Source organism: Bolinopsis microptera, chromosome 4 (assembly GCF_026151205.1).
Source record: "Bolinopsis microptera isolate Bmic1 chromosome 4, MBARI_Bmic_1.0, whole genome shotgun sequence".
Taxonomy (NCBI): Eukaryota; Metazoa; Ctenophora; class Tentaculata; order Lobata; family Bolinopsidae; genus Bolinopsis; species Bolinopsis microptera.
This window is the reverse complement of record NC_087075.1, coordinates 10,472,925-10,594,820: the sequence shown is the minus strand read 5'-3', so window position 1 is coordinate 10,594,820 and position 121,896 is coordinate 10,472,925. Positions and strand designations below refer to the sequence as shown.

General features: G+C 37.9%; 8 protein-coding genes across 13 annotated transcripts; 6 read left to right on the top strand and 2 right to left on the bottom strand.

Moving 5' to 3' along the window:
* Nucleotides 1–319: 319 nt before the first annotated feature.
* On the bottom strand, nucleotides 320–43,188 carry LOC134814062 (rap guanine nucleotide exchange factor 4-like). 4 transcript variants are annotated; one of them, XM_063822060.1, is made up of 30 exons: nucleotides 43,154–43,188; nucleotides 42,512–42,563; nucleotides 42,140–42,230; nucleotides 41,625–41,713; nucleotides 35,893–35,963; nucleotides 34,729–34,795; nucleotides 34,363–34,482; nucleotides 26,603–26,712; nucleotides 26,342–26,460; nucleotides 25,495–25,599; nucleotides 25,147–25,228; nucleotides 22,857–23,002; nucleotides 22,462–22,538; nucleotides 14,788–14,876; nucleotides 14,289–14,435; nucleotides 13,132–13,223; nucleotides 8,054–8,219; nucleotides 7,731–7,812; nucleotides 7,491–7,601; nucleotides 7,315–7,362; nucleotides 6,372–6,534; nucleotides 5,796–5,949; nucleotides 5,535–5,655; nucleotides 5,247–5,368; nucleotides 4,934–5,035; nucleotides 4,696–4,837; nucleotides 4,328–4,415; nucleotides 4,135–4,199; nucleotides 3,910–4,019; nucleotides 718–1,334 (listed from the first exon to the last, which is right to left on the bottom strand). In XM_063822060.1, the coding sequence occupies exons 1-30, from the start codon at nucleotides 43,186–43,188 to the stop codon at nucleotides 1,262–1,264; spliced, it is 3,039 nt and encodes a 1,012-aa protein (XP_063678130.1). In that variant the 3' UTR covers nucleotides 718–1,261. The 4 variants fall into 4 exon arrangements, with proteins under 4 accessions (XP_063678131.1, XP_063678133.1, XP_063678130.1 ...); XM_063822061.1 differs by lacking the exon at nucleotides 7,315–7,362 and having other exon boundaries at nucleotides 320–1,334; XM_063822062.1 differs by lacking the exons at nucleotides 34,363–34,482; nucleotides 34,729–34,795; nucleotides 35,893–35,963; ... (2 more) ...; nucleotides 42,512–42,563; nucleotides 43,154–43,188 and adding an exon at nucleotides 26,936–27,074 and having other exon boundaries at nucleotides 1,184–1,334.
* On the top strand, nucleotides 34,612–72,394 carry LOC134814063 (ATP-dependent RNA helicase DHX33-like). Its single transcript, XM_063822064.1, has 2 exons — nucleotides 34,612–34,616; nucleotides 69,818–72,394. Exon 2 carries the CDS (start codon nucleotides 69,819–69,821, stop codon nucleotides 71,853–71,855), a length of 2,037 nt encoding a protein of 678 aa, XP_063678134.1. The 5' UTR covers nucleotides 34,612–34,616; nucleotide 69,818; the 3' UTR covers nucleotides 71,856–72,394.
* On the top strand, nucleotides 61,174–66,325 carry LOC134813789 (uncharacterized). The gene is made up of 6 exons (XM_063821670.1): nucleotides 61,174–61,446; nucleotides 64,491–64,558; nucleotides 64,940–65,094; nucleotides 65,240–65,362; nucleotides 65,474–65,600; nucleotides 65,904–66,325. The coding sequence occupies exons 1-6, from the start codon at nucleotides 61,174–61,176 to the stop codon at nucleotides 66,139–66,141; spliced, it is 984 nt and encodes a 327-aa protein (XP_063677740.1). The 3' UTR covers nucleotides 66,142–66,325.
* LOC134813788 (sulfotransferase 1B1-like) lies at nucleotides 66,463–67,924 on the top strand. Its single transcript, XM_063821669.1, has 2 exons — nucleotides 66,463–66,474; nucleotides 67,259–67,924. Exons 1-2 carry the CDS (start codon nucleotides 66,463–66,465, stop codon nucleotides 67,922–67,924), a joined length of 678 nt encoding a protein of 225 aa, XP_063677739.1.
* Nucleotides 68,364–69,426, top strand: LOC134814064 (amine sulfotransferase-like). Its single transcript, XM_063822065.1, has 2 exons — nucleotides 68,364–68,573; nucleotides 68,754–69,426. The coding sequence occupies exons 1-2, from the start codon at nucleotides 68,373–68,375 to the stop codon at nucleotides 69,423–69,425; spliced, it is 873 nt and encodes a 290-aa protein (XP_063678135.1). The 5' UTR covers nucleotides 68,364–68,372; the 3' UTR covers nucleotide 69,426.
* Nucleotides 72,395–72,630: 236 nt separating the features above from the next.
* On the top strand, nucleotides 72,631–107,179 carry LOC134814066 (acetyl-coenzyme A transporter 1-like). Of its 3 annotated transcripts, none has more exons than XM_063822070.1 (9): nucleotides 74,641–74,733; nucleotides 79,054–79,138; nucleotides 79,620–79,724; nucleotides 80,008–80,095; nucleotides 80,270–80,370; nucleotides 102,765–102,876; nucleotides 105,419–105,519; nucleotides 105,718–105,812; nucleotides 105,974–107,179. In XM_063822070.1, exons 2-9 carry the CDS (start codon nucleotides 79,076–79,078, stop codon nucleotides 105,993–105,995), a joined length of 687 nt encoding a protein of 228 aa, XP_063678140.1. In that variant the 5' UTR covers nucleotides 74,641–74,733; nucleotides 79,054–79,075; the 3' UTR covers nucleotides 105,996–107,179. The 3 variants fall into 3 exon arrangements, with proteins under 3 accessions (XP_063678138.1, XP_063678140.1, XP_063678139.1); XM_063822069.1 differs by having other exon boundaries at nucleotides 74,645–74,733; nucleotides 105,718–105,798; nucleotides 105,959–106,146; XM_063822068.1 differs by lacking the exons at nucleotides 79,620–79,724; nucleotides 80,008–80,095; nucleotides 80,270–80,370; ... (2 more) ...; nucleotides 105,718–105,812; nucleotides 105,974–107,179 and adding exons at nucleotides 72,631–72,792; nucleotides 73,170–73,302; nucleotides 73,414–73,516; ... (1 more) ...; nucleotides 73,989–74,070; nucleotides 74,227–74,401 and having other exon boundaries at nucleotides 74,632–74,733.
* On the bottom strand, nucleotides 81,002–82,544 carry LOC134814065 (uncharacterized). The gene is made up of 4 exons (XM_063822066.1): nucleotides 82,476–82,544; nucleotides 81,956–82,321; nucleotides 81,364–81,741; nucleotides 81,002–81,171 (listed from the first exon to the last, which is right to left on the bottom strand). Exons 1-4 carry the CDS (start codon nucleotides 82,522–82,524, stop codon nucleotides 81,101–81,103), a joined length of 864 nt encoding a protein of 287 aa, XP_063678136.1. The 5' UTR covers nucleotides 82,525–82,544; the 3' UTR covers nucleotides 81,002–81,100.
* Nucleotides 107,180–116,741: 9,562 nt separating the features above from the next.
* Nucleotides 116,742–121,016, top strand: LOC134814097 (ETS-related transcription factor Elf-4-like). Its single transcript, XM_063822124.1, has 6 exons — nucleotides 116,742–116,817; nucleotides 116,960–117,430; nucleotides 117,556–117,718; nucleotides 117,891–118,011; nucleotides 118,218–118,372; nucleotides 118,514–121,016. The coding sequence occupies exons 1-6, from the start codon at nucleotides 116,745–116,747 to the stop codon at nucleotides 119,031–119,033; spliced, it is 1,503 nt and encodes a 500-aa protein (XP_063678194.1). The 5' UTR covers nucleotides 116,742–116,744; the 3' UTR covers nucleotides 119,034–121,016.
* The last annotated feature ends 880 nt before the right edge of the window (nucleotides 121,017–121,896 follow it).

The window sequence follows — 121,896 nt, the reverse complement described above, 5'->3', positions numbered from 1 at the left end:
AACCCATAAATTAGGCCGTTATTTAAAGGGTCGATTCCATACTTGGTTAGATTAATGAAGGAGTAAGGAATTTATGTGTAATAAAACTAGCATTTATGCACACGCGTTTTGCTCTAGAAACACACGGGGGCGCCATGAGCAGACAACGTCACTCACGCCACTCATATTTGTGCCCATCATATTTAACTCAACAGCTGTTTGGGGTGGTCCCTGGGACTATGGTAAACCTATTCCTGCACAGAAATACTTGTAGCAAATTAGATCCAAAGTAGTATGCTTATTATTGTCCTTAGCTATTATTTTGCATTTGAAACACGACTTTAGTTACTTAATCAGATACATAAATAAATGGCAATATCAATGAATTTATACCATAATTGAATGAAATAGGTGGCACAAGTCTGTTTTCGCGCGTGAACGTGACTTACTAAGTCACTTAGGAATGCGATTGGTCGACGCTTCAAGCTATTCTATTAATCGCAGTCGGTACAAACTTGTACCATCATTTCATGACAAGACTCAAGAGATCGTTTACGAATTAGTCAAATTTTGCACCCCTCTCCCTTCAGAAGCCACTTTTCTCATTGCTTTTGTGTAGAAATTACACTTCTCGAAACCACTTTCCCTATGCTGCCAAGTTCTTAATATAGTAATTTGTGAACGATCCCCAACTGTCATCAAATCATATTTCATTTTCAAATAGTTAAACGAAAAAATGTGTGATAAAAGTTAAGATCATGTTAATAAACTCTTAAATAATGATTCAGCCTAAAACTAAGATAACTTGTAAGGATAATCTGAATGTATTGCACAATTTAATTGACACCACCGAGAAAACCTTCAAATACATTTCACTCAGTCACTCAATTGATTTAGCCAATGATTAAATAGTTTATAATTATAATAAATTGAATCGTACATGGACAGTGGAGACTACCATGATATCTGTAATATTATAGTAAACATAATATTTAATTATTATTACAGCATCACTCTCATAAAGATTTACTATAATTATAAGTTATAATTTAACAAGTTTCCTCTGATACCAGTCCGTCTACTGTATATTGTATATTACAGTATAAGTATTTAATTAATTACATACTCAAGAAACTCGCGTTAATAGTATTTAAATGATCTTAATATATGACGTAGTGATAATGATGTAAAAAATTTGGACAACCATTCTTCATAATAATGCATAATAATCAACAAACTTATCTGAATTATACTGTACTCTGAAAAGTTCCGTTTATTAGCTTCATTCAGCTCTTTTCTCTAATCTGTGCGATAATTGACTTAGCGTCCGCTGATTGTCGATGACATGTAAATTCCTGAGTTATGAAATTGTTAACGGTCGTCAAGATTGCGAGTTATGAATAATTATCATTTCGTGATCAAACGATCAAATCACGATGGTATGAGATTATATTTATTGAGATATAGTAAAAGCTAGTTTATATTTATAATTAAGAAATATGCACTATTATAATATGAATGTGATCAATGACAACTTCATTTCAACTACCAACAGATGGGGAGCCATGACTTCAAGAGAGTATGCAAATAACACATTTTGAGAGTATGCAAATAACACAATAAATTGAAAGTCTTCAATTTGAACTTATATTCATAAATTAGCAGTTAATCAAAAATGTATCTCAAATATTTGACGTATACTATAGTGTATGGACACGTTCATTTGAGTTTGAGGATATTGGTAAACAAAAATAATAGCGTTTTTGACTATAGTGGCTTAATTTTGACATATATTAACTTAGCACGTTCAGAAGTTCTGAACATTAGCCACGTAGCTCATACTCCCATATGCACCGCTCAGAAAGAAAATCTATTGTTGTTAGGCACTATAATGTCACATTTTGTGTGACTTAGTTAACTGCAGTTGTCTAATTATCATTCCTTGGTCTGAAATATAGTAAATTAGGTCAATCTAACAATTATGATACAACATTGGTTAATGGGCACGGATCGAACGGTTACAAGGCAATATTTGGGTAACTTTGTCACACTCATGATACCATACCTCTATTCTACTGTGAGGTGTCCTAAAAACCCTTTCAACTCATTATTTGATGGTTGCTCTACCAATCATAGCCCTAAAATATGTTGTTTTGACTAGTTAGCTAATACAGGCACTTGGTTATTGGGAAATGAGGTTAATTCTGTCACAATATATGAAATTTTAAATTTTGGGCGAATTATTTATATCTGATTTTAGTTTGAAAAGTGGGAAAATTTTATATGATGACAATGTAGTTGATGCAAGTTAAGATCAGTTGATGTTTAAATTGTCACAAAAAATTATACGAAATCGTAAATAGATTAAAAACAATGATTATAGAATGAAATAGTCTCTTATAATAACTTTTATAATAACTGATGTGACAAAGTAAACATGTCTTGCCCCTATTTGGAAGATCTATATTCTATACCTTTATTAGAATATTGTCCAGAATATCAGAGCTTAAGTTTAACAATTTTAGGTTAAATTTGTCAAAGTCACTAAAAATGTGACAAAATTAACTTTTCATGCCCCAACAATTTCAAGATAGTGTGTAAAAATTAGCATAGGCTGCTTTATTACCTATATAAATCAATCCAAACTACAAAAAAATATATGTTAATGTGATGATGATTACCTAACTTTTATAATAACTGATGTGACAAAGTAAACATGTCTTACCCCTATTTTGAAGATCTATAACTCTATTAGAATTCAACATTCTTTCAGAAACGATTGGAAGAATATTGTCCAGAACATAAGAGCTCAATTTTAAAAATTTAGATTAATTTGTCAAAGACATTAAAAATGTGACAAAATTATTTTCCCTGCCCCAACAGTATCAAGATAGTGTGATAAAATTGGCATAGGATGCTTTATTACAGGTATATTAAAGTATTAATCGATCCAAACTACGAAAAATATCTTTTAATCTGATGACGATTACCTAACTCTTATAATAACTGATGTGACAAAGTAAACATGTCTTGCCCCTATTTTGAAGAACTATACCTCTATTAGAATACTATTTAACTTTATCATCAACAAAATTTCGATAAACTAGTTATTTTGCCAGCAAGGAGCTAACAGAGTTATAATAATTTTTTGTGACGAAATTACCCTATTTTTGACCATGTAGCGGTAGTTTAATTGTGACACTGTTAACATATTACCACCTGATAATGATTAATGTGACTGGTGCATGTTACTAAAAGTGTTGTTTGATCCATAGTACGTAATATAAGGGGTTTAAGCTGATATATCATTATTTGTTCAATTTCACACATGTTCAGATATCATCAAGATTATGTGACAAAGTAAACTTGGTTGTGCCTTCTGTGTTTTAATTCCTTACGACTATATGATATAATAACAATTCCCAGCACTTCCAGGCTATCAAATAAACTTACACTACTCAGCATTGCTTATCAGGGTGCCCTAAACATTCATCACATATTTTCTTTAATGTGTGACAGAGTAAACCTGAATGCACCATCTAACGAAAAAAGTCGTCAAATATGTAGGTAATGGTCATATGTACCCATCCAATCAACTGGACACTAAAAAATTTGGTCAAAAACGGCAGCAAGGGGTCCATATTTACTCCGTCACATGTTTATAGTGTGACAATGTAACCATCTCCGTGCCGGCCGTATTTAAGCAATATCTTATCACCTGATTAAGATATCGTTATGTGACAAAGTTAGCCTAGAGGATGAGACGATTATCCTAACCATCAAGGGTTTAAGTAATTTCATAGTGTGACAAAGTCAACTACACTGTGCCTTCTAATAGGGTCACTTATATTTACCAATATCCTCAAACTCAAATGAACGTGTCCGTATACTATACTTTTAGCAGAATTCAGAACCTTTTTCATGACTCACCGCACGTATTGTCTGATGTCGGCCCTGTTCTTAACAAGTGGGAGGTTATCTCCGAAAAACACTTCTTTTCTCGCACATCTGATATATCGTATCGTGTTTGCGATCATGTGCTGGTCGGAGGAGAGAGTGAAGGGGACAAATTGTAACTTTAGGACTTTAGGAGACGAGATTCATTGTAATGTATGGAAACGTAATTTTTAAATCTCAACTGTAAAACAGACGAACCATTTTCTCAAAGTTTATCAGTCCGTCGATAATCGTTTTGTTTCCTTCGAATATAAACGTCATATCTGAAATTTATAACATTATTCACTCAAATATCGTAAATGAACATAACTGTTAAATCTAGATATTTCCAAATTATAAGAATACAATTTTATCAGAAAGACAGTAACATAGTTACAGTAAAAATAGTTACCTTTCATAAGTAGGGGCATGAAGGGTATAAAGGGTGATTCTTGTTTTGACACAGCAAGTCTGTAAGTCCTGTGATTCCTCGTTGGATCCTGAACAAGGTTTATTTTACATCAAACTATTAATGTGGATTCTGGTTGGGAGGTGAGGCATATTTTTTTTGACACGTGACAGCAGTAAACCAATCAGCTTTCACTATTGGCTGATCAAACCCCAGAATCACTGTCGCATGTCAAAACCTCTGCCTCACCTCCCCGTGACCAGAATCTATTGATCTCAGAATTAATTATCGTGATTATGGCCTTGATCTGAAGATGAATCGTCAAGTCAGATATTCATTAGTTTCAACTCTATTAACAGCAGTTAACATACGAGCAACGTCTCGAACTCTTTGAACAGTTTCTTAAATTTGCTCGGTAGTTTCTCCCACGTTTGGCTTAGTCTGCTGATGGCTATGTTCGACAAACCCATGATTATTCCAAAGAACGCCATCATGTTCTGGAAATCTCTGCAGCTGAAAAATAGAAGTTAATTAGAAGTTAATTTTCATTAAATCAAACGATCAGCATAATTTTCAGTCAATATTTACTCACAACTTTTTTTTACTCACTGCTGAGCGATTTTGATAAACTTGCGAAGAATGTGAACTCGTTTACTCAGTAGTGGAGTGAGACATATCTCAGATATGACCCAATGCTGCACCTCATTGAACCTGAGGAATGAAAGTGAGTTAATGATAAGGTAAAAAGTAATAGCTGTTAGTTATTGAAATTGTTGAAAATTGAAATTTATTGATGAAGGTCAACTGTGTGCGTAATTTATCGAACAATAATCATCATGGAAGTTGTGACATTTTAATAGAACTCAGAGTTGTATTTCTTACGATGGAACTAAACTATTGTCAGCGGCAAACAAATTTATACCTTGCAAGAAAACAGTCAAGATTGCCGACTATCTTTCCAGGGAAATGATTCTTCTTGAAGACACTAAAGACAAACTCGCCCTCAAAAACGCAGTTGAACAACTCAAAATCGTACAGCGTCATCTGAAAAATAAAAAAATTTAACTTTAAATTTTCAATAAATATCACACTGGTCTATCAGATTCAGTGGTAGGATAACGCTTCCATTATATTACAAATCTATACCCAAAGTTAACTGTTAAGGACCAATTAGTAGTGATCACAAGAATAAAATTGTGATAAAATCCACCTGTAAAGCGAGCTCTCTGGAACTCATGATCTCCAAGTCGTTAAAACTACTTGAATTAGGCCCCTCCTGCTCTTGTAGAGGCTTCAACTTCTCAATCCCTCCTTTTGGGGCTGCGAACAGTCTGAGGGGAGTTAATCAATTAGTAGGTAATTGCATTGATTAAAATAGGTAATAAAACTTATTGTAAAATCTTCAAGATCATCTGAGTACTATGTTAGTACTAATATTGATCAAACTAGGAATTAAAGGCTTATAACATACCTGCCATTGTGACTAATAGTAGTGATAATACAAGTATCACTCTCCTTAAAGATAACCTTTTCTCCCGTACTCTTCATTTCAAATATCACACAATCCTCAGGATTAACTGACAGTTTCTCTGATGCTTCTTTTGCTATTTCAGAAACTGACGATCCTGAAGTGGGGTACTGTTTTAAATTTTCAGTGAAATTGTCAATAAGATTTGATAAAACGAGTTTGTTTTTTTGGAGTCTACGGAATTTTAAATTAATTTTAAATGGAATTTTAAAATTCTTAACATTAGCAATTAGCATTGCTTCTCATTGATAATGATATGAGTCGACTCCAGAAAAGAATTTAACAATAAACATAAGATGTGACTCCAGAACTATTAGTTGTTTAATACAACAAGAGTAGAGGAGTTGGGGAGGGGGGGGGGGCAACCACAGCTACGCTCGTGCCAATTTGACCAACACTTGGGGGAAAATGGGCATGATTTTAAATAATTTCTGGAATAGCAAGATACGACATAACTACAATTTTGCTCAACCAAATATACCATCAGGCCAACTTAACATTCTTGCAACTAAAACGCACCAAGTCCAAGTTTCAGAGTGCAGTAACTGCGGTCAGGATAGTATACTTTAAACTTGACATCAGTGTTGGGACACAGTGGTTCCCGCTTCAAAGTCCTGTTCTCTTCACTGTCATCAAGAGTGGGTCTTGAGATACGCTGTCTACTGGTGGAGCTGATCCTCGCCTGTAGGGTACTGTTAGTAACTGCAGGTATAACCACTGGTAACCACTAGTAACCACTGGTAACCACTGGTAACCACTCATGTTAACCTGGTTACTAATACTAACTCTAAAAGTTGTTTACTAGCAGCTGTAAGTTGTTGGAATGTATGCAGATAAATAATTTTAATGTCTCTCTTTGACTTAGCAATGACCGTTCATAGCTCGGTCTGAAAGAGACAATAAAATAAGAAGTGCTTATGTTGGAACGGATTATAATTTTAATAAATAATCATTAATCATAATTTCCAATACTGGAATTAGATTTAGAATTAGATACAGATAAAGCTGATCACAAGAACTGTATATCGAATATTAGTTTGATATTTGAATTAGTGCTGAGAGGATTTTCTGATATTAAACCTATAACCAATTATTACAATGCTACTAAAAACTAGCAAGATTCAGCTGGCTATAAAAAAGGGCATCTGCCTCATTGTGGAATTAGTATCAAATCATGAACATGCTTAGCTATCTAAGTAAAATGGAGGATTCCATATCGTCTAGAGATTGAAATAGAGATTAGCACATTCCGAATTCCTAAATCAAACAAAATTTAAATCCCTAGTTTTTGATGCTTCCAAAAATAATCGGCACTGAAATCAGGATTAGGAGCGAAGTTTTGAATGAGTAAATCAGGCATAGCAAAGTGACACATCAGTTTTAGTGACGTCATCACCCGATGTGACGTCACCACTCGATGTGATGTCATCACTAGTGGGAAAAGCAAAGCATTCGGACTCACGAGATGTGGAGAATGTTCTATCCACAGCATGGAACTGGGCCCTTCTTTCTACACGAGAAATCAATCATTTTCCTAAACTAAGATGCTTAAAATCACGTGATATATTCTAAAATTCTAAAATATAGACCAAAGTTTTAAAACATAATCAGTCTTTAGTAAAATAGTGGGAACTTTACCTTCCTGGTGGTGTTTTTGTGAAGGAGCAAGTTGTCAGAGTTCTCTAGGCCCCTCTCAAATTGGGCCAGAAGACTCAACATTCCATCCGAATGAAGGGCAGACCTCAACTTCTGAAAAGTTCTAAAATAAAGCTGAATAAATTTGAATGTACAGTTTTTGGATATAATCTATAAATCAATTGTCAAATATTACCCACAAATTGTTTCGTTAAAACGAAATGTTCTAAATGATTTCCAAACCCCAATAAGCGGGAGCAGCTCATTTTCTTCGCCCATTTTCTGCGGGATGAGTTCCACCCACCTCAATACCGTTCTCACTACCCTGTATAAACGGGAATAATAATTTTTTGAGAAGATTTTCTGGTAAAAATAAAGTCTGTTGGACGCAACTCTTCATATTTTTAAATCGGAAACAACCTTTCTAGATGCTAAAATGCACTGGTCCTTGACCTTCGAATCGTTTCTCTTGACGACCGAAATTTGTCAACTCTTTAGTTTTTGGTCCCAGTCGCTTTATTTAACGCCGGTAAAATAAAGGCAAGGATCCTCCAGTAAAAAGCAACCTGATTTTCTTCTGCTCGGTAGCTTTCAAATCCAAACATCCATCATCCCCGTTAAACCGGTCCTCTGTCTTGACAGTCTCGTTGAAATAGGACATGAGAAGTGAACAGAGCCTGTCGACTGTCATAAACACATTGAATGTCAGGAAGAAGTCCTCCATGAAATAGTCTGAAGAAAATGGGTTGTCACAAACAGGAAATATTATTTTGGAGATGGGAGAGATGGGGGGCCGGGGGGCCAGGGTGCCGGGGTGGGGAGGCGGGCCGGGCCCGCCTGGTTCCTTTATACTTTCATAGCGTGTATTATTTTATTCATCATTGCACATTGAGCTGCTGAGTGGAGTGTTAGCTGTTGCCGATCGGGAGAGATTCGAAGATCGAGGGACAATAGTCGTACATGTTCTGGAATTGGTAATTTAAGTTGGGTATCTTAGTTTGGGGCGAACATCGTGTCTTAGCATTAGTAGAATAATGTAGTTGTAGGAATCTTCATTTAGCATTTTTTAAAACCTCAGTTTGAATGAAATAGCAAAGTTTATTGGGGTGGTAATTTTGGGGTATTGCCTTTCTATTTAAACCATTTAAACTTAATTTAATTATTAGGTACCGATGATAACTTTTAATGCTATAAAATAGAGTTATTACTATGATTAAGTATTCAATCCTCAATCTAGCGTTTTAATGTATCTGAAAGTTAATGCAATGAAAAATATGAACGAAGAATCGTTTTTCCGAAAACTATTCTTTAAACCGTTATCGTTCACGATATAAAACTCGCAGGCGGCCCCCGTGCTCAAAACACGCCCGACTAATTTAACCAGACGTATCACGGACTCCGTGCTAAAAAGACACTTGACTAATTTAACCAGACGTAGCTGGCACCAGATAACATCGGCCCCATTATAGTTTATAACAAAGAGCTGTCATCCTCAAATAGTTTCACGCTAAATTTACCTCAGTTTTATATTTTTTAGGTTTTTAATTTTTGGTTAAAATCTTTTTAGAACATGAATATATGGAGAAGTGACAAAAAACGTTTCAAAAATTTCTTTGACTAAAAAGAGCATTTTCCCAGATACGGAATTATCAGAAACAGTTTCACAGGTGTGCAAGTCTAGACATGTCACAGGTAGATGGCATGTTGTACACATCAGGTTCAGGTCTCACAAAACATGATCCAGTCGAGCACGCCCTTCAGGCCCAGGTCTATTCTAATAGATAGCTTGGTCTTTAGTCTTTCAAATTTATAATTTGGTCAACAACAGCTGTTTATTTAGAGGTGACCATTATTTTCCATTATTTTCCGTGGTGTTAGCACGAATTTTGGGTTGAGCTATCTGAAAGTATCTGTTTAATCACTTATTCTAGGTCGGCACCTCTTCATATAATAGGGGTATTTCACATATATAGTCCGAGACGAAAGGGAAACTCGTTAGTTGTATGTGTTAAAAGCGATTTCTCGACGGTTATCACCTCTCTAGATGATGCTTTAAACATTTGGCCACTTTTGCATTTTTTTAATAAATGCAATAGGGGCGTTTTCAGCCACACCCTTTTTCAGGGTTTTGCGGTAACTCGAATTTTTGTAATTCAGCCCAAGGACGTCGTAGAATGTGCTTAATAGCCATATTTATCTACAACTTATGAAGCAATATATATTATATACATTAAAATGCTTATTTTCGGAAATATGGCCGAAAAATGGGTTTGTCTTTTTTTAAATCTCAACATTTATTTTACTTCGGTCACTTTCAATACACCATAAATTGATCGTGGAAGACACCCACTATCCAAGATGCTACGTCTAAGCATAAAGCCAGAGCTTTCTTTCCAAACCCGCCCTTCCCCTCGGCTGCTGACGTCATAACACACATAACTCCGGCATGCGCAGGGATTAATTGTTCAGTTTTCCAGCTCAAACTTTTGAAGCTATCACTATACATACTTAAATATAAGTGTAGACTGTTCCTCATCACGTCGAGACCAATGGAATGGATATAATTAGTTGGTGCACAATAATATCAATGGTGGTATGTCAACAAACTCCTCCCTAGTGAACCTATAATAGTACTAATTATAGTACCCTTAACCCTATACTAATAGTACTAATACTATATACTATGACTAGGAGGTATTAGGACATGATGTGATGAGGGAAAGTATCGACTTGTTCCGAAAAACAAAGACGTGAATGTTATTAAAAGTTTACGGGTACAAAACCAATATAGATACAAATTTGAAGGAGAGGCGAGAGCCAAGTTTGAGCTAGAATATGAAACAATTGCACTGCTACAATTAAAATTTGTATCTGATGAGGGCGGTAGTAAACTGACCACAGCTATACTTAATAAACCATATCATTTCCATTTTATTACTAAACTTTGAACTTATTTTCGATTTTTCACGTTTTGAGTACGCCTTGACTTTGAGAGTTGATCAGTACGATTAGTATAAGTAAGTTCTTCGTTTAGAAATGCTGACGGGTGTAGGTAATTTGCTATATACAAATGTAATTAGGTAATTTTAGACCCCCTGGTTCTCCCGCTCCCTGTACACATATATAGCTCAAGTGCGTAGAATTATTCTATTCAATAGTGCGAGGATGGGGGTCTGGCAAAGCGTACAACAGTGACTTATGATTTGATTACAGATACTTCATATTAACTATTACGTTTGCTGTGCTTGTATTCGTAGGCTGTATGCACCATTTCTCGAGAAAGAAGGATTTTATGGTGCTTGATACCTACCATCATACGCGATATATCTTGAATATTACTATGACGTCATATCTTAATCTTATAATTTATAAATTATTGATCATTCAAATTTTAAATTTTAAATGTCTAACCTTATATTATTTCCATAGTAATCTAAATCTGGGTTTAAAGTACAATTTGAGTGTAGGCTGACCTGCATTCCCAACTTCAAAATTAGCACGATGAGCGATGAAGAGAATCTGATTGAACCTACTGTTGACCCCACTACAGCTATTAAAAAAGCTTGTCTCTTCGTGGCAGTATGCCTATTTCTACCCTTGGCACTTATCACAATTTTTATGCCTTACTCCTTCCAGCCCTTTTACAACGAAGCTAGGGACATTTCACCAGCGTGGACTGGAGTGATTCTCAGTTCCGCTTCGTTCGGATCAATTGTGGGACAAACGGCCATGCCCCCCTTTCTCATGTCAAGATTCAGAACTAACCATGTATTGTCTGGCACGGCTTTCTGCTACGGAATTGTCATAGCCTCTTTTGCGATCACTGATTTGGTTGACGATAAAAATGTTTTCACGATCCTGTCAGTAGCCATTCGAATTGTATTGGGAATCCTTGGCGGCTCCATGAACACCACTGTCTTTGCAATACTTTTGTCCATTTACCCGAACAGTGTTGGAGTGTCCACTGCGATTGCGGAAACAGTTCTGAACGGATCTCTAGCCAGTGCTCCATTCGTTGGGGCTTTGATGTATTCACACATTGGGTATAAAGGTGCTGCCATAGTTCCAGCTACGGTAGTGTTTCTCAGTGGCATACCAGCCATGTTTATTCCTGTGAATCTTCAACATGAGAATACGACGGAAGATGGGATTACAGTAAGAAATGACGAAGAACCGTTAGAATGGAGTACAAAGAAAGAAAGGATTCCTTTAAAAATGAGTGAGGAAACGACAGATGATGATACAAAGACATACACATCCCTGTGGACTCCCATGCTGCTATTCCCAATATGGCACTTGGTCACAGCTCAGGTGCTGATGACGTATCACATGCCTATCATCCCTCTGTACGCAGAGACGAGGTTTGGAGCGGATGTTGTGTGGTCAGGAACTGCTCTGATGACTGACACTGCTGTGCTCTGTGCTGTGTCCCCAGTTCTCGGAGTTCTGGTGGACAAGTTTTGTCCGTATAAGATGTTGATAGCTTCAGCTGTTTGTCTACCTCTTGCTTACATCTTCATAGGTCCACTGCCTCTCCTTACCTTCATCTGTCCCTCTAAAGTACAGCTAGTTATTGCTCTGGGTTTCCTTGGTTTAGCAGTCCCCATGGCGGGCATCCCTGTTCTAGCTATTCTGTTTGATCAATACCGTAGAAAGAACCAGGGTGAACTGCCACAACATGTGTTCAACTCACTGATATCACTGTACACCGGGGCCTATGGTGCTGGAGCTGCTGTGGGATCAGTCGTGTCAGGGTTCATCGCCCCGTACGCTTCGTTTGGTTGGTCCACTGGAGCTCTGGGTCTACTTTACATCGTGGAGTCTGTAGCTTGTGTCATATATTGTCTGATAGCTAGACGGCCCGGTGTTCAGTCGCAATATGAAGTTTTAAATTGATTAAACCTGTCGAACAGCTTAGTTGTACGGAGTCTATTTTAATATTTATTTATATAATTTAAGTAGTTAGTATCATAATGAGAGCAATCAAAGCTCAGATTTGGTTGATAGTTTGAGTTGGGTGATGGTTTGAGTTGGGTATCTTAATTTGGGGCGAACATCGTGTCTAGCATTAGTAGAATAATGTAGCTGTAGGAATCTTCATTTAGTATTTATTTATTTTAACCTCAGGTTAAATAAAATAGAAATTTTGTTTAAGTTTATTGGGGTGATAATTTTGAGGTATTGCCTTTCTTTCTAACCATCTAAACTTCATTTAATTCTTAGGTACCGATGATTAACTTTTAATGTTATAAAACAGAGTTGTTAATATGATTTAGTATTCAATCCTGAATCTAGCGTTTTAATGTATCTGAAAGTTAATTCAATGAAAAACATGGATGAAGAATCGTTTTCCTGAAAATCATAAATTTACATACAAGAAGCCGGAAGCGAAGGTAAAAAATACGGAGGTTTGGAATTATATTCTTAGATACGAATCATTTACTTCGGTATGACATTTTGATGAAGACCTGAACCCAGTAAGTAACCATTGTGGTTTTACGGATGCGTAGTAACTGGGGCAGTGGGGCACGAGGTTCTGGGGCAGTGGGGCACGAGGTTCTGAGGCAGGACGACGAGAACCGTCGTAAGTTATCATGACTAATTTCATGAGTAATACTAAAGACTATTGAGACTAGTTACTCACCATGATCGTCGTCATCCCGACAATCCACACAGCTGTCCATGATGTACTCTACCATCTTCTCGGGCGTTCCCGCCATTATGGTGTACTTGTTGCTGAAATAAACTTTCATGTAATTTATGTTTGAGGTACTGTATGGAGTATGGAAACGTTCGTACTTCGTTGCACAATAATACGAGCCCTGAACACGTGACTTGAACACGTGACTTTTCTTAGACGGTCACAGTTGAAGTGTTACGAGAATGCACACTAAGCTACAACAACAGGCGAGTCATTTTAGGGTCTAGAAAATATTTTCCACCGGTATTTTGTCGAGCTGAACATCCTACACCCTTTGATCCTTTATTTGCTTGAATCTAAAAAATTGCGAGGTGGAGGCCAGTCTTACACTCGATTTTCAGAACACGCGATTGAAAATCGCTCGCACAATACAATTACGCATAATCGCTGACCTTAGACCGGCGATAATTTCGGCTAGGGACAATATTTTTCCATGGGACGAAAAGCAGCTGGTAGATATCACTCCCCTCTATCAGAAACAACTATTAAGTCAATTTCGAAAGAATTTTTATGAAGACCAAACCCCCCGGGCCGGCCCCCTTATCACATGACAGACGTCTGGCGCAGCAAAATGTACGCCTAGTTCCACAGAAAGGGTACGGTCTCTATTGCGAAGGAGCAGACTTCTGTCCTCACTGTTGCAATGTTTCGCCACCTCATTTATCCAAAACCGATTACTTATTCCCTACGATATTTTTACCTTCAGCAATGGTAGGGAAACAAATATTTACATGATGATTTGAAGAATATTAATTTAGAGACTTGACGAAATGTAACAGGTGGGGCAGAGCTAAGTCTGTCATTCCGCTGCAGTTTATGAACATTATAGCCTGGGGTCCCCAGGTAAGGGCAGTGTTTAAGGTGTCTTTAATTTAATTAACTTTTAATAACAGAGAAGGAACCACTTAGTCAATGAAGCGGAAACTTATCTGCTTAATAAATAGATAACTTTATCTGATTAAGCGCAGATATTCATGTCAAACAGCGATAATATCAAAATGTTCGTTAATACTCAAGTCTGATTTAGTAACTAAATTTTAGTTAATACAATTTCGAGGAAAGGAACTCACACGACGAGTTATTATATCTATTCAAATTACCTTTGAGATCCATCTGAACGACTCAGCTTTTCAAGCACCAGGACATCTTTCCCATTTTCTTTTAGTCTCTCAGTCTTTGCTTCAACGTCCCGCAAGATCCGGTTAAAATCCTCCTTGTCGACCCTCAAGAAGTGACACCGCTCGTCCCTGGTTAGAATTCAGCGATTAAATCTCAATTTATTACAGATTCGTTCGGAGTTTTGCGTGAGGATACTGAGTGCAGTTACAGCCAGTATGTCATATATAATCAGAAACAAAAACAGAAACAGAAACTGACAAAAGAACATCATATAGAGTTAACACTCTGTTAGTTTCCTGGATTATGGCACTGAGAAATTGGCACCCTGTTTCAACTTGTGTATAATCAAAATTATGTACCGGCACGATCAGCCACTTAAATTCCGAACAGTATCATTTTCATGTGCACGAACCTGAGAATAAAATGTACTTTCTGCGCGTCCAATAACCTTAAAATAACGCTGGCTGCACGTGCACTAACCTGAGAATAATGCTGGCTGCACGTGGAGCGTCGTTAACGAGAGCAAGTTTACCAAAGTCATCTCCTTCGTGCAGCTGTCCAACGACACCCTGAACAATGTAATCAATAGCAACTTTCTCAAATATTTCTTCTTTTCTAGCGTTTCATTTTGAAAACGTTCAGCAGAATCGGTATGTTTATTGTCGCCTTATAGTGAATGATTGCCAAGTAAATGATCAGAAAGAAGTAAGAAGCGTGTTAAAACTGTGTTAAAACTGGGACACGATGGAGATTATTCGGTTCTGTTCGGTGGATTTTTACTGTTTCAGTTCGGCTTGATTAGACAGTTAGACAGTAGACGAATATTGTCCCTAAAACTGATAGTGATATGTAAATGGAATGTGATAAAAATCATCCTCATTTAACTTACATGATAGAGTTTGTCATCAATTCCATAACATTATTTTGATAGTACATAACGTCTTAAACCGCTTTTACCAAATTGTCACCTCTGTCAAGGTTTTGAAGGTATTCAATAAGTTGATTTAAACTAATTTTTGTTCAGTTCAGTCCGGTTTCGTATTTTAAACAAGAATCATGTTTCTTATTTTTGGTAACCATCAAAATCGTGAGCTTTTGTGTAAAAATAAAACTCAGAATATCTTACTGACTTGTAATTGAACTCAGAATATCATCGATAAAAATAATTGTTATCATATACAAGGACGAGCTGATGGTTAAAACAAGAGCAGACTGGTAAAAACTTTATCTACATCAATTAACATATTATATGGTTTACAAATTATATGATATTAATATTATACAAATTTGTACAGTAAAAAGACAAAAATCTGCTGTTAAATCCCATAATGTATATACATGGATAAGGTGTATCTACATAACGAACGGAGTACTGTATAGCATGTGATCAGGTTTTTCAGTCACTTGTTTTGTCTGTTAATTAACTGGATTAAAATTGTAAAGTTTAAAATCGTATTAATAACATCATCAAAGCTTCTTTTCTAAGTTTAGCTTTTAAAATCAGTCATATTTCTGTCAATTTTCACTCTTAAAATCACATTCCACTGTCTAATCCTCCTAGTTCTGCTTACTCATAAAATCACATTCCAAAATCTAGTCCTCCCAGGACACAAAGACATGCAGGAAAGGTGGAGCGCAGGACATTTTCCCGGACAACAATTCCCCTCTGGAGTTTCCTTTCTGCATGGTGAAGATCACGTCTATTTCCTCGGGCCTCTCGAGTTTCCTGCACTGCTCAATGAAATCCCCATTAATTGCACCGGCGAAGGAGACGCTGAGTTTCCGGAGGTGCAACTGATTGCTGGAGATCATGGTATAGATGTGGCTGTCTTGTAGAGAATAGCGAGTAGGATCTTCCAGCAACAGGATTTCCAGAGATCTCAATTTCAGGATGATGTCCGAAACAAACAGATCGAAATCAAACAGATCAACATCAAACATCTCCCCCTCCCCCTCCCCCACAATCCTAATGCCGTGTAGGACGAGCTTAGACAGGTTTGTAAGTTTAGCCAGGGGTGTTAGGTTGGTGGCAGAGATCAGAACACATCCTGTTAAGTCTAGGGTCTTCAGCAGGGGACACATCTGGGGCAGGGATCTTAACATGGTCGGGTCTCTGTCCAGGTTGAAGCAATGTTGCAAAGACAGGTTAGTGAGGTTTGGTGTGAGTTCGAGAAGTGGGAATACAAATGAGAACTTCAGGCTGTTTCGAGCGTACCAGCTGCTAACTGCTAGATCTCGCATACCATCAAAACATTCGATATCTGACTTGTCAAAGTCAAGGACCTCTGCATCGGGGAATCCGGTGATAGAGACCGTTTCTAAAGTTTTTGAGGAGTTCTTCAGAATGGTGTGGAGGTTTTCTGGGGTGAAGTCACTGCAGCGATGCAATGAGAGCTTCTTTAGACCACCCCGAGGCAAAGACTGGGTGATGGAATCACCAGTTACAAAGAGGTTGTTCTCGAGGGTAACAGAGGATAATTTTGGTATCTGTCCTATAACAATTGCCAACAACTCCTCTGGCATGTTCCCCCCGACATGAAGAAGCCTCAGAGTTTTAGGCAAGGAAATCTGATAGTAAGATAATTTAGATCTCTGAGGATAGTTTAAGAGTAGCTCTTCTAAGTTATCACAACACCCCACAACTTGAAGCAATCTCTCTAAGTCATAGTAAACTTTATAGTTGGAGCACACTCTAAGATCCAACGATTTTAGTCCCTCCTTACAAAATCCTAGCAGTTTCTCAACACCCTTCTGCCCCAATTGCAACCTCTTGCTGTTCAGTTTTCTCTTGATCTCACTGCAGTATAAATGACTAACGGAGTTTAGTTTGTAGAGAGCCATCTCTCTCCAGGTCTTGCAGACATTCAGCAGAGGAAGCAGATCTACAATATCCAGGTAGGGGACGAGGATGCTGAGTGAGTCATTGGTCAGTGTCTGCGGCTTTCTTAATGGGGAGGGTCCAGTTTCTTTATCCTGCAAATGCAAACATTCTTCAGCTTCATTATTCTGCAAATGTAAAGATTCTTCAACTACATTATTCTGCAAATGCAAAGATTCTTCAGCTACATTATTCTGCAAATGCAAACATTCTCCAGCTACATTATTCTGCAAATGCAAACATTCTCCAGCTACATTATTCTGAAAATGCAAAGATTCTTCAGCTACATTGTTCTGCAAATGTAAAGATTCTTCAACTACATTATTCTGCAAATGCAAAGATTCTTCAGCTACATTATTCTGCAAATGCAAAGATTCTCCAGCTACATTATTCTGCAAATGCAAACATTCTCCAGCTACATTATTCTGAAAATGCAAAGATTCTTCAGCTACATTGTTCTGCAAATGCAAAGATTCCCAAACTAGATTCTTCTGCAACTGCAAAGATTCATCAGCTACATTATTCTGCAAATTATGCAAAGATTCCCCAACTAAATTTTCCGGCAAATGCAAAGGTTCCTCAATTAGTCCATTCTGTAAATGCAATGAGCGTTGATTTTGATTGTATCCATTAAGAATTGACTCGTAGATCTGATTGTTGTCTGGCACATGACGCAACCAGTCTTGGTCTGTCATGGTGGGACCACTAATTGAGATTATTGATTAGTACGGCTGAAGGTAAACTTTTAACAATTTAACTCTCACTCCTTACTGAAAGAAAAGGAATCACACAAAATAAACGAACTAACAACAACAACAACAACAATTCAAGAAAATTGAGCTAACAAGGAAATGTATACTTAATTGAGTAAATAAAAAATAATACAATTTTACCGCGATCAGCAAACAAGTGAGTGTAAATGCAATGAAATACGATACTAACAAGTTGCCTTATTGTCCTAATACTAACAAGGTTTTTTTTGTTGGTATTAGGACAATAGGGCAAGAGCTATTCTTAGAATTATTTGTAAGGTGAAAGTTGGGATAGAGTTAGGCTCATGGTTATTGGTTAATTGTAAATGTAAAGTCTTAGTATAAAGGGGCAGGGAACCATAATACTATGTCACACACCCGGGAGCAGGATTTATAAAAATACCAAACGCAAACTACAAATTGAACAATGTCATCTAGCAACCCGGAAATTCAGACATTTACTCGAACATTTTCAGTTTTGCTTTCGTATTTTCCACAGTTCTATCACTGCAGGAGCACACATATATACAAGAGCACATGGACAGCCTAATAATACTATACTTCTGTAATCTAATATTATGAATGCTCAGTTCGCATAAAACATAATATGTACCTGTAACCTACAACGAAATATGACATTAAAGAAGCCGGATGAAAACATTGACTATAGTACGGTGCTAAAATAGCTACTCCCTTAAAGGATCTAGGGTATACTCAATACTCAAAGTATACTTTCGTTGGATCCAGGTCAGTTTATTAAAACTTTTTCCCAGCAAATAACATAATATAATGATTTTGTACACAAGTCATACTAAATTTTAGTAAAGCCTAATAAATCTTCAAAGTTTATATACAGGGGGCCGGGGGGGGGGGGGGGGGGGGGGGGCAAAAGTCAGTTTACATACGCTGGGTCTTATACCACCACTGTGTTTCATATTTGAGACCTGTAACTTTGCAGTGGCCAGATCACAGATGGTATACTGTAACTACTCATTCGAGGATTCCGGCGCCATAAATAATATATTGGGGGATGACCATATTAAAGTATATTGAAATGTAGGTTTTTTTTTCTGAACTGTAAATGTAAGTATCTACAATTGAGCACTCAATATAATGATTTAAATCCTATATAGGACGAATCAAGATGCTGGCATTTCTTACTGGTTTAGTGGTAAATTACGAGATGAGGAAAAAATCATACCTTAGTACCTTATAAAGCAATGAAAGGCATTAGTTTGGTCAAATCAAACGAAACATATGATTATATATTATTATTATATCAGATAATAACATTATATAATATTATTATATTATCTTCGCTCTAGTAGCAGAGTGTAGTGTCTCTGAGGCCCAATATCATTTGTGATTTTCGGCTCATGATCGATAAGGCCCAAGTCTGTCCCTCAGGCGTGACGTCCTGCAGGGCACATCACCTGAACTTTTACTCCACGTTCAATACTGGTTTAAGATGTCTAACTAATCGTTGAAAAGATGCATGTGAGCCATGAGTCCAAGTAATTATCAAATATTTATCTCAGCCACTACCCAGTTCCTGACATTTCAGGGTATGTGACCCCTATTGCCTATGAAGGATTGTATCAAAACCATGCAATAGCATGTAAAGCCCTATCGATAGCCACAAACCGCATCTTGAAATTGTAACGTGAAAATGTGCAACAAAAAGACAAAATAGAGATTCCTGGTCACTTCATGTGTAGAGCTGCGATCAAGATTGTGAAGATAGCAAATAAGTGGGCTTCAAAGTGCAATGTACAAGTAAGTGCAGTTCATTGCATGGAACACTGTTTGACAATAGACACATCAATTTTGCGGAGTGTATTGTATATATCCCATTATACACATATCTCATCACATCATGCACAATGCACATTGCACATATCTTATCATATATATTATCATAAATTATCATTACATAAAACATATCATGTTGTGTTGAATGAATGTAACATTGTTAACAGGCGAAATTACACTACTCAGATACGTGCCCCAGTATAAGTTGGAGACGGAAGAAGATCAAACCATCTCACATTATAAATCATGTTATCTTCATTTCAAAAGGATATTACCAAGTACAGTGGGTACAAAGTTTTACTATTTTATTTTGGTGGCATGTTCAAGATCATTAATACTTTAATATACTAGACGTGAGAATTTGTGTAACTTAATATTGGTGAAGTTCTAGTAGATCATGACTCATGAACGATAACTGTGCATCAGCACAACATTGAGCTCCTGTTGGCATCCAGCCAGCTAGTAAGTAGTAGTAGTTCTTATCAATTTAACAATGTAGCATGCACGTGATATGCACGTGATATGATGTGCGAAATGAAACAGAACATATCAGCTACAAAGCGCGGAGAGAACACAGAGAACTAACACTGGTAAGAAAATAAAACTGTTAAAAAACTGAAATAATAAAGATCTGGACGAAACGTTCACAAACGCAGCTGAGAACGATACACAAGCAAAAGCGAAAGTTAAGCAACTGTACTCCTTTATTTATAACCGGGGAAGGACACACTCTACACTGTTTATCAGTGTCTGAGTGTAGAGAGTAGCAGACTAGCTGGCATCGTGTGCATTCAATGAGGTAACTAATGTTACTGATAAGCTAATTAGTGAAATTTTGCACGACAAACCTTTATTTTATATGGTAATTAGGACTCAAGTTGCATCATGTTATGTTCCGTTGAGGATCTGGCTCTTTTCACAAGTAAAGTGTCAACTGTCAATGATATCACAATGGAAGCTGCAGAGTGCAGAACAACAAGCAACAAACAGGGTACATTGGAGAGGTCTAATACACCGGGAAAAGGAGTTACTGTATGGTGCAGGCCACTCCAACGACTAGGAGACCTTTTCAAGTAGGTACAAGTAAGTACAATGATATCACAATGGAAGCTGCAGAGCAACAAGCAACAACAGGCTACATTGGATCGAGGTGTACAAGTAATTAAGTAATAATTGCAATCTGTGGTGGTGAGCCAGTTCATTTTTTCATTGTTTTGAGTCTCGGGTCAGTAAGTCTTGATAGGTCCGGGTAAGTCTTGGTAAGTCCTGGTAAGTCTTGGTAAGTCCTGGTAAGCTTTGGTAACGACTTAACAAGACGAGTAAGTACAACGATAAACATGGAGAAAGCAGGTTAACATGGTCGGAATCTATACTGTGTTAAATACTTATTAGAAACCTTACACATAAAGTTGGCAACAAGCCAGAGCGGAGAAGCATTATATTACAATTACGTAACATGTTATAAACAATATTTGTAATATGAACTATTAGAATGACCATTCTTACATCATCAAAAATTCTAGAAACACCGAAACGGAGTCTTACTATTACACGACAGAGATTATTCGGCGGAAAGAGATTGGTAAAGAGACTTACTACTGAATTATTACAGCTTTACAGCATAGTAATGGAAACAGATGTTTCAGTTCGCCAGCATATATATACATACTCCGATAAATTTTCTAGCTTGACGAAATTTTAAGAAAGTTTGAGATACATTGTATATCTACGGTATATTGGCACGAAGCCAAGCCGGTTTAACTGTAAAATTAAAAGGACCCTTGGCTCCTTGATCTGATCTTTAAGGTGCTACATAAGTGAAGCCGTGTTTGTCTTGACAGAGGAAGAAAATTAACAACTATTCACACTCAAATAACACGAATAATAGCGACTATTTTACATGATTATCATTGACAGTGAACTCCAGACATGTGGTATGAAGGATTAATTACTCAATTAGTAAGCAGTAACACGAGTATTTTTGTTTACGTTGCATTCGTTAATTTCTTTGAATGGAACAACAAGAAATAATGATTAGTGAACAATTAAGAGGGAAAATAATTGATGTGATGTTATAACAGAATTTTCTTGACTGGTCACGGTTGATTTTATGATGTTTTTCCCTACAACTGTGTAATAATGGAATACTTCTAGAAAACTGGATTCTAACAATTTCGGGTACAACATTTGTAAGAAGACTTATTTGTTATCTGTACAGTGAGACCAGTATTATACTGCAACAAGAGTGGGAATACGCTGATGATGATGAAATTGAAGACGGATTAAGAAATTCGTTTAGTTGCCTATTTGTTGCCTATTTGTACCGAAGTGTTGAAAGAGCCATATTATATTAGCAGGAAACGATGTAGCAGAGTCAATCTATTTTAATGTTGCCATGGGGTGGCAAGTCCCCATACATCGTAGTCCGATAGTTTTACTGCCTCATAATGTAAAGCTTATACATTTATGTCAAAGTTTTATCCTAGCTTTATACTTTTACATATTTTTAAGATTTTAGATAGTTGTCCTTCATGCAGGACAAATGATATCAGACTTTCCTTTCTTATTTCTTACCTGCTCACCATTTTACAAATCCATACAAGACAGTATACAGTAGTCAGTCAATTTTCCGCAATAAATCAAGCCAATTATGATGGCAAAACCTGGTGCAACTGAATTAATAATTACCAAAGTAATTACATCGTGTCTTACCTTGCCAAATATGGTGACATTGACGGATCCTTTGAGTATGATATACCAGCTCTTTCCCTCGTCACCTTGTTTTATCACTGTAACCATGGTAACGTGTTAATTTTATCACTGTTACCATGGCCTGGTAACGTATCAATTACTGTATGCATCAGTACTGACAGCTGCAAAACCATGCACATGAGTATGCATACAAATATAAATTAAAAGCACTTCAATCCCCTAACCATTTTAAACAAACATTATGCTTGGGATAAAGTTCTGATATTCACAATAATAATCGTAATAAAAGGCCACGTGACGTAATCACAACATCATGTGACGTCATCACAACACCACGTGGCGCCATCACAACATCACGAGACGTCATCACAACATCACGTGACATCATCACTTACAAACGGTCCCAGCTCCCTCACGACTCTCGAACTGGATGCAGGAGGCAAGTTCGCGTTTAACAGAATTGGAGAGATGTGACAGAGCCTTTATGTGGAGCAGTTCCTCGTAGATGTAGTCCAAGTCTTCTGCTGTCCGCTCTTTTGGCCTGGAAATTGAGAGATTGTTGAAAAGTTCTAACTTTCTAAGGGTAGTCTTTAGATGTCTGTCTCCAAATTCTATTGTTAGATTTAATCAGATACACAAGGGGCTCTAATTGGGAGCTCAGAAGTAGATGAAGGATCTTAAGTCAATACTTATAAAACATCAGTGATATTGCTGTTCCTGGACAGCAGCTGATTAAAACCGATGACTCATAAAAAAACCCGAACAAAAACCCGTTTGATTTGACACGTGACTTATTTAAAGTTGCAACCAATCAAATACGCGGAGTAGTTGTCACGTGTCAAACAACAACAGTTATTCCCAGCAGTACTCTATAAACCCAATAAGTCGTGTGAGGATTGCCAGCCGGTGGTACACATAGTTCTGATCCGCTAAGCTTAGAGTGGAGGTGGTTTCCATCGAGTTACGTGATCATAGCTTAGTGGAATTCAGGTTAGCAACATAGATCTGGTAGTTTGGTTCTTGGTTAGGGGTGTAACCACAAACGCAAACACCAAAATCTATTTGAATTCGATACTTAAGTAAAAAACGAACCAATAAGTCAGCAAATCCTTTATCTTCAAATGATCTTATAGCATTGGTTCACCACGTGACGTTATCACAATATCGCGATGACAAAATCCATCTAAAGATTTAAAAGAGTATTTATTCCTTTGGGAAAATGCAATTTAATCTGGCTCCTACAATTTATTAAGTCAGAAGCCACAAACCCAGATCATACAATCTTAGTTCCGAACCGAGCAGTTATAATCTGAAAACCATCGTTAAAAAGTCGGACTATTAAAGTACTAAAGATGTTGTTAAGCAGATATTTCAGACGTTCTCTCAATAACAATTGCCACCTGCACTTTAACTCTAAAAACAAAGTGTGTTTTAAAGCTTGAAATTAATATTGGAGTGCAAGAGATTAATACCACGTCACGTGGTAACCACGTGGTAACCACGTGTCATCTCACATCAAACATCACGTCTTGGCATCACGTATCAAACGACACGTGTACGTGGTATCACGTATCAAATACCACGTGGTAATTGGTAGATCACCGATCACGTATCGAACAACACGTCATTATGTCAACAAACACGTGGTTATTCTCTGTAGTACCTCATATTGCTTTGGACAACAGGTAACAAAACTACAGTAGGATCATGTCAGAGAACAAAACCGAAAGGCTAACCCGACCCTTAAATAGATAGGGAGCGATAGAGTTACCAAGCTAGTGCAGTCACTGGGGAGTTAAAACCAGGTGTAGGGATCGCTCATTGGCTATCAGTCACATGACACATACCAACCAATCAGGAGACAGCAAATGACAGAGATCAGCCAATCAGAGCACGCGAAATGAAGGACGTCAGATCCACAGAATTGTCTGCATGGTTACCGATTCTATTGATGTAGCCAGGGAGCAGATTCTGTAGCTATGGTTACATTACAGTTGCTATGGTATCATTGCAGCCTGTGGTCAGTACCAGTGTCAGTGTATTGTCACCTCAAGTCGCGCTCACAAATCTAATGTTATGCTATACTACACCTGCACGCACAAAAATGTACTTTGGGGCCCTTTTTATTTTTTAACCAGGCTGACTTTTCAGCGGATACATAAATTACTGAGCGTTCATCCTGAATCAAGCATCGATATGAGGACATCTTTTTCGGTTGAGATGTGTAGAAATAAGAATAAAAAACAAACTTTTTCCATAAAAACTACTGAACTGTCTGCAACAAGACTGACTTCATACAAAATATTCAAATGCGTCAAAAGGCGCACAAGAAATTACATGCGTTGTAAGCATAATTGGTGACAAGACTTATAAGTTAATTACCTAACAGATACTTAATTAAAACATTATTGCAACCAAGTATTATTAGATCAGATATACGTTGATTATAATTATTCGATTTATTTAATCATATTATGTGATATATCTCATCAGGATTTGTTGCAATTGGAAGATTTCTATTTTTGGAGTTAAGGTATACATTTTCAGAATCATGCTGGTCCGGTCGGTAAATCCGACCCTGATGAGTGACGGGACTGAGATTATTAAGACATTTTTTTCTTAAATATTTTGAAGGCTTAATAATACCCAGTATACAGCTACCAAAAAAGAAACCATAAAACTAACGGTTTTCTGAGCATGAGTCTCATGAGAGCGTCAGGTCCCATCTTAGCCAATGTGGTGAAACACTCTTGTAGGAGCACGGAATCTGAAACAGACAACAGTCAAATGGTATTAGTAATCATAACTATTAACTAGTAATAAAATATTTCAAATTGAATAGTTAACATTTTAACTTATGTCTTGGTTACTCGAGATACCATATAAAATGACCGATGAATAGTCTTTCAAACCTTTTTGGTGTACAAAACATTTCGCAGCCAAGTTTTAACTATCGTTTCTGCTATACTACGATAAATGGTACATTCCAGGTACTAACTAGCGAACAAAGTTTCAAGTCTAAATAAATCTCACCAGCTAAAGGTACGCTGGCCCCGGGTGGGCCCTGTTCCGAACCACAGTCGTCCTCTTTAAATCGGTAAAAGAGGTTCTTGTCCTCGAAGTTGTACTCGTTACACACTGAAAGAGGAGCAAGTTTTGGAAACCAGGAGCAAGTTTTGTAAACAAGGAGCAAGGCGCTAACTTTGTAAACGAGCTCTAATTGCACGCCGAGGCAAACGAATGCGGTCAGATGTTTTTCTAAAGAAATTCAGGATCATATTTCTCAAGATTGGGCGGGTTTTAGTGAGGAAGCAATTAACCTCAGTAAATCTGTCAGGTTCCGAATAAATTGGGATATATACCTTTGTAAGGAAGCTGATTCAAAATATTTATGGTTTAATATGATATGTATCGATATACGCAAGCTCATTCCGTTGAATTTGATTTGTTTTATAAAACAAGTTATATTTCGTGTCTTCGAATGAGTTTCGAGGAAGTAATCAAATCAGTTATCTTAATATTCTTGAATAATTGATAATTGTACTTAACGCTGATCATTACCAGAAGTTTAAGATAAAACACTAGATTGAAGATTGGTAAAAAATCTGCTATAACATTGGTAGTGGTACTTGCTATGGTGGTTCAAATCTAATCATCTTACTGTAATGATGATAATTATATTTGACAGTTACAATGGCTCAGGAAGTGCAAGTGGAGTGTAAGTCGTAACGTTTAAAATAAGTTAATAAAATGCTGGTCCAGTTACGTAGACCGATGTGGTTGAAGTTGTATAACGGTATAAATTTCACTGAAAGGCAGCGGTGCTCTTTTCTCAGTGCCATCCCTACATCTTGTGAAAGTGAAAGTGAAAGTAACGCACCATGTTTAAGAACTCCCTCCTCTAAGAGGACCTGCCACATTCCCACTCCCTGCTGTCTGCTGTGTACCAAGTTACACTCCTGGATTATCCAATCCACTAGCTGTGAGCCAATACAGCATCTGAGGTGAGAAAGTATGAAATTTGTGAAGCTGAAATATAACTAATTATTTAATAACTACTAATTGATTTATCTTAACAATTTCTGTTTATTATCAGTTACTTATGTTTCTAATAAGTAACATCAATGATGGATTATTATACCTTCTGTAGGTCCTCAAGCTGATCTGTCTGTCGGCGATGATACCGGGAAAGTTAGTGAGTAGACCCGCTCTTATCTGCTGCCCGATAAACGTTATCTTATCACTCAGATTCTGGGGATATTTATGTGAAATATGTGAAATATGTGAAATATGTAATGAGTTATAGATCAAATGTGAGTGTTTCCAACGATGCAAAGTGATCAACTAATATATGTTAGGAGCTTTTTATAAACGAGTACATCATATATATCTATCAACTGAAGAAAAGAGCCGTATATAAACAAAGAAACAAACTAATACTGATTTTTTAAATTGAATAGACAATTAAACTCACAAAGTAATCGATGGAGCTAGTACGCTCGACACATTTAATGACTCTCTTTATCTTTAGATCATGGAAATCAACGACCCCATAAAAATTGGCAGAGCTTTTTCTAATGACTGGTTTTGGGGTTGTCATCCCAACGGGAACTTGGTCACCCTGGATACCCATTTTGGTGGGATTAGTCCAACGTGCTATCTTGGTGTCTTTATAGATGGTTGCTAAGACGGTTGCTAAGACGGTTGATAAGACGGTTGTTCAGACGGTTGCTATGGTCTACGTATTGTGGACGGGAGGAGACGCGGTGTGATTCATTTTACCTGAGTTATCATAATAACAAAAAACTCATGTCAAACTAGTGTTTATATGATATCATATATTACTAATTGCATAGTTAGAAATTAAACTACTCTTAGTACCTCACTAGGAATTAACTTGAAAGATACCAAATAACAATTTAAGAATTTGAGCTCAATTTAACATGCAAGCCTGTTTTAAATAAAGAAGCCTGAACAAAACTTCGCATGTAACCCACTATAAAATGTAGCGCCACAAACTTTTCAACAACTCTAGATTATTTAAACTGTCACCTTTGAACCATTTAAATGTATGTATAAGTAACCAAGTTAGCGTACAAGGAACATTCGCATGTTTAAATGTAACCCACAGCAAAACAAAGTAGTAAGTTTGCTTAAATAAATAAAAACAGTTTTAATTAAGGTCATGGTTTATAACACATCCGGTCCTAAAGTCATTAAACAATGTAAATGGTAAAGACACTAAAGACATGTAAAATAAGGCAGGCTCACACCGGAATAAGAACAATGACAACAATTAAACTCAATAACACCTGTATGTATACAGTCCTCACTTAACAGAGCGAGACTTTCCCGTGACAACTGAATAACTTCAAGTGTAGACGCTGTCTCGCCCTCTTTTCAAGTGTAAACACTCATGTCTCGCCTTGTCTTATAATTGTCGTATCGTAAGTAAATCTAACTACTTTTAAATAGGTGCTCTCTCATTGAAAGAGGTAGAGGTACCTAAAGCATGTGAATGGAGCTAACAGTTAGCACGAAATGTAACAGTTAGCACGAAACGAATCTGGTCTAGTGAGACTCTACTAAGCTGAATCTGGTCTGGAGAGAAACCTAAAAATTTAAAATAGACCACAGAGACCATAACTTATTATACAGGCCATGCTGTGTTGATAAAGCCATTGGAAACGTGTTTAACAGAAATATTGGCAGCTTTCCAACAAAAAAGGCAATATTAAGGGAACTTATGGGTGAGAGTATATTCAGCAACGTCAGGTTAAAGGTTTAGCAAATGAGGAATGGAGGCTATCATAATAACAATGTTCTAGGTTAATCAGCTGGTGCCTGGAATGACAGCCATGACCCGGTAAAAACAAAGAGTCCTTATTAAAACTGGCTAAATTGTGGGATAATAATACTGTAGTCTATTATGAGCATTACTGGGGATGTTGTTTAACTGTGTTTAATGTTAAGTACCATAACCCAGTGCTTCTACTGGTTCTGTTCCAAGTGGGAAGATTGTAACGAGACTTTGTGAGACTTTGGGAGACAGAAGTCTCACAACTACGATGCTCTCACTTGAGCACTACCCGGCAGAGGCAACATATAATAAGTGCGGCAAAATTTTGCGGAAAGTGCGATCCCGCACTTCCTAAAATGGCTCCCTAAAATGTGCGGCAAGCGTGCAGCAAATTTGGTCAAAAGTGCTGCTCGAGTGCGGCGAATATAAATTACGAAATGTGAGGCGAATTTTGTTCAACTATGGAAAGCTGATCAAACATTAGGGAGCCCCACATAATTACGTCATCAAGGTTTTGGTCATTTCTATCCGGAATAATCCGGATCCCCCCTCCGTCAGCAAATTTCAGCATTAAGCGACCCCTCCCCAAATTTCAAAGTTAATTGATTTGAGACTTAGATTTTGTGGAATTAACCTGCAGATAAATAAATCTCGGAGTTTTGATCTAAAAATAAAGTTGCGACGAATACTATATTATAATCCGCTAAGGATTGCATACTACTCACTATTTCATTACATATAATCATCGTCGACAACTTGCACTTTGTGCAAGTTTTGAAAAGTTATTGATGAACGAAGAAGCCGTCCTATTTATTGTAATTATACAGGATTCTACGTCTAAGCTCTGGCATAAAGCCACAGACCCTCAGCTCATACATCTTGTGGAATTAACCTTCGGTTGGGAGGGAGTAAGATTAGTGCATATTAAATAAATCTGCAAAATCTTAAAATAAAGTTGCGACGAATACTTGATTACAGTCCGCCCTGAAGAATGCATATATTCATTATTTCATAGCATATTATCCTCGATAACTCACTTTCTTAGGGTAAAGATAATAATGAACGACGCGATACCGTCTTATCTGTAATTATACATGATGCTACGACCGAGCACTGGCATAAAGCCACAGACCCTCCTAAAACTTGCTCACCCTTCAAAATATTAACGGCTTTTCCTTTTTATTTTCTGAACCATTCTTCGTAGCATTTGCGTCTATCGTTATGATCGTACGATTTTTGATTGAATAAAGTTTGCTTTTGTTTCACATCTGATATAATAAATATCATATGCATTTTGCTTATATATATAATAACTTTTATAATCGAAAGAGCACATAAAGAGGCTCTAGGTAAAGTGCTGGCCTATTTACGTTTTCTTAAACTCCTCCGTTCAATATGTCTAATAGTAAATAAACTCCTCCATCCTAGTCTATTCCTTGCTAAGTTCACTAAGTTGGTAAAATCGTCCTCGTTTTTGAAATAAATATTTCTCTTAAATACATCCTTCTCTTAAATAAATCCTTTTTGCATTTTGCTTGATAGTGATTATCTCGAATGTTTTACAGGCTTTCATGTCGTAAGCTTCATATTGTGTTTTCCTTCATGTCCAAATACATTCTCGTTCATAGTTGGTTCGTGCACACTTTACGCACTTTTAAAACACAACGCACTTACGGCACGGAACGACCTAAATTCACGCACTTTTAGGTTCCTTTAAGGACTTTTTACCAAATAAACTTATACAGTAAACATACCATCGGCCAGAACATACAGTATATATTATACTGTAGTTTTTTTACATCGTGTTGGTTCGTTTTAATCTTGGCTGATTGCAGTCGGGTATAATTCTCAAAATTAATTTACTGTCCACTTACTATATAGTATGTTAAAAGTATAAAAACACGTTAAGTCTTAAGAAGCTATAGTAACTTAGTAAGTTATAAATATGATTCATCAAACAAATGAATACTAGTATTCGATCATGAATTGCTTCAAAAATGATTTTATAAATTTACATTAAAATTTTAAAAATGTTACAAACGTCGAAAGACGAACGTTAGGTAAGGTAAGTGATATTTATACTAACATACTATTACTTATGTTATACATACGAGTAAAATTAGCCCGAGAAAAACTTACCACCCCTCTAGACCAGGAAGACGAAGAAATTGAGTTGTAATTTTTCAAACTTTATATTTAATTTTACTAATTTTCTCAAATATTAGGTTTTCAAAATAAAGAAATGAAAAAATTCCCAAATACCATTATGTAATTTGGGGTACGAAATTTTGCGGTTTTTGGAAAAATTTCCCATATTTTCGTTCCCACATCATTTAGGTCACCGGAATTATGTCGAATATAAATAATAATATGTCTCGTAAGGTATGTTCTCGATACGTGCCAAGGGAAGGGAGACTCTTAGCTCATAATCTTGTGTAGCACTAAAATTCACTTGGAAACCAGTAGAGTAGTAGAATAATCATAACTATCGACAGCATTTTAATGAAATCTAGCGAGATGTCCGTAGAGCAGTTTGTAGAGATCACTGCGCTTCATAAAATCCATGGTATACTGGCTGGAAGGTTATATTATAGCACTAGGACTGCTGGAAGCGAATTAGAAGTGCTGGATCAAGTATGACAGGTCTGGGAAGCGTCGTTAACGTTAACCTTACTTCAAGCTGTCGTGATCTAGTCGAGTTCAACTGTAATATGACAGAGTTAACTTGCTTACCTCAATATTATAACAGACTGACACTACGCATAGCTGACAGTGACACTTTAATAATTTCTATTTTTTTATCAATTATTATACATCTAGAGAACATCAGACTAGAAACTCAAGAGTGTGATTACTTAAAACAGCGGCACTGCTACTATACTGCTACTATACTGCTACTATACTGCTACTATACTGCTACTATACTGCTACTATACTGCTACTATAGTCTATACTGCTACTATACTGCTACTATACTGCTACTATACTGCTACTATACTGCTACTATACTGCTACTATAGTCTATACTGCTACTATACTGCTACTATACTGCTACTATACTGCTACTATACTGCTACTATACTGCTACTATACTGCTACTATACTGCTACTATACTGCTACTATACTGTTACTATACTGCTACTAGTACTTTACTGCTACTATACTGCTACTATACTGCTACTATACTGCTACTATACTGCTACTATACTGCTACTATACTGCTACTATACTGCTACTATACTGCTACTATACTGCTACTATACTGCTACTATACTGCTACTATACTGCTACTATACTGCTACTATACTGCTACTATACTGCTACTATACTGCTACTATACTGCTACTATACTGCTACTATACTGCTACTATACTGCTACTATACTGCTAGTATACTGCTACTATACTGCTACTATACTGCTACTATACTGCTACTATACTGCTACTATACTGCTACTATACTGCTACTATACTGCTACTATACTGTTACTATACTGCTACTATACTGCTACTATACTGCTACTATACTGCTACTATACTGCTACTATACTGCTACTATACTGCTACTATACTGCTACTATACTGCTACTATACTGCTACTATACTGCTACTTTACTTACACAACCGTGACCGCAGTCAGTTTAAATAATAATATCAGGGAATCTGCATGAGAAAATCTGAGGCATTTCAACACACACTGACCTTACTATCAAAATAAAAATGGCACTTTTTGAGCAAAAAGAAGGGATCATTCCAGGATTCCGTGGTATCCCTGCCACCTAAAGTAACCTGAAGTAACCTAAAGTAACCTAAAGCAACCTAAAGTAACCTAAAGTAAGTAAGTAAAGAATGATTGGTTACCAGGTATCGAGCCTTCATCATCTTTAAAAAGCACGACAAGTAAGATTTGGAGGTTATGTAACAGCAATCATTCCACAAATTAACCAAGGCAGCAAGAAACGATCAAATCTATCAAAACAGGGACAGTTTTATCATAATTAGAGCTTAACCTATCAATATGAACTCAGTGACCATGTGCCATGTGGTAACGAACGGGAACTACAGATTGATTGACATTGATTACAGAACTACACAAGGGAAATTCACCGCGAGTCATGGCGCAAACTACGTAACCATGGTAACGTACAAGAACGCAAGAAATGTCAAACCAAGGAACACGATCGGTTTCATCGCCGACTGAAAACAAAAAACACGTGTCTCAAATCTTATGAATTTGATTGGCGGAGAGGAAAAACAAAGCTCGCTGATTGGTAGACAGCGTGCACGTGACAATGTGAGGTGTTGCTAAGCAGCAGCTGACAACACTTCCCTTATCAATATTTGGCTGGTGCACGCGCTCCACGGCGGAGACCGCTCTAACTAGACAAGGGGTTTAACATTGGGTACTGAATACTGATGAAGTGTATTACTTGTTGCTCTGTCATATCAAACTTGTACATCTGGATATGAGTGATGTATCTGGTGTTAAAAAGTTAAAAACAACGTTGAAAATAATAAGAATCTGTAAATTTGCAGGATTAGATTCATTAATTGTCTTGATAGACTTTTAAAATTAAAAGTAAGCGGTTAATTTTCAAGCCTCAAACCATAAATCCTTACTATACAGGAAATGACGCAACCCAAAATAGTGGTGATAGATGTTTTAACGTGTAACCACTATTTTGGGTTGCGTTATTTTTATGGTTTTATGGTTTGATACAAAATGTGATACAAAATACAAAACTAGCACTAGCAGTGAAAAGTATTCAAAATTAATGACGTCACCAAAAAGCCAAAGGGCAAAGACTATGTTTAAAAATTAAAATATTTAAATTAATAACAATGACATATTATTGTTATTAATTCAAATAATTTAATTTTTCATTATTATAATAACTACACTTTCGACCTATTTGACAGCCACCTATTATTTTTATAATCGCATCGGCTTTTTTTCCAGGGAGTGCGATTAAAAAACTAATTGCACTGTTTTGAGAGTTAGATTAGCGTATATAACAGTATTATTACTTAATTAATTTTACATAACAGAATCTATAATTTAATGAAGCTTAGCAAGGTCCAAGGAGCTTTACGTTTATTACAGGGTGAATTCCACACCAAGATACATTCCACATAAAGATCTGAATATTTAATAATAGCCTTTGCCTTTGAGACCGTAAAATTCAAGCAGGCGTCAGGATTACTAATTCACAAAAACACAATTGTAACGACAAACTTATACGAGCCAAAAACAAAAACTACTCATTTCATTGAAATTTAAATCATCGAATCATATCTTAGCTAGGGCTTTTCAAACTCAAATCGGAAGAAAATGGATGAGTGGACGATTTTCTGCAAAAAAAGCTGCAGAATGTAGAGCAATGTAACGTGTACTAACCCGATTAAACTGGCTTATGGTTAGCGACCAAACTACGACCAGTTAATAAGAGTATAAATTGATTTATTCCCAGCACTATTTTACACCTGATAAAGAAATAAGTTGAATATTACTGCTTCACTTATGGAGGATAATTTCATTATGTAATATTTTGCCTATTTAAAAAGCTAAAATTATGTGCAACGTAGCTGTCCGATTTTTTAGATTGGCAGATCAGAATCGGCACAACTTCCCCAGAAAATGTCAGAACGAAACGAAACTTTGAAACACCACAGTAATCATACGAGACAAAAACAAAATGAAATAGTAGAAAAAGGTAATCCGTAGTACACTCGGTAATTTTAATTACTCTAAATTATGCATAACATTTCCCTGGAAGTTAATTAGAACTTAATGTGACAATTATAGTGCGTGTAGTGATAATTTTGAGACAATTAAACCCAAACACACAGAGATAATATGTTATTTGAACTTTGAAGGGAAGGATATAATAAATTGATTGCCTTGGCTTGGTTGTCTAAGTTACTTTACAAATGTTTGTTTATCTGATCGACTACCAAGTGAATGTGTTATATCAGGTTAAAACTTAACTTAAGAAATGCTCCGACTGACTCGCCCATAATAATCACGTGTCTAGATAACACACTGACTCACCTTACTATTATAAAAATACTAAGGGTTGCTAGGTTACTAAAAAACTCACCTTGCTATTAAGAGACAAAGGATTGCTAGGTAACGTAGCTGAAGGGGAAGCAACAGGGGAGGGTGGTTTTATGCTGGAGCTGAAGAGTCTGGACATAAGTTCACTGTTACTCTTCCAAACCTGGAAGGAGTCCAAGTAATTCCAAATTGTAGAGGGGGTAACTTAGTTACTTACCGACAAATAACGCTGTAAAGTAATTAATACTAAGGTTACGTGAATTATAAAGTTTATTGACACATATTTCATTTATTGAAGTAAAAACGTTGATGAAGTAAAATTAGTTTTAGAATTTAAACACTTCATTAATCATTTCCCGACCTTTTATGATTTAATGAAGTCCCCCAAAATACACGATCTAAAACAAACCTTGAGCAAATCATTTCTTTCAACTCTCAGAAGTTCCGTGTACTCGCACGTGATCACAGTGGCTCGACTGTAAAATATTATTTAATAACATTGTTACTTGTAAATACCACGTCATCTGATCCGGTCAGATTTCAGTACTTATCACGAGCTGAGAACTTGAGGGGCGAACAAAATGATATGTTCTGTACATGTGCATATAATTCAAATTATATTTGTATGACATGTAATATATTATATAATAGTATATAATATATATATATAGATATGTAATGCATATTAAACAAGTTAAGGGGGGCCGGGGGGGGGGGGGGGTTCACCCCGATTTTTTTGTGAAACTTAATTTCGAGATAGCATTTGACCAACCAACTAGGACCGGTGACCGAATTTTTGAGGGGGTCCCGGACCCCAACCGCCAAACGGTGCCCGGGGGGCAGCAACGCCCATATTTGGTCCAAATTAGGCCCAATTTAGCCAAATACCCTGAACATGCCCAAAACCCAGATTTTAGGTGCTCTACTTGTAGCTAGTGGTCCCCTAAACTCGTATATGAATTTTAATCAAGATTGGACAACAAATGACTGAGTTATGAGCCAAAAACTATATGCCCATATTTGGGCATACGCACTAAATTTGATCGATTTTGGCCCATAAATTGGTCAAATATCAATATTTTGAATGAAACCAACTTTATATGGAAGGTAAGCCTATACTACACATTCTCTATGATTATCAGCTCAATATCTACCTAACTGTGGATTCTGTATTCAAATAATCGCAAAAAATGAACAAAATCGCCCATATCTCAGTTCGCGATATTTGCAAAACTGACTTCGCTCAAAACAATAGAACTCAATAGGGTTTCAATATTTTTTTATGAAATTTTTTTTAGAATCGACGTAGAATCGCCTCATGACCTTAAGTTTTGTATTATAATTTTGAGTTAGGCCTTTAAAAAAATTTGGCGGCCAAATTCTGAAAAATGCCCGGCAAATTTCAGAATTTTGCCGTCTTGATTAAAATTCATATACGAGTTCAGGAGACCACTAGCTACAAGTAGAGCACCTAAAATCTGGGTTTTGGGCATGTTCAGGGTATTTGGCCCCCCCCCCCCCCCCCCCCCCTTAAGAACCGACTCTTAAGCCGGTTGAGCATGTTAAGGTTTACCGGGGAGAATTGTCCAGGACTGATTCTCCAAACGCCGCCCCAACACCTAGCGTACAGACTGTAACAGCATTCTGGGGGGTAATTGAGTAATTAGTAGAGTAATTAATTGGATAATTAGTACTAAGTAGAGGAATTTATAATTAGGTAATTAGTGGGTTGATGAGATGTTTAGATAGAGAATAAGTTGATTTAGTAGATGATTTGAGAGATATCTTATGATAGATAGAGATGAGCAATACAATTAGAAATAAATGATCCTACAAACATTTAATGTATTATAGTAAATAGTGATACGGCAATACAAAATCTCCCGATTTCTTGATCAGGACCCCGACAAGATTTTACATTCTTCCTTACAGTAACAGTTAACACAGTGTCATTACAACTCTCGCGGTGTTCATTAAGGAAATCATCCCTTATTATCCTAAGAATTACTTCTGTACAATTGAATAATGGCTGAAGCCTGAACATGATCTGAGCTGGTATTAGATAAATTTAGAGAAATTTAGATAAATTTAGACAAATTTAGAGAAATTTAGAGAAATTTCTCTAAAAATCATCTCACAACTTCAGTGTTTAATGTTTACTAATTATAAAAACGATAACATTACAAAGTTAATTAAAACTCTAGTTTGGGCGACCTTTTTCTGCATGATTAGTGGTCCGAAATTAAGTAAATTTGGAAATACTGCTGAGAACTAATTAAAATGGTGTTGCATTTGGACACGAAAGGAGACACAGTATTAGGCTTGAATCCTTTTTAAATAAACGTTACAACTTTATATTAGGTTCTTCCTCCAGACAGATTTGATTAAGTCCGGACTGGTACTGAGTGCAAACACATTGGTGCAGATTTTTATGGGTAATTTATTATGAATGAATAATATCCTTTGAATATGAGGAACGAACATGATAAGAGGTTGCTAGTTGCTACGAACCTAGTAATAATATTTCACATTCCTAAATTAAGTCGAAAACATAAAATCTAGTAAGCATTTATATTGCCTGATGGGTATATTCATTTTGTTCAGTAGCACACTAGTGCAGTTGTGCCATTTCTCTTCTTTTTAGTGCTACCTACAGTGTACTATCATATTGAACATAGTAGAGCATTTCGATTTGAACAGTTTATTTTCATCATTTACTACAAAATTAAAAAAGCGGATAAAGAAGATTTCTCTTAGTATCACACGACTAACTCTTTTACTATGGAGTTAATTTCGCAACTATAAGTATGTGTATGAAAAGTTCACTAACAAATAAAAATCCCAGCCAGGATGGATCATTTTCAACTCTGCTGCGTAATCCTTACTCTGACCTCCCTGCTTCACTTTACAGCTGGAAGTACGTCTATTGAGTTAAGCAGACATAGTGTGCTGAAATTTGGTGACACAGCCAAGGATTATATTAGGTATAAACCCGATATGCAGCCATTTGAGAGAGCGTTTACAATCTGCGCCTGGATCAAGAAGCTGCGGAGTGCATATACACCAAATTGGTTTTCTTACGCTACCTCTAACGCAGGGAAAGAGATTCAGATAACTGATAACGGATACCAATTCTATATATTCGGGGAGATCTCTGATCTGACGAGCAGTTACACCGTGACCCCTGGCACGTGGTATCATAACTGCGTATCCTGGTCTGCAGCATCCCAGACCCGCAACCTGTACATTAATGGTGTACTGGTTGACTGCAAGGCAACATCAGCTGGCAGGACACTAGGACAGGGTGGGTACGTGGTATTTGGTAACGAGCAGGACAATTACAATAATCTAGCGGATATGGATCGCGACAATAAGTTTGCAGGCGAAATGTTCCAACTAAATGTGTTTAGCACTATGTTGTCTACCTCGGAGATACGGGAGATGGCTAGCGACATGTGCTTTAATCTTTCAGAGGAGAATTATGGAGCGAAGAGACACATCAGATGGGAGGGTATTATACAACTCAGTAGGACCGGCAATGTGGTGGAAAAAGCAAATGGATGCCCAGAACTAGAGGTAGTCGACAAGGTCATGCTGATAAAACTCAAACAGATAGAAGGCAAACTAAATGAAACCCTCTCCCAACTAGCAAGTGTCACAGCATTAAAAGAACAACTCGATCAGACGGAAAACAAATTGAACCAGATCCTGAATGAACTGAAACATGCTACAACTAACAGTGAAAAGATGGATGAAAATTTGATGAGACTCTTGGAGAACTGGCAACAGCTAAAGCAGACAGTGAAAAGATGGATGTAAAGTTGGATGAGACTCTTGGAGAACTGGCAACGGCTACAGCCGACAGGAAAGAGATGGCAGCCCAATTGGATGAGAACCTTGGTGAACTGTCAACTGCTACGGCCGACAGTAAAGAGATGGCAGTCCAATTGAACAGGACCGTTGGTGAATTGGCAACTGCTTTGGCAGACAGTAAAGAGATGGCAGTCCAATTGAACAGGACCGTTGGTGAACTGGCAACTGCTTTGGCAGACAGTGAAGAGAAGGCTCTCAAATTAAATGAGACCCTGGTTGAACTAGCAACGGCTACGGCAGACAGCGAGGATAAGGCCCTCAAACTAAATGAGACCCTCAGTGAACTAGCAACTGCCAGAGCAGACAGTAAAAAAAGGGCAGTCAGATTGAATGAGACCATCAGTGAACTGGAAACTGCTAAAGCATACAGTGGCAACTGCTAGATCGGACTTCAAAAAGATGGCTTTCAAATTCAATGAGACCATCGACGAGTTGGCGGCAACCAAACTAGAACTGGATAAAGTGGCAGAAGAATTAGAAGGAGCAGTGAGCTCCACCTCGGAATGCCGGCTAAATTCCACCATAACAAGTCCTTACGACTTCCTCTACTCTGAGCCCTTTTACGAAGAAATTCTAACCATGGACAGACTTGCTGTATTTCGCACAAGTTTGAAGAAGCTAGGTAAATTAACATAATTCCAAGTTTGAATTATTTTTTTAAAAACTCGACTCGTATTTGGGGGGGGGGGGGGCTCGTATTTGGTCAAATGGGCATGAGCATTGAGCATTGATGGGCATCGGCATAATTCTAATATAAGGATGTTATTAAAGCTATACATATAACAAGGTCCCAGTATTTTATCCTCTTTCCCATATAACTTATATTCAACAAAACCAATTTTTCAGAACAATTTGTTGGGGTACGAATCAGCAGTAGAATCATAGAGTTCTTCAAACTGCATGCACGACATGTGAAATGAGCCTGAAAGGCATAGGGAACATATTATACTGATTATACTCATAAACAGTGAATATTCCATGAACAATGATAATATATTAACGCTTCAACCAAAAATTCTTTTCAGCCGTATTTTGAATTTTCCAAAGTTAAATTTAATTTTAAAGCATTGTTGTGGTAATGAATTTTAGAGTTTTATACTTCATTTAATTTAATCTATTTGATTTAATTGTCTCTGAACTATAGAAGATCTGGAACTATGATGAAATTTATATTTGAAAATTTATGAAAATACGTGGCCCGTGATAAGTGATTGGATGATATTGATAAGAAACTGAAAAGATGCCGAAACAAATGAGGTCGCAACACCATGACATATAATGATTAAATTGGCTGTTCAAAAGTATGACTTGCTATTGGGCACCACCTTAAGTCAAACAATAATACTCATAAAATTGAGATGGTGTACTTTTCAGTGATCTGTGATAACAAAACTCTAGACGATCAGTATGCTGATTGCTGACAATAAATTGTAAATTTATACAGGGCAATTATAGAATAGCAAGCTAGTTAATAATATAACCGACTGAGCTGGTTCCGTAAAGAGTTCACACCTCATTTCGTAAACTTAAAATATTGGAACAAGGCAAAATCAGAGGCATGAGCACACAAACACACAAACACACAAACATACAAACATACAAACATACAAACATACAAACATACAAACATACAAACATACAAACATACAAACACACCCACACACGCACACACGCACACACACAAACACAAACACACAAACACACAAACACAAGCACACAAACAAACACACAAACACACAAGCACACAAGCACACAAGCACACAAACAAACAAACAAGCACGAAAACACATGATAGTGTCCTAGAGGCGTATATTGTACAGTAAACAGTTACTGTACGACATAACCGCTGTTTTTATGTGGACTTCTATTGCTTTGCTGGTGGTTCAATACCACTTTTTTCACAGATCAGCCAGGTGAAATGTCAAGAATAAACATCTTCATTGACTCAAATAAACCATTATTATTAGTGAAACAGCCAGTGTGCGACCCACCCTGCCACTTCCATGGCATGATGTTTGAAGACGTTTAACGGTACTCCACAAAATGTATTTTGACTTCCCCATATTCAACGCAAAGCGGGCACCTTTACCAAGGTTATCTCATAGACTCAAATATGTTAACACTTTCATAGACATTTCGTCTTACAATGTTACACTCCTTGCTTTTACATTTCTATGGGCCTAAAGTTGCGTAATTTATATAATATGACTTATAATCGTAAGTTGTGTGACTATAACAATTATCACTCAATCTGTTTTATGTTTTCATAGACAGTAAATCGAGTAACTCAAGGAATTTGCGAGGTAACAAACATCGAGGATTAATGTCCATTGAACCAATCGGTCTTTTATAGTGCCGTGCGACAGAATTCGTTTTCAATTTAGAATTTGTATGCAAAGTACTCTATGAAGTAAAGGAACTGCAAGATAAAGTGATACTTGGGGGTGACACAGTAAATCAATATATTTTAAGAGCTCCAGTTAAAGCTCTAGTAAAAGCTAGATCAGTCAAATTAGCTAAAACTGCTATTAACCCAACATCCATATTATTTCAAACTTGACTAAATTTCCCCAGAAAAATGACCTTTCTCGTTACAAATTTAGCTCGCAGATGGAGTTAAAAATGAGCGATTTTATAAAAATCTTTTCGACCAATAAGCTCGGACCGAAAAATTAAAAGTTCTTATTTTTGAGCTACACACATACTGATACATAACTTACATGTATTGAACGATTATCAACTGATCTAACGTCAGTTTGGGGTGGTGAGATTGAGACTAACCCCCTGTTACGCAAAGCTCTGCAGCCACAGAATAATGATATTCAACAAGACGTGGTAACTTTAATGCTGATTTTCTATTTACAGCAAGATTACAAAATAACAATCAGCTTATAATGGTTCCTCAGTTTAATGAGGTAAAAATGAGGCCAAATATAACTGCAGACACACTTGACATGATTTTTAAATTAGTACCCTATCAATAATATTTCAACACCCCATCTAAGTACGACATGATGAGTTAATTGTCCAGTGCAGTGGATAGCTCAGTTGCGTGAGACCGAAACAAGACTAACACGCTGACTTCAGTTATTATTAATACATTAAAACCCCCGATTTACCGCATTTAATACATTAAAACCCCCGATTTACCGCATTTAATACATTAAAACCCCCGATTTACCGCGGACTTTGAAGGTAAGGAAACAGCTGCGGTTAACCAGGGTTTGCATTAAATCAGGGTTTGGTTTGTTCACATTATGTTGAGCTCGATTTGGGGACGGAAATGGCCGCGGTAAATCGGGGTTTGCGGTAAATCGGGGTTTGCGGTAAATCGGGGCTTTACTGTTTTACTAAAGACAAGAAAGGTTAGTTATTTAGATAAACTGACAAATCAATAAACTGACAAACTGACAAACCGAATAACTGACAAACCTTGTCTTCCAAAAGATCAGACACGTTAACATCCAAGGACCCACTAAGGACTGCGTACCAGTTTCTACCTGTATCTGCTTGTCGATACACTGAAATATGTTAGCAGGTTATATGAGGAAGGTGAAGGGACAGTGAATAATTTGGGCAAGTCCCAAGTTCCACCATTATGTTTTGATTGGCGGAGATCTAGTGACCACGTGATACTACATTAACATATTTCATCAGCTTACTGTACTCGAGTTTACAGACTTAACGTTCTGCGGTTCTGCTAACGAAACTACAATATTAAAAACTAATGCTCGGCCTTACGAGATCTACTAAATTTTCCGACAATCTGGATTTACTACTATACTCCGCTACTATGCGACAAAGATATTGTATAAAATATAACTAAATAATTTAATCAATACGGTGCCCATGTATGAGCGGCTCTCCTCAAAAAACTTTCTCTCCTCATCGGAGCAGAAAGATAAAAACAAAACACGGGTCTCAAAAATAAATATATTTAAACTTACGTGTTATGCCCTTTTCTAAATCTTCATAGTAACCGTAGTAACAAATCTGTTGCAGTAGCGTGGGATCAAACGTTTCAAAAGCTTTAACATCCTGAGGATAAACATATATATTAATACTAATAGTTCCCGCAATAAGACAATAAATTGAAGCACAAATCTTCTTATCGTTTTTATATTATCAGACATTGACACAATTAACATAATAAGGTGTAAAGTCTAAGAGAAACTACTGTCACTGAACTAGCCAAAATGTAAAAGTTATTTGACGGAGATTTATAATCACACTTTAGTTTTTTATTTTGGCACAAGGAATTTAGAAGATCGTATTGAAACAACAAACAGGCTTCGTAAACGTATTGTTTTGTCACTCACCTTCAAGCGAGAGTAGATAATATCAAGTTCTTCACCGGATCTATCACTGGGTCTAAAAATTGTGAGTTTTAGAAACATTTCCATTCATTATGAACTTTTTTATGTAGCAGAATTGAAGTGTAATTTACCCTCGATTCACCGAAAGGTCAAGATTTAAGATTATGTTGTCAAAGGTCACCTAAAGGTAAATTAATATCAATTATTCAAATTGTTATAAGATTTAAAAATGTATGGTGAACATTTATTAATTAAGGGAGGGGGGTACAAAACGTTTGTGAAAGTTATCCGGTTCCGGTCCGGTTCAGAAAGTGCTTGGCCGGATATCAACCGGAAATTTCTATAACTTGTAGGAAGAATTGTATTTTTTTGAAAGTTTGATCTGGCGTTCTCAGGAGTCAGCCGTCAGGTAACATTCCGGGTTCTCACAGTCAGATCTTGAGACCTAAAAGCATGTCTCGAGATCTGATGGCTGGTAAAAAGGCTATATACTGAGTCCTTAGCATTATATGATCACGAGTCCAATGGCATTGGCATGAGGTGCACTAAATTGGACATTTCAAAACTTTTAGGATACGTTTTTCGATTTTCTGACATCAAGTAACCAGGCTGAACCCCTTTAATAATAATATCAAACCAACTTACCTCTTATCAAGACAAGATATCCACTCCGCCACCATAAACCTATGTGATAGTTGTCAGTGCAGTAAGAGTTGTGAAAATGGGTAAATATTAAAATTTAAATATCCTCTTATTTTTGGGGTATGCTTTGGTTTTTTATCGATATGACAATAAAATCAACTATATTATATGTAAACTATTACCATTTTTTTCTTTGAGACCCGTGTTTGTTTTAAATTTTCTGCTCCGGTAAATAATCGTAGGAATAGTGTTCGATCTTTTTATAGGCATTTCATACCAACCTATTCCAGCTATCTTACTATATTTTACTGACACCACGGCATCAACTTTAACACGACTTTTCGCAAAAACCGTAAAAGATATAAAACTGAAACTTTTTTACTTGGTCAAATGTTTTAATGGCCTTCAAATCAGCATGAAAAAATAAAAAATTGGCCAAGAAATAACAATTTTAGTGCCAAAAATTTGGACCCCCAAGTGGTGTCAAAAACGCGAATTAAATATGTAATAATTTATTTGAGTGTTGACACCACTTAAGGGTTAGACGGGTTCCTGCTAGTATATCTAATACCCAATCTATATTATAAAGTTATGTATAAAGTTTAAATGTATAAAGTTATGTACATTCTCATATTGCAAACTATTATGTCCAATGTGATAAATAGAAGCTCTATAGAACAGAGTACGCATCGACTAGACTTGAAGTCGGCTAGTCTGTATCAGCTGTTAACCTAAAAACGTGATCCGCCAGAAATAATTGGTCAGGCAGCTCCGTGTTTGTTTTTAATTTTCTGCTCCGGTGAATAATCGTAGAAATAGTGTTCGTTTTTTTATAGGCATTTTTTACTGACACCACGGCATCAACTTTAACACGACTTTTCGCAAAAACCGTAAAAGATATAAAACTGAAACTTTTTTACTGGGTCAAATGTTTTAATGGCCTTCAAATCAGCATGAAAAAATAAAAAATTGGCCAAGAAATAACAATTTTAGTGCCAAAAATTTGGACCCCCAAGTGGTGTCAAAAACGCGAATTAAATATGTAATAATTTATTTGAGTGTTGACGCCACTTAAGGGTTAGACGGGTTCCTGCTAGTATATCTAATACCCAATCTATATTATAAAGTTATGTATAAAGTTTAAATGTATAAAGTTATGTACATTCTCATATTGCAAACTATTATGTCCAATGTGATAAATAGAAGCTCTATAGAACAGAGTACGCATCGACTAGACTTGAAGTCGGCTAGTCTGTATCAGCTGTTAACCTAAAAACGTGATCCGCCAGAAATAATTGGTCAGGCAGCTCCGTGTTTGTTTTTAATTTTCTGCTCCGGTGAATAATCGTAGAAATAGTGTTCGTTTTTTTATAGGCATTTTTTACTGACACCACGGCATCAACTTTAACACGACTTTTCGCAAAAACCGTAAAAGATATAAAACTGAAACTTTTTTGACTGGGTCAAATGTCTTAATGGCCTTCAAATCAGCATGTAAAAATAAAAAATTGGCCAAGAAATAACAATTTTAGTGCCCAAAATTTGGATCCCCAAGTGGTGTCAAAAACGCGAATTAAATTTTATTAAACTGGAATTAAACAGGAATTAAACATGAATTTACCGAGGAGAACACTAACGAACTCGTTTTGGCTATACAATAAATATGTAATAATTTATTTAGTCTCTTGAGTCTTGACACCACTTAAGGGTTAGACGGGTTCCTGCTAGTATTTCTAATACCCAATCTATATTATAAAAAACGTGATCCGCCAGAAATAATTGGTCAGGCAGCTCAGCTAGTATCTTCTGTCATGGTAAATGCAAGCAACTTCACACTTATCGTACCAAAGTTTCATTCGGCGTTCGCGCGCGCGATAAACGTTCAGCAACCCAGATGGCAGCAAATCTATCAACATTAAGATCAGCGCCATACCAGGTTGTTTCGCAAATATCTAACCATACCATATATGGGATTATGGGGTCACACTACATTATAGCTATTAAGATCTGTATGTACGGTCATTACCATCGTAGTTAAAGCAGTACTGTTTGCATAAAGAGAATTGTGACATGACAATAGGTTCAGCTAAATTATAGTTGTTTCGAGAGTTCTAGCTCTGTATACTGTGCAGTATGGTATAAAGTGCTATTTATAGAACTGCAGTTTATTAAATTAAATAAACTAGATATTTAACAAAGTAGCGTGCATTAGCCAGTAAACGTATAACAAAGGCCGTATACCAAAGGCCGGCCACTCGAATGATTGAGGAGACCGTTGCAAGTAAGTACATTACAAAGTGATGCTCAAAATATTTGATAAAATGGTTTGAAATAACGGACATTTTTGACGCACTGGATCGAAGTTTGACGTCAATCCATATCTTAATTCACCGACTTTATTTGATAAAGTTGAGGAAATGTCAGATTATCCTCTGCAAGTTATCATAACTTTGGACAAATTTCAACTCCTCCATAAATTCAACCAAGTATCACAAATACCCAAACTTTGACTTTCAAATTTTAGTTACTCACTAATTAACTAATCGTTGTTTTAAGTTGTTTAAGTCTGATTCATCAAGTAAAGTCTGATTCAGTAAGTAAAGTTGTCCGGATGACAAATTATATTACAAAGACTCGATAATGCTGAAAAAGTTACCATTACCGAAGTTTCACTGTTTTGACTGAACTGTTTACCAGTGAACAATCAGTTAGGTCAGTGTGAGTGACACAAGTCACGATCGAGTTATGGGAAGCTGAATAACCCGAGAAAACTTTGATGAAAGGAAAATCGTTATAAATGTCCTTTCGATAATAGAACATTGTCAGATATCAGCATTCCTAAATTTCACTGTTTTGACTGAATTTTTCTTCGTTGACCAATTAGTGAGTTCGCTGTTAATGGCACAAGACACGATTGAGGTACCGAAAGCTAAATTACTGAAGGAATCTTTAATAGACAGAAATTATTAGGATAAAAAGACATTTTGGGAGGTATTTGAACAGTAACTTTTCTTCCATTTCCTTGACCGACATTTCACAGTTTTAACTGAATTTTTTTACCAGCGACCAATCAGTGAGATAAGTGTCTCCAACGTTCTGGAAGCTGAATATCCGGAAAGAGATCTTATGACTCAGGAGTATAACATGATATGTTTGAACTTTGAAGTCAAATTGTGTGCAGTTTAAGAATCTACTCCAAAAGAAAATGAACAATAATATGTCATAAATATTAATATTAATATTATCGTATAAATCAATAAGATGATAATATTAAAATTCAAAAATGCTCCCTGGCGGCATTTAACAATATACATTAAACAAACGACTGAGACAGTGAATAAGATTAATAAATTTATATCAGATGCAATGAGGTTGGTTTTACCAGAGTACAATTTATGGTGCAGCTCAAGACTTTGTGACCACGTGAAACTTAATACCTTATCAGCCGATTGCACTCCAGTTTATAAGGTTAAGATTCTACTAAAATCTGAACAGTAGTACTGCCAGTTAAATTTTGCTCACAATTATATACCAGCTGTATACGAGGTCGTAAAACAACAAATAACAGAGAATCTAATTATAAACTTCTGCATATGACAGAAGACGTTTATTGTAAATAACACATTTTCCCAATTGCCAAACGATCTAGATGGTTTTTATAACATAAATATAATTATATACTTGATTATAGCAACAGAGACTATCTATACTAATAGTCCCAATAAATGTGTGTGTACGTGTGTAATTTCCTAACGGTTTAATCAAGAAAACGGTAAGAGTTATGGGATTGGTTTTTTCGGTATAGTTTCGGAAAAACTCTGACGAAGCCAATAAGCAAATATTTTTTATATCGGCCGGTGGTAAGTGGTTTAAGTGATAGTTTTGTACCCCAAATGAAATACTAAAGTGTCTCACTTTTTCTCCCCCTCTCTTACACTCTAATAAGTGATGACAGTAATATTGTATTCATAATCACATCTACAGAGAATGTACAAAAACATTCCATACTAATCCAATATGTGATCTAAATATTTCGTATTACTCAAAACTATTAAATTCACTAAAAATCAGACAAATTTTAGATTCGTACAATAAGTTTTTATAGAACCAGAACTTTGTATATCATAAACATATATCCAAAAGAAACAAGTGAACTAGAAAAATATATAGTACAAGTGATTTGACAGATCTTTAGAATCACAGAAAGATTTGAGCTGCAATCCAGTTAACAGCAGTGGCTGGCGGCCACGCCAGCCACTGCTGTTAACTGGATAATATATAAGCTATATTTTGTTACCAATTATCAAGGATCACACGGTGATAAGATCATGTCACCAATTAGTGATGTATAATTAGTGATGCGATCCATCAGTAGAATTTAATTGACCTAGAAATCAAGAAATGAGCTAGATATCCGATCTGATCACCGTGGGACACCTGATAATTGGGGGCCCCTAAGTCGTGCAGCCGGTATATCACACTTTTACACAAGAGGCAATAACGAGGAAAGCTGGCAAATCTTTTTATTGAATAATATTCCAGGTTTAAGGAAATCTCAACGGTCACAAAATCACACGTCACACAACATAACTTAGTATTAGTAAACTATCTAAACAACATGAGGCATTCATTCAACAAACATCTTAGTTACGAAAGCACTTCAAAACTAATAATTACCGACCACTTTTGAAATCAGAAAATTTTCACTGCCAGACCTGCTACTAGTTTACTGATAATACTCCTGGCCATCGCTCAATTAAAGCCTTATCAGCACAACACGCACAATCACATATCATCAACGTAGCTGATCTCAACGCATCATAATAACAACCACACGCACACACACCCACTTACCACTACACAACACCACACAGAGCCCAGCAATCAATTCAAATAACGCCTAGCTGATTTTTATAGAATAACATCGTGAATCGTGATCCAGCGTGATGAATTGTTTTAATTTTAATTGAAGTTAAACGGCTGCACCCCTGACTTTTTAACTAAAGATATATTAGGACATTTGTAGTCTGATAAAATTTAAAGTTTTGGTGTGAGAATTAAAGCTTGGTGTGAGAATTAGTGTGGAAATAAAAGAGATTCATTTTATTACATCATATATCTTATTAAGTGACAGTAAGTATTATTATTTTAACTACAGATTATATTATTTCAGTTAGTATTGACATAAATGTTACGATTTCAGTTTATTTATATATTATATTGTCAATAAACCGGTCTCAAAGCCCTTAAGGGTGGCCCTCGGGTCTTTAAAACAAAACACATCATTCTACCCCAGAACCTTGTGTCGAAGGACTCATGTACCATGAACCCTACTGTAGGGTGCGGGGTCTCTACTTGCATATTTGGGTAGGAGGTTTTGCTGATCACCTTTGTATCAGAATAAATTGTTGTATGGTAATCACCTTTGTATCAGAATAAATTGTTGTATGGTAAACTAATCGGCTGGTAAATTGAACAGAAATTTAACCACAATATCGAGACATCCCTGTTACCTTAAAGGACCAGTTAACTGAAAAAAAAGTTATCCTCATATTTTGACAGATTTTGACAAATAGCAAACTAAGCAACGAGTCGAAATTCCTAAATCTCTAACTGCTCTCTAACGCGTGTAAATAGCGTTTGTATTATTTTGGCGATGACGTCATAAAGTCCCTTGCGCGCGCAGAAGAGCTCGTGAGACTGTATTTTACAGGTAGAAAATGGACATAATACAATCTTTTCCCCCGAATAACTCGAAAAGTAAGTAATTTAGGGTACATGTTGCTTCATAAGTTGTATATAAACATGGCCATTCTGCACAATTTGCACACATTCAAAAACCTTTAGGGCCTTCATAGCTCAATTTACCAGATACCCATAGTTTTGCATGATTTCTGGAACCGGAAATCAGTTTTTCGCCAATAACTGAAAAAGTAAGCACTTTAAGGCATATGTTTGTTCGTAAGTCATATATTAATATGCTAATTGCGGTTCTTTTGCACCCTGTCTAAAGACTCTATCACGATCCTATCGAAAATGAGCTCAGCACCACGCCCAAAATGGTTTTTGGCGAATTTATCAAAAAGTAAGGATTTTAGGCCATGTGTTGCTCAATAACTCCTATATAAACATGCATATGCGGCTTCGTTTAAGCCTATTTTGAAGTCTCTACGACCTTCAGAAGCAAGGGGTCGGTTACGTTATTGGGTCAATATGGGCGTGGCCCTCCTGGGTTTTCTCCACGGTCAAAAAATGTCTCCAAACGAAAATCGTTTATTCATAACTTCGGGAAGGTTTGTGCAAAGTTTCGTGAGTATTTGAATATTTGCAGGTTCATTTCCATAAATGTCCATAAATGACTGGACTACACAACTTTAGAGTTAACTTTAGAGAAACTCATAAGTCATTTATCTCAAATTAAGCTGTTAGTGTCCATGATCAACCTGTGGCGACAATGTTTTACGTGAAATGTAAAAATCAGGAGTAATATAAAAAGTGTATTTTTAGATTAAAGTGCTAGCTCATAGTTTTAGAATTGTATAGATTAACGTTGGTCGTTTAGCCATCTAACAATCGATCGTGCCGTAATATATGGCCAGAGAATAATAGGGTCTTGGAAATTATATAGTTGTTCAGTGGGTCGATTGACTGAACACGTTTGCACTTGATATTTAAACTTACCAGTAGTTTATTTATGTTATGTACCGATGATAATGCAATTAGGATAACAACTAGGTAAGCCGTAAGTCTAATTCAAAACACACCTCACACCGTACACTCCAGTCTCCAATCAGTATTACTATTTGGTAGACCGGGTATTTTGGCGGGAATTCTGTTCCCACGGCACTGTTCTAATAGAAGCTACTTCTATTAATGGTCCCAGAGGAACGGCCGTAAAGTAGCCAGACTTCTTGTCTCCTGTACTGGCTGACACATGCGGATTAGAGTTAGAAATTTCGCTATGCTATAAATACAATTGCTCTCGGAATTGAACAAACTCCTACTTATCTGGATCCTTTCTAAATTCGTTAGAGTTTCATGGACTGGGGAAAAATAATCGGTACAGTCTTCCTGCTTGTGTAATTAAGCAATGAAAACAATCCAAAATTATCACATATGACATAAGTTGTAATAGCAGAAACTTTCTAACCGTACATTCACCCGCCACTGTTCAAGAACCTATATCACTGTTTAAAATCATGACGTGAGCACTGTACATCCAATCAGCTATTCCTTTAGTTAGGATGATAGCCAAAACTATAAGGATTTTGGAGAACTAGGGTAATAGTCATAATTCTAAAATTTGAGTGAGTTACACGTGTTTTATTGACGATGATAAACATTTGCAATGTATTAAACGCTATGCAAGCGCGCACTGAGGGACTTTATGACGTCACGAGGCCACAGCTTATTATTGCAATAACACGCGTTACACGTACGCTAGAGAGTTGGTTCTTTCGGCGATACGATTCTTTACCAGTTTGTCACAGCTTATTTAAATCTTAGCCAAATTGGAGACTACAAATTTTTCAGTTAACTGGTCCTTTAAACTTAAAGGATTGTTTATATGTTGCGCTTATGGCCATGGGGAGGTAGTTGGGAAAAGCTTGTAATTTCTAACATTAGCTATGTGTAAAGTGGCTTACTAGGGGGAGGATCTTTACTATCCAGATGTCCAGCAGCCTCAGCAAACGTTAACACTGGTGTTACACAAGCATCCAGCTTACTGAATATCTCCACCCACTCACTTTGGGTCTTACTAGCAAATTTATCCTGGAAAGATTTTTCTAGCTCACCCCATTTCGGTAACTCCATTTGATGCGGTAATCCCGCCTCACCAAGTTCTTGTCCCTGCGACAAAACAGTGTAAAATTGGGGCTCTAAGGCTCCCACAGCCATGTAACGTCCATCTTTAGTGCCGTAAGTATTGTAATACTTGGGCGTTATTCCTTAATCCTTTGCCATTAAATTGCAACTTCAGAATAGAGCATTCCTGAGATTTTTCTGGGATTCCACTGAGCTTCCTGGCACAGAACATAATACTTTCTATATTTTCTTCTTTTTTTAAATTTTTTTTAAAAAAACAAGAATTTCGCCGCGGTTAAACCACGCACGATCAATTTTCCCTACGATGTACTTGTATCTTGTATAATTAATTCTTTCGAGTGAAAAGTGTGACTGGAAAAAAGTGCAGCATATTTACATACTATGTTTTTAATAAATGAGTGGGATTCGCGCATGGTAAAAATTGACGATTTATTTGACCGATTTAGCGCCGCGCGCATCAACAATAAATAAATCCAGAAAATTGCGGAAAATAACTTTGCGAAGGAGGGACTTCACTGTACTTAATTAACACATGGCTAGCGTCGCGCGCAGCATAACAGACCCTTCCAATACACATAATTATAGGGGAGTGGTCTATATTGCGAAGGAGCAGACTTTTGTCATCACCGTAGGACCGTCGGGCCACCTCATATATCCAAACCCAATAACTTATTCCCTACGATCTTTTTGCCTTCGGCAAGAGTAGGGAAAAAAATTAATACTATGCAACCTACTAAAACCAATGGGGCCCTCCAGCTCCCCGAACATAATACTTGCCACTTATATAACTCGCCGTCCAGGAATCCAGGACTCGCCACGTAAGGGATCATTCACACATGAACGATCCCTAACATACGTGAGAATATTTTAATTCCCAAATTATCAAACATGTGTCACTTACTCAGTCATTCAAAGACCAATCAGTATCTGGTGAAAAGAATATTGATACACGCTGAATATACAATATTGTAAGATTATAATAAATGGAATACCTGGGGGGGGTGGGGGCAGTGTAACCCGTGTCTACAGCCGAGACTGATGTCCCAGCCGGGATTTATGTACCAACGCCTATGCAGCAATGGGAGAGAGAGAAAGGAGGGAGAAAAAGTGATCCATTTTATACTTTCAACACTACTATAATATAACAAGTAATTTGAGGCTCTAATGATGTAGTATTAAGAAGATTTCAAGCCTAACGTTGTGTGTTTCCCTTCCTGTCCAAAAGCATTCTATGATCCCTTTTATGTCATATTTGTGGTACAAAACCATCAATTAAACCACTTACCACCGACCGATTAAAAAAACCTTTATCATTTGGCTTCGTCAGGGTTTTCTCGGCACACACACACAGACACACAGACAGACAGGGGGGCACCAAATCGTTGTTTGAACGTAGGACAATTTGAAAAACTAAACTACAGTGCTAGCAAAACTACACTTTTTGCTCTAAAAACAAACTATTAGAGATTTTACCGGCGTATCTTCTAAAATCATCTTAGAATTTGTTCAATTTTAGGGAAGGGCACCAAAAGGGTAGGGGGCGTCAACAGGGGGGCGCTTTGTCAGCAGGGGGTGCCGATAGGCAACGTTACGCTACTGTTGTCATCTTATCTAGTTTAAGAAGGGAGCTAGTGATTCTGTTAAATCTATTTTAAGGGTATTACCCTTTCGAACATTGATGAACAACAAACAACTAGCTAGCGCTATATTTTACTATAGAAAATGAATGTCAAACCTATACAAACTGAGTGGAGTTGGGTTAAAAACATATAAGAGATACGATGATTTAACTTGTAGAAGCTTTCAATAAACATGTGTTAATCGTCGTCAGCTGATTTATACAAACTGTTAAACAAACGTTTTGAGAGTGCTGATCTATTTTTTAATTGCTTTTTTGAAATGTTTCTAATGAAGTTTTACCAGTAGCGTTACGTTGCGAGCGAGCTAAATCACTCTACAGTCGATCTTCGAGATTGTTCTAAAAGGGTCCCCGACAGTTTAAACCAACTTCAATCGATGTATTTTCGGACGCTTATTCCGAATCACCCCCCATTGTGAATTGCTATATATTTGGTTTATATATTTATGATAGTCGATATAATATATACTAATTGTGTTCTATTTCAGAATGTACCACAAACATGTTGTCTGTGGGGTTTGATAATTACTTGTAACAACTGGTGTGTTTCATTGCATAGTGATCCATTTAAAGTTATCACCCATGACATAGGGTTAAAATGCTCCCCTGACGAGATATTGGCGAAAACTGTCTTGATCACGTGATATGACTGTATAATATAAGGAAGTTAGTATAATTTCTCGATAGGGTTAGGGTTTCAGCATATGCTTTTGTTAAGGATTGGGTTAGGGGTTGGGTTGGGATCAGATTAAAGGGTTAGGATTTCGAATAGTCGTTCAGGACCAGCTAGAGAACGGGTTGAAAAAGTCACGTGACAGTCTAGTGTTGAGTGATTAATCATCATCCGTAACGTTGCCTGTTCCCCCCCCCCCCCCCCCCCCCCCCCCCCCCCGCGATATTTTGTAGGCATGTCTGAATAGTGATGCATGATGTGATGTCATATATTTTACTTGACTTTATTTTACTTTAATAGCGCTCGATTTTTTGATAAATTTTCATATGTGAACGGCTCGAATTCAAAATTAGAATGTACAATTTAATGCAAATAGTTGTTTTTCTTTAAAAATGATATAGAAGTATTTAGTAAAATAAATTGATTTAACTATTTTACATTTTAAATCAAAACAAAGTTTTAATTGTATTTTGCATTGACGTCACCAGAGCTTGTATGTTTAAAACCTACAAGGACGCGCGCCGAGTTGAAACAAATATTTTACGAATCTCATTATATCACCCGTTAAAACCAATAATCCCTCGCGCTTGTCCATTGTGTTTGTTAAATTGTAAAGCGGCGCGCGATTCAATTTAAAGATTTAATTCACAATGTCATTCTTTTACATTTTGCCTATTTGCATGGTTGCGAGAAGCATTATTACTTATTGGATGCGCGGCGCGGCCCAGTATATAGTGCATCGCGCTACAATTTAAATTGAATGTTACTCGTCTAAATTTCTTCGAAGTAGCGCGTGCCGGGCCAAACCATCAACAATGGTCAACAATTTTAATACTTTTATTATATATTTTACAATAGTATAATTTTCTTCATATCAATGTATAATAGTATAATTTTTGTCCATTGTTAATGGTTTAGCCCGGCGTGCGCTACTTGTTATGTCGTAGCACTAAGCATGCTTGCCTTGATCTAACATTTCAAGGCTAACTGCATTTTAGGCTAAAATTTTGAGACGAAAGCTCGGCGCGCGTTGACGGATGTTACTCGTCTAAATTTCTTTGAAGTAGCGCTCGCCGCTTTCTTCTCGATGGCAAGTGCTACGAAGTAGCGCGCGCCGGGCCAGACCATTAACAATGGTCAAGGCGCGGCGCGCGCTACTTCCAAAAAAATTAAATAAGTAAGTAATAGTAGTACATTTTTCATAAAATCAAAAAATCATTGCATTTTTTATCGTTAAAAGCATTATCTGATAACAAAAAATATTATTTGATGCACAGCGTGAGTACATCGTGTACAAAAATGATCTAAAATTCCCAAAGTCAGCCATTAGTTTAGTTGTTTGTTACACAAATTACGTTTTTCATATTGATACACTAATGACTAACATAGATATCAGTTATCCTCATGGGTACTTATTTACTATCAAACTTTACACAAATCCTTGTCATACGTTGTATGACCCGCCGCGCACGAAGTGCGCGGCTCCCCCTGTATCGTCAGGACGATAAAGGACCATAGTGAAACCACCGTGGGGGTCGCAACGTGATACAAACAAATCCAAAGTAGTTACTAAGAACCTGATAGTGGATAAGTCTACTTAAAAGACTTGTAGAACTGAAAACTTACTATAAATGCAAAAAATGGAACATAAAACTGAACTTATCAAAATCAAAAATTATGCAAAAAATTATGCAAAAAATTGAACTTAAAACTGAAATTATCGAAACTAATCAAATTCAAAATAAATTTCTCCACAATTGGCGGTTCGAGGCTAAACACCTTAAGTCTGTGATCTGTTTACCTGAGGACCCCAGGCTATTATGTTCATTAACATATAGAGATTAGGCGGAATGACAGGCTGAGCGCGGCCCAGTAATGATCTGTCAAGTCGTTACTATCCCAGCAAACCCTACCATCTGGGGTATATCTCCAAAAGTAAAATAGATAGAACCTTCCGGTTTTCAACAAAATTTCCGTTTCGTGAATTTACAGTTGGCTCCCCAGGAGCCAAATTGGGGACAACGTAGATTCTGAATTAAACCGAAAAGTTTGATTTTGGGCTAAATAAATGATCACAGCTTTTAAACTTTGCAAAGAAATGTCGTTGTCATGACTACTAGGCTCAATGCAGCGTGCGAAAGGTAAACTTGACGTGACGCGCGACGCCATACGTGCTGTTGAAAATCTATCACCTCTAGCAAGCCCAGCAGGCGGTAAGGTTTTCTGGGTAGGCAAGAGAGCTGCATGAGAGTTCATATAAGTTCAGCTGCAAAAGAAAGCAGAAGGAAGGGGGGGGGGGGAGAAATGGAAGGGGGGGGGGGGGGGTTGCAGGGAGGTAGGGGATGTTTTGCGATATAAGACTTATAATTTCGGCGGTTAATATGTATGAAGTTTTAAAAGTCGATTTTGAGGGCGAAGATTGCGTTTTTACCTACCCATCCAGGAGTCCCCTTTCTTGTTGGCGAAATTCTCTACTTTCTTTTGATATTTTAAAATTGAGATTTGACTTGATTGGTGGAGAGTTATGGTTCGTCAAAGTGAACGTTTTAAAATGAAAGTGCAAATTCTTTTGAACGCGCGTAGGTTATAGGCCCAGCAAACCCTACCATCTGGGGTATATCTCCAAAAGTAAAATGGATAGAACCTTCCGGTTTTCAACAAAATTTCCGTCTCGTGAATTTACAGTTGGCTCCCCAGGAGCCAAATTGGGGACAACGTAGATTCTGAATTAAACCGAAAAGTTTGATTTTGGGCTAAATAAATGATCACAGCTTTTAAACTTTGCAAAGAAATGTCGTTGTCATGACTACTAGGCTCAATGCAGCGTGCGAAAGGTAAACTTGACGTGACGCGCGACGCCATACGTGCTGTTGAAAATCTATCACCTCTAGCAAGCCCAGCAGGCGGTAAGGTTTTCTGGGTAGGCAAGAGAGCTGCATGAGAGTTCATATAAGTTCAGCTGCAAAAGAAAGCAGAAGGAAGGGGGGGGGGGGAGAAATGGAAGGGGGGGGGGGGGGGTTGCAGGGAGGTAGGGGATGTTTTGCGATATAAGACTTATAATTTCGGCGGTTAATATGTATGAAGTTTTAAAAGTCGATTTTGAGGGCGAAGATTGCGTTTTTACCTACCCATCCAGGAGTCCCCTTTCTTGTTGGCGAAATTCTCTACTTTCTTTTGATATTTTAAAATTGAGATTTGACTTGATTGGTGGAGAGTTATGGTTCGTCAAAGTGAACGTTTTAAAATGAAAGTGCAAATTCTTTTGAACGCGCGTAGGTTATAGGCCCAGCAAACCCTACCATCTGGGGTATATCTCCAAAAGTAAAATGGATAGAACCTTCCGGTTTTCAACAAAATTTCCGTCTCGTGAATTTACAGTTGGCTCCCCAGGAGCCAAATTGGGGACAACGTAGATTCTGAATTAAACCGAAAAGTTTGATTTTGGGCTAAATAAATGATCACAGCTTTTAAACTTTGCAAAGAAATGTCGTTGTCATGACTACTAGGCTCAATGCAGCGTGCGAAAGGTAAACTTGACGTGACGCGCGACGCCATACGTGCTGTTGAAAATCTATCACCTCTAGCAAGCCCAGCAGGCGGTAAGGTTTTCTGGGTAGGCAAGAGAGCTGCATGAGAGTTCATATAAGTTCAGCTGCAAAAGAAAGCAGAAGGAAGGGGGGGGGGGGAGAAATGGAAGGGGGGGGGGGGGGGTTGCAGGGAGGTAGGGGATGTTTTGCGATATAAGACTTATAATTTCGGCGGTTAATATGTATGAAGTTTTAAAAGTCGATTTTGAGGGCGAAGATTGCGTTTTTACCTACCCATCCAGGAGTCCCCTTTCTTGTTGGCGAAATTCTCTACTTTCTTTTGATATTTTAAAATTGAGATTTGACTTGATTGGTGGAGAGTTATGGTTCGTCAAAGTGAACGTTTTAAAATGAAAGTGCAAATTCTTTTGAACGCGCGTAGGTTATAGGCCCAGCAAACCCTACCATCTGGGGTATATCTCCAAAAGTAAAATGGATAGAACCTTCCGGTTTTCAACAAAATTTCCGTCTCGTGAATTTACAGTTGGCTCCCCAGGAGCCAAATTGGGGACAACGTAGATTCTGAATTAAACCGAAAAGTTTGATTTTGGGCTAAATAAATGATCACAGCTTTTAAACTTTGCAAAGAAATGTCGTTGTCATGACTACTAGGCTCAATGCAGCGTGCGAAAAGTAAACTTGACGTGACGCGCGACGCCATACGTGCTGTTGAAAATCTATCACCTCTAGCAAGCCCAGCAGGCGGTAAGGTTTTCTGGGATTATTCAAATTAATATTTCTTTTATTCAAATCGTCTAAAATAGCTTTAAAAATATTACATTGATGTCTACCAATCCTTCCCCTCATGTTTGACATACTATCAACAGCAAATGCTTCATACAGCTTGATTTTTACAGGAAGAGAAATGCGGGATTTCTCTGCCCATACCTTGCTGTATTTCTCAAAGGCAACGTAAGCAAGGATGCATCGGTGAGAGATATCAGCCTTACTACAGAGCTTGGATCCAAGGGAAATAGTGTTGCGCCAGGGCTCTCTGTTCTTCACGGGTTCACCCTTGGCGTCTACCTCGTCCTTATCTTATCCTTAAAAAACGTGGCAGATAATCAATGAGCTCAGGGGCAAGAAAAAAAAGAAAAAAAGAAGCAAACTAAGCCTCCCTTTATCATAAACAACGAACGAATCATGAATCGTAGAGTCATAGCCAATGGATTCAACTCTTACTTTGTTTCTATTGCCCCTAAGCTCAATGAAACACTTAGTAGCAGTGAGGCCTCTGGTTTACCAATTCTCCCTATAAAAACATTCTATGATTTCCTTGGAAAGACTAATGAAAAATCGATTATGTTAGAAGACTGTACACCTTATGAGATAACGGAAATAATAAAAGGATTTGAAAATGGAAAAGCAAGTGATATTCCTGTTAGTGTAATCAAAAGATCATCTCACGTAATTACACCGATCCTTAGTCGATACATCAACATCTTAATGTCTAATGGCACGTTCCCCGACGTTCTAAAGACTGGTAGAATAACTCCTGTATTTAAGAAGGGAAACCCTGAAGAGATAGAAAACTACCGCCCAATCTCTACTCTCTCTATATTTGGTAAAATCTTTGAAAAAATCATTTACTCAAGAATATATTCGTTTGCTAGCTCACAGGGTATAATATCTAAAACACAATTTGGCTTCAGGCAGTCACACTCTACTTCACATGCAGTTAATCACTCAGTAAACCTTATAACTGAATCTCTAAAACTTAAGCATCATGTCTTAGGCATATTCATAGACCTTAGCAAAGCTTTTGATACAATAGATCATGGTACATTACTTGTCAAATTACAGGGCTATGGGATACGTGGGGTGGCAAATGATCTTATAAAAAGTTACTTAACAAATAGATCACAATATACTGAAGTTGTTGGTGAGAAATCTGACGCCTTGAAAATACAGTTTGGAGTCCCTCAGGGTTCGATTCTTGGACCTCTCTTATTTCTCCTATATATTAATGATATCGCCAACAGCTCCAGTTTGGGATCATTTGTCACCTTCGCTGATGACACCAATATATTTGTGACTGGGAAATCTAAAAAGGAGGCATATATGCGTGGTAATTCTCTTTTAGCTAGTTTATATTCCTACATGCGAGCAAACAAACTCCATGTCAACTTGTCTTAATGCTGTTTCATTCACTTTAAACCAGCATCGTCCTCCCAGACTGACAATAATTCTGAATATACTCTAACCATTGATAACTTTCCAATAAAACAAGTTGCATCTGCTAAGTTTCTGGGAGTCGTCATCGATGAAAAGCTAACCTGGGAAGAACATATAAAATCACTTAGGCGTTCTCTCAGCCATGCAACATCAACTCTCTGCCGCCTACGCTGCTCCCTCCCAGATTTCTTACACCGCCAGTTGTATTACACTCTATTTGAATCACACCTCTCCTATTGTATCACGGTTTGGGGTGGGGCAGCCAAAACTCGTATAAGTTCTGTATTCAAAGCACAAAAATATTGTCTCAGGGTACTGTTTGGCGACAGGGAGGCATACCTAGATAAATTTAAGACCTGTGCTCGTGCTCGACCGTTTGGCAACCAAAATCTGAACAAAAAATTTTTCTTGAAAGAGCACACGAAACCTTTGTTCAAGGAACACGGAATACTTGCCGTCCAAAACCTGTACACTTACCATTGTTTCCTTGAGCTCTATAAAATCATGAAATTCCGTGCTCCGATTTCCCTCCATGAAAATTTCACCTGCTCAAGTAGGAAACCCACCCTTATACTAAGCCAAGCAGACCCCCCTGACAACTTCAATAGCAGAACGACTCGTATTTGGAACGTAATTGTGCCTAAGCTTGGTATACGTGACTACTGTCTAAGTGTGGCCTGCCTGAAGTCTAGGATGAAGCAATCACTGCTCGTCAACCAGCATAACCATGCTGATCTTGATTGGACAAACAAAGATTTCGAATGCTCTAATCTAAATTTTGACATTAAGTCTACCCTAGGGTCCACACATCCAAAATGATTATCTTGAAATTGAAAATTAGCTGGGTGTGCATTTTCCTTTGTCTTACTAACGTGTGTGAGCGCAGTGTAGTGAGAAAGTGTTTTTAACAGATTTATTATTAGACTTAGGATTATGATTTTTAATATATTACATTGATATAAGATTTATTTTTGATAGGTACTTAATAAAGTTGATGAATTTCCCTCCCTATTAAAATTTTAAACCCATTTAGTGAAAATTGATAAACGAAGATCTAGATATTGATACATATTATAACCAACATTGCTTATATTCTGCCTTGTAAACAAAGAGCAAATCTTCTTAATGCCTTCTTCCTGTCCTAAAACTAAAACTTCATCCTATTAAAGGGTCACAACGATACACCTAGAATGCCATAAGCTTTTAACCAGTTGTTTGGTTCGTTAAATGGTATCATTTAGTGAAATTCCGAACATTCTAGCTCACTCACACTCCAAGTTAGGGGCTGATCTAATTACGGCCTAGTGGTTAGCTTGTGACGTAGATATTTCCATAGCAGTAAGAATGATGCGTGTGAATTGGTATTTGTTATTTGGACAGTCCTTGTTCACGTTTTGTTTTTGTTACACGATGTGTCCGATGTGTACAACTGATACACCCGAATGTACTTACTTCTTGAGTAAGAATTATAATAGTTTATATTGAATATATAAGGCAATTAATTAACAATTAGTGTAACAGTAAATATAAGATAATGGGGAAAGATACTATTGTTTTATATTTATATAGACAGTTCATGACATGTGGAAATTCGATATTTTTTGCAGATCTCATCGGATTGTTAACTCTTAAAAGGCCTTAGTTTCTGCGTTTATATTGACATAGGAAATAATATTTAAATTGACGTATGGAAATAAATCTATATAACAAAATCCATCAACTTAAATCCTCATAAGAAATTCCGACGCTACAAATGCTTTGTATTTTCCGTCGTCTGACGGGTATAGAGATCTAATCTTCATAATAGCACATGCTGGAAGGACATATCTCCGATTTTTCCCGATGAACCGTAGTTCGCACATGTTCAAAAAGTTTCTGTAGGCTGCATAACGGAGTCCTTCCGGTTTTATGTTCTCTTCTTTGTCGACGGGAATACTTTTCTGCATCATACCGAAAGAGCACATTTGTAGCATCTTTCGGTTACTGATTCCAGCTGAGAAAAGTTCGCAATCTGTAACACATGAAACTTTTTCAATAGGCTTTGGGCAATAAGTTGGCACTTTGTGGTGATGCACAGTATGACTCCCCAGGATTTACAGCCAAGTACTGCACCTATTCAATCATGCATTGTACAACAAACGAAATTGTAGATTTTTGTGTCATCCAAAGAGGTCAATTTACAGGTGAACTTGAAAAGCAGGCTTGTCAGCTGCTGCTCGATATTCTAGTCAACGAGATCAAGTTGGATATTGGTGATTTTGTGACAGACAGACATAAGGGTATTGGAGCTATGATGAAGAACGTGTTCCCCGCAATATTTCACGCATATGATGTATGGCACATGGGAAAGAACCTCCTCAAAAAGCTGACAGCATGTGCAAAGAAACACCCTAAAGTTGGATTGTGGACCCGCTCAATAATTCGACACTTTTGGTGGTGTTGTCAGAATTGTAAAGGTAATGCCGATCTCCTCTTAGAAATGTATCATTCCTCGTTGTTCCATCTTCTTAACATACATAATTGGGGAAGAAGAACAGTGATTCACAAGCAGCTCAGCCTAATGCGTGTTGGTTCACGACCCTATCCTTCTAAACCAAAAACGGTGAAGCAATGCTTCCACCCTCAACTATTGGTAAGAGAAGACAGGGCAACTCAGTGGTTCAGTATTGGGGATGATGATTTCAAAGCGGTATTCAAAGTGATAACTGCTACCGGGTTCAGTAATGACTGCAAAAAATGCTGTAAGTTTGTGCATACTGGAAAGTTGGAAAGCTTTCACAGCATGAAACTTTATATGTACCTTCCGAAATCAACAGGATTCGGCATGACGACCACAATAATCCTCACAATGCTGACAGCAATTCAGAACAATTGTTACCTCGACCCTAATAACAAGCTGAAAATGTATTCTGTCCGCCAGTGGTCACGGGCAAATCAGCAGCACTTTCTTAAAGAAAGGAGCATTTTCGACAATGTCTCATTTAAGAAGAGAATCCTTGAAGAAACATTTGAAATTATCAAGAATAACAGCATCATTAAACTAGACGTATCATCATATATTAGAGCTCCAATTCCTAAAACGTTTCATTGTCAAACTGCACCATCAAAAGAAGTACTACTTACTAAGAAAAATTCCCGCATGTCATGAACTGTCTATATAAATATAAATAAAACAATAGTATCTTTCCCCATTATCTTATACTTACTGTTACACTAACTGTTAATTAATTGCCTTATATATTCAATATAAACTATTATAATTCTTACTCAAGAAGTAAGTACATTCGGGTGTATCAGTACACATCGGACACATCGTGTAACAAAAACAAAACGTGAACAAGGACTGTCCAAATAACAAATACCAATTCACACGCATCATTCTTACTGCTATGGAAATATCTACGTCACAAGCTAACCCCTAGGCCGTAATTAGATCAGCCCCTAACTTGGAGTGTGAGTGAGCTAGAATATTCGGAATTTCACTCATTTTATAGTAACATGGTGATCTTCGTATGTGGCGGTAACAATTGGTAATTAATGGAAATGAAATCTCTGTCGTTGTGACCCTTTAAAGTAAAGGCCAGTTGTTACCACAAGCTATTATACCGTCCCTCTCAAAAACATGCCTCAGCCTCCATCAAAAACAATTTTAGTTTTCAGTCCTCCTAGTTTCCAAAAATCTACCGAGCTAGTGTTCTGGTGTGCACAAAAGCCCCTAAGCCCGTGCATTCCTTGCCCCGCTAGCTGCCAGTCCTTGACAAACTTCCAATAGCAAAGATCAACTAGTCATTTACAAATTGAGCACTATACAATTTTAATTGTTTTAAATATTTGACTTTGTAAAATGAGCTAAAACATTGATTTATTAGTTTCATTGATTTATTAGTTTCATTATCTGCAATGTAGAAGTGGACATGTTCTGTTTTATCCTCGTTCACAAACAGGTTCCATTCTTCAAGGATCTCCTTACATTATATGGGCAGCATTTCGTTAAGAGTTTCCTCATGCTCGTCTGCAAAATCGCCATCGTCGGCGTATTCCCATTCCCATGGGTACTGCTCGTGTAAATTTGAATCATTCCATTTAACGCAGCATTGTGTCCCTGTGCCCTGGCACGAATCGTAATACTTCTGTTTGTGTTTGAGACTCAGCTTTTATTATAGATTCTGGTGATACCCAAAATCTATAATTGATCATTTGTATTGATCTTTATACAAGTACATGGGTAATAATTTGAGCAAAAGGAAAAGTACTCTGATTATAATTCCATCAACCGAAATCCCAGATAACATGATACAATAATTGATAATTGGTCATGATATCTTATATCTGTTGTAGTTTTAAGACCTTAAATCGATATTGTTTACATTATGCAGTACACTTAAATGTGTGTGTGTGTGTGTATGTGTACTGGAGGGATCATTACGAGATTTGAGACATTTGGGCCGGTTGCGGAACGTTGCCAGCTGGCGCCCCCCTGTTGGCACTCCTTCCCCATTTTGGTGCGCCTCCCTAAAATTGAACAAAGTAGGTGATTTTAGAGGTGCACTGGTAAAATGTCTAAAAAAAGTGTGCTTCTAGACCCACATTTTGGGGCCCTCCTAAGATGGCGCCCCCCTCCTAAGATGCCCCCCCCCACCCCCCGCACAGCAAGGTCAGCGGGGCCCTTCATTACGCCACTGATTTGGGCAGGATCCTTCTCATTTATCTCGTAATCAAGGTTTCCCTATCATAGACTAAGTTGCCCACGAGTGCTTACATGGACGGACATCACCACTGCAATTTAGGAATGTCTATATTTACAGTATAGAGGTTACTTTGTATTCCATCTGCTGTTAAATTTAATTTAAATGCCATCATTATAATCTTGTACAGTTACATGAAGTTGTACAGTTTAATGAAGTTGATCAGCACTTGAAGATGAACTCCCTGCTTATTACGAGGTATAAATACTGAAAAATTTCAAATTTCTTTGTTTTACTGTTACCAAAATGTAATTAGATCGAATGTAGAAAGTAGATCGAACCGGTTCGATCTAGGAATTAGATCGAACGCCGGCGCGGCTTTCAATGTATTTGTATATGTATTTCGCGCTGGCGTTCGATCTAATTCCTAGATCGAACCGGTTCGATCTACGTGCACAGAGCTTGGTCTACATATAATTCCTAGATCGAACCGGTTCGATCTAATTTCGGCGTTCGATCTAACGCACAGCAAGGTCAGCGGGGCCCTTCATTACGCCACTGATTTGGGCAGGATCCTTCTCATTTATCTCGTAATCAAGGTTTCCCTATCATAGACTAAGTTGCCCACGAGTGCTTACATGGACGGACATCACCACTGCAATTTAGGAATGTCTATATTTACAGTATAGAGGTTACTTTGTATTCCATCTGCTGTTAAATTTAATTTAAATGCCATCATTATAATCTTGTACAGTTACATGAAGTTGTACAGTTTAATGAAGTTGATCAGCACTTGAAGATGAACTCCCTGCTTATTACGAGGTATAAATACTGAAAAATTTCAAATTTCTTTGTTTTACTGTTACCAAAATGTAATTAGATCGAATGTAGAAAGTAGATCGAACCGGTTCGATCTAGGAATTAGATCGAACGCCGGCGCGGCTTTCAATGTATTTGTATATGTATTTCGCGCTGGCGTTCGATCTAATTCCTAGATCGAACCGGTTCGATCTACGTGCACAGAGCTTGGTCTACATATAATTCCTAGATCGAACCGGTTCGATCTAATTTCGGCGTTCGATCTAATTACATCCTGGTTACAGTTAAGACCCTGATTGTTTGCTCACCACACTGCTGTTAATTGTAGTTCTTCTCATTACCAGCAAATTTTGAAGAATTATCCCCAGATTTTATATATTTCAGGTATTTGAAAAGATTTCCTGCAGCATGTCAATACTCTACTTTCAACCGAGGGATCGAATTGAATCCTAATAGAACCCATTTAGCCATAAACGATAGATGTCAACTGAGACATTCTTCGCATGGTGTCATTCCACCTCTGCCTGCATTTGTATTGGGTAACAACAGTATTTGAAAATGAAAATTTTACCATTTCATTCTATAATCAAACTGTGTAGTTAGCCAAATCCAAAATATGATAAAGTTTAAAGAAAGATTCCATTGAACTTATTCACTTGTGAACCCAACTGTTTGAACTTTCAGGTGCAAGTGGCCTGATCCCTTTCTATGCTCCACCACTTTACATGATGTACAATGATTGGTTATTTTGTACTGATGGAGAGTTCATGCATCTTGTTTACTCAGCTTCTATTCTATCATTCCTAGGTTTGTTAGATATAAATTCTATTAAAGACAAATCTCTATTTAATTTTACTGTATTTTCGGTTCTCAGCCGACCTTCAATATTATGAAAGCAGTAATAAACCCATTTTGTAGGTGGTGTGAGATGGGGTTTGACTCTCTCAGCAGGATCTAAGGAACTTCCAGACTGGAGAAATCTGACTTACAGTGTTACTCCATCTTTGTTAGCTTGGACTGGAGTACTTTTGCACTCTCCTCTTGGGTACATGTGACCAAATCTAATAAAATCAAATAAAACATAATGATAGATAAGATCATCATTACTCTTCAGTGCTTGGCATCCAAAGTGATTTTAAATATGGCTTTAATTACTTGTTAATTGACTATTTTTGTTAATTTTATATATTGTACCATGCTTATTATATTATATGTAATTTTGCTTATGCAATTTACACTTTTTTCTTTGTGGTATATTTTATCATTACCACAATTTTCTAATTAAGATGGTATGAAAATTTTTTTTTTCTTTGTAGTATATTTTATCAATATAATCCACATCCACCAGGTATATTCCGATAACAGCTGGCCTGCTAGGAGCAGGTATCATCGATGTGGCTTGGGCAGGTTACCCTACTTGGTTCAAGATTCTCCGCACAATTCTCACTATTAGTGCTCTCACAAGCATAGGCTTGTTGTTTCATGTGAAATATAAAAGTGACAAAAATTTAGGTGTGAACAAATCCATACAAGGATTTAAAGACAAATATTATGACTGGAAAAACGGCAGTGGTCCTTCGAGTTGATGAAAATAGAAACTGATCTGTGAAAATTGTTTGTTCATATTTATAATAAATAAAATATAGTACGAATTTACGTCACCTTAAAACCTCCATATTTTGTCGCTAAAATTCAATATTAGAAAAGCTATATTTTTATTTAATGTACAGTTCACTGATTTGCTATAACAGTTTATAATTTGTGATAGAAGTAGATGTTTTATTGTGATAACATATTTCAACTTAAACATTTGTATTGGAAGCGAAAGGTATCAAGTATCATAATTCACAAATCTCAGCAGTTCCATTTTAAGTAATAAATGACCTGTTAAATTCTTAGCCCATTCCATGACAAGCTCGGTAAAACCCCCCTACAAATATAATCTATACAGAGGTCTCCCTGTGCCTGATTTTATAACAGCTGAAAGATATGAAGAACTAGATACTCTTCACAAAACACGTGATGATGATGTTTTTATTGCTACTTATCAAAAAAGTGGTACAACATGGCTTCAACACATTCTAAACGAACTATATGATCATCCTCAGGTGGGAAAATTGTATACATTTTATTGAAATAAATACCATCCCTTATAGATTTATTATACAGAATGTTTCTAAGAACTAGTGTAAGAAATCAAACACCGGATCATAAACTTGGGAGCTAGACCCTAGAAGATTTTAAATAAATAAGAATCAGAATATATACAGGGTGGCCCATAAAAGAATAGAATTGGTAAAACATAAATAAATCGGTGGTTTTTTAATTTTTTTACCCAGGATTTTTTTTGTGGTTTCTATAATTAACCAATGTAAACAGTTCTGGGTGAGAAATTAAAGCTGGCACACTCAGGAGCTAACTTTGTCAGACAAGCTCAGACTCACACAAAACTTAGCACGAAGTTGTGTCTAATTATGATTGACATTCTCTAAAAATTTGAAGCAAAAATATTAATCACGTAAGTTATGGCGCTTTTCCATTCTGAAATAAAATAATTAGCAAGATCTCAGCGATCTGTTACAATTTTAAGAGATAAGGATGGGTAGTCTTTTATGGGCCACCCTGTATAATGTCATAATATATAAATACATAACAACTAGTTCATTTGTTTTTATCATTGTTGCTTAATGCTCATATTCCTAGGGTGTCAAAGAGAAAATAAACGAGGCAGTTCCCTGGATACAAGAAGAATCACAGGAAAAGATAGATGCAATGCTTTCTCCCAGAGTTTTTAAAACACATGATAGATGGGATTGGATACTAAAGGGGGATAAAATAAAATACATCTATTGCTACAGAAATCCCAAGGATGTATGTTGTTCGTACTATAATCACATGAAAAGAGTTTTTGTTGGACATTATGGATATACTGGTACCATCTCAGAGTTTTTCTCAGACGTGTTCATCAAACGAAATGCTTCAGAGCAAGGATGGTACTTCAATCACGTTGCAGGGTGGCTCGAACAGAAGGAGAACCCCAACATACTCTTTCTAACTTACGAAGATATGGTGGAGGATCTTAAGAGGGAAGTGTCAAAGATTGTTGAGTTTTTAGGTCTCCAATGTTCTGATGAAAAGATTGATAATGTAGTAAGTAGCAGCATGTTTGATTCCATGTCCAAGAATCCTACAGTGAACTATTCTTGGAGGGATGGGGATAAGAAGGACCCTAATTCCAAGTTCATTAGAAAAGGCAAAGTTGGAAGTTGGCAGGATGAGTTGACAGATGACCAGTCTCAACAGATTGATCAACTAACCAAAGAGTTGTTGGAGATCCCGTTTGGTATAAAGATTAGGGACATTTTGTAGATTATCAGTTATTAATTCAGATCCAGGGTATTATAATCATTTCTTATTTCTTGGTTTTGTTTTTTTAACGCTGTCATGGCAAATTATAATGCTGTAATTTTTATTTTTTTATTCTTTTAAATATGGGAACTAGTACTATGTATTATGTTGATGATTTGTGTTAATGTACTTTAATGGATTAATATGTGGCTCATTGATACATTACATTTGTTTCCTATGATTAAAATAAATTCTGTTCAAAGTTTTAAACTTAAATCATAAGTTAAAATCTTTCTATAAGTTTAATTGGCCCTCATTACTGCAATATATTTTCCACAATGCCTCTAAAATGTTCAGTAATAGGTCTTCTCCAGACCATCAGAAATCAAACGTGCCAATATTTCTATTGGCTCAGTGCCAATATTTCTATTGATAATGCTCAGTTACGTATAACATCTCAGCTCATTCCATGACAAGCTCGGTAAGCCCACCTTACAAATGCAATATATACAAAGGTCTCCCTGTGCCTAATTTTATAACAGCTGAAAGATATGAAGAACTAGATACTCTTCACAAAACACGTGATGATGATGTTTTTATTGCTACTTATCAAAAAAGTGGTACAACATGGCTTCAACACATTCTAAACGAACTATATGATCATCCTCAGGTGGGTTTAAAGTTTATTTGAGTGACATGATAAAAATAATCATTCCTTTATATGCTAATTTTTTCATCGACTTTTCTCTTCTATGTAATAATTGAGAATCAGAGCCCTTACTGTTTCAAATTCACGCACAATGCATTTAAAGACTACGTAACTTGTTTATCATTTTTGTCATATTCTTAGGGTGAAAAAGATAATATAAACGAGGCAGTTCCCTGGATACAAGAAGCATCGCAGAAAAAGATTGATGCAATGCTTTCTCCCAGAGTTTTCAAAACACACGATATAGATAGATGGGATTGGATACTAAAGGGGGATAAAATAAAATACATCTATTGCTACAGAAATCCCAAGGATGTATGTTGTTCATTTTACAATCATATGAAAAGAGTTTTTGTTGGACACTATGAATATACTGGGACCTTCTCCGAGTATTTCGCTGATGTGTTCATCAAACGAAATGCTGCTGAGCAAGGATGGTATTTTGATCATCTAGCTGGTTGGTTTAAGCAAAAGGGGAACCCCAATATACTGTTTTTAACTTACGAAGATATGGTGGAGGATCTAAGGAGGGAAGTATTGAAGATTGTTGAGTTTTTAGGTCTCCAATGTTCTGATGAAAAGATTGATAATGTAGTAAGTAGCGGCATGTTTGATTCCATGTCCAAGAATCCTACAGTGAACTATTCTTGGAGGGATGGTATTGCAAAGGATCCTAATTCCAAGTTCATCAGAAAAGGCAAAGTTGGTACTTGGCAAGATGAGTTGACCAAGGAACAATCTGAACAGATTGATCAACTTACCAAAGATTTGTTGGAAATCCCGTTTGGTATCAGGATCAGAGACACTCTGTGAGTTATTGGTTAGAATTAACATTCAGAATTCAGATAATTTAATTAAGGGAATTTATTTAAGAGTATTTTTATTTTGACAAACTTTTAATAATAGGATTTTTTTAATATTGTTATTAATTTGGACCCTTTTTATGACCAGAATCAATTATTTTCAGATTTTAAACTGTAATTATAGTTTATTAGTTATATTACCTGAACGAAACATTATAAAAACCCGCACTAGCTACTATGATACACTGTTAGGTGTCCCACTCCTTTAAAAAATTGGCATAGATACTTATTAAATATACCTATAAAATTAATTCTTAACGAATTTTGCATCTAATTCATTGTACAGTATCGTTTGTTTTCTCTCTCATTTTACTTAAATATTAATCATTTTATTTCATCCAGAATGTCAATGGTCGCGGCTGCTGCTTCCGATATACCAGCAAAGAAAAGACTTCACCCTTCAAACAATCATCAGAAAGCATCACCCAACAAACAATTTGGAAAAAGAAGGAAGCGAAACATACAACTACCCATCACATCATGTGAGGGTAGGATTGTCAGTGAGCTGAAAACAAACGATGTTCTCATCATAGTTGGAGAAACAGCCAGTGGTAAAACAACTCAAATTCCCCAGTTCATCCACAATGCTGGGTTACTTGCAGAGGGAAAATGTGTTGCAGTTACTCAACCTCGTCGTGTTGCCACAATCTCACTGGGACGGCGTGTGGCCAACGAAATGGGCTCCAAAGTAGGACAAACAGTCGGATACTGTGTCAGATTCGAAGATAAGACTTCTAAACAGACTAAAATAAAGTTTTTAACAGACGGAATGCTGCTAAGAGAAGCTATTTCTAAGAAGAACTTAAAAAAGTACGGTGTTATTATTTTAGATGAGGCTCACGAGCGTACTGTGAATACTGATGTTTTGTTTGGGCTCCTCAAAAAGATCCAAACTCAGCGAGTAAAAACCCCCTTAAAACTTATAATAATGTCAGCCACACTCGATGCTGATCATTTTTCAAAGTTCTTTAACACTGCAAAAGTTTTATACATCCAAGGACGACAATACCCAATAAAAACTCTTTACTCGAAAGTCACACAGAAAGATTACGCCCACGCCAGTTTGGTAACAGCACTTCAAATCCACCAGGAGATGCCACCTGAGGGTGACATTCTTGTGTTCCTCACAGGACAAGAGGAGATAGAACACGGGCACAAGCTTCTCACTGAGTGTAACGCCAGTCTGCCTGCTCTGGTTCCTAAGATATCTGTTTTTTGTTTGTTTGGCGCGCTTCCCACTGCTCAGCAAGTGGGGGTGTTTGCTAAAGCTCCTCCTGGACACCGCAAGATAATTCTCTCCACAAACATTGCAGAGACATCGCTAACCATCAGAGGATTGAAATATGTCGTGGATAGCTGCAGGGTGAAACAGAAAGCTTTCAACCCTAAAATTGGCATGGAGGCGCTGCAAGTTAAGCCAGTTTCCAAAGCACAAGCACGCCAGAGGCAAGGAAGAAGTGGTCGAGAAGGGCCTGGTGTGTGTTACAGAATGGTAACAGAAGCTGAATATGACTCTCTTGCTGAGGTTGAAACTCCAGAAATCCAAAGATGCAAGTTGTCCACCGTAATCTTAAATCTTGTTAATCTTGGTATTAACAATGTGTTTGATTTTGAATGGATAGACAAACCACCCGAACAAACAATATCAACTGCTGTAGGAGACCTCAAAACTCTAGAAGCACTGACTGGCTCAAGACATTTGGAGCTCACCCCTCTTGGTAAATCCATGGCATCATTTCCGCTCTCGCCTCATTACTCCAAGATGATCATCAAGTCACGTGATCTCTCCTGTTCAGCTGAGATGATAACTCTAGTCTCCTTACTATCAGTCGACTCCATTTTCTACAACCCCAAAAACAAAACCGACATCACCACAGCTGTCCGCCAGAAGTTCTATAACAGGTCCAGTGATCACATCACACTGTTACGTGTCTACAAAGCGGCGGAGGAGAACAACTTCAACCCTGACTGGTGCCAGCGCCATTATCTCAACATCCGGGCGCTACAAACAGCAGCTAACGTCCGGAAACAGCTCAAACAAATCTGCAAAAAGATCGGGGTACCCTTGATTACAAGCAAGAAGTGGGAGGAAAACATTTGTTCAGCCCTCCTTTACGGTTTGTTAGAGAACGTGGCAGTGCGCCAACCTGACTCTTCCTACGTGAGTCTATCAAACAGACAACAAGCTAAACTCCACCCCTCCTCAGTGCTGTGCTTGTTAGCGCAGGAAGCTGCTCCGGAGATGGTGGTGTTTGATGAGATGGTGCTGACGAGTGCTAATTATCTGAGGACGTGCAGTGTGGTGGAGAAGAGCTGGTATCAGAGGTTGGTTAGTTTGAGTGGACAGGATGTTGTGAGTGGACAGGATGTAGTGTCTTGAGGAGGTGGTGGTGGTATATGTCATGCTATTTGGTTTGTCTTTAAGGTGGTGGTGGTGGCACCATCTTATATAATATTCATTTAGAACGGACAACTTGCTGGATGTCATGCCATACTTGGATAAAAATATGCATATTTGTAAGCTGTTCAATATTGAAATTATGCAAATTGATTGTATCAGTGTGAACTTTGTTCAACTCAATTAAAAAACATTTTATTACTGAGATCATAAGGAGTAAGATGCTTACAGTTTTGTGGTGTACACATATACTTATAACTTCTCAGATGCCTCTCTTATATAATATTCTTTTAAACCTCATCTCAAAGTCTAAACAGGATCAAAATAACCAGTAAAGTAGCATGCTAATCGAATATATATAATTCAAATATTATTCGCATAATATATTCAAATTATGTGCTGTCTAAACTAACTTATTACATTTAATTGAGATTAGTTATGTACGTTTTCGTTCTTTTTTAGGGATTTAGATTGGAATACTTTTTGTAATAAAATCAACGTGACCTTAGCTTAGGCGTATTTTAATGATAACCTGGTTTTATTGTTTTCCGATCAGCTATAAATTTGAATTAACCATACTATACATATCATGACACCCGAAACGGATTCTACTTTTAACATGGCAAACTGAAAACAATGAGCTTCTTTTATTTACAAAAGAGCTCGAAACTTAGAGGCCATTATGTGACATCTAATCTTCCAGTGTAAGAACACTTGTTGTGTTGAATACGTTAAACAACTTGAGTCTTGATGTAAAGTGTGTAAGATAATTATCATAATATAATACATAATATAATATATAAATATAAACAGTTCTTTCTCCCTACAGAAAGATATGGTAAACTCACCTGATGGAGCAGATACACCACTAAATCACGGCTATAACCTTAGAAGCCGTGTTAAACACGATTCAGCCACGGTAATTATTTAATTTTGTAATTACTTAATTACTGTGGAATGTAGAGATCAAAGATTTGTTCTAATGGATTTTCCGACAACATCGCATCTTGTTTTGAAAATATTTTCTATGGTTGTTCTAAAGTCAAGCTTTCATTCAGCCGTCTCATTGCTTCCTCTTCCTCGATATCATCAAAGTTATAAATATTCCCACCATTCACAGTCAGCAGATTTCTACTAGTTGTTTAACTATTTGTGCTGGATCCAAATACCTCATTTCATTCCAAAGTCCCGACATTTAGAATGAAACATGTGAATACTGAATAACGAATTTTAGCTTGATCCATCAAATTTCTCGAAAGCTCTAACATGAATGTTATTTAGGTTATAACTTTTCAGGAGACCCCTTCAAAACCCCCCGCTGAAAACGCAGAAAAAGAAGAGGAAATGTCCGGGAAAAATCCAGGTTTCTTCGGACTTGGATCAGATCTCTTCAGCGTGTGTATCCTTATGTTCCTCTACGTATTACAAGGTAGTGATTACTACCAATTATTTATCCTTATTTGGAGTATTGTTAATTCCGCATTGTAAATTTTAAAGCCTCATCGATTTTGTTACCATGATAACAGATAACTTTGTTCAGGAGTGCCGTTAGGATTGTCCAGCAGTATACCAATACTGATAGCACAGAAGATATCAGGATACAGTCAACAGGCTGCGTTCAGTATAGTCTCTTATCCCTTCAGGTACTTTACCATCAACTACATTAACTACTTAATGTGGTGAAGGAGACATGTTTTTATAGTTATCAGAATAGTTTAAGCTTTTATAATAATATAATAATTATGGTTGTCAATCTAATATGCCTTAACCAACTATCGTCTTTTTTGTCAAATTACAAAATGTCATGACGCAGATAAAACTCCCTCCCCCTCAGTTGTAAGCTGTTATGGGCGCCTCTGGTAGACTGTATATACAGTAGTAAACTAGGGAGAAGGAAGTCCTGGCTAGTCCCACTACAGTACTGTATTGGTGGTGTTATGCTTTACATTCCTACTGTTATTGGAGATGCACTCGGTCACAATGGAGGTCAGGTTCATATCTTGATAGAGACTTTTAACTAGAAGCGAAACAAATTCTCCTTTGGAGCTAGGGTGTGGACTAGCTACACTTTGTTTAATCTATTACATTTATTGGGTTGCTAATTTAGTGTTTCAGGTGAGATTAATGTTGGTGTTTTAGCTGGGTGGTTCTGTTTCCTCACATTCCTTGCCGCTACTCAGGATATAGCTGTTGACGGGTAATATACATAATAATGTCTTAATTATCAAGCAAAACATTTGAAAATTACTGTATGAGAAACTGTTATTTTGTTATTGTCTTTTTATCTTAGATGGATAATTAGATGGTTAATTAGATAATTTATCAGCATGAAAATAACCCTCTATCTCCCCAGATGGGCGCTAACAATGTTATCTACTCGTAACATTGGCTGGGCCAGCACCTGTAACACAGTGGGACAAACTGTGGGCTACTTCTTTGGTTACCTGGGCTTCCTGGCGCTGGAGAGCCCTATGTTCTGTAATCTGTTCAGAAGTGTTGAGTTAGATGTGGGCTGTATTACTATGGAGGTAAGATGTTACCATGTTGATAAAGTGTTACTATGGAGGTAAGATGTTATCATGTTGATAAAGTGTTACTATAGAGATAAGATGTTGTTACCATGCAATGTACAGTGTACACGTTGTATTATTTTTGGGGACCGCATTCCCGGATTCTATATTATAATCCTCTAATTTTGTATAATGATCCACTAATTATATTAATCCCTATACAATATTACTTTATCATGTTATTTCAGACGTATCTGAGGTTTTGGGGTGTAGTGTTCATTTTAACCTACCACATTTGTCGCTATATTCGTGACAGAAAAGGCTGTGGACGATAGTGAACAAGATGAAGGGTTAGTTAATAAATTGGTTAATTATTTATTTAATTATTATTTTAAAATTCTAACCCACTCAATATTAGACGGAATTCATTTCCGGGAAAAAAACATACTTTAAATAGCGGAAGAAGATTTACACATGTATTTTTAACTGTGCTTTAACCGTGCCTTAACCGTGCGTAGCTACATTACCGAATTGCCTTTGAAAGCTCCTGCTAAAAACAACTTTTCGTATCACTTAAATGGCTAGCAAGAACTACTGTCTTGAACACACTAAACCGCTATTCACTGAGCAGAAAATTATGAACCTGGAGAATCTGCACATGTACCATACATTTATGGAACTATTCAAAATTCTTAAATTTGATGTCCCCCAGTCGATTAAAGATCTTTTCAAGTTCTGTCCTAGAAATGAAAAACTTCGTCTGATTGTCCCATTACTGAGGTTAGATATCTCCCAACAGAACTTTTTGTACACCTCTACGAAAATTTGGAATGACCTCAGCCCCTATGTATTCGAAATTTGTGATGCTAATGAAGATGGGATAATAATCCCGGGTTCTTCCAAGAATTCAGACTTGTCAGCCTCGTCAGGTATTATTAAATCTAACCTTAAAAAGCACTTGCTATCCCTCCAAAATCGAGATGACCCTAATACATGGTAACTACTTTATATTATATCTCAAATTCTAAATCCGGTACGGCTCTGCACACATGATATCTCTCTCTGCCATGAAACATGACTAACCTTTTAAACTATAATTTAAAACCTAAACCTAAACTAAAACTCAACTGGGCTCTCCTATGTCACCAAACTAAACCAATAAGTAATTTTATATTATTATATTTTTCTATATTTGTATAACAAGTATATTGACGTAGTGGATGGTTGAGGGGGTTTCAAGCACAGGTCACTGATTGATTGGGAATCGAGCGGTTTACTCGATTAATGTTTACTCAAAATTATAATACAAACAGTAATAGATATAAAATAGAAGAAAATTAAAGAATTCTTTTTAAAAACAAACCCTCTGGAAAGGGCACTGCACACTGTTATCAAAAAGTACACTGTGATCATGAAGTACTATGAACTACAGATTTAAAAAACACGACGCTTCACGCTACACATGATATTACACATCCATAATATCGATCCTATAGGTTAAGAAGTTTAGACTTGCACTGAACAGCTTGGACTATTGTTTTTAAAATTTTGTGCAAAATTTTACCATCAGTGATTAATGATGTTATAAGTTTAAATTTCACGTCTAGACTGTCTTAGGCCAGGAACATTGTGCAGTAGGAATGGTTGCCACTCGTTAACATCACCATCACTTTGAAGATTAAGTAGCATTTTCTTGGCACTAGTCTTGAACAGATTTATCGAAAATAATGTCGGAAGTGTAGTAACGTCTGCTTTGTCTGCGAAGACAGAGAGCAGTGGTCCCTTGTAGTAAATACTGTTTTGAAAGTGTCTTTTCCCGTATAACTGGAGCCAGGAGCAGGCTGACGTGTGATCAGAAAGTTTTGTGGGTATGTCGGCGGGAAAAGCTTGAGAGATGTTTTTGGGGACTAATTGTGGCATGTTTTTAACTTTATGCATCAAGATAATTGAGTTGTAAACGATAAGACCATGCACAGTGAGAATTTCATGTTCACTGAAAAATGGCTTTGTGTGTTGTGGTAAGGCACCTTCCTTAAAGTAGTAGTTTACGAAGCCAGGCATAATAGCCCTTATTCCTTGCTTCTGTTTGCTGAATAAAGCATCTATATGGCTTTTTGCAGCAAAACCCCATATCAATGAACAATAGTTTATATGAGACTGTACAAAGCTTTGGTATATCTGGAGTCTAACTTTAATCGGCAGCCGACTTTTTATTTTGTACATAATACCAATATACCGCATCATTTTCGCTTTAAGAGCAGTAATGTGACTGGTCCAAGTCAATTTTTCGTCAACAATTACGCCAAGAAATCGGGCCTCAGTTTTTCGCTCAATAGTGGTGCCTGCAATTTGAATATTTACGTCAGGTGTTGATGTTCTGTTGGGTGAGAGGAGCATGTAGCACGTTTTCTTAAGGTTTAACGAAAGACCATTTTGATCTACCCAGTTTATCAATAAAGGAGAAAATTCTGTCATCTTTTGTAGTATTTCTTGATGATTTTTACCAGATATAATTATGTTTGCGTCGTCAGCATATAAAACAAATTTAGCGTACGATTTGATTTTTGGCATGTCATTGATATATATTATGAAAAGTAAAGGTCCTAGAATACTGCCTTGCGGCACTCCGTGTCTCATAGACTGTGAGGAAGAATTTGTGCCCCCTATTGAAACATACTGACTCCTGGAACTTAGATAAGACTTGAACCATTGGTGTGCTAGTCCTCTTATACCATAATGATACAGTTTGTCTAAGAGAATATCGTGGGAAATTACATCAAACGCTTTGCTAAAATCAAGTAGGAGGAGAAGAGAGACCTCTTTTTTGGAGAGGTTGTGTCTAATCGTGTTGGTTGCATCAAGGAGCGCATGTTCACACGACCGACCCGGCCGAAAACCGTATTGTCCTTCAAATAAAGTGCTATGTCGCTCTAGGAAGTCAAGGACTCTTCTGTGCATGAGTTTCTCATAGATTTTTGAAAAGGTGCAGAGCAATGATATTGGTCTGTAGTTTTTCACATCTAGTTTTGAGCCTCCCTTAAGGATAGGAACTACCTTTGCAATTTTCAGTGATGTCGGAAAGCAGCCTTCATTGAAGGAAGAATTTACTACATTTGAGAGTATTCCACAAAACTTAGGACAATCCTTGGCAATCTTGAGCGGCTCAACTTTTACATCCTGTGTGGCCTTATTTTTCAAGGTACAGATTGTTCGTTGGATTTCGACAGGATCAGTGGGCGAGATGAACATGCTCTCCTCAACCTGGCTGTCTAAATATCTTGCATGCCCGCCAGGGTCGAAAGTGGTACGCGCACTGATCTGCTCTTTGATTCTAGTTGCTATATTAGCAAAGTACGCGTTAAAATGTTCAGCAACATCGCGGTTCGAATTTATCAAGTTTCCATCATCTCTCCGCAATTTGAATTTGGAATTTTGCTTAGCTTTCCTGCCTAGAAGTTTATTTATCATCTCCCACTGTTTCTTGGAATTGTACTGATATTCTTCAAAGTATTTTTTGTGGTATTTGTCCCTTGCTAGATTGATATGTTTTTCACAAAATTTTTTTAATTTTTTGTACGTAGCAACATTTTTCTGTGTGGGGCAAACTGTGGATTCAAAATACATCAAGTTTTTTCGAGCACACGCGTCTTCAAGCCACGGCAGAATAAAAGGCTTGGGGTTTTTCCTTTCATTCATCCTTCTGACATGCTTAGATTTGATTGGGTACGCGGTGTTATAGTGCTTGTTGTAAATTTCGTTGAACTTATCATACTGCTCATTAGCATCCATGTTTGATGTTATTTGCTCCCAATTTTCAGCGTCGATCAGTTCGTAAAATTTTAAGTTATTAGCGGCATTGAATGCACGTGTATCACGCTTTTGTGATCGTTCGGTTTTGGATCGATCATTAGCAGGACTGTAAGAGAAATCACCAAGAGAGATCGTAGTCAAGGTGGCAAAATGGTCTGAAATGTCAACTGTCAGGACATTGCAACTGAGAGTATGCTGAACATCGTTGCTGTAGACATGATCAATTAAGGTCCTGCTGTGACTTGTAACTCGTGTTGGTCGTGCAACAAGCTGAAAAAAAACCGTATTTCGACATGGTGTCCACTAGATTTTGGCAATGTACATTGTTGCTGTGGTTTATGAGGTCTAAATTAAAATCTCCAGCAAACATTATGTGTTTTCTGTTGTGACGGTCTAGGCTTAATAGTACCGAATCAAGTAAAGCTATGAACTTATCGGGGTCACGTGATGGAGACCTATAAACGTCAACAATTAGTTTGGTTTTGTTGAGTCCTTTACAGTTGTTAATTTTCACTAACATGAATTCACCTGCCGATTTGGTGATCTCATCTACGTCCCGGAGATTAGGAATAAATTGTTCAATATTCTCAAACTCACACACTCGCTTACTGATATAAATTGCAAGACCACCACCCCGACCCGAAGTTCTGTTTGGGCCCTTAAGTAGAGGTTCACTCTCAAATCCTAAAGATAAGCAGTGGCCTTCGGCACTTGAAACCTCTTCAAACCTCCCCTGATTTATTTATTATTGATATTGTTTGATTGTGCCGTAAAAATAAATATTTGTTTTATTTGTTTTATTAATATTTGTTTTATTTTAAACAAATCCCCCTCCATACTTTAACTAGTCAATATCACAGATTTGTTGAAACGTACAAGAGTATGATGAAGATAATAAAGCTTAAAAGTGTGCTCATCTACATCGGATGTATCTTTGTTATTAAGGTATGTAAATTGTAAAACCGTTCTGTTGAATTGTTCCAGTATATGTGTAAAGTTTTCTGATGAGCCAGAAATATGAATTAGTTTTAAAAGATACATGGTTTTTTTTCCGCATTCCATGTTTTATGTCTTGATATTTACCTTTCTAGGATCTGTTTCTTTTTGGTTGATTAATGATTATGTCACTGTACTAACCTTTATTATAATACCTACATTAATTGTATGGTTTTCTGCTTCTACTTAGTTTAGTGTGGCTTACAATAAAAGATGTTTTAATTTTGTCTATGCCTTATAATGAGTTATACTTTTGTTCACATTCACACATTTGCTCACATCACTCACAGCCAGCGTAAGCCAGTCGCTCTGACATGGTTAACCACCTTCCTTGTTGGTTAATGGTTAATCATATGAGCGGGACATAAATACCTCATTTCATTCATATGTCATCATTAAATGTGATTTTAAAACTCCTAACAATATCCAGGCATCGTTCGCTCCGTTGGATTCCTTGACAGGATTGAAACTGTTAGAAGCGGGGCTAACTAAAGATAGTTTAGTTACTTTAAGTGCTCTACTCATACCCTTACAGGTTAATACATTATACATAATTAATTGAGTGCTTAATTATTTTACATGTATACTTACTAATAAGTTTGTATCCTACTTATTATAAGTGATAAGTATGTATGGTATACTTATTGTTCTATCAAGATTCAAGATTACATTCTGTTTAGAAGTATTTTCAATGTAAATTTCTTCATAATGTTCCTTACTTTATGTTACTTTATGTTACTTTATGTTACTTTATGTTAATTTATGTTACTTAACTTAATGTGGACACTATTTAAAATTAATAAAACATCTCATTTCAGATCTTGTTACCCTTGATAATAACAAAGTATACAAACTCCCAGTTCCCTCTTATTACTTATGTCAGTGGTGTTCTACCCAGAATATTAGGTTAGTTGTTATTTTACTTTATATTATTCTTTACTCATGTTAACCTAACTTGGAGTATTGATCAGAAATTATCTGGCCTGAAGCTATTTCTTCGATGCGATGGTAAACTTTTCTTTAAACGAAATATATAACAACGTATTCCGCTGAAATTACTAACAATTTCATTGATCACAGGCGCTCTGTTGATAACTCTGTTGGTCTTCTACGCTTTCTCTGCATCAGAATTTGGTGCTATGTTCTACATTGCTGGGTTGATAATACAGATTTTATATTCCGTAAGTAATCCGTAATTGTGCGACCGTAATCTACATGCTCGAATTTACACATAGGGAACACCGTCATGTCTTAAGTGAAGACGGTCTACACAAGTTTTTGTGCGCTGGCGCGGTACAATTTTTGGATGGAAGTTTAGCGTTAAAGCATAGTACGCGCGCGCTGCTTAATTAATTCGCGCGCGCGCGCGCAAAACGTGGAATTCCGAATACCCCATGCACCGCATACGAGTCCGTGAAAAAACGACGAATAAAGCTGAGGAAAAATTGTTCTTAAACAATGTTAAAGCCTCTGAAGACTGAAGATCTATTAAGGATAGATAGTCGAACAGGGAAAAACTGTTTGGTAAGCTTGTGATCCCCTATGGCAGAGTGATAGGTGTGATTTTAGGATCGAACTAGTGACTCTAGTCCTATTTAGATTCCACCTTTTAATTCCAGTTAGATTTTTGCTGAATACATTTAAAATAACCAATCAAAGATAACCATTTTAATAGCACTTGAATACACATTAAGGCATAATTTCATAGATTTGACTCAATATTCAGCATACATATATCCTTATTTGGCATAGCAGCGTAGCAAATAAAAAATTGTCACTAAACGGTAAATTATCAATCGGGTTGGTAAGAAAAATCAAACCGTAAACCTTTAACATCTATTGATCAATAATCCGCGGAAGTTATCAAACTTCTAATCGTTCTAGTGGTATTGGTTTTACAGGTCTTCTAAGTCAGTTCAGCCAGTAGAACGATGTAAGGATCGCTACAAGGAGATAGGTGTGTGTCGTCACGGGTCCCACACCTGAAATATTTCATGGTTAAATCTAAAATAACTCGAAGTTAATAGAAATATCACTAACTGTTACTTCCTTTTTTTCGTTTTCGATATTTATAATTCACTATCGCCAAAAAGTTTCGCAACTACTCATGAATATGGAGTTAGGGTGAAAGTATTGTCTAGCTTTCCCTATCCTGTCCTTTGTGTTGACTTTACCTGATAGTGAAGATATTATCATCTTCTGATACACATCGTTACTGTATCCCATGCCAAGTCCAGAGCCGTCATTAGTGACCATGAATTTAAAAGTCTTTCCCATCTTGCAGTCGGTTTCTTTCTGGTTTTCAGTGCCGCCACTAACCTCTAAAGTAATTCCTGGGCACATCATGCCATCGCACGTGCAATCTCCCGTCTTTGTGCAGGAATACTTGTTGCGGTAGTCCGGGAGAATTGCATAGTTGTGGACAATCTCATTCACACAAACTTCCTCGTTCAAGGTTACTTGAAACCAAGTTTGGTAAATCCAATCGCCATTCTTTTCGGTAGAGATTTGCCCGCCAGATACTTTTACAATCAGCTGATCTGTTCCATTGCCTGAAATAATATCAATTGTTTTGAATCAATAAGGTAATATAATCCTTGTATGGTGATTTATAATGAAGTTGTACCCTTACATGACTTAATATGACTTAATATGTCTGTCTTTCATTGATTCTTTTATTTAAGTGATAAGATCATGCAGCTAGAGATTTATAACCGAGTATACATGTTGCAAGCTTTTTATTCATTATATAATATATATATTTACCTGTTTTCTCGTGAATCAATATCTGGTGATCAATATCCTCTTGGAAAATATCATCGTCATTTTCCATTTTTAGCAAGGCAGTATCAGCCCACTTGCATCCTGTCCTAGAGGCCGCATCTTCAGGCAGCTTGGTTTGCCCCTCGGTGGAAACGCTGAAAGTGGAGACCTTACAATACGACCCTTTACAGGTGCAGGCTGTCTTTTCTTCACAAGAGTGAATGTTCTCCGACTTAGATTCGTTCCATTTGTGCACAGCTTGTTTTATACAGTAAGGTTGATCCACTGTTATCTGCAGCCATACTATTTGGGTGCTGTCCTCATCATCCGCCTCAAACTGTCCTGCTGTCAACTGCGTGATTACCGAACCTGAACGAGCGAGGACAATTTAGTTTGTATAATGTACTTATACTGTATGGTTCGTCTCAACATTCTTCTAGCTCAGCAACATAAAAACAACATTCTTGTAATGCAGCATCATAAAAACAACATTTTGTTATGCAGCGACATAAAAACAACTCACCCAAAACTGTTTTAGACATCACGATTGAGGCGATTAGAATCCAAAGCATCTTTTTTTATGATATTATCTGTACGGAACAAATTTAAAAATCGAGAAAGTACATAAGTTAAAGTTGAAATCTATCAAAATTGGTGTGTATAGAGCATAAACAAGCCGAAAATTTACAAATAAACAAGAATTGCGCCGGTTAGCGGACGCTAGATTTCCATCGACCGTAATTAATTACGATTAACGATCGTTTCATATTGGTTAAATTACCAAATTTCTTTTTGGGCGTTACAGAGAACAAAATGGAGGAATTGCCGTTGTCAAATATTTAAATCGAAAGTTAAACGACCGGACACCGTATCCTGCGCCTGTGCGGTGATATGTTGTAGGTTTACACTTTACAACCTACCAGGACGCGCGCCGAGTTTGACTCGTCGACGGTCCTGTAATTGGAACAAATATTTTACGAGTATCACCCGTTAAGGTGATATTCAGTTAAAAGTTTGAAAAACAAAAGCCATGTGAAGGAATGGTTGTTTACAAGTTTACATAATTTGTTAGATTAAATAAAATAGTAGTCGTGAAATCCGGAGTAGGTAATGTAACTCATAATAAAATTTATGGTCCATTTCGTATAATAAATCAATCACTCGACAATCATATTCAACATAATATCGGCATCATAATTTGTTCAACAGTATAACGGATTATTAATATCATTATCGGGAGCCAAGTCGGTGGTTGCACCAAGCACTCACAACAAAACGAGAAGTTAGTATGTTGTAGTTGTACCGCATCAAGATCAATGATCAAGTAAAGAAAAGCTTGAACTACTTAACACATTTATAAGATCCGGGAAATCGCTTGTTATTCAAATCGATTACCATAGAATTCAAATTGTATGCTTGGCGCCGCGCATTTGAGGTGTAATTCAATCAATCGTCAAATCGTGCAAACGTATGCGGAGGGTTACCATGGCGACTACGGGTGACCGACAACTGAACCCAATTAAACCTAGTTCCCACGCAGTTAACAGGCACCCAATTAGCTTAATTGGGTGACCAATCAGCTTAAATCCCAAAACGACAACTGAACCCAGGTCATATCACAACTGCACCGAAATCGAAAATACGACAACTGAACCCAACAAACGGATTTTCAGGTTCTCCTTCTTCGCAGGAGACTTTGGTCATTATCAGTATCACTATAGAATAGATAATGACCACTGTGATTTAGAGCATTGGAGCCCTGTGCTTACCCCGGTAAAATATTAATAAGTGGAGAAAAACGTTAAACTTCGTTTTCTCCGCATTTGGTGAATCGTTTTGTTGCTTGTATGAAGGCGATAATCCCTGGTAATGAGAACTTATCCACTATGTCTGTCACACTAAGGGGTCGTTCACATATTACGTAATTAGCAGAGGGGGGGGGGGGGTTTCCGAATGATTACGCTAGTGTAATTTTGACACAATAGCTATGTGTAAAACTGATTACGGAGGGGGAGGTGAAAATGTTCCAAAAATGATTACCTTACTCGGGATTATTATGACCGGGATAAAGCAGAGGCACATATTAGGTGCGGTAAAAAAATCGAAATTATGCGGTACCGCACCCGACTATAAAGGTAAAATGTGCGGTAAGGTACGGTAAATTTTTACCAATTATGCGGCAAATGTGCGGCGATTTTTCGAAATTTGTGCGGGAATTGTGCGGTTTTCTTTTGCATTTTCTCAAGGACTTTGGAAATTCTATCCAACATCTGAGACAAAATTTTTGAGTCTAAAATTGAAAGGTTGGACACCGGTAAAATGGCGACCGGGAAAATGTGGTGGGTTTTGAGCAATTTCGCCATATTTTTCCCGAACCATATTTTAACCGGTCGTTAATAAACCCGTCGTAATAATCCCGAGTAAGGTACGTAATATGTGAACGACCCCTAAGGTAGAAGAAGTCAAAGTATCCTCCTCGTTGGTAAGACCACTTCGGGCACTAGCCAATAGAGTGGTTCAGGTTACTTTGCTCAGATTACTTGGCTCAGATCTTGTGTATTCTAATGCTTTTGGAGGGCCTGCCATGGTTCAGATCTCGAGTCTTGGGTCGAGATATGATGTTTGGCCTGAAAATTTGCTGGATTTTGTTTTTAAATTTGTAATAAAATGGTTCCTGCCGCCAGCCGCAAGCTATAAAATAACAACAACTGTTGAGCCACCAAGACCACAAGGGCATAATATTATGACCATTTCTTCTCTAATCCTGCATACAGATCACTTTTCAACCTAGGATATTCGCTACTACAATACCATTAGTTGAGGTAAGCCCACTCACTTAAAAAGGGTTAGATCCCCAGTTGACTTGGCCATGTGATGAGGCCGGGTGAATGGGGCGAATATGTTGCAGGTCTTTGCCTGGGGTCAATATTACCAAGCTGTCAAAATATCATTAGTGAACTAGTAGCTCACTACTCACAAAGACAAATAAACCTTGTCATTGCAGCTGTCCCAATACCATTAGTGAACTAGTAGCTCACTGCTTACTTGCCCAGTAAAGGACGTATGACGGGTCGGGCCGGTGACCGAAAACTAAACCCAATTGACACAATAGCTATTATATGTGTAAAACTGATTACGGAGGGGGGGGGGGAGGTAAAAATGTTCCCGAAAATGATTACGTAATATGTGAACGACCCCTAAGGTAGAATAAGTCAAAGTATCCTCCTCGTTGGTAAGACCACTTCGGGCACTAGCCAATAAAGTGGTTCAGGTTACTTTGCTCAGATTACTTGGCTCAGATCTCGTGTATTCTAATGCTTTGGGAGGACCTGCCATGGTTCAGATCTCGAGTCTTGGGTCGGATCTCGATGCTTGAGGAGCAGTGGATCGTATCCTTTTTGGCACGCTTCGTGAACACGTAAGCTTGTTAGATCAGATCTCGCGACCTATCTCAACAGACTTACTTGGCTCAGATCTCGTGTATTCTAATGCTTTTGGCCTGCCATGGTTCAGATCTCGAGTCTTGGGTCCGAGATATGATGTTTGGCCTGAAAATTTGCTGGATTTTGTTTTTAAATTTGTAATAAAATGGTTCCTGCCGCCAGCCGCAAGCTATAAAATAACAACAACTGTTGAGCCACCAAGACCACAAGGGCATATTATGACCATTTCTTCTCTAATCCTGCATACAGATCACTTTTCAACCTAGGATATTCGCTACTACAATACCATTAGTTGAGGTAAGCCCACTCACTTAAAAAGGGTTAGATCCCCAGTTGACTTGGCCATGTTATGAGGCCGGGTGAATGAGGCGAATATGTTGCAGGTCGTTGCCTGGGGTCAATATTACCAAGCTGTCAAAATATCATTAGTGAACTAGTAGCTCACTTCTCACTAAGACAAGTAAACCGTGTCATTGCAGCTGTCCCAATACCATTAGTGAACTAGTAGCTCACTGCTTACTTGCCCAGTAAAGGACGTATGACGGGTCGGGCCGGTGACCGACAATTGAACCCAATTGACACAATAGCTATTATATGTGTAAAACTGATTACGGAGGGGGGGAGGTAAAAATGTTCCAGAAAATGATTACGTAATATGTGAACGACCCCTAAGGTAGAATAAGTCAAAGTATCCTCCTCGTTGGTAAGACCACTTCGGGCACTAGCCAATAAAGTGGTTCAGGTTACTTTGCTCAGATTACTTGGCTCAGATCTCGTGTATTCTAATGCCTTGGGAGGACCTGCCATGGTTCAGATCTCGAGTCTTGGGTCGGATCTCGATGCTTGAGGAGCAGTGGATCGTATCCTTTTTGGCACGCTTCGTGAACACGTAAGCTTGTTAGATCAGATCTCGCGACCTACCACCTGCCAGACTTCACTGAGATAGGAGAACTTCGTCCTCTTTGACGGCGTGACTGACGATGGATCCAGAATGATTCTCTACTCCTCGGAACCTCAAAATCCTCGGAGACAACCCTAACTGGATTGTCGATGGAGCGTTCTATGTCTGCCCTAGGATATTCTGACAGAGTTACTCCATCCACGCTGTCATCGATAAGAAGTGCATCCCTTTGGTGTACGCTCTACTTTCTGACAAGACGGAGAATACGTATATATTTTTGTTGAATATTATAACTAGAAACCAGGCAGCAGCTAAACTAGAGCGGTATTTGGAAACCTGTTTATCTGTTAGTTATTTCTAACTGACGATTGGGTTCAGTTGTCGCTTCAATGTTAATTAGGTAGACTGATTGGGTTTAAGATTATTTTCCCAAGCTACCCTGTCTAGAAAAAGTCCAAATTGGGTTCAGTTGTCCGGTAGCCGCGACTACACCATAACTGCTCTGCGCGCGGAGAATATGCATTCAAATAACGTATGCGGAGGGTAATGCATGTTTTCCTTTGTGACACGTGACACGAAAATCTACCTACCCACTATACCCATTCTCAAATCCTACCACACTTCTAACCATACTCATACTTTTTTAAAGAAAAAAGAAGTCGATGGAAAAAATCAAAAAAAGAGGCCATACTCAGTAGAAAACAAATGGTGCCCACCTAAGCTATGATTTGAAGCTAATCTACAGGGGACCTCAACGATTGTGATTTGCATCCTTGTTCTTTCCTTATTTATACATTAACGAGTTTTGAACAATGTTACCAACGTACCTTTTCGTAAATGGTTGTGGGACGACCGAGGATGTTGGGGATAAATTGTGCGAGATTTAATCATCTCTGACTTCCTGGATGGCGAATGCAACTGATTGTTCAGGGGTTTTGTTTACAGCGAAACCTCTCTTCACGGACCAGTTACAAATTTGACAGATTCAACAGGAAGCTAATAACACCCCTTAACATGGTGATGCTTAAGGGGGCCGGGGGGGTCTTCATCAAAATTCTCTTGAACTACATTTAACAGTTGTTTCTGATAGGGAGGGTGTTTTTGGTCCTATGGAAAAATATTGTTCGTATCCGAAATCATCGCCGATCAAAGGTCAGCGCTTTTAGTCGATTTTTAGAGGTCCAAGATTTTCAAAATAGAATTAAAATAGAATTAAAAGGCCTATCTCAAAATTCTGGCTAAAAAATTTAGGAGAAGATAGATTTTTAGACTTGATTTTCAGAACGTGCGATTTCGGCTACGAACAATAATTTCCCATTGGACCAAAAGCAGCTGATAGATATCCCTCTCCTTTATCAGAAACAACTATTAAGTAAATTTCGAGACTCCCCCGGCCCCCTTAAAGTCAAAGTGAAGCTTAGATTCCCGGTAATATTTCATGAAATAGGTGCACGCAAAATTGGACCTATACTATTAAATATTAAATAACCAAAAGATTGGTTTTTCTAAATTTTTTTACTAAATTAGGCGCTAAACCAATAGGATATCAATACAGATTATAAAAATTCTACTACTTTTGAGAAGGTTCAAGATTCAAGACAGTTGATAAAACACTCGGTTATAAATAATATTTTAATAAACTGCAAAAAAATACGCAGTCTGGAGGAAAATTTGGGTATTATTTTGCAATATGGTAGTTAGAATTCGGTGGATTTTCAAATTTTTATGTGAAAATAATATTGCAAGTAAATTAGCGGCGGGTTAAATTTTTACTCGCCATTATTTTTACCAACCACAATATTACACGCCATCAGTATTCGAACTAAGGTATATATTGATTTAAAAAGCATAGCGATAGAATACATTTTCATTGTGAAGTGAGTATTTTTAGTTCATCTATCTATCTATTAAAGTATTGATGACTTCTCCTCGTCAGACTTCTCAATGTGCATTTATGCTCCACCTGTAATGAGAGCCCACGTTTGTTCTTTGTAACAAAGTCTGCCGTGTCGTTATTACTACTAGCATATAATAGGGCAAATACTAAATAGGTACAATGTCGACTAGTTAATGGCCGTTATAGCCTTCCTAAGCCGGTGCTTTTTGAGTTTACTTTTCATCGTCTTTATAGCTGCTCGACTATCGAAAAGTGTGTTTTGAGTGTGTTCACGGTTAGCACGTTTGGAGCACTAACAGTATATTGCTATGATGTACACTGAAATGAGCTTCAGACAGTAGATTTCTAACGAAACCAGCCTGATTGTCTCCAATTCATCCCTCAGCAGAATGTCAGTCAACTTATCTAAGCATTTAAAAAACATTTGTGAGCCTATTCTATATTATACATAGTTTCTAGTAGGGAACATCACTGCTCTCGACAGACAAAGTGAAACAAGGCAACTAACTTCTTGTGGAGCAACAACTATAATCCAACTGTTTATAACTGAATTACACGCTCTAGACTCACCCACTCTCTCCCAAAGAAAAGGTCAAAACATTTGGCAGTCAGAGGAGAGGGGTGTAGTAGGGAGGGTCTAGATACAAACAGCGGGCTATTGTCCCTGTGCTCTGTTACATGATTCATGGAGCAGGTTCTAATAGCTTGTCTAATCTGTTTTAGCGATCTCTATTTCTGAAGTTAACCTGTAGGTTCAGGTGTTGTTGAGGGAAGCCGACAATGGTGGGGAGAGGGTGTTGGGTGTTGACTATTCATTAGAGTGGGGTAATCTTGGATTTTAGTTGTTACAGCTCCATTACAGAGAGTTTACCTAACAACTGTACAGTGTTTGAGTACACCGAAATGAGCTGCAGACAGTAAATTTCTTCCGAAACCAGCCTGATTGTCTCCAGTTAATCCTTAAACCCTGTTTCTTTTCAACAACTGGCAAATAAACATCCCCTCTCTAGTGAACATTTCTAAAGTGTACTTACAATAGTTTAAAGTAAAGTGTATTTACAAGTCTTAACAACACTAAAATCTTGGTCTCCGAAGAACTTTGCGAAGTCCCTCGTTTCTTTCGCAGTGGTATATTTCTCGTGACGATGTTCAGCATTTATGAATGGGAATAGTAGCACCAGAGAGAAACTACAGCATCTAGCGGACGTGATGGGGCTGACGCCAATTAAAATGATGCTTTGTACCTTATTTTTGCCTTTGAATTGCTGCTTTTTGTCCGTACAGTAAGAACTTGAAACTTTGAAATGACGTTATGCAATATACAATTTAAGCAGTATTGTCAGAAAACGACAGAGATGGACCTATTATACTTTATATCTGCCTCTCTGCATTCGTTTCCAGCTGAGCGATTTTAAGAAACATTATGACAATTGAAACCTGCCCTCAAGGAGGAATCTTACTTAAGCTTCGCGTGATCTCATGTTCTATGGCTCATTTTAAATTCTGTTATTTGCGAGATCTTTTCCTAAGAAAAGTCGCTTGAGTATGGTCGATATCCTCTATTGTGGATTTTTTGTTTCTTATTAAAGTTATATAAGTTTTCGTTCGTTTCAAAAAATATGTCACTTCCAGGCACTATATTCGATTATGCGTCATATTTTAACTTCATAACCCTTATATCCTAGGAGGTCAGATTTTGTAATGGCAAGAATTTCCAATGCAATCTACATTTTTATCAATCTCCAAATATTTCTTCGCTCAAACCTCATTTTATCTTTCCCAATCAAACCAACAATTTCGGAACTTTTAAGCATAGATATTCCAGAACACATATTAGTGGACGATCTATATGACGTCACATCGCCCGGTCATGATGCTCCAGTTATACCACCCATCAGATTTGTCACCGTGGAACCCATATTGAAAGAAGAAGAAGAGGTGGTAAAAGTTGAAATTGATAGAAAAAAGGGAGCAAGCACCTTCTTCATCTCCCTCCTAATATCAGTCATCTTCCTCACCCTCTCAGTAACCTTCATTCCCCTTAACTTCGGAACCCTTAAAACCTTCATCATCATCGCTCAAAACAAACAACCCATGTTCCTACTCTTCGGAGCTGTACATCTGGTCTGCATAGCAGATCTAATGGTGGCTATAACGGAGGGAATATTGCTGTGGAAGGAGATCCCTCACTCCGGCTGCGAGCTCCTGGGAGCAGTGGAGGTAACTACATTCTTCACCTTATCCTCCATCCTATCTTCGGTGTGTGTGTACCGGATAACAGCAGTGCTCCAACCCCTACTGTACAAGAGGTTCGCTAAAAGAACAGTTATCCTGAAGATAATCTCAGTGATCGTATCCTTCTCAATCCTCCTAGCAGTCCTGCTGATCGTCACCAAGACACTTCGTTTCAGGTACCAGGGTATCCCCCACTCCATGGGATGTTCTCTTTTCATGGTGAAGAAGAGGTTTCATCTCTTCTCTTCTCTCCTCACCGTGGTGTCCCTACTTGTTAACCTCATCCTAGCAAGCACTTACTGTGTGCTGTTTAGGTATTTCAGAAAACCCATTACAGCGACCAAGAAAGTAAAGATGATGAAGAAAGGAGCGCTGTTCGTAACCTCTCTCTCTACTTTCTCCTACTTTGTCTGTTACTTCCCCGCTGTGGTTGTTAATATCCTACTGAGCATTGACTCTGAGATTATACTGGGTTTGGGACCTCCATATAGACTGATGCTAGAGTTCGTTGTGGTTCTCTTTCCTCATTTATACTCCTGCGTGCTGCCGCTTTGTTTAGTAACGGGGGAGACATCGACACAGGTTGGGGAGGCAGCTAAAGTCACCAAGCCGTATATCTTGGAAATTAAAAAAAGACAGTGCGAGCCACGAGGTACTGTGAAATTGAGGAACGAAACAAACTGAGTTGAGGTTTAACTGACGAATGATTGGGGCGAGCTGGTAGTTGAAGTGATGATCTCCTTTTATTATTATGGTACCGCCGCGGTAACTGCAGCACAGTTTGGATGTAGAGCTGTTTTTCTAGATCACAATTTTAGGGCTGCTGAAGTTACAGTGTTTTAATTTCTGTTTTTCGCAGGCGTCTAATATTCCAAGAGACGTGTTTTAAACGTTAAAAATGCAGAAATGTTGAGAAAACAGGCTGATATGAGACTTTCTTAAGGTCCAATGCTGGTTCAATCCACTTCTCACTTCCCATTTGATTATGTTAGGTACGATATGGAATAACTTAAAATATCAAAGATTTCAGTGACACTGATTTATAAGTTGTTATGTAGGGGAGGGGGGGGGGGGGGGGGGGGGACCAACGCCCCAAAAAGCCCCACACATATCGAAAATCCGAAAAGGGCCCTAGAAATCGGGGCCTTTTGGGGCGTTACCCCCCCCCCCCCCCCCCCCCTATGTATCAATATAATATCGGATTGCAGTTATGATGTTTTGTATTAAATTTGCCTTAAAAAATCTATTGTATCGTGTTAATTATAAATACTCCCCGCTGTAGCGCATTATTCAGAAATAAAACGACTAAATATACTGAAAAAAATAATTTGTTATCTTCAATAATTTAATCTTATTATACGTAACCGCTTTTAGATTGGCCTACTTTGCCTTTGAATCAAAGTAAAAAAGGAAATAAATTGTTCATAACATCAGTTATTGTGTTCTGAGAATGGTTGGGAAACATTTCCAACTACACCAATTGCTTGTAATTGACGCTCCCACCCTGGTGAAAATTGAGAGTGAATTTCCAATACCTTTATTACTTGTGGTTGAAGATCTGAGCTTGACACAGACCCCACATCCAGCAAGTTTTCCTAGTTTTAAATTTCCTCGCAGATCAATGTTTTCCCCCTAAAAATTGTCTTATGCCGTATAAAAACTTAAAATAAAAGGTCAGGTCTTCTAATAATTACTTCTTTGGTACCAAATTTCCAACAATTCCTTGCAGATTTTACAAACTTCAATCATTCTGCTGAGTGTGACATTTGTAATCCTAAAACTGCAATTGTTAGTGAGCACTTACTAAAATAACAATGAAACTTATTGATACCGCAGTTCTCCCTTGGCCTTAGGCCCTAATGTAAACATTTACAACGCAAAGAATTGATACCGCAGTTGTCCCTCGGCCTTAAAGAATATATAATAGAGACACATTCGTCATACAACGCTTAAGCAAAATGTCCAGCTAGCTCTATTTTTATCAAGTTATAAAATTGAGATTACTAAAAGGGGTAAAATGGTTAAAGATAGCTGAAGACTGAAGAGCCTTCGTCTCCGATACATTATGAATTCGTTAGTATTTTCAGCCAAAGCGGCGAGTTTGCAGGAAACACAAAAGCTGGAACTTTTGGATTTAGCTCTCTTACTAATTACTATGGACCTGGAGGTGATGGACCTCAGATTTATCTCCACTTTTATGCAAACCCGGAAAATATATTAACTGTAGTGGCCAATGAATCTGTAAATCGATTATTAAGTAATACGTTTTGAGAATTCAACATTTCAAATTGTATGCTGATAATATGTACTGCCACATTTCCTCAAAACCAGACTTCTGGACTATCTGAACAGTACTACGAGGAAATTCGTAATCAGACATGTTATCAGCTGCAGACTCTTCTGATCAGAAAATAATTTTATTGCCATTATCATCCGGAGCTTGTTTTTTCAGGAATCAGCATCCCTGATTGCAATTGAAAATTTGATTGATGAAAATACGAAAGCTCTAACTTTTGGAATGTTCCAAGAATAAATGTCCACGTAGGTAACACCTTTACACATTACAAGGGTCACCTTTCAGAATTGTGCAGCTGGTTATCAAGTGTTACAAAAGGGTGATCGGCCGATACATTTTAGATATTTCAAACAAGATGGCGAATAATTCATGATACTTTAAAAAGGTATTTATATTTTCTCCGATTTGAACGAAGAGAGAAGTTAACGAGAAGGAGTTGAGGGTCTAAGGAGGTCTTAGGCCCGGCTGAAACGTAACTCAGGGCGCTAGATTCTTATTACAGCTGCGCCTTAGTGCTGTATATCTACATACATTTATTTATTTATTCATTCAACCATTTATTTAATTATTCATTTTCTACGAACTGCCCTCCTTCTCTACCACCCTTCGTGATGGCCCTTTTGTAACAATAAAAGAATCGTTGAATAAATTAGCCCCCTTGAACGACAGCAGATGTAGAGTTCTCCCAGTCCCCTGTCTAAGTTACAAAGCTTGTAAAAATAAAGTTATCAGCTTAATATGAGTAAAGACCCCATTTACGGAATCTACAAGCGGTTTATAAACTATTCTTAGTTATGTAATTGTAAAGGAGGTTTTTCCATGCTTCGTTATACGCCTTTTTGCACCGCTCGTCACCAATATCCGCGTCCTACTTGCAACATTTTTCAGCGCAGTTGCTGCATCAAACAATCTGCACGTCAACCTACTGCACTGTACTTACAGTATTCCCTCTCTTTATCGCGCCCCTGTGCAACGCCCCGGTAATTGTTTCTCTATCATCTCTAAAAGGCATAATTGATTTTTGCACAAAAACAAGTTACCCCTTTATAATGCGCTCCCTCTTAAATTTGACGCACGCCAGAGTTGACTTTAGCAACAAAAATAAATGACCCCTTTATCACGTGGTCCCCCTGTATGCTAAATCTTCTTCCCGAGAGAGAAGAGATGTAGTCATTGAAATTTGGTCTAATACTAATATTATATATAGATAATATTATAATATATATATATTATATAATATTATAGACTCCAGGCATATGGCCAAATACTGCGCGTGGGTCGGTTGCAGGATTTCCTACGTCTCCATTTCGACTGATGTAATGCGCGCATTTCTGGCTTCTTCATTTCCTCAGAAATTCCAAATAATTAAAATGTTAACCCTGTAGTACTACTACTATCATTAACAATTTACTACAACATAACTTCACCAAAAATGATTATGCAACAGTGACACTACGATGTATTAACTACAGATAACCTCACCCTCTAACATCCATTATTACACATTTGCATTCGTTACACTTTTAAAGCTCCTCGATTTACCACTGTCACCGTGACGTGGTTGTTGCTTTTAATCGCTGGCGTGGCCAGTATTGTGGCTGGAACTGGTCCTGCCCCTCCGCCTAACCCTATCTCTAATTCTCTGGACATATTGGAACTGGAATTGGGACTGGATTTGGATTCTTTTGGCTTAAAACCGGGTTTGTGGTTCTACTCGCACTTATATCGTACAACGATCAGGGACCCGATTATGTTTAACATCAGTTGTAAGTGTACCTACACACTCAACCACCCGTGTAACTGCAACTCTTCGCTCATCTGTTTAAATGAACATTTGCATTTTTCTTACACGCTGACGTACTTCCGGTGTCTTGGAACTTTCTCATATTATATACCGATGCTACACACTATGTGGAATAATGACGTATTGTTTGAATGTACTCGTGATATTTCGAATGTGATACTTGCAGTGGCCCCACGCCCAGACCTATTTTTAGACTTGGGCTCATGCCATGTTTTTGTTGATTGTTTTGAATTCTTGAGTGTCTCTAAATATGTAAACATGATACTGATAGGAAATGTAATAGTGCCCCAACGCCCTATTTTATTTGATGAGTGGACTTTGCAAGATTTTGTTGAAGATTTTTTCGATTACCATTTTATTGATCGCTCCGAATATTTAGTGGTAGATGTCAGTGCCAGGGTTACTAGGTATCTCCTCGCTTGTGGCCACGTTCGTCGCGCTCGCGTGCCTGCGCTCGCTTTTTCCGAGACCCGTCCGACCCAATGCGGCAGAGCCGACGTTCCGCGTAGTCACTATGATAGCATAGAAACGCCCAATCTCGAATATTCTTTCACCCCACCAACCTCACACATCCTGTGCCATAATAAAATTTGGGAGAAAAATTTGGAGCAAAATTTGGAGCAAAATTTAGAACCAATTTTGAAGTATAAAAACACTTTGACAAAGTATCAGGTTTTTTTGACATTTGTTTTTATGTTGGCCGTTTGCTCTATCGTCGGCTCATTTGAATTCTCTAAATTTCATTTGAAACCTTTGGATACCTACAGTTCAACGCTTTTTACGGAGAAAAAAAGATATCTACCTACTCCATTCCTCAATCAGCAACTTCAAGTTTTTATGGTCCGAAAAGAAGATCTCTCCGATGACTCCAGATCACAGAACTCAAACAGCACTCCTAAGAAAGCACACCCCACGGAAACTCTTTCAAGCAGTCAACCATCTCGCTTACCAAAAACCTTAAGTCCGTACTGGAATCCCGGAGAGAAGATCTCGCGCAGAATGAGGAGTTACTCCGAGCAGAGCAGTGCATCTGGGAGTGTAAATGAGATGAGTGCAGGTGAGAGGAGTGTCAGTGAGAGGAGTGTTAGTGAGTGTAGTTCGAGTCAAGACAAGAGGAAAAAGAAACAGTCAAATAAACCAAAGGCCATCACGGAGAACGGGGTATACATCCTGGATCAAAGGAAAAAGAAATGTACTTTACACTACATCGAGGATTTTATTGACTTCGACGCCGCTGAACGGCTGCTTAGTGAGCTGAATGTTGATATATCGAATTACCCTAACCAAACGAGTAGCCGTCAAGAGATAAATCTGGAGATCGAAGATGATTGCGTAGAGTCTGAGGGTCATCCAGATGACTCGACCCCGGAGAGTAACCTTAGAAATCAGATCAGCTACCTCACCAAGAAAATCGAGAAATCAGCGAGCTCAATATTTGAACTTAATACAACTATCACCAACATAGTAATCAGGCGACTCCCAAGTTATAACGATCATATCCCCTACGAAACACTAGCTGGAAAACATGGGGCGAAACCCACAGTTGCCATTCTTTCCCTTGGGGCCCCAAGATCACTCAAACTGAAACGGGGAACTAAAGTAACCCATTTGGTGCCCATGCACTCAGGATCTCTGTGTGTTCTCTCAGGAAATTCCACTCTTGAGTACATGCATTCCATACCTAGAGGAAAGAGTGATATTCAAAACGAACAACTTCTTCTTTTTTTCATTGGATCTCCTTCAACTGCGATCGAGGAAAATTGTGTAAGTGACCAGACCTCAGTCTCATCTCTGTCAGAAACGGCTCCCTCTCAATCTTCTACAGATGGTGGATTTAGTGTAGATGACCATTTCAGACCTGACTTTATTAACTTAGAAATAGATAATGGACTACAAATGACCCTTAACAAGACGACGGAGATACCTGACATTATTACACATCAGCAACTTCAAGGATCTAGTGTAGATGATCCCTTCAGACCTGACTTTAACTTAGAAAAAGATAATGGACTACAAATGACCTTTAACAAGACGACGGATATCCCTGACATTATTATCACCTCAACCAGCGGTCCTGATATCAAACTGACCGAAGCGCAGACCTCTTACTTAACTGAGCAAGGCAGATCTAGTTTGTTGGATAGTAATCCAATCATCAGGTCGCCCTCTGCGTCACTTCATCTGGATGTTAACAAAGATGATCTCAACGTTGGCCCTGCAACTCCCGAAGACACCGAAAGGACAGTTATTCTTATGGAGAACCACACGGTCGCTCCCGAGACACTTATTACTTGTGTTGCTCATCTTCCTGAACCCATCCTCAACGAGGAACTAATGGGTGCTCCACAGAGGGATCTGTTACAGAAAGGAGAGCAAGAATGATGAATGTGATGTCTAGACCCGAAGAACCAGCAAGGAAATCTCTGAATAGGGACTTAGATTCGAAACTCCCCTCTCTCGCATGGGTCCAGACTGTTATCGAAAACCAAGTTATTGACGTTAAGCAGGAGTTGGAGAAACTTACATCTGAGGTTAACAGCCTTAAGTGCTCCGATACTAGCATACAGCAAATCGAAAAACTACTAGAGGTTGGCAAGAAGGAAATGCAAAAGGTCAAAGACCTCTGGGAGAAAAACTTGTCAGCTACCACACGGATCAAAAACAGAGTAGACGAAGTTTTCACGGAGATTTCTATAGCGGAAACGAAAACGGACGAAGTAGACAAAAGTGTTCAAAAACTAAAGTTTGACCTCAAAAACTACTACAACAGTGCATTCTTTCGGGAAGACGGACAGCTGATTAAAGAAATTCACAAAATAGTCACTCAGTCAGAAGGATGGAATGGCGCGAGTACCGATGTCCCACCTGACTATTCCCCTAATGACGATGATTTATCACACACTCCACCCTACCAACCTCCCTCACCCTTTCGAGATCAAAGAACTCACAGTAGAGAAAACAACCTGCTGTCCCGAAGAAACAATGGATTCAGCATGACTTCCTCGGCCTCTCGAGCTCAGATCTCTACTCAAGCTCAGAACTCCAACTTTACCAGAACTCAGAACCTCAATTTCACCAGGACTCAGAACTCCGACTTCACCACTCGTCAAACTTCAGGATCCACCACACCCTCAAAAGTGTTCAAGACGACCCTCATCTCAGACTCAATCCTGAGACATGTCCAGGGTATGGACACCAAGAATGCTCTCGGAAAGAACCATGAATTGACCCTAATCAACAAGCGGGACACAGGTGGACTTAAAGACCAACATGTCAAAGACGAATTATTAAGAACACAACCTGATTTCATCTATGTTCACCTAGGAGTCAATGATGCCAACCAAAACTTCGACCTAAGGGTAAGTCTCGACAACATATTTCAATTTTCACTATTCGTAGAGGAATCCCTGATAGGTACAAAGTTATTCTTCTCAATGCCGCTAATGACATCTGACAATGAAGCGAACGCAAGGATTGGGGAGATAAGGGATGCAATTTGGGAATTTGTGACCGTAACTAATAAAAACGAACGCAAACCCTTCAAAGAGCGGTCTTTGTATTATAACCCCAACGCAAACTTCATGCATGATGATCATCTGATAGGAGAATATCACACGAACGATGGAGTCCACCTTTCAACAAGAGGCAAAGAGGTCATTCTAGGAAACTTCCGTCACAGCATCCATGAAATGACAAGACTGCTTCTCAACAAGCCAAAGAAAGTCCGTTCTACAGGGGGATTGGAACCTTCTCCTCTTAGTCGAATGTGATTACACTGACATAGATTCTCATTTATACACATTATACCATGACTAGAAACACACAAAAAAATACACAGGTTTCAATTAATAAAAATAGCATAAAAATACTTTCTTGGAATATCCCATCGCCTTCATCAGTAGATGGGAGCAAATTTGAAATAGAATCATTTCAAAATGTTATCAAAGATCATGACATAGCCTGTCTTCAGGAAATTAGGAGAGAGGTTCACTTGGTAGGATATCGATCAATCTGCAACATAAGGAAAGACGGTAAATCAGGAGGTGTCGGTATCCTCATTAAAAATGAGCTTATTGAAGGGATTGAGTTTATCAAGAATACAGAGTGTTCAGACTACCTAGTTTGTCGACTAGACAAGGATTTCTTTAACCTATCAGAAGATACATTTATAGTTAACGTTTACATTAGACCATTTAATTCATCAGCCTCAAACCCGACTGACAATGGCAAAGATGCTCTAAAAAAACATTGAAGACGTTGTGAACGAACTTCGGGAGGAGGGCGAAGTCATATTGTGTGGGGACTTTAACTCTCGTATAGGACAAAAAACGGGTATGATAAGAGAAGACTCAACCAACGTTGTTCCCTTACCAGACGATTATGAGCCTGACAACTTTCTCCCCCGAAACTCACTAGACTCTATCACAAATACTTACGGTACACACTTTCTTAACCTAGTCAAACATAACCAACTCACTATTCTGAATGGCCGTACCCTAGGAGATCTTGTAGGAAACTTCACAAGTATCCAAAAAAATGGGTGCAGCGTTATTGATTACATTGCAGTGACCAACTCCACAAAGATCAGAATCAACTACTTCAAAATCTTGACATTCACCGAGCATTCTGATCATAAGCCCCTCAGTACTGAATTACAATGCAATAGATTCGCGATCAACAAATGCGCCCCATTACAGGACACTTATCAGACAGCGCCAACCAGATACATTATCAACGAAGAGAACAAAGACGACTTTTTCGAAGCTCAGTCAGAAAATCTATCATTGACCTTAATCCATGAACTTCAATCGAACATCGACTTACTCACCAATCAAAATATTTTAGCAGACAATGACCGTAATTATGAAACTGAACTCAAAGACATTAACAAACGACTTTCAGAACACCTTCGCGACATGGCCTCGAAGTGTTTCAAACAAACCAAACCACCCAAAAAATCTCACACCTCAAACAAACCTTGGTTTAACTGGAAAACGAGATTAGGTAAAAGAGAATTTCGTAAAGCTACAGATGCAACCTCAAAATTCCCGTCAAACAACCTTATACGTGAAAACTATTATCTTGTCAAGGGTAGCTATAAGCGTTTGAAGAACTCTGCCAAAAACGAATTCTTCGCACGTATGAATGAGGACATAGAGGGGGGGAAAATTCTCAACTGGCAATCTTTCAAAAAACTAAAAAATCAGAAAAAGGAAACTTTAAATTTTGACAGTCATGATATGAATAGATTCGAGACTTTTTTTGGTTACCTATATTCCGATAACCACAAAACAATAAATGAAAATAAAAAAGTTTCTATGATTGATCAAGCTGACTTGATAAATCAAGGTGCAACTCATCCTGAGTCACTCAACTCCTTAATCACCAAAACAGAACTTGACTCTAGTATAAAATCCCTAAAAAATGGTAAAGCTTCCTCACTCGACATGATTAATAACGAAATTATAAAATCTCTGGACACCAATCATAAATTGATTATGTTGAACCTCTTCAACGCCTGCTTCTCACAAGGAATTTATCCCTGGAACGTCAGCATTATATCTCCACTTCATAAAAAGGGTAATAAATCAGATCCTGACAACTACCGTGCAGTTGCTGTCAGCAGTGTCATAGGAAAACTATTTTCAACTATTCTCTTAGAACGACTCATTCGCTTCCGCTCTGAAAACTGCCCTGATCCACCTAACCAACTAGGCTTCACAAAGAAAGCTCAAACATACGATCACATACTAACCATGAAAACTATAGCTTCAAAATATAAACTTTTGGGGAAACCTGTATATGCAGTATTTGTTGATTTTAAAAAAGCATTCGACTCAGTCTGCCGTCAAGCCCTTTTCCTCAAACTCGCAAAAAATGGCATAACTGGAAACTTCTACAATGTCCTCAAAAATATGTACTCAAACTCGTACGCTTACATAAAATTATCTGGTCACCTCAGTAAACGCTTCCAGATACGTAAAGGTACAGAACAAGGTCACCCACTCTCACCTGATCTTTTTAAAGTTTTTCTCAGTGATATGTCCTGCCTCCTAGATTTTCCAAATTGCCCCGTACTTTCAAATTTGACTGTTAGCCACCTACTGTGGGCGGATGACCTTATACTCCTTTCACTCGACCAGGAAACCACTCAAAAGCAACTTAATATTCTCGGTAATTTTTGTAAGGAGTGGGGCATTGAAATCAATGAACTCAAAACTCAAGCAGTCATCTTTGGTAAGAAAACGTTAAAACAGGACATACAAAACATCAAATTTACACTCAACGGATCTAATCTTGAAATTGTTGACAGTTATTGTTACCTTGGATTTGAACTTCATCAATCGGGTCAAGTACAGATCGCTCAACAAAACCTTAAAACCAAAGCAATGCGTGCATTTTTTGGCCTGAAAAGGGTTGTCATGCGTTCAAAGTTATCTTTTAAAGCACTCCTTACACTGTTCGACTCTCTCATCAAGCCCATTCTATTATATGGTGCTCCGATATGGACACCCACTAGTACGATCAATAAATCTCTTTGCAAAACGATTAACTCGACAGAAGCAACCGCTACTAACTTACTTAAAAAAATCAGCGCCTCTCTGCAAGAAAGAGTGCATATTTCATTCCTAAAATGGGCATTGGGAGTCCATCGTAAAGCATCAAATGTAGGTGTTTGGGGAGAAACAGGAAGAATTCCTTTGATTTATCAATCAATTCGCTTAACGTTAAATTACTTCAAAAGGCTAAATACAAAATCAAAGTCGAATTCGTTTGTCACTGCAGCCGTAAAAGAACAAAAATCACTAAACTTACCTTGGTATCGATACATAAAACCACTCCTTGAACTAGATGAAATTTACAAACTAGATCACGTAACTGCGCACCGAATTCTCAATACAAATGCAGCTAACAAAGCCGCGCCCAACCCTGTAAGTGATCACAAATTATTAAAAGACTCCCTCATAAATCAGTCAAATTTTAGTCAATCCATCAAACCACTATGCAGCAAAAAGTATAGAATTCCTAAAATCATCGAAGCTCTAACCAATCAATTCATAAAATGTTGGCAATATCAAAAATCTACTTCTTCTAAACTCTCATTCTATCACTCAATCAAACACACCTTCAACCGAGAGCCCTACTTATACTTATGCAAAGGCTTTTCTCGTCGTTACAGTACCACAAAACTTAGAATCAGCGCACATGATCTCCATATTGAAAGAGGCAGATACTCCAACACACCCCGTGAGCAAAGACTATGTGGTTGGTGCCAATCAAGTATGGGCGTTGAGACCATCGAAGACGAGTCGCATGTTCTTTACATATGTGACTTGTATTCAAAACAGAGGTCGAAATTAGTCAAAAATCTTTCTCAAATGCCAATCATTGAAATAAGCAATGAAATCACCGAGCTGGGTGGCCTAGTGGTTAGAGCTTCCGCCTTCTGTACAGAAGGTTAAGGGTTCGAATCCCAGTATCACCCAGTCTAGGGAGTAGCTAAGGATTCATTGGATCTATGCGATCTCCTCGGTCGACTCAGCCGAATGATAGGAAACTTGATTGAGGGTTAAATGAGGAGGGGTGCCTGTGCCAAAAGATCAAGAATCTTAGGATACTCCTTCAGAATATCTACAATGTAGTGTACTGTAAAACAAGGGCGGTCGAACTATTCGATGACCCTGTAGAGGAATCTACGAACTTTACAAATTACAAATAAATTATATTACCGACTCCAGCAATATCAATGAAACAAATCTCAAAGATCATCTCATGGAAATTTTGTCTCCTTACTCAACTGTAATTCCTCAAAATCACCAGAGCCTCCATATTCACTGCCACCGCTCACTTGATATTCAACCAAACACCCCACAGTATACTCAATTTCAAGAAAGGCGCTCCTATGCTGTCAACTGTGTGTGCACTTTTTTCCTTCGCTGCTCCGAAGAGCGAAATAGCTTCACCGAAGATACGCGTCAGCGTAATTCAAATGCACGAAACTTAAACAATTTTACTATCAATTTGGTGAGAACCTCGCGAATTAGTCATAATTAAGACTCAAGGATAACCCTGGCCCTGACTTCAAGCAAAGATGATTGTTTTCATTAACTTCTGTAAACAATTATGACGGTCCATGATAATGGATCTATAATTTAATTTTAATCCTGTGTAATCCTGTGTAATCCTGTGTAATCCTGTGTAATCCCTCTAAGTCTAATGATAACCCATCCTACAGGCGGCAGCTACCATGATGTTTGTCTCCCAGATGATGTTCAATGCACGTGTCAGTGACGTGAAGATGGGCGGTACCTACATGACCCTTCTCAACACCATGATAAACCTGTCAGGTAGCTATTGTTATCTATATGTCTGGGGGCGGGGAGTGGTGGGGAGTATAGGAGCGAGAAGTGTGGGGGTAGGAGTGTGATGGTGAGAATACACCAAATTGTTACTTGAGTAAGGAGCGTATATAACGGTATTTGTGTGTAAAAGGAGGGGTCCTATTTTATAACTTACATTTTAGTTATCAGTCATCATTCATCCGATGATGTCAGTTATGGCTCAAATATTTTAATCTTATAGGTATCGACTGTAATTATACGTAACGTCAAGTTGATACTGACAGTAACGATTTTACGTCGATCAAAATTTAATCAATATCATCAACATTTGTCGCATTCCCAAGCTCTTGGTACAAGTGCTACAAGCCATTAGCCTGGCATCTTGATAAGTGAATATGATTTGTTTGACGTCATGAAGTCGAGTTAATGTTGTTGGAAAATACAGGGATTGCACTGCACCTAGGCAAATTCTTCTAGTGACCTAATTTTATCAATTATCATTCTATATGAGATGCGATAAACTCTAGATCGTGTGTGTTATTAGTATTTTATTACCTCTAGGAATGTCTAGGATGGGCATAGGATGATCCACAAGAAAAAGCAGAAGGTGCTACAGGTTAAGCTATTAGTATAGTATCTTAATAAGTGAAGTAAATTTCTTTAACGTCGTATTTAACGCCCGGGTAACTTTTTGGGTGCAAGGGCCAGGCTATACATTGACCTGGGTTGATTTTGAAAAGAACCCGGGTCAAAATTGAGATAAGGGCGGGAAGAATAATGTGAGCTATGACTAATTAAAAGCAACTTACACCCTGGCCACCACTAATCCACCCTCTCCCAGTCACCACTTCAAACTTTCAAAGAGTACAATACACACGTTAGGATAATAATACGCCCTGTGTTTCACCCTTTAGGGTAACCTGTTCAAGTTTGCATGGATTTCCGAGGAAATGTAGTAAGACTAACCATCTTCATCGAATTAGAAGATCAATTGTAAAGCATGTTCCTCTGAAGAAAAGTTGTAAGAATAACAGTCTTAATCGAATCAAAAAATTAAGTTATAGCGGGCGCAAGCGAGGTGTCGTGGAGCGCCGCCGAGTGAGCTGTACCCCGGGCTCGGCCCTAAAGTGGCCCTGCTATTTTTTAACTCCTTCCTACACGCAGGCTGTAACTTCCTAGTTAGTGCTGCATGCTGTTAGAACATGTAAGACATTGTTTCATCTACCTTACTCGGGATTATTACGACGGGTTTATTAACGACGGGTTAAAATATGGTTCGGGAAAAATATGGCGAAATTGCTCAAAACCCACCACATTTTCCCGGTCGCCATTTTACCGGTGTCCAACCTTTCAATTTTAGATTACAAAATTTTGTCTCAGATGTAAATTTCCTTATTAGAGATAAGCAAGTTTAGAAATTTTCGCATTGCTAAAACTTGTGAAACAAATCGAATTATCAATAATTGTTGAAAGTAGACAGAAATAATGACTTGTGGTTAATCAAACTTCGAAAGAATGCATCGTTCACATTGTTTAGAATTATGAATAAATGACTGATGAAACTGATTCATGTTATTGACAGTTTTAATTGATTCAAGTTTTAATTTAACTGTTACTTTTACTTTGAGTCCTATTTCATTATGTAGAGATATTCAATACCTAAGAAAATAAAAATTGGCCTATTTAAATCAACTTTGACAATAAGGATATATGACAAGAATTGGGCGAAAAGGTGAATGTTTTGCAATTTTAGCCAAATAAAGTCGAAAAACCTACAACAAGTGTCCCAATAGTCTTCTTTAGTGAATATAAGACAACGATTAAAATATGAGCACCCATAACCCTTGGGAACCCTAAAAGCTGAGTCGGCGGGTTTATTAACGACCGGTGAAAATGTGGTTCGGGAAAAATATGGCGAAATTACCCTAAACCCGCCACTTTATCCCGGTCATAATAATCCCGAGTAAGGTATATATATATCGACTATAATTAATATCGATCCTAATAGAGATTCGATTAACTGGGACACCAATACAATTACCGTCTGGAATCAAAAGGAAAAACAGAAATTGCAGAAAATTCTATTATTTTTGCAGAAACAATCCAGATAAGTGGATATGATTCCTTTTACGTCACGAAGATCCAGTTAGAGCTGCAGGAAAATTACAATTAAGCAATGAGATGCACTTGTACCTAAATAAATAGTGACATAAACTAGTGACATCATAAGTTATTCCATGATAATGAATGTCAAACTGAAGATCACCTATACTATTACTATTCGGGATTTGTATTGAACGATATACACGAAAAATATATATAAAATACTGTTGATCCTCTGGAATTTTTTGTAGGGCCATAGTTTGAGCACTCGTCAGACATAGCAAAAGAGGCAACCGTTAACTAATCCCTGCCAAATTCCCCACCCAGCTTATTCTGATTTCTAACACACCATCTTAAAACACTCTTTCTAATACCAGATTAGTTCAATAATTATTAATAATTATGAATAAATTCGAATATTATTAAAAACCGCACAACTCTGCAGGCACCCTTCCTCAGACACTGTCTCTGTTAGCTGTAGACAGACTAACAACCTCCACCTGTGTTGGATCAGATACCGTTACCTCCTGCTACATGGACAAAGAGGTCAGTTTCCCCGGACAAGAATCGTCTTGACATTTAGATCCGATCAATCTCACTCAGCATATGGTTTATAACCTCCTTTAATCACCTACCCCAAAAGGTTATCCATCAGCACTCTCACAACCCCTCATATCTAAAATCCCCTCATATCTAACCCCTCATATCTAACCCCTCATATCTAACCCCTCTATTCCCTGTCAGACTTGCACCGCGTCAGGAGGGACTTGTTCAACTGAAACAGACGGTTTCTTTGTTCTCGTAACTATTGGAATGTGTTGTGCTCTCTCTGGAAATGGGTTTGTTTATTTTACCACTAAAGCTTGTTGTTAACGCAGTTTTTCGAGTTTAATTTTACCTTTGAGCAACATTTTAAGCGAACGAAGTTATGTAGTACCTAGTGTTCATTTTTGTTCTAGAATGTTCTTTTTGTTTGGTCTCTCACCCTCAAACGTTTCAGAAACTCTCAAAAGTGTACCTAAGACTCCAGACTCAGTCCATTGAGTCATGGCACGTAAGCAGCTCCGACTAACTTCACAGTACCTCTAGGTTTACAGATTAATTAGTTAATTAATTAATTGATTGACTGATTAGGGCAAATTGTAAATTTCTTGATTATTCTTGGGTTAACTAGTTTCTATACTTTGTTTGACGTAATTGTTTAAAGTTACTCTAGATATGAATAACGATTTATTTGAGCAGGTTCTCAGCCGTCTTGTTAAGGTTTAATCAGTAAATTACTAGTAGTAGTAATAAACTAAATCTTATATTTGGTATGATTTAAGTTAATTTATTCGAATATGTCGACCAAACAAAATATAAACATTTGATATGCTTAAGTTAAAGACACTTCATTTTATTTGCTTAGCTTGGCTGGCTTCGGTTTTGATACTAATAATATTCAGGTTTTAAAACTTTTCATTGGCAGGTTGAGCAACCCTAAATCCATATCACTGGAATATTCCAGAGTTTTATGCGGGAATTCTTCATTTTAGTTCTAGAATATTCTTTTTGTTCCAGAATATTAGTTTAATTAGGTCAAGTTACCTGAGCTAGTACGTTGTTTTATGGGCTGCATAAATCTATGAAATCTAATATATGAGTCGGGGAGTATAAAGTAAAAGGTTGTTTATTAGATTAAAGTAAAGGGTTGTTTTATTAGATTAAAGTAAATAGTATTTACTTTGTTGACAAGCGTGTAATTTTATCTTAACAGCGGGATTGTAAGAATTCGGTGACTTAACTTACCAGATAGTTGGCAAAAGAATAGAAAATACTTTAGCGTATTTTATTCAGAAATGTGTATTCCAGAGGAACTATTGAGATTTTAAAATCGCACTAATGTTAGCACTTGTTTCGACTACAACAACTGCGAGATGTAAACCATTAATATTGTTATCTAAGTTTAGCTTATGATGTAATGCAGTTAAGTTATTGTTTTGTTTTAATATTTCGGTTGGTTATAATGTAAAATAGTATCAGATTATGTTTAATGATGACCTAACATTTCCTTCATTGCTTTGCGTGTTATCTCTATCATGCTAATCTACAACTTCAAGAGCATGTTTTAATATTGATAATGAATGTTGAATGTTGAGCACATTCTATTCGAAGCGTCCACTCCTGTTAAGAACTATTAGTTTTAAACCTACAGTTACTAATATTACATACCTCAATTTATTTTAAAACTCGTGTCAGCTCCGTTTTAAAACCCTCATTATTGCTAAGCATTCCTTTGCTTATATAATTCTCAAAACCTCCATAATATTTTAATCTTTACTCATTTAAAGATAAATTTCTCGTAGACCTACACGTGACACGTGACACGTGACACGTGCCACGCTGTATAATCATAAACAATATCACACGTGAATTATTATTACTATAAAACTGTAATAATCAATACAAACGGCTGCAATGGCGCCTTCGTACTCTCAATAGTCGCTCAACTATTGCATCATATGGTAACATGAGGAGCCTCCACTCTCACGTCATTATAACACAAGTCAAAACAACTCACCAGCTGTTATTGGTTGAGAAGCTGTTAATTTTACTAATTTCCTAATTGCCAGTACCAACTTCCAACACACTTCACAGTTCACACACTATGCTTCTGTCACACTCTACCATTTCTTCTAAATTATTATTAATAATTACTAGAGAGTCAGCATTATTATTGTAAGAGTCAACATTATTCCGCTGCCAGTTCCACCGGCTCCAACAATACCGATGACTCCTTGCTTGCAGTTATGATGATTATTCTAGTCATAACAACAATACATGACACAGTGCTTGAAAAAATTTTTATGATCAAATCACACGGTCTTGTTTGATACTCACTTTATTGTTTCACATGTGATGATGATCTGATCACGTTCATGTGTTTCTCTCCTGTTATCTTCAGCTTTATTGTAATGGCAATATTTACTTACATCACTTACATGATCAAAGATAACATCTTTATTTTGCCGCGTTTAAAAGTTCTTCGCACGGTTATGATTATCTTCCTTTATATTTCTACTTTGTGCTGTAACCATGTCGTCACTCAAGTTGTCATCAAAAGATTAATCAATTACGTATCTAGAATTAGTGAGTCATTCATCCCTCGATATCTTCTGAAATCTACTTGCTTATCAGATCCCAAAGATTACTCAATACACTAATTTAAACATTCTACTTTTAAATCTCAAGTTTATTTCCATCTCCCCTTCATTTAGATGTACTATAATTAGCCTAATAGCCCTAATTAACTTAATATAATCTCCTATAACTCTTTATTTATCTCGCAAATATTGCCAGCACACACACAAACATATAATTAATCTCCAGGTGACATCAGCTGCCTGCTGGCCCCCTCGCTACCAAACATTAACTTCCTCCCCAACTTCACACCAGTCCTCTGTGACCTGGACCTTAATCACAATCCAATCACCCTCTCCAATGCTATTAAATCACACGAGTAAAACACAATAATCTCATAACCTCTCATTACCCTGAACTTGGCACTACTATAATCATGTTAAGTAAAATCACACGAGAGAGAGAGAGAGAGAGACCCCCCTCGTTAATAACATAAGAGAACGTTATATATTACCACACTGTCCAGTGTACCACACAGTATGGCCACAAAGAGAGTTAGCCCGCTGCTCCTTCTCCACGAGGACGTTACCTCACATCTATTAATAGCAGTATGAGTCACCTCGCTTTGTAACCTGATCTCCCCCCTCTCTCTCTCTCTCTCTCTCTCTCTCTCTCTCTCTCTCTCTCTCTCTCTCTCTCTCTCTCTCTCTCTCTCTCTCTCTCTCTCTCTCTCTCTCTCTCTCTCTCTCTCTCTCTCTCTCTCTCTCTCTCTCTCTCTCTCTCTCTCTCTCTCTCTCTCTCTCTCTCTCTCTCTCTCTCTCTCTCTCTCTCTCTCTCTCTCTCTCTCTCCTCAGCGCACTGATCTTGTTAGCGGTAAGTTAGGACCTGCTCGCTTATATATAACCTCTCATTTATTGCAGGTTCACATCTCGAACGTTTACGTGTTTATTATACTGAGCGGGCAACTTTTAGCTGTGCTTGTTTTTCTGGAGTATTCTGTATTTTCTAGGTATACTTGGTAGATTGTCTTCATGTATATTGACAGCTTTCATTTCATCACAGCAAAAAATATCAAGAGAGTTGCTGACGAACACACATTCCTTTGTTCGCGCCAAATAAGGGTAGAATAGAGGTTTTCTCAGTGGGCTCTAAGTAAGGTTAAGGCCTGGTTCTGATGAGGATCAGAGCAGGTTTTGAGTTAATAAGACCCGCCTAGCAGCTTAGGAATGCAGTGAGTGATCACGTGGCCCGAATGAGCGCCCACGTGCACACTGCACACATACACGTGGGTGCACATGTGACCGTGCTGGTATTGTCGTACGACCCATCCTCACTTTAGTTGCCTTGTGAATACCCGACTGGCTGAGTGGCTGCCAGGGTATAAATAAGGCCTCGTCATTTCTAAATAACGTAATAAAATGAAAGTCTGGCGGGTTATTCTGGAAGTCCCCACATTCCGATATTTGTGTGCTTGGTTTAGTTGTAAATATGCTCTTTAGTTTAAATTCCTAGCTCGGTTATAAGTCGGTCCTTGGTATGCAGTCCGTCAAATGTTGGTATGTACTATCATCAGATGTTGGAAAACATACTCTTTAAAACTACGATTTGTTCGCGTTTTTGTTCTACGAGTATGAATTGTGAATCACCACAGCATCGGCCAGGTAAACCCGCGAAGTTTCTACCGATTGAACTCGGTAACCTTGGCTCCAAACTTGTCACATTCTGAGGAAATGTATCGTTTTGTAGCCCTACAAAGTCCCTTAAATTGCAATCTTTACAACACGTTCTATTTAACGTAAATAGTACTGCTTCTAACTGGCGCTGAACTGCGTCACTAGCTCTTGCACGTGAGCGCGGCTCATACTAGAGCACGTGACGTGACGTCAGATGGGCAGCAGTAAAAACACAGGGGGCTGCTCAGGATGGTATATCAAGCATGTTTAACTTACCTTACGTCATACATGCCGGCTTTATTTGCAGGAGTTCTCTCCTCAGCTATCACTTCGTTAAACTTCATTTTCTTTTGTTGCTCATATTATAATGTTGTGCTGTGTGGTAACATTCCTGTGCTTGTAGATTTGATCATTTTTTTTAGAAGTTTCGGAGCTGTAAACTTTTTAGATCATCCTTCTTAATGATATCCACCGATACATGAACATGATGCGATCATCGTGTTTAGATTTTGGCAACTGTTGTTGAAAAGCCCAAGTCAGATGAGAATTAGTGTTATAGCATGGTCACGTGTGTTGGTCACGTTTACTGGTCACGTGTTCCCCGTTCCTGTGTTTTACATGCTAAAACTTAGCAAGTGGGAGGTTACTTTTAACAGGACCAGTCAACCTGACTACAGAGCACCGATCTTCAAATGAGAGCAAATGTGTGACCAAATTATTCATACGTTATTCATAAACCCATACAAATTACTCTTATAATATTCAATATATTCATCATATTCCGCGGAATATAATCATGGGTCCTCTCTCCGTTGGAGACTCCGTACTAGGTGCCAGCCACTCAGCTATCGCCACCTCCAGCTCTCCGTTATTATCCACAATTATTTGAATATTCAAACATAATCTGGCGGGAACACTACCCCTGACAAGCTCCTTCACTCTTTAGTCACGTGATATGGAGCGAGGTGAGGGGCCTGCGTTACGTCACCTTAACATAAACTCCTCTCCTTCAATCACAGCGCTCTCTCTCTGTGACTCACAGTGAGCTGCAGATCGAAGACTCTAATTATATTGCAGAGAGAGAGAGAGAGAGAGAGTGATGGAGTCAGGAATATGTAGTGAGGTGGGTGGATGATGTAATGATACGTAGATCACACTATATAGCAGCGGTACAGTAGAAGTGGTGTTCTGCTACCCTCGCTGTTAACAGTGAGGCTGTTCTGCTCACTTGGCTCAGTTCGCTCTTTACAGTTTGTGTAGGGGTCACAGCTTGGTTTTTTGCTGTGAAGAAAGTTTTTTACTATAAGTTTTTCGAATAATGTTTTTTCATGATATTGCAGTTCGAGAGTGACAATATATTGCGCTAGATGACGAATTCATTGCTTGCAAAAGATTTACACGATTCTTTATTGGATAAGCCTTTTCAAGGATACCACTACTGTGTTTCAATCAAAGTGATCATTCCTCGCAAATACCACAGCTGTCCCGTTTTTGGTTTTCTAAGAGCTTGTGCTTTCCCTATTATATTCTACTCTGACGACGGCCCTGTCGGTGTCTCATTTTTATTTTAACTCATTCCCTTAAATAGTGTTCACTTGGTCGACATTACGATCACATAAAAGACAAACAATAAACCGCATATATTCAAGTATCTCTACTACATGAGATAGCCTATTGACGTATACCCTTCTATTGTGATACAATCAAGGGAGATAATTTTTGTGCCATGACACAAAGCCGCCCTGCTCGACTCATGCAAGGTTATAGAAATCTCGCTTTATTTGGTATTTTAGCCCTGCCGACGGATTCAGGCGATCACAAAGGTTTGAATATTGTATTGTCTATTGAGTCTCTGTCGGGTCTGTCTTAAAAAGCAGCTAGGCGAGCTTTGTAATAGTTTAATGATCTGTCTCGTCTACTTTTTTTGTCGGAGCTGGTCTAACTTTAAGATTTTCTAAGTTTGTGCAATTGTTTGCGAGATGATCGATATGGAATTTGCTTGCTTTGTTCAGAGACTAAAGGTTTGTTATAACTGGGAATTCGTTTGGAAACCTTAAAAACTAACTGAAGTTAAGTTAGCGTGCCTGAGACAAGCCACCCAGTAGAGAGAGTTATTTATCACGTGACTACTCACATATTTGTGCGAATATGCGTCATCAGCAGGTTCTAAAACTTTAAACTATGCACCTGATCTCCAGCACTTCTTTTCATGTAGCCGATATTCAGAAATTGTTTATATATTCAGATGTTGTTTAGCTGATGGCGGGAGCGCTTGATGGCGGTAAAACGAATCTTCCATTAATTTGTATCCTTTGATATTCCCCTTTTTAACCATCTTGAAACATCTCTTATATTTATTAAAGTACCTGTATTAAGGTGGCATTAGCTCTCTCCGATATTCTTTAAGCCAGTATTGGAGCTTAAAATAGATATGATAGATGATCTAGATTCCATTTAAGCTGAGCATCTTTATTTCTGCAGAATCCCACTGGTCTGTCTCTGGAGCGCTGTGCCACTGATTTCAACTGAGGATCTAGATCCATGATAATCCTCTCTCTGGATTGCATTTCGGTTCGAAGTGCCACTGATCGTTAGCTACAGCGCTTCTGACGTAATCCTCTTTAACCATGTTTAATACCCTGCTATGCCCTGTGCTCAGATCTCCCTCTATGACAGCCTCACCGTGGGCCTTAACCCCCGAATAAGGTATAAGAAAACCACGAACAACTGAACAAATCCCCTGCTTACGTGAGCAACAAACATGCTCATGAGAACAAGTACTTTGCTACGTAGGTGCATTCTTACTGGTTACATTGTATAATAGGTCGAGAAATATATTGCAAAATACATCGTAAGCTGGTCATACTAATTGCTCTCCCTGTATGATATGCTGACTTATATGGTATTAGATTCCAGCCCCTCCCTCGGGTATGGTTCGATTAAAGCACCCCATCTCCATCATAAAGCCCCGCAGCACCAGTAGTCGACTCAGTGCTGCTGCTTACAATTTGAATTGCTTTACCTGCTCTCTCTCTCTCCCTATACTCTATGAGATTCTGTGAAGACGATATTCTGCGAATATGGCAGTGGTTCAGTGTCGCTTGTAAACACTCTCGCAGCCAGTGTTGCTTGGAGCACTGTTATTTGTGACCGCTCAATAACATGAAATGATAATATGTTATCTTCTCTTATCTCCCTCGTTCTAGTTATGAATTTTCCATGGTAGCTGATTTCTTTAGGAAAAAAAGTGAAAAAACACATACGAACATAATACCGTATAAAATGTTAGCTGCTAGGTTTTAAAATTTGGCACTTTTCTGCCATGATTCACTTGATATTTTCTATATAACGGTTACCGAGCGGTGAAGAAAATCACATACAACGTTAGTTATCTGTTGAAGATAAGACGGTTTTCCCATGCTTGTTAGAACCATTTTGCGATAAGTTTGAGTAATGAATCATAGTCCTAAAAAAGAACAAATTATGTGTCACCCCGTTAAAATATTTAAGAACCGTCTTATCTGATATATTTTGTTGACTCATCATCTGCTGGCATAATCCCTGCGTATACCCACTCTTGTTCAATGTTCATCGTGTATTTCCGGCACCCTGTACGAGAATTAAGTCATGCTGATTATTTTTGCAGTTCCTTATCATTACTTATCTAAATCTCAGATTATGCTTCTTGTGATAGCGTGCGAACTTTTCCAACAAGTTAGTTCTAAACCCAAAGATCGACCACAAGTCTAGACATGAAGTATTAGGCTTTCTTGGGTTTTATTGTTGTTTACCCCTGATCATTGTCACTAGATCACTAATTTCTGCAAAATAAGTTCATTATTTGTGCAGAATAATAGGATTAACTCATCCTGCAAATAATAGTATTAAAATATTGGATCTCAGCCCACTTAAATAACACACATAACGCTATTAGAGTTTCCTGTACGACGATTGGCGTACTGGAGTACCTGTTAGGTCACCAAGAGAGCGGGCAATACTGTTCATTTTACCTGCAGCCTCGACAATAAACACAATTGTCAATATCCCAGACCCAGGTAGAAACTTGATATTTCAGTTAGAGTTTATTACTCGATATTATAGTTAGAGTATATAACTCTAGCGCTTCTCAGCGTCGTTTTTACCTCGTCATTGCAGCACATGTCGAATACCATCCAGACTCCTTGACCGTATTCAGTATTGATTTGTCAACCCCTCCCTCTTTTCTACAGAAAAGCTTTAATACTACGTCCGTTTCTAACTAATACTAACTCTTTAGTTGTTAGTGTTTATTTGATACTTGTACTCTTCACTAGTGCCCTTCGTTGACTTCTCGACTCCGTTAAATCCAACTCTTTCGCTGTACAATTTATCCTAGACTTTATGGTTATTTAGCATTCGACTTTATCCACCACTGCACTCAGACTACTTCCATAATAAAGACTGGTTGGTTGGGTAGTAAGGGCGTTTAACAGCTACCTTCTAATGGCCAAGGGACTCCCATCTTCTATCTAGTGTACTAGGGCGTACCCACTCTAAGTGCTCCCCTCTCAGACTGCACTCAGTATAAGTATTATCTAGTGCTCCTAGTGTACCCTCTCTTTCTGACTCAATAACCTGGCAGTTCAAGTTCCTTTAGCCGCTCTCCAGCCCTCCTTTCCCGCCATTCTGCATTACATCATACCTCATTGGTAGCAGCTGTTGAGTTGCACTTTTCTACATTGTACTGGTAGTTGTCAGAATGCCATGTGGTATTATGTTATCAAGGTGTTACTACAGTGTTCTATAATCAGCTCCATTACGTATTATACTTAGAGATAATCACTCTAGCGCTCTCTCACGTCGTTTTTCACCTCGTCATTGCAGCACATCAATACCATCCCCTCCTGACCGATCATATTGATTTGTCACACCCCTCCCCTCATACGCATACAACCTTATCCCAACTTCCCTTTCCTCAACGCACTAATCACCTACCCCTTGAGTATATACTTTCATTGATACTTACCTCTTCACTATCCCTCGTTGACTTCTCGACTCCTTAAATACATCACTCTTCCGCTGACCACTCTATCCTAGACGTTTATGGTCTTACTTCTGACGCATACATTATCCACCACTGCACGCAACTACCTCCATCATAAGACTGATTCTCTGGATAAGGCGTTAACACTACCTCTATGAGCCAATCCCCTCCCCCCTCATGTACTGCACACCACTCTATCTCCCCTCTCATGACTGCACTACATAACTACCCTCATGACGCATCTCCTCAGTGACCCTCATCTTCTGACGCACTAAACCTGCACCCTATTGGGCCAGTGACGCACTACATCACCTCCCCCTCATGACGCACTACATCACCTCCCCCCTCAATGACGCACTACACCTCCCCCCTCATGACGCACTACATCACCTCCCCCCTCATGACGCACTACATCACCTCCCCCTCATGACGCACTACATCACCTCCCCCCTCATGACGCACTACATCACCTCCCCCCTCAATGACGCACTACACCTCCCCCCTCATGACGCACTACATCACCTCCCCCCTCATGACGCACTACACCTCCCCCCTCATGACGCACTACATCACCTCCCCCCTCATGACGCACTACATCACCTCCCCCCTCATGACGCACTACATCACCTCCCCCTCATGACGCACTACATCACCTCCCCCCTCATGACGCACTACATCACCTCCCCCTCATGACGCACTACATCACCTCCCCCCTCATGACGCACTACATCACCTCCCCCTCATGACGCACTACATCACCTCCCCCTCATGACGCACTACATCACCTCCCCCTCATGACGCACTACATCACATCCCCCCTCATGATGCACTACATCACCTCCCCCTCATGAAGCACTACATCACCTCCCCCCTCATGACGCACTACATCACCTCCCCCCTCATGACGCACTACATCACCTCCCCCCTCAATGACGCACTACACCTCCCCCCTCATGACGCACTACACCTCCCCCTGCATTACAGCCGGTCCTGCACACAATATACCGCAGCGTATGTGTTATATGTGGATGACGTCACACGACACTAGCTCCGTGTCACGAATCAGGGGGAGCTAGTAATGCTATTATCCCAGAGTTCCAGCCTCCCTCCAACATATCCCTTACATCTGCTCAGCGACTCATAGAGCCCATACATGTCACGTGATTCAAGTCCGCCAATCAAAATATTACTAACATATTACGGTCCGTAATGAGTTTTATGCTGCATCTCTCTCTCTCTCTCACTCTCTGTATCAAACGTGGCATAGAACGCTGGTGTCGGCTGCTACTGGAGAGCTTCTCTCTTTCTTAGTAAGCGCTAACACTTCTCTCCCTCCTCGCTGTTAAAACAACTTCCCCAACATGCTGAATTGTCTTGTTTTTCTGCACATGCTTGACACGTTACCTTGTTTAGTTTGTCACGTGGGTTGATTCATACCTGAGTTCTGTACTGCTGAGCCGGTCAGGCTTTGAGAGTAGTAGCCTTCCAGGCGATCTTGATGGTTCTACGGTTCGAGTAGGATGTAAAGATGTTTATTGTGGATGTGTTAGGATGCTTGTGAGTCGGAGCAGTTGTTTCTGAAATTATCTTCATTATTCATCTGATACATACATCTTTAGTTTGAATTTTGAGTGCTCGCTCGCTTAGTTTGTTTTATTAGGCATTTGTCAGACAGTTGGCATGACTGTAATTTTACTTTTTATTTAATAGTATCTTGTAAATGAATTTAGATATTTAAGTTCGACGGTAAATTTAGTTATACGGCTTCCTTCGTGAGCATTTCGACTGTAATTGCACTTCTTCAGTTTATTTGATTAAGAATTGACGCCCACTCAGTAATTGACTGATATTTAGAATGATAATTACGCGATTAAAATGATAATTTCAGATTTTTGGCCGAAAAGATTCAATTATTTCCATATAAACCCAATTTCATTTTGTATCTTATTTTAGACATGGCTTGCATTGGTGACGAATCATGGAAATTTTCCTACAACAGCGCTATTATTGACTTCATCATCAACGATGGTAAGTTGAGATCTGAACTTGATTTGATTTATTTAGGTTTTCAATACCCAGTGAGTATCTTGGGTTTTATCAGAATAAAATAAGAATTGTATAATTTCCTCAACTGTTTATTCACCTGATCACTAACCCACCATCTCCCCAGATAACGAACAAGACAAACGAACGGACGCTCCCCGACTGAAACCCCTCCCTCACAAAACAATCTCCGAAGACCTGATGGACTTCCTTGCCTCCGAGGAGCTGTGTACCAAAACCCCCACTTCAGTGACCTTCAAATCCATTGAAGATCCTCTTCCCTCATACGAAGGAAACTTCGCAACGCTGACTAACGACTACGAGCAGAAGACAGTAACAAACGAACAGAGCAGACATCTCGCAACCCTGAGAGCTCCTCTTCGAGCTCCTAAAGTGGAGAAGAAACCTTTCTCCCCATCTGACGTGCTCAACAAACCAATCACTATCAAACAGGAGAAGATGGAGTCAGATCCCATCCTGAACTTCAACTCTCTCAGAGACTGTCTCCCTGCCAAGGAAAACATCAAGAAGGAGCGACAGGAGCTCAACATTGATCAGTTCTTCAAGAAAGAAAACTCTATGTCTATCAGCGTGAATGGTAAGTTCAACAAAATTATTCATTTGAAACCTTTAAAAAAGTTGTTGAAAGATTGTCCGCTTAAAAGATTATAATTTTAAACTTACTCGTACATCACCAGACCCCTAACAAACCCTCTTCCTCAGATATGAGCAGCATGGTAGAAGAAGGATCAGGGTTCCTTGACGGGTTCTCTCCAGTGTCCCCAGCCTCGAGCGAGGGTAGCACCGACACTCTGCTGAGCAGTGGTGCTAGTGACTTGGAGACAAGTCCCCGACGAGGAAACGCTTCTCCGCTCAAGAAAACCAGGTACGGTCATATCCTGAGTTTTTAACTTCCTTCGCCTCACATGATAATAAGTTTTAAACTTATTTCGTCTGATATTTGTTAGGTTTACTTTATTTAACTAAATGGCTTTGGAAGCCACGTGCTCCATTACAAGTGCAGTGTAAGTTTGTCTAACTCCACTTTCTCCTCGCAGAAGACGTAAAGTAACAGAAGGAGGAAACTGTCCCCATCTGTGGCAATTCATCTTGGAGCTCCTTGGTGACAAGACCCACGCTCAGGTCATCAGCTGGACTGGTGTGGAGTTCCACTTCAAGGTGAGCTTACACTTCACTATTTCTCTTTAACATTTCACTGTTTGTACCTTCTCAAGCTGTGTTATTAAGTCTGATCACGAGAGTTTCCATCAATGTCACCCAATGATAAAACAGGTCTGATTTTGTAGAATGAGAGAATAATTAAGTTAAAAGCCCCACACACATGTTATCACTTATCATGGAAATGTAACAGAAGCATCCTTTAGGTACACAACTCCCGAGAGTTGGCCCGTCTGTGGGGTGCCAGGAAGAACAAGCCCAGGATGAACTTTGACAAGCTCTCCCGAGCAATGAGATATTACTACGATAAGAACATCATCAAACATATCTCTGGACAGAGACTGGTCTACGAGTTCTGCAGGTAAATTGAATATTCTGTTTATTTGCAGCTGGTCTTAGATAATTTCACTTGTTATCTTGGTCTAAGAAATAATCGAATCTATACCCGATTGCAAAAGTTACATTTTCTCGTCCACGTGGCTAACAGACCCATCAACCTCAGGAACAACGAAGACACAGTGTACTCTAAACTGTTGAAGGTAGCTGCTCAGACCATGCCCCAGAAGCCTCTGGTGAGCCTCAGCACTGCTGCTAAACCCTCCTACTCCCCTCCTTCCTACTCCTCCTACATGGCCCAGGAGCCCGCAGTCCAACACCCCACTACTAAATGTAGCTTCTCTACTCCCGCCCAGCTGTACCGTGCTGAAACCTCAGCTCCTCCTCCAGCTCCAGGACCTGGTAGTTACCCTAGCTACGCTGCTATGTACAACACAGCCCTGTACAACAGTACTGGAAGGTACCTCAACGATCAGTTGCCCAGCAACACAACCCGGTCTACCGCTGAATACTTTGATCACGTGACCCCTGCAGCCGCTCCCGCCGAGCAGCAGATCCAGCAGCCACCAAGCTACATTCCTAACTACACCTACAACCAAGCAGCACTCAATATCAACGTGCAGGTGGGAGGAGGGTACAACAAAGAGAGGTTGGGATATTCTTACTCTCACTACACCCCCTACTAGATAGTATCTAGATATTATCTAGATATGAGATCGCACCCCCACTATTATAGAGACCCTACCAGTATCAGTGCAGTTAACTTATTCCTGTACGCGGAGGGAGCTGCGCACTAGCACGTGTGTGTCCCGGTTATTCACGACCATTAAACAGTGGATAATATAAAGATGATATTGACAATTGATATAAGTAATCGAGAGGTCCAAGATACGGATTCGTGTTATTAATTTATAGGACGCGTTCTTTTTAACGCTCGAGAACATAATTTTTCTTATGAAAATGAACAAGGCTTATTTACGAAGAGAACTGTTTTGTTAACCCAACAGAACTTAAACCAAAGTTGTTCCTATGGAACACCCCCTCTTGACAATGTTCAAACACAAGTTAATATTTTATTTTTTGACAAACAAATTTTATTTCTATCAAATTCACACAGTGTTGAACATTGTCAGGAAACACACAATCGCAGGATTTTTTGAAATAAAATACAACTCGTAAAACTGTGATTAGTGATAAGATTTAACCAAAAGATAACTCTGTTTATGTTTTTTACTGATCGAAGCGACCCTGATCAGATACTTTCTAGGAAACACCGCCAGATCTATAACACCCCACATGAATCAAACATTTCTGCGATTTATAGCATGCACATAAAGTGCACTTTCAATTATTGATTTAAATCTGGTGGTGTTTCTTTGAAACATATTACTCACCCAATGAATGTTTTGATGTTAATAATTTATAATTTACGCAGGAACATTGAATTTGATTAACTTCCATTTTTGGATTAAGAAAAAGTTTTATAATGTTAATGAACGAAATTTTGTAATAAAATGAATTATAGATGCATTGAATTATTTGCAATCTAAAGGCTATTGAGGACCTTTATAAGGAGCTGAAGCAATATTTTGCATCATTTTGACTGATTAGTCAAATTGTTGTATAAACATGCTCAGTCTTCCTTTGTATAAGGTTTTTTTCATTAGACCAAATCCGAACGCATTGCAACACCTCGCATTTTCTCTGAAAATATTTCTAATAATTATTATAGAAATATTTACTTACTATTGTTCTAGTGGGTGTTGCGAAAAGTTGGGATTCGGCCTTAATACAGAAGATTATTATTGTTTTGTTTCACAAGTCACTTCAAATTCATTTCATAAATGAAAAACAAAGGTACACACAAATTTACAAAATTAACAAATCAGGCTTATCATTCATTCAACATTCTAACACTATCCAACTATTTTTATTCCAAATGTTTACAGTAACACATGATCAAAGTATGGAAGTAAGTCATGGAAAATTTAATCAACATAATCCACCACTTACCATCCACTATATTATTAAGATATATTTTATTATTTTAGCATGGAAAAAACCCTCAAGATATTGCAAAAAATCTTGCATGAATTGGCCGTCGACTTAGCACATTTGCTGTCATTTTGCTGTCAATCTTCGCCGATGTTTTAGTGGCATAATCTTGAGGGTTATTGGGGATTGTTATTTTTGGGGACCGTAACTTTACCGATGAACAGTGGACATTTCGGCCGACTTTAACTCTCAGATCAAGTTTCATATTAAAAAAAATGAAACACATGCCTAGCCGAGAAATGTCCACTTTTCAAGTAGAGTTACGCCGATTACCAGTCGAAAGAAAATTGAGATGATACATTGGTGAAACTGTGTATGTTTGGCTCGATATTGCGTACTCAACAGATTCACATGTAAAAGTAATTAATTATTCAATCAATTAATTGATTACATTGTAGATCTTTTGAGCCGCGCACGGTCATACTCCTAAGATTTGAGCAAGCGTGCAGATTTTCGCCTTTGTTAAAGAATTTATCGCAAGCAAATAATTGATTTTAATGAGTGATATGCTCTGTTTTGTAGTTGATTATTAATCAAAGAAAAGTTTGTGTCATAACAATATTTACATGATCATTTTTAGCGAGTTTAAAGCTGGAAGAAATCGAAATATCCACTTTTACCAATACAACATCTAGTTAAATTATGATCTGTACTATTGTAAAATGACAAAATGAATTTGAAAGAGAGAGTTGAAACAGTGTCTTGATCTGAACCACACATAAAAATCAAGATCAAATTTAAAATCGTAGCTGTTAAAATCAACATTTGAGTATTTTGAATTATGACCAAGGTGAAAGAACGATAAATTCAGTTTTATTTTATAGGCACTTTTTGTTTCCTACTACCTATTTCAGTGTGACTGAGAGATTTCCTTTTTTCCTAAGAGTCTTGGATTGTTTGAGAGTTTTTGAAGGAAGATTTGGGTACATAAATGTTTATGTTACTTGATAATACCATCATGCATATATCCCAAGTTTGTAAAACATATTATCATACCGTCGTTTCAATTTGTTGTGCAATGAACTGTTACCACTGAATTACCTGCCTGCAGGAGATAAATATTTCAAACAAATTAATTATCAGTTAGTTTAAGACAGATCCAAATTTTAATAGTACTGCGAAGATACATGCTAGTTGAAGAATCGTGCTATGACAAAGATAAGGAAAATTGTTCGGTTCCTATTAATAGCACGTATACTCTCTACTTTTACCAGGAACAATTTTAATGGACATTTTCTCTTTACTTTAGGTCAGGAATAGATAAACATCACAGCAGCAGTTTTTCTAACCCTACGGAATTATTGACTAAAACATTCTACTCACAGTAACTATCTCAATCTGAATTTCCTGGTACAACTATGTATCAATTAATAAGGTCCTTTATTGGATTTGAGCCAAAGAGGTATTCAAATCTATAAAGGACAAATATTTCTATCGTAATTAATGCAGCGGCTTTTCCCGTTAACTGAGGAGTGAGGCATGAGGTATGACAAT

What these genes read in the sequence shown, in the direction of transcription:
- LOC134814062 (XM_063822060.1), bottom strand. Translation starts at nt 43,188, where the DNA reads ATGGTGGCGGAGTGGATATCTTGTCTTGATAAGAG. An exon ending in AAAGAAATGATTTGCTCAAG is followed by an intron (nt 34,483 to 34,728) that starts GTTTGTTTTAGA and finishes GACTCCTTCCAG; the next exon opens with GTTTGGAAGAGTAACAGTGA. An exon ending in TTTATCAAAATCGCTCAGCA is followed by an intron (nt 4,838 to 4,933) that starts GTGAGTAAAAAA and finishes TCTATTTTTCAG; the next exon opens with CTGCAGAGATTTCCAGAACA.
- LOC134814065 (XM_063822066.1), bottom strand. Translation starts at nt 82,524, where the DNA reads ATGCTTTGGATTCTAATCGCCTCAATCGTGATGTCTAAAACAGTTTTG. An exon ending in GATGTCTAAAACAGTTTTGG is followed by an intron (nt 82,322 to 82,475) that starts GTGAGTTGTTTT and finishes TCGCTCGTTCAG; the next exon opens with GTTCGGTAATCACGCAGTTG. An exon ending in ATTGATTCACGAGAAAACAG is followed by an intron (nt 81,742 to 81,955) that starts GTAAATATATAT and finishes ATATTATTTCAG; the next exon opens with GCAATGGAACAGATCAGCTG.
- LOC134814064 (XM_063822065.1), top strand. Translation starts at nt 68,373, where the DNA reads ATGACAAGCTCGGTAAGCCCACCTTACAAATGCAATATATACAAAGGT. An exon ending in AACTATATGATCATCCTCAG is followed by an intron (nt 68,574 to 68,753) that starts GTGGGTTTAAAG and finishes TCATATTCTTAG; the next exon opens with GGTGAAAAAGATAATATAAA.
- LOC134813789 (XM_063821670.1), top strand. Translation starts at nt 61,174, where the DNA reads ATGCATTGTACAACAAACGAAATTGTAGATTTTTGTGTCATCCAAAGA. An exon ending in GTGCAAAGAAACACCCTAAA is followed by an intron (nt 61,447 to 64,490) that starts GTTGGATTGTGG and finishes AATCTTGTACAG; the next exon opens with TTACATGAAGTTGTACAGTT. An exon ending in TCTGCCTGCATTTGTATTGG is followed by an intron (nt 65,095 to 65,239) that starts GTAACAACAGTA and finishes TTGAACTTTCAG; the next exon opens with GTGCAAGTGGCCTGATCCCT.
- LOC134814097 (XM_063822124.1), top strand. Translation starts at nt 116,745, where the DNA reads ATGGCTTGCATTGGTGACGAATCATGGAAATTTTCCTACAACAGCGCT. An exon ending in TATGTCTATCAGCGTGAATG is followed by an intron (nt 117,431 to 117,555) that starts GTAAGTTCAACA and finishes CCTCTTCCTCAG; the next exon opens with ATATGAGCAGCATGGTAGAA. An exon ending in GTGTGGAGTTCCACTTCAAG is followed by an intron (nt 118,012 to 118,217) that starts GTGAGCTTACAC and finishes AGCATCCTTTAG; the next exon opens with GTACACAACTCCCGAGAGTT.
- LOC134814066 (XM_063822068.1), top strand. Translation starts at nt 72,709, where the DNA reads ATGGTAAACTCACCTGATGGAGCAGATACACCACTAAATCACGGCTAT. An exon ending in GTTCCTCTACGTATTACAAG is followed by an intron (nt 73,303 to 73,413) that starts GTAGTGATTACT and finishes AACTTTGTTCAG; the next exon opens with GAGTGCCGTTAGGATTGTCC. An exon ending in TGGGCTGTATTACTATGGAG is followed by an intron (nt 74,402 to 74,631) that starts GTAAGATGTTAC and finishes ATGTTATTTCAG; the next exon opens with ACGTATCTGAGGTTTTGGGG.
- LOC134814063 (XM_063822064.1), top strand. Translation starts at nt 69,819, where the DNA reads ATGTCAATGGTCGCGGCTGCTGCTTCCGATATACCAGCAAAGAAAAGA.